This window comes from Adiantum capillus-veneris, chromosome 24, assembly GCF_014529385.1.
Source record: "Adiantum capillus-veneris isolate H3 chromosome 24, ASM1452938v2, whole genome shotgun sequence".
Classification (NCBI taxonomy): Eukaryota; Viridiplantae; Streptophyta; class Polypodiopsida; order Polypodiales; family Pteridaceae; genus Adiantum; species Adiantum capillus-veneris.
In genome coordinates this window covers 120103645-120247823 of record NC_140954.1, presented here as the reverse complement: position 1 = coordinate 120247823, position 144179 = coordinate 120103645, and the positions used below count along the sequence as shown (strand labels likewise).

At 42.5% G+C, this 144179-nt stretch overlaps 1 protein-coding gene across 1 annotated transcript; it reads right to left on the bottom strand.

Moving 5' to 3' along the window:
• Nucleotides 1-39247: 39247 nt before the first annotated feature.
• On the bottom strand, nucleotides 39248-117863 carry LOC147427037 (protein CHROMATIN REMODELING 5-like). Its single transcript, XM_086498823.1, has 31 exons — nucleotides 117724-117863; nucleotides 116214-116957; nucleotides 116019-116092; nucleotides 115415-115876; nucleotides 80911-81129; nucleotides 80669-80752; nucleotides 80493-80552; nucleotides 80298-80401; nucleotides 79400-79451; nucleotides 79256-79319; nucleotides 79079-79172; nucleotides 78917-79004; nucleotides 78629-78763; nucleotides 63330-63521; nucleotides 63185-63252; nucleotides 63017-63110; nucleotides 62813-62937; nucleotides 62658-62721; nucleotides 60996-61208; nucleotides 60664-60906; nucleotides 60203-60313; nucleotides 59996-60085; nucleotides 59674-59856; nucleotides 45278-45358; nucleotides 44941-45183; nucleotides 42367-42522; nucleotides 42100-42277; nucleotides 41812-41993; nucleotides 41327-41734; nucleotides 41066-41156; nucleotides 39248-40951 (listed from the first exon to the last, which is right to left on the bottom strand). The coding sequence occupies exons 2-31, from the start codon at nucleotides 116878-116880 to the stop codon at nucleotides 40218-40220; spliced, it is 5559 nt and encodes a 1852-aa protein (XP_086354949.1). The 5' UTR covers nucleotides 116881-116957; nucleotides 117724-117863; the 3' UTR covers nucleotides 39248-40217.
• Between the last annotated feature and the right edge of the window lie 26316 nt (nucleotides 117864-144179).

Genomic DNA, 144179 nt, shown 5'->3' with positions numbered 1-144179 from the left:
CATTTGCAAAATTTTGTCCACACTTGTCATACAAAGTGAGCTTATACAGCCCACGGCACAAAAGCCCAGATGCAACAATTTCATCACCAAAACTGAGATCATGAATTGTACATCTGTCATCCACAAATTTGACTACAAGTCCAAGTCTAGAAAGTGCGGATACAGACAAGAGATTCTTCTTGATCCCAGGTACATAAAGTGCATCAACAAGTGTGAAGGAACTACCATTAGCAGCAGTGAGCACAATCTTTCCAACTCCCTGAACTGGATAAGAGGCGTTGTTGGCACAAGTGACTGAATTCCCATGAGGGACAGACTCGAGAGAAGTAAACAATTCACGATGTGAGGTAATGTGCTTTGTAGCACCACTGTCGAAATACCACACATGTGAATCTGCAGCAACTGACAAGCATGCATCATGGACAGCACGATTGTAAGTGCACTCTGCGCTAAAAGCCCATTCTGCATCAACATCAGCATCACAATCTCCTTTCACAGAAGACTCAACAATGGCTGCATTTGTAGTGGAACCAGCATTTGCAGTGGAACCACCCTCTTTCTTCTTAGCCTCTTTGGCCTTCAACTTAGGACACGACTTGATCAAGTGATCATTGGCTTTACAATTATGGCAACGCATCTTCTTTTTGCCCTTATCACCAGAATTGCCAGACGAAGTGCTGCCACCAGAAGCATTAGGAACAAAATTTTTGCCACTCGCAGCAGAACCATAAGAAGTGGCTGCATTACTGTTACCACCCTTTCTTTGAGAAGCAATAAAAGCCTGTTCAATTGCACGCTGCCTAGTCCTGTTTTTTCTAGAGAGTGACTCTTGCAACAGCAATGTGCATAATGCATCAAACTTGACAACTTCAGGATTTCCTTGGGTCATGAGTCTCCAAGTACTAGCAAAAGTCTGGTAGGAATCTGGTAAGGCATCAAGAACAGTCTGCACAAGGGAACTCTCCGAAATGACTTCACCTGCAGAAATGAGTTTCTCATTGATATCCTTGACACTAGCAAGGAAAGTGTCCATATCATCTTCCTCATGCATAATCTTCGACTCTAGCTCTTTACGTAGCAAAGCAATTTTAGCCTCATTGCGGCTTGCATAAAGACCTGCTAGAATATCCCAAGCCTGTTTTGCAGATTTTGCTGAACGGATGTGAGGAATAATGGTGCGCTTCACAGACAACGCAATCAATGCATGAGCCTGCGCATCCTTAACATCCCAACGAGCTTGTTCTGCCGTAGGCAAAACAACTCTAACAGCTGCAATCCTTGCAGCAAGACCTGCAACATCCTCAACATCGCCTACATCTTTGGAACCAGGACGTACATCAATGCCCTGCACAATGTTCCAGACACCTTTTGACACAAGAACATGTTGCATCATATAAGCCCACATAGGGTAGTTGTCCCCATCCAACCTGTCCTCAGCAGCAAACATCTTGAACACATCTGTGTTGTTGTTGTCAGCCATGGTAAATGTTGCACCTGATGTGAAAACTGCCCGAAAATAGGAGAAATGGAGCGGGAACAACTTGTGCTATATAGCACAAACCGTAGAAGACTATAAGGCACCTGTTATGCAGAAAACGGCACTGACAGAAAATCTGCACAAAATGACGAAATAGCATGTGCAGTACTGCCCGTAGTGGAAACGGAGGCCGAAATGAGCCCAAATCATAATTCTGAGCTGACCAAGCTCTTCGAGCTGTCCCAAAATATTTGTCGACCTGCGAACGCTCGCCAAAGCTCACTGAAATCGGAGAAAGTGAGCAGGCGTGTGCTGGAGCAGCTGGCGACTAAGCCCAGGAGGACGTGACCTGCTCTGATACCAATTGTTGGAATTAGGGTTGCAGAGAAACACACACAGCTTGGAGAAGACGAAGGAAGCTCAAGGCACACAATAGAGAGTGTGTTACTTAGTGTGCTATGGAAAAAAATAGATAGCCCTAGAGTGATGGGCGTATATACAATGCACGGGGGAAAAAACCTCCTAAAGAGGGAAAAAATGCCCCGGCGGTCCTAGTGTGTTCACACACATCACTACCACATGTATATGGTAACAAGCCATGTCCTTGCTCTCCACACTTGAAACACTTATGGTCCTTGCGAAAATCTTCAAGCTCTTCAGGAGAGAGTTTGTTTTTACCTTTGTAAACTCCCTTCTCCTTGGACCGATTGTTGTTGTTGTTGTTGTTGTTGGAAGTGCCTTGGGAATTATTTTGAGTATTGGATTTCCCCTTTGCATCATTTTTATCTTTGTTTTCCATGGGCTTGACATTACGTCTAGCCCCTTGATGGAAATTGATGCGTGAAGCAACCATGGTGTGGTGGATTACTTCGGTAATAGTACCGGGCCGTTGAGAGTTGATGTATTCGGCCATCTCTTCAGGTAATCCCGCACAGAATTGTTGTCTTTGCTCGGCAAAGTCTATCTTTTGAAAGACGGTAGCTTTGAGATGTAAATCCCAAAACTTGTCTACATACTTGTTGATAGACTCATGAGAGAGAAGCTTCAAGCCGCGCCATTCGGTAAGAACTTTATCATTAGTATCGCTTGGCAGAAATTGCTTCATGATGGAAACTCGTAGAGTTTTCCATGTCTTTGGGGCTTCTCCATTGCCACGAAGGCTAGCCCACCATTGACGAGCTGATTTTTGGAAGTGCATAGCTACATGACGTAGCTTCGAGGACTCTGTGAAGCCCTCGTCCCCAAAGGCCGCGTCAAATTGCTGGATGAAGGCCAAGACTTTGTCGGTAGCACCAAAGGTGCCATCGTAGGTGAGAAAAGAGATACTCTTTCCTCCCTCCTTGAACTTATTTAGCTTTTGTGACCTTCGCCATGCAGGAAATGATTTGCGATGTCCTCCCCTCTTGTATTCTCTAGGAGAATAGCCATAACTTTCATCGGAAGAGGAGGAAGGTAAAGACGAAGGAGAAGAGGGTGACCTCTTCCTAGCCCTTTTCTTCCTTTGTTTCCTCTCTTGCCTTTCAGAGTGATGAGGAGAAGGACTATGGGTTGCTCTTTTCCTCTTGGGAGGAGTAGGCGATCGTCTAGACCGCCTTCTTCGCGGAGCCACATCTTCAGAAGAACTTAGACTTTCATTGCTTTCTTTCTCTTTGGATTCCTCCTCTCGAATGGGAGAAAGTCTTCTTTTGGGGGTCTCTTCAAGAGGCCTCCTAAGCTCTCTCTCCTCTTGGAGAGAAAGGGAAATTCCATAGGCACGAAGTTGTTGAGTAACTTCGGCTTGCAAGGTAGGGTTGCCCATATGTAAGATGCAAAACAGATTTATAAACCTTTGGCTAGTCACTTTAAACTAACAAAATATTTGTGTCCAAAGACACAAGAGGAGATAGCCTACATGTATAAAGTTCCATATGCTACAATGGTGGGTTCTCTAATGTATGTTATGGTCTGGACAAGACCAGATATTGCAAATGTAGTGAAAGCTATGAGTAGGTTCATGGATAATCTAGGTAAAGAGCATTGGCAAGCTGTGAAGTAGATACTAAGGTATCTAAAAGGGAAAACCACGAAATTTTGTGTTTTGGATGCACTTAAATTTTTGTGCAAGGGTATGCTGATGCAGATATGGCAAGTAAAAAAGATACTTGAAGGAGCACTAGTGACTACATCTTCACAATCGGAGGCACAACAATAAATCGGGCTTCATAGTTGCAAAAATTAATCTTACTTTCTACCACAAGTGCGGAATATGTAGCTCTCATGGAGGCAAGCAAAGAGTTTTGTGGCTTCACAAATTCTTGAAACAAGTGTGTCTTGTACAGTGATAGTCACGGTTATACATCTTGCAAAGAATTCAGCATTTCACTCAAGGACAAAGTACATCGAAGTGAGATATCACTTCATACGTACTCTTTTGGAAGAGGGACATCTAAAGCTTGTAAAAATGCACACAAGCGAGAATCATGCAGACATGTTGACAAAGGTGGTTAACAAGGAGAAGTTGAGCTTTTGCTCATCTTCAATTGGTATTCAAGGATAAGAAGCTAGGATGGAAAGCAGTCACATATTTGGTGAGGAGATCAGTCTCCAAGTGGGAGATTATTAAGTATGGAGCTTGATTCACCCCTTGTAATTTTTATTCTTAAAAACTCACATTTGTAAGGCCTCATGCCAGTGGAGGCTAACACATGCTACATCAAATATGCACCAAGCTAGGGATGTGCTATTGTATTTCCTATTCATTGTGTAAAGCTTTGGACTTATTTAGGAGTTCCAAGTTGTATAATTTTAGGATAAAGGTTTAAATTTAACCCATAGTTGAATGGTTTGAAGCCCAAAACTATAAAAGATCCCTATGCTAAATGAGAGGTCATTCTTTGGGTGAGCTTTTTTCTTTGTAGAGTGGATGGTCATGATACTCATGGGCTTTCCATGCCCATTTAGCTCTTGATTTCTAATAATCAATTGCACTTTATTTCTTACTAGTCTTCTTTGTTTTGATTATGTAAAGTGAGATTGTATATGTGTGATGTTAGATCTCTTATCCCTTTTTATATTAAACTCTTTTGTCCACAACATTGGCCATGGTGTGTGAAGGTTGTGCCTTTCTTCTCTCTCTCTCTCTCTCTCTCTCTCTCTCTCTCTCTCTCTCTACAAGGTGTGTGATTAGTGTGTGTGCATACATAGGCTTAGCATTGAGGGGATGCGCCAAAATGGCCATACTAATGTGAAATAGGTATGTTAATTGTATGCTTGTGTAGTTGTGTGATTAGGGTGATTGATGTGAGAGGTTAATTTCCATCACATGATTGTGTGCAAAGCGATTAGTAAGTAGGGTTGTGTGGTTTATTATAGGAAGCCCCTTCTATGGCTTCTCTCTACGATAAGTAGAAGGATCCCTTGAATCCTCTATTTTGATGCATCTTATGATGTTTGTGCCTCCAAGCCCTAGCCGGGTTGCCGATCCACAGATTGATAATTTTGTGTGGGTTGCGATTAGGTTGGTGCTACAATACCTCCCTATATTTTTCACCGATATTGGGGACCAAAATCCTAAGCTAGTGAGTTGAGGATGTTTAGAATAGAGTAGTTTCTCTACTAATTTCATCGATTTTGAGTGTGTATAATTCAACTTTAGTTAAATTTGATTGTGTGTGCAAGTAATTGGAAGCTAATTTTTGAGTTATGAATACCCCAAACCCCCAATTTTGCTAATTTCTCACTAACCATTGTTAATTTCTCTTCATTTCCATGCTAAATTTTACTAATTTTTTACTAACTTTGCTACCATAACCACTAACCTTTGATGCATAATGTATTTTTAATCTCCTTTTAAGAGGTGGAATCATTACTCTAATCAAGTTAATTGTGATAATTTGTGTTTAATTTGATGATTTGAGTGTTTGAGTTTTGACCTACAATGGTCAATTTTGGAGCCGATTTGGTGGTGCAATGATGCGTCCATGCGTGGAGCAAAGGAATAGCATGGAGTGTGATTACAATGTAAGTGCACCCACCTTCTCATTTTAGCTCTTGATTAATGTGGTTCACTGTGTGCTAATAATCACTTTCTAAAATTAGGTATGTAAATCAAGTCACCTACACTTTGTGCCTGATTTGAATAAATTGGAGTGAAATTGATGGTCAGTTTTTACTAATGAATGATATATGTGTCAAGATTCAACTTGATTTGCAACAAGAATTCATGTGTGTGTAAAGATCATTGTGTGTGTAATGCACCAAAGGGGGAAAAAACTACCATAAAATTCAAATGTGTGTGCACCTAATCTTGAGTGTGTGCATGAATAAAAATTGAACAAATTGATGTTATATGAGCGTACAATCATGTAATTAATGTTTATGCTAGAAAAATTCAATCATTGGATATGCCTGTTGCCAAAAAAAATTGGGCAAAGATTGAGTGTGTGTGCTCAATTGAAGATCACTTGATTCAATGATTGATGGTCAATTGGGACACCCAAATGCTTTCTGATTGAGAATTGTGCATGAAATGAGTGTGCAGCTAAATTTGAATTTTTGTGCCTAATATTGGAGTGTGTGCATTGCTTAATTAGGGAAAATTAAGATTGATTTTGAGAAATTGAGCATGTATGCATTTGTTATGCTTAATCGAGCTTGCAATTTGAGCATTGCAATGAGAAATTGATGGATTTTTTGTTCATAATTTTGGTCTAAATTTGGGTGTGTGTGCTTACTCAATGGCATTCAATATCCAAACAGGGGATGAATGATTGGTCTTGATTTCCAATTATGATGATTAAAGGACCTAAAAGATTGGTTTGTGCATAATTGATTGGATGGGATGATTCACTTGGTACCCAATTGAAAATGATTTTATGAATTAACATTGTCATGTATGCCAATTGAATATGGTAATTATTTCAATGATTTGTGCATGCCATATAAATCAAAAGTGTGTAGCAATGTGATGAAAAACCTAATTAGGTTTGGATATTTTTGCATGGTATATAAGCAACTCAAGGTTGCAATGATTGAAAAGTATGTTTGGATTGGCCAAGAAAATTTGATGACTCGATTTTTGTATGCCATGCTTGATCCACAAGAAAAAAAAAAATTGGAGCTTGCATTAGGACTTGATTGAGGAATTTATGACCAATTGATGCATTGAATTGAAACCAAGATATGAATGATTGATTGATGCTAGAATGAGGTGTGTGATGCCATCATGATTCATGTTAATATGGAAATAAAAATGAAATGTTTGGCATCATTTGTATGCTCTATTGTGTGTATCTATGCGTTGTTGTAACTGAATATGTATGGCCACAAACCAAAATGACAAGCCGATTGGGTTTTTGGAGTATTTTAAACAATGGAAATGAGCAACTCACATTGCAAAGATTGCTAATGAAATTTGGACTTGACAATAAAAGAAGTCCATTAGATTTAAATTGCTCGATTTAAAAAATATTGAGTCACATTCAAACTTGAATTCGAGTATTGAGCATACATACATTGTAGTTGAAGCAATGGAAGAGTGAATGATTGAATATGCATTGGTGATTAGCCTAATTTATTAGATGGAATGTCTCATTATATGGTGAGTATGCATGATCAATTGTGTTAAGAATGAAGTCAAAAGTTTGAACAGATCAAAAAGTGGTCGATATGTGTGTTGCATTGAAATTGGCATCCCAATAATTTGTGTGTATGCATTACACTTCACACTTTCTTCATTACTCCTATGACCGTGAGAACCAACCCCAACATGCATTTTCTTTTAATGGCCACACATTACCATGGCCCGTTCTTGGTGCATCTCACCCACACATGCAGCTCATGACGCGCCTCTACTGTTTAATGTCACATATGGATTTTGCCTTGGTAACCCACCCTGCTTAACTGCCCATGCAACACACACGTTCATGTTCACACATTCTCGATGGCCTTAGGAAACACCCTCTAGAAAAAGCTTTTCCAGAAAAGAGAAAAAAAAATCAACTTCACACACACCCCTTTTGGAAAATGCCAAACCCACTGTCAGGTATAACCTACCAATAGACTCAAACACACATGTAAAATCAAACTGAGTGGCAAGGCTTGTTAGCTTTTGCCTGTGTTGACTTTCAAACAACGCACATACACTCCTTGGTGTTGGACCCACAAAATTAGTACTCTTGATGGTGGCTTTCAATAGACCTGCCAAGTTTCATACCACACACACCCTCGGATTACCCTCGTCATTTATCATTGACCCCACAGCTGTCTCGTCATGCTCTGAGAACTCTGCCCTTCAGAGTCCCAGATGCATCTCGCCTTGCTCTTTCAATTGTTATCGGCACTACCTCCCTTGCTTCACCCCTTCGATCTCGTTCAGCCCCTCGTTAGACTCATGGATTGCTTTACCTGCTTGAAGCTCGCGCCACTTGGCTCACACACTCACACCCAAGCTCTCTAATTATGCGTGCTTCCTTTTGACGTTGTTGAATGGCTACCCCCCTCGGCCTCACACCCTCTCGAGCGCCAAATCTTGGCCGCTAATGGTTGGCCCCCCGTAACAGACACACACACACACTGGTTTGTTCTCTCTCATTGTGCGCCCTTTCTGCCGCAAATCCCCGTGCTAGCCATAAAATTACACAACTACAAATTTGGAAATGCCCACATCTTACTCTCGCAGGCTCACAATTTTGGTGCATTGAAGATTCACACACACACACACACACACACACACACAATCATCCATTAAGGCCTATTTACCTGCTCCGTAGCACGTCAACGATTGGCTTTGTGCCTGCTTGCGCTGCTCTACACCACGACGCATGGAGCAGTTGAGTTGCCTTCCAAGATCTAGTACAGAACGTGCCAAACGGTGATTTTTTTACATACACCATCCCATTGTCAACTTTCCACTGCTCACCGTCGCCCTCTTCCACACACGCTTGCTCAATACCCCTCACACACGCACCCACAACTTCTCCCTCGTTGTCGCTTTTGATTTTCCTCCACACACACTACCGTCAATAGGAAATAAATAATAATAATAATAATAATAAAAAGAAGAAAAATTTTATGCCTAGCATCTTTTCAACATTGAAGAGTGTTCCCACCATCACACCAAACACACACAAAAAAATACTGAGAATTGAGTGCTTTGCCTGAGTGGATCTGTATTTGTCAGGCATGATGATGTCAAAATGAGAGTTCTCTTTCATGGCTTTGTACACTAAAACGTAATTGATGGAGAGTGCATTAGCGAGTAGCTTATCAAAAACACAGTGATGAGAGTTGAAGTTTGAAGCTCTCTCATTTTGATGACACCGTTTTTTTTTTGTGATGGCAGTTAGACTTGAGAGCATGATTACCAGTTTTAGTATGTTCATCTACCAAGGCCGTTTCCTTACTCTCCTTTGTTGCTTTCTAATTAAAACTTGTCAATATGAGAGTATAAGGAATATGAGCATTCAAATGATTTGAACATGTTTTCATGGAATTGCAATTAAACATGCATGACTGGTGACATCTTGATCATTTTTATGCTTGCTTCAAATGTAAGATTTTGACCATTCAGACGTTGGCCAAAGATACCAAATCAGGTTGAGTAACTCGAGGAAATGAAAGTTTACTTCATCATAAGCTCTTGTTCACTCTTGCTATTTATCCGCAAATTTGCTACATGGGAGCACAAAAACATTAATTGACATGCAACTATTGTGTCATGAATTCAGATCCCGAAATGGACTGCATTGAAATTTGAGAGGCATGATTGAGCATAAGGTTTGTGATGCTTGAGGTGTATGCAAAATGCTTTTGTGCAGTGACATGTTTTAGAAGGGACTTAGAAGGGATGATTGGTAGGTAATTGGAGAACTTTGAGGTTCTATTTGGTTATTGAGTTCACTAGCCATTACATTTTTCCATTATGAGTTGAATTAACTTCTCTAACTCAAGTGTGGTTTAGAGCTAACCAACCCATAATAAATTAAAAAGAGAGTGTTACTTGTCATAAAATTTTGCTTCTGTTTATCATCCTCTCTTCTTTTTGCTATGTATACCATATTTGCTATTTAAGAGCAGCGATCTAGACATTGATTGTGTGAGCTATGATTGTGTATATGTACAAATGACCTTATTTGTGGTAATAATTTTCCTTGTGCATGTTATAGTGGCACTTCCATTGAATTACATGAAAGATTCTTTTGGCATGCATATGGGTTTCATTAGAGAGCTACATTGATGATGCATACATGCTTGGTGGAGAGTGTGCTTTAAAATGTGGACGTGACAATGTTTGTTGCATTTTAGTGCTTGATTCAAATGCAAAAACCCTGCATAGCACTAAAATTAAGTTTTTTTTGCAAAGGGCAATAAGGTATCATTTTGGGTTTGTGATTGAACATGACATTTTTAGTGCTTGTGTGTTGAATGACCATATGCTTAGGAGCACTAATAATTGAGTTGTTTTTGAAAGTTTGGGGTAAGCATGAGTGTTCAATCCAAACCCAAAGGAAGTTGGCATTGCAATCTGTGGCTATTTGGAGCCATTCCACTTGATTAAAGTTGTATAAATTCTAGCAATAAGTTTTGTCTAATGAAAAAAAAAATTGAGCTAGTGTTTAGCCAAATTTTTGAGAGCTTCATATTGTGATATTTGGCTTTAAGGGCCCTTCACTTTCATTTCATCAAAAGTTGCAGTCATCTCTAGCTCATAGCTTGCTCTAAAATTGTAAAATTTCATGTGAGCTAGTGTTTAATCAGCTTTTTGGGAGCTTTCAAGTGCAAATTTTGACTTTCAAGAGCCACTTCTTTTCATTCAAAGTTGCATTGTTTCTAGCTCTTGGCTTGTTTTAAATTGCACATTTCATTTGAGCTGGCAATTAATCAAGTTTTGATGATGCATGAGAGATTGTAAAACTTGCAAAATGTGCTTATGTAGATTAATTTTACCTCTCAATTTTATTGTGTATGCATAGACTTGCTAGTACAAAGCACCATGTGCATAACCAAAGGCATTTTTTCCCCTAAGGTTTTTTCCATTTGGTATATTTAAGTATTTGAGACCCTAGCTTTAGGATTCCAATATTGTTTTTTGTGTTGTTTTCTTGGCTTTCAATAAATGGCTTTTGGAGCTTGTGTTTGCTAACACTTAGCTTCAAGAAGCTTGGCTTGCAAATAAAAGGAATCAAGGGGCCTCTACCAAATTGGATACTTTGCTCAAGGGTTCTTAAGAGAGCATGAACGGGTGAAATTCTTCCATGTTGTGCTCTTTCTTACATCTCTTTGCTTGCTTGGATTAAGTGATTTTGCTTCTAATCTATGGTTCCTTTCATTTTCAAAAGCTATGCATACATGAAAGTTTTAACTTTTTTGCTTTGTGAATATTAAACTCATTAGAAATTTATTTTTGTGTGTGATAATCATAGGTAATTGGCTTTGACCTTAGGCTAATGTAGGATCATTACTCATTGTTTTAGACTCTTAGTGGATTGTCTTAATACTCCACTCACTTCTAGCATGAGCTAGGGATATGATTAGGCTTTTAGTCCCTTAGTCCATTTTCCATAAGCAGTCTCATGATGGAAGAAATAAAACGAAGTGCAAAAAAATGAAACAATGAAGCAAAAAAGGTGTCCAAAAAGAGTAGCAAAAATGTTACTAGACACATGAAAATGAAATTTCTATGTTATGTTGTGTCTATGTGAGGCTTAGCATCTTATCAGCACTTGGTAGGTGAGGGGAATCACCTTGGCTCGCTTGGTCAAGGCCCTAAATCGATGCCTTGGGCTGATAGGGGTTAGTCGTCGACTTGGTAAGCTAGTAGATTCTCGGAACACCTCCTTAAGGGTTCAAGGAGCCGAGAGTCGTAGCTAGAACTGCCTTGGGGTGGTAGCCTTGCGATGTGCTTTAATTTTTTCTATCAAAATTTCAAAAAAAAAGTCTTTCATGAGCTTCTAAAAGATAAGTGTGACAGTGAACTAACAGATTAGGAGCTTTTTTATGGCCGTAGACATGATAGACTTGGATGCTTCATTAAGATTGATCATATCGTTTTTAAGCTAGTAGGTTTATGAATTTGCATTAGCCTAGGGTCATAATTGATTGCTTGTGTTACATGCATAAATCTAAAAAATTTAGTGGTTTAATCTACACATAGTTTAGGTGTTTTTTCACTTTATATTGTTTAGTTTTTGGCTATGAAGGACCCATCTTTTGGAAGCAAAAATTCAATTTGCATTATATCTCATTGCACTTTGTTAACCACTTACGGACACCCTATCACCTTTGACGGACACCTTATCATTTTAGTCGAGTCATGGATTGGGCTTGTCGGTCCTATAGGTGTGTAGTTGATCGCCGATGAGAGGTGGACCACTTATCTTACTTTTACAATACTTTGGCTATGACCGGCCACTGTGGACGCCCATGTGTGAATGAGACAAATTCTTATAAAAGGTCCATTTTCACCTAAAATCCTCATTCTTTAATATGCATGCTAAAGAAGTGCTCTTACTCTACCTCTATCTTCTTGTCCATCGTGTGCTCACGTGTGTGTGTGTGTGTGTGTGTGTGTGTGTGTGTGTGTGTGTGTGTGTGTGTGTGTGTGTGTGTGTGTGTGTGTGTGTGTGTGTGTGTGTGTGTGTGTGTGAGAGAGAGAGAGAGAGAGAGACTGAGAGTATGTGTGTGTGATTGAGCATTGGGGCGGCATCAGCGAGATGGGGAGATAGTTGAGCATGGTGAAGGTGGCTCCCTCTTCTTCGCAGCACAGGATCCTTCATGACGAAAAGCATTGAGCGGTGAGTGATACACCATTGCCCCTTTGAGCTTGCTAGGATCGCCTAGTTGTGTGCTTGCAGCCATTCATGTCTCACACACAGTGTTTGACAAGTTTCCACCCTCCGACACGTGCGGTAAAGTGCACATTGTTGGCACCCTTGTCGAAGACTGCCTTGCACTAAGCTTGAGGAGCACGCAGTGCTACCTCTTGAAGCCATTCTTTCATCTGTTTTGGTTTTTTTTGAGTTTGGATTAGGATCTGTTAGTGGTTGTAATGTGCAGGTTTGTTAGATCTATTAGTGGATGCAATGTGTATGTTTTATTAGATCCGATAATCTCTATAAGGTGCAGGTTTTAGCAGGTCTGTTAATTAGTGTAGATAGTAGAGAATGAGCAATAGACAGTGAGCAGGTTGTGAGCTAGTTCTGCTAGTGTGCGGTTTTCGGTGTGTGTGCAGTGCTAATTAGTTTTAATTAGTATGTTAGTTGTAGGTAACTTAGAGAGAGCTGCCAGGTACAATTGTGTGCATGCATGAGGTAGGCTCTGTGCAGAGACTATGTTCCACGTAGTTGAACATTATCCATAGGGGGGAAAAATTTTTGTGAAAAAAAAAATGCTCGAAAAATTTGAGACCAAAAAGAAAATTCAAAAACAAAAGAAAAAATCTTATTTTAAAAGGAGAGGATCGGGATCTTTCCCCCAGGCCCAAGCCCAGGCTTCAATCCTCAGTCTTTCCACCCTTCCCTTCACACTCACCCCTTGAACTAACTAATTTTAGCCTTCTTTCCGACTAGAAAAAGACTATTTTTAAGATTCCAAGGGATTTAATTAACCGAATCAAGGGTTGTAAAGCACGGCACGTCCCTCAAACCAAGACGCTTGTTTTGAGCTATCACTCGCCATATTTTGTGGCTTGGCTAGAGAAAAGGAACATAAAAACAAAAAAATTTGAGAGTAAATTTGGGCTGCAAAACACCCATAAAACTAGGTGAGCAGCCTTCATGGGAACTCACCAACACTTCTAGGGTGTTGAGGTCACATGCACCTACGCTCTGGTTGTGTGCTAGAGGACAATTACATAGAGAGTGTCTTCATTTACATGGGCATCCATTATTCCTCCACATTAGGGTAGTACCACTCAAGACCCACATATTGCATCTAGTGACTCTTCCCCTAACTACGACATCATGGAAGGTTACCCAATTTCCAATCCCAATATTTCAAGTCAAGACATGCATGCCATGGGCCCACAGTCTGGCCGAGCGTGTCTTCGTTTACATGGGCATCCATTATTCCTCCATATTAGGGTAGTACCACGCAAGACCCACATATTGCATCTAGTGACTCTTCCTCTGACTACGACATCATGGAAGGTTACCCAATTCCCAATCCCAATAGTTCAAGCCAAGACATGCATGCCATGGGCCCACGTTCTGGGCCGAGCGTGTTTAGCCACTTGAAAGAGACTTTGAGTAGGGCCACTCGCTCCGAACATAGAGCTAGTGATGTTAATGAAGGGGGTGGGGAAGTAAATTCACCATTCATAACCAACATAGACTCCATGCTCCTGGAGAGTGTGCATGTGAATACTCCATTCACTGCACTCCCTGACTCTTCAGAGCTATTCCCCTCCGAGGTTATATTACCTGATGATAGAAGCCTTGCCAAAGTGCAAGAGGTTGAGCAATATATCCTTGCAGCTAGGGAAAGGAAATCAAGAGCTTACGCAAGGCAAAGCAACGGAGAGAGCTAAAGGCGAAGGCCCCTATGTCAACATCCATGCTAGTCGAGAAATCGACTACTCCTGAATTAGCAACCACTAAGGGTCAACCCATAGAGATCCACATTGCATGTAGTTCAAAGGACACCCCTAGCACCTCAACCCTAGATGGAGCATTTCTAAATGAAAACTGAAAGTATGTACTACAAACGGGGACTTTAACCAACCTGTACACAGGTCATACCTATCACGTGGGTTGTCCTACAATCCACAACGGGTGCTACTAGCGTAGAGGAGCAACAACAAAGAGTTTGTGATTTCATCCATAGGGTTATTTAGTTGGAGAGGCAGAACAAAGGGATCCACATGCCTTCAAAGGGTCTCATGATATTCTTGGATACAAAGAAGGATAAGCAACCAACTGTATCACAAATGGAGACTCCCTCGACAAGCTCGATGGATCCTCCTTATGTCCTTTTGCCAGGGGTCTCAGTACAATCTGAGCCCACAAGCGATAACTTTACCTTTCCAAGTTTAGCTCATCTTTCTCTTGATGACACCATGGCTACCATGCCTATCCCAGTGATGGGCATGACAAAAAACACGCCATGGACCTCATTCATTAGTAAAGAACCGCTACATGGTGATCCAATTCCCACAATAGTATCTGCAAGTGTGTATCAATCATATGCACCTATAGGCCCTCGTGCTCATGTAGCTCCTACCCCTCCCATTGTTTCAACAACTTATGCTCCACGACCACAACATCCAAACCCTTATTTCAATGAGACCATGCTAGCTAGCATTAGCATGTCACATCCCACGTCTGCTACGCCTAGGGTCACACATATGAACTTTGGGCCATCACATGGCACAACATCGTACCCAACTTGGAACCCAAGGGTTCCTATACACCAAACCCAATGCCAACTCCCATTCCACATGCAATCCCAAGAGCACATGTCCCCACTATACCTTCTCACTTGGGTGACTTGGCAACATTTGTTCAAGCTATCGATCGATCTATTGCTGAAAATATTCATAACAACCTAATAGAGAACCTAAAAGTAAGGCAATACAAATAGCTAAGCTCACATAAAAATTTAGTGGAGACGGGGATGTGAGAAAGCATATCAAAGTATTTGAGCAAATATGTGATTCCCTAGGAGATTACAATGACCTCATAAGAGTAATGCTTTAAGCCTGACCTTGAGTGGGAAGGATGGGGATTGGTATAGAACCCTAAGGGTGGAAGAGAAAATGATTTATCCTACTCTTAGGGGACTGTACTTGAAAGATTAAATACGAGAGGGAGTACTTTGGGGTGTAGCATCTCAGTTCCAAAAAGCCCAACGAGAGGAAGGGGAGTCTGTGAGAGACTTTATTAGTCGCTTGAAGCATTTGAATTCTCGTTTTAATCCAAATGAGTGCTTCAATAATAACCAATTGCTTGATAGATTCATTAGGGGACTACGACATGAGGATATCTACAATGGCCTAGTCATTAGAGGTATCACCACTTGGGAAGCAGTCACCACCAATGCAATCCAATTGGAAGAGAATTTAATGATTCAAGGAGAAAGAGTTTCTATTGAGCCTAAATCTACTAGCTCCCAAGCATCGAGGCATCAACCAATGACCATAAAGCCTACTTCTAAAGAGCCAAAGATTTTTGAGATGAATTTCGTAGATCTCACCAAGGCCATTCAAGAAAGTCTTAGAGACAATCGTGCTCCACAAAACAATCATATATATGGTCCACATAGTACCAGTGAGTTCCCTACATTTAGAGTAAAATTTAATGGTAATTGCAATGCATGTGGGAGGTATGGTCATCAATCCAAGGAATGCATAGTATTTAAATGTGTGATGGTCAATACGCCAACATTAGCATAGACGGACACACCTTGAATGCCTACATTGATGCCGGCCCCACCTCTTGAACAACCGTCACAACACATGATCCCTAGGGCCCAAAATATTGTTTAAACAACACCATTACCACCTCTAGTGCTAGGACCGCAACCCCCACATTCGAGAATCACTTTGTGAATCAAGTGGGTTGTGAGCCATCTATTGCTTGTGTGGATTTCGAGGACAAGTTAGACCCTAATATTGCCTATGAAATTGATGCACTTGAAGAAATTTCACAATACTACGTGGAGGACTATTGGGGACAAGTCAAACCTGTCTATCAAGTAGCTACTCTTGCGACAAGAGGCCAAAATATCAATTTCACTGCCAAGAGACCACCTCTTCAATGCTATGAGTGTGGAGGTCGACATCGTGTATCCAAGTGTCCTATTAGACTACAACAGAATGCCACGCTAATGCAAATCAATCAAGTGATCACATCTACAATGCCGATACTCATGTGTAATCGATGTGGCATAGATCATTCGATTGCCCAATGTCCTAATAATCCAAATGCACCAAAGATCATGCCAATGAACTTAATTGAGGTTACCGAGGAGCCATCACAAAGTACACATGTGGTACCAGTAAATGTGCTCACACGATCGATGCTCCAAAACCATGTTTATATTCTTGAAGAAAGAGACACGGGATCAATTGCCCAATCTCCAAAGAAGAAGAAGAAAACATGAAGGAAAAGATCACAAAAAGCAGCAAAGTCGGACCCCAGTTCAAAGACCAATATAGGGACTGCGACGCCCCCGTATATATGAACAACTCTGAAGAGGATTTTGATTCTGGTGAGACCATGGAGACTAAAACGACAAAAAAGAATAAAACAAGGAAAATCATCATGAGCCACAATGGCCATGACCCAAGAAAAAGATAGGAACTAACCCAAACCTATAGAGGAGATCGAGCGAGTCAAGCAATTAATGGATTTGGTAGAAGAGACCGAAAAGGATCTAGAGCCAGCACCTAGGTAGATCCAAATTACACACACAGTGTTCCCTACACAAAATCAATCTCACAAAGACCATAGACCACTAGCCATACCTAGTGTTATTTAAGAAGAAAGTGACTTTAAGTCAAAGTGGGAATACTCCCTTCTTGTTGGAGAGAATGTTTACAAAGGGATTACCTAACCCTATCAAAGAAATGGAGATCCCATCTTCCCCATGTCAAGGGATTGAAGCCCAAAAAGTGTCGTTAAAAATTGTCAAATTGATGGATTTCATGGCTTCAGAAGTTAGAACCACCATCATGTCTAAACTATATGGAGACCCCAAGTTATTCTTAGCTCTTTGAGCTTTCCTCAATGGAGAATTGAAAGTCGGGCTACCACAGTTTGCACAGATGGATGGAGCTAGGGAGGTGTCAATAGAGGAGGAACACTTAAATCCACAATCCAACCTAGATGAGGATTATGTGGTTGAAATACCTGTTAACAAGTTGGGACAATACTTTAAGGGTGATGAATCCAATGCGACCATACCAATCACTACCAAGGGACTAATTGTGAAGGGAATCCTTGATGGTGGCATTGGGGTTAGCATTGTAACTAAGAATTGTTGGGAATATATGGGAAGACCTCACCTTGGGAGCATAAACATGGTGGTAAAGATGGCCAATGGGACTATTGTTAACCTATTGGGATGCTAGAAGATCTAAAGATCAAGGTCTTTGGACACAAAATAAGGCATACCTTAATTGTTATGGATTTTTTCAAGCACACTATGTCATGTGAGATGATCTCAAGACGTCCTTTCATGAGGGAAGCAAAAATGGTGCATGACTAGTTTAAAAACCATGTCTACTTGCAGTTCCACGACCCTGTTCTCATTCGAGTTGACCTTGTAACTAGTTGAGCACATCCTCTAGGAAACAAATTTATAATTGATAATAGATCTAAAACCACAATTCAGTCAGCCCCATTGCAGTATTGTTACACGTGTAAAAAGGACATTGATGTTGGGGAAGATTCTCCTTGTATGGATGTTCTACCTAGGATGATTGAGTCTGAAAATGTGGATTGGGTCCATCTAGCAGCAACCATAGACACTTGGGAAAACAGGGGAACGACCTGGGTAACACCTGAGGGGGATGAAATGTTACAACTCGTACCTTTAAATATGATAGGAGGGTGGATGCATGAATAGGTGGCCCGGTTTTAACCGGTTCAAAGTTTCTTTTGGAGGCTTAAAATTTAGGGGGTATGAAACTGGTGCTATGGGCAAGAATTGTTTGAATTAAATATTCGTCTGGAGAATACAAAATCTTAAAAATCATGTGGAGGATTCAAAAACACGTGTGGAGCCCACGTCAGAACGAATGTTCAGTCGAATGTTTTCATGACTGTGACTTCTCTGTATCTTTGTGCCTTTCTCCTTCTGCGCCTTTCTCAGCTCGCTCTACAGCCCCCTGTGCACGCTGCTTATCCTTCGCTATGGATAGCAACCTAAGAAAGAGCCCAAGGAATGCAGCCCGACAGGTCTCCCCCACAAAGACCCGACATTCTCCCACGAAGGTATGTCACCTCTCTTTGTCTCTCTCTGTATTGTGTACAGCGGACCTGTGTGTAGTAGAGTACTGAGGTGTGGATACATTGAGTAATGAGTATGGATTTATTCCTTTCAGAGACAGAAGTTACAGCCTCCTCCCAAAATCAGCCGCTTTGTTCACCCCAAGGATGTTGAGGTGCCATTAAAGGCATTCTGCACGACAAAGGAGGATTTTCACCGGGAATATGGGTTAAGTCTTGAGGGGAAAGATGTTAGGAAGTTGACAGATGCAGATGTGCCCATATCCGAATGGATGAAATTTTTCACGTGTCTTCCAGTGAAGGAGAAAAAAGTGCCGATAAAAACAGCAAGGCCGGATCACTACAAGGCACTCTACCAGCTCTACAAGTAGGTGTACCAATCCAAACCACCAAACTATCAGTTGGGAGTCAAGTTTGCACGTGGATATGTTTATTTCGTATGCACAGGTCCAGTAAAGTGGGCTGAGTTTGCATCTGAGGTGGTGAAGAATGTGAACAATGAAGGTCACTTAGATAGGAAAAGAGAACAATGGAAGTTAGAGACTTCCCAAGTATCCACAGGTACCCCAAGTGGTTCTGCCATCTTCTTAGTAAATACCCCATCCGGAAGTACACCAGTCGGAAGTGGACTTTTTGCGACCACTCAGTCTGCCTTTAGTGTTGAAGTATCCACTTCCTTGCAAGAACTTCTTGTTAAGGTTAGAAAATCTCATGACAATGTATCAGCGGAGTGTCAGAAGGCTAAGGATTCAGTGGTCAAATCTGTTGCTGATGTGCACCATTGCGAGGGTGCCCTTGACACCATCCGAATGCACTTCCCTGATGATGCCAATGTACCAACAAGCTTGCTTGACAGCCTCCAAGAAAAATTTGACCAAGCAAAAGCCACCCTACAGCAGGCACAGGTATGCTTTTAACTCCATCTGATTGTAGTATAATACATGCAAAGTACCATACGATATGATTTTTCATACCGGTAGGATTATATCATATTCGGTAAGGGTAGATGACAATATCGGTAGGATGTTATCATACCGGTAGGATTATACCCTACCGGTATGATTACATCCTACCGGTATGATTATATCCTACCGGTAGGATGTTATCTTACCGGTAGGATTTAGGAGATAATCCTACCAGTATGATAACATCCTACTGGTATGGTTACATCCGACCGGTATGGTTAGACCCAACCGGTTTGATGTTATGCTTGTGTTATCCTACCGGTATGATGTTACCGGATGTTATCCTACCGGTATGATGTTATCGGATGTTATCCTACCGGTATGATGTTATACTATCCAGTATAATAACATTATACCGGTGGGATAACATCATACCAGCAGGATGTAATCATACCTGTATGATAACATCATTATACCGATTTTCAAGCATTCATACCGATTTTATACCTGTTTGACATTGTCTGATAACAGAGGTCTCTTGCCTACAGGAAGAATTATCCAAATGCTTGGACCGTGAGGAAACCTTTGGTCTCTATGTCACGTTTGTGACAGGCATGATTAGTCAACCAATGCTACCTGAAACCATAGTTGCCTGCACGAGTAACAGCTCCTGGACATAGTGTTGTTCTCATTGATGTGTGCAATGCTTGTGGTGTAAGAATTCATGATCACAATCGCTCAAGCCATGTTGTTATATTGCCTTGTTCACATGCATACCATGCATTCTGCTATGCTCACTTGGCTGAGAAAGAAAAGTGCATGCTTAAGGATTGCCTCAAAGTTATTTCTGCAGAAGACCAATCCCTTCTAAAGAAGAAGCCAGTCATGCCCAAAAACAGGTGAGAAAATTGTTTCAATGGGTAATCAGATGGTTGATTTTGTCTTCTCTGATGTTTTTTCAAGTGGTTGATTTTTTTCTTCTCTGATGTTTTTTCAGAGTCAAGCTGCTTCAGAACTACTGTCGGTAAAAACACAGGGAACAATGCAGTGACGCCTGCATACAAGACACCTGTGGAGGTATTGCTTGAGGAAAATGTCCCTGGTAATGCTGAGAAACCTGTTTCGGAAACAAAAGAAGAAGAACAAAACTTTGAGGTAAAGGAGCAGAGTACGACTGGTGCTGAAGAGAAAACCCAGAATGAGGAAGACGATGTGTTGCTAGACAGCGTGCGGGTGACAAGATCAAAGACCCGCTCAGCATATAAGAAAGGCAAAAAGGAAAAAAATTGAGAAGACTGGAGATGAGAAGCCTGAAATGGAGCAAAAAAGCAAGGAAGAGGAAGAGACCTAGGGGCAGCCAGAAGAGGAGATGGACATAGAAGACACTAAGGAGATGCAGAATACCGGCACAAGTTCTGACCCTAAACCCAGAGCCTGCAAAAGATTATAGTTTGCCCCCCCATGTTTCTTTTTATGTAACCACTTCTGAAATTAATATAACTTTCTTTCCCATTAGACGTCTCTTTCATCTTGTGCCTAATTTTTGAACATTGTGTGTTTTTATTGTATGATTTCAATCTATAGATATGTCCTAATTGCATATTTGAATTTGAGTCTTGTGTAATTTTGCATCTGCAGATATGTTTTCAGTTGAAGAATGGCGCCTTGCAGATAGGTTCAGGGCTGACAAGCAGAATGGCAGGGCTGACATTCGTGCAATATGGAATTGTGTGTTGTCTCCTGCAGTGCTCATGTTTCCTCTATGGTATAGACTAATTAAAAGAATCCCACTGATATGGCCAAGGCCACCACCTCCGTTGAGCGTCCAGCGTAGGGTTCTCATTTTGGACCTTAATGGATTACTGTTCAAGAAATTTGATGGAAAATATGGTGAAGAATTGCCCCACTGGCCAGAAATGCAGTATGTTGTTGAAGGGGATACACAGTTTTGGGTAAGGCCCGATGCAGAAGTGTTTCTGAATTTTTGTTTCAGATGGTTCGAAGTGTGAATATGGAGCTGCTGCAAGTTTGAGAAGCTCAAACGCACGCTAGCGACAGTGTTCCCTGACCACCACAAAAGATTCAATAGAGTGGTAAGTCAAGCGCAGTGCACAAGGACCCCTTTTAAATTGGGTGCGACAGATAAACCGGTGTTCCACAAGAATCTCGAAAATTTTCCTGACCTACCACCTGACACACTTATCTTTGATGATTCTGGATATAAGCTAATGTTTAATCCATTGGGGTCATTTCTTGTTTTTCCCAAGCTAGAAAAGCAGTCTAAAGAAGTGCGCGCCTGTTTTTTGTCAACCACTGTCATAAACTGGCTGGCACACTGGTTGTACTCTAAGGACAGAATTGAGTATACAAAGATGACTGTAATTTGTGCAGACGGACAACCTGACGACACCTATGTGCATCGTTTTTATTGGAAATGGTGGATTGACTTTTTCAAGAAGAAAGGAACAGATTTTTTATATAAAAAGAAAGCTTCATAAAGTCTGTGAAGTGGGCGACTTTTGTCGATGTATTTTTTTGTCGATGGATGTAAATGGGGAATTACTCAGCCAAAAGGCTCAATCAATGTAACAGAATTCATGTATAATACATTTACAAGCAAGTTGCACGGAAATACGTGGTTTCTATATTTGAAGTATATTGCAAATAAAAGGAGAGAGTGAGAGAGAGTGTCTGATAACGGTATTATATTGGGCATGACTGGTATGATACTGAGAAGTGAGTGTGTGTGTGTGTGTGTGAGAGAGAGAGAGAGAGAGAGAGAGAGAGAGAAAGAGAGAGAGTCGGATACAAAGAAGTGACATGTATGATACCGGTATGATTCTTTCAAGTGATTGGTATGATACAGGTATGATACTGAGAAGTGACCGGTATGATATTGAGAAGTGACACGAAAGAGAGAGAGAGAGAGAGAGAGAGAGAGAGAGAGAGAGAGAGAGAGAGAGAGTCTTATACTGAGAAGTGACTGGTATGATACCGGTATGATACTGTGAAGTGACTAATATGATACCGGTATGATACTGAGGAGTGACCGGTATGATACTTAGCAGTGACAGAGAGAGGGAGAGGGACTGGTATGATACCGGTATGATACTGTGGAGTGACCAGTATGATACTGAGACGTTACACACACACACACACACACACAAGGGGGGGGGGGGACTGGTATGATACCGGTATGATACTGAGGAGTTACTGGTATGATACCGGTATGATACTGAGAAGTGACTGGTATGATACTGAGAAATGACAAAGAGAGAGAGAGAGAGAGAGAGAGAAAGACAGAGGAACTTGTATAATACCGGTATCATACCAGTCACTCCTCGGTATCATACCGGTATGATACTGAGAAATGACTGGTATGATGTTTAGAAATGACAGAGAGAGAGAGAGAGAGAGAGAGAGAGAGAGAGAGAGAGAGAGGGAATGTATGATATGGGTATGATACTAGGAAATGACTCGTATGATACTGTATCATACCGGTATGATACTGGGAATTGACTGGTATGATACCGGTATGATACTGAGAAATGACTGGTATGATACTGAGAAGTGACAAAGAGAGAGAGAGAGAGAGAGAGAGAGAGAGGGAGACAGTTCAGTTTACAGTAATAGGCAGATATACACAAAATTATGCATTATGCATTTCTTAGCGATAATGGCACTCACGATAGCCCACCATAAGTCTACACTTTATAAATGGAGTGATAAAGGAACTCACGACAAACTTCATGATAGCCCACCATAAGTCTACACCTTATTATCCACAAGCAAATGGCCAAGATGAGAGCACTAACAAGACTTTAATTTCTATTTTAACCAAAACAATGGAAGCTCATCGCACCTCTATGGGCTTATCGTATTGCTTACAAAGTGGCTATTATTTGTACACCATTCAAACTGGTATATGGCCAAGAAGCAGGTATGCCATTGGAGTTTGTAATTCCTAGTCTGTGGGTATCTTCACAAGAAGGTTGAGATGGTAACCCTTTAGTTGAGCGCTTATATATCCTTGAGAGGATAGATGAAGAAAGACAATTGGCTGTGCAAAATGCACTTGTGGAGAAAGATAGGAGAAAGAAATGGCTTGACCTCCATTTAAAGAACAAGTATATCAAGGTTGGGGATAAAGTCCTTATGTATAAAGTGCGAAACGAGAAGAAAATGGTAAAATATGCAGGAAAAGGACCATATAGAATATGCAAAATCAGCCCACAAGGTACCATCGTGTGGAAACTCTTGATGGAGTTGAAACCATTGGATTCCTCAATGGGAGTAAATCTAAAAGATACTATGATCCTTTAAGCCAAGAGGAGCTACGTGCCATCCATCAAGAAAAGGCAGCCAAGGCACAAGCAGAATTAAAAAAGATACAAGCTCAAGCTGAGGCTAAGGAGCGACAGCAACGTATTAGATGCCAACGAGAGAGGCCAACCTTGGAGCTACACATGCATTTCAAGTTGAAACAAAGGATGATTGATTAGACTCTGACACACCTCTATGATATCCTATTGAGTTAAATAGCACCTAGGGGAAGGTGCTATATAACGCCTTATTGGACATGGGTGTTGAATATAATCTGCTATCATATGGAGTGTGGTGTCAGTTAGGAAATCCATCTCTATCTGAGAGTACCATCCAAGTCAAGGGTATCAACAAGAAAAAAGCTACGATTTTTGGAACTTGGGACACTTGTGTCAATTATGAAAATGGGGTTCTAGGTCAACTTTTTGGTCATGCCTGTCGGAACCATGGAAGGCAATATAAACCTAAGATGCACGTGGATGATACCGACCAAATGCACTATTGATTGGGGGACTGGGAGTGTCACAACACAAAAACCAACTCTTAGCCCTACCACTCAAGCGATAGTCCATCAAATATCATTCTCTTGAGGAAATACCACCCAAAACATTGCATGTCCAAGAGGTCAAACCATCTATACCTATGGCCCAACCCTCTAGAGCTTCAACTTCTGTAGTTGAAACAAAACATGAGACACACAAGACCCATCATAATATAACAAAGAAAACATACAAATGGGTCCCTAAAGCTTCTTTAGCGACCATTTTTTATGCTAAAAAACAGAAGCCTTGTAAGAAACGCCCCACTCGCTCCAAGAAAAGTAAGAAACGTTGCCTTGGATTCCTAAAATACTATTGGAAGCCCAAGGCTACTATAAAGGGAATGATCAAATCTAGGTGTCTAAACGTACATTGTGTTCTTACGTATCACCTATAGACCCATGTGAGTCAAATCCTGTAACGATAAAGTCAACTGAAGATCATGGTAAAAAGGAAAAGATCACAGAACACTATACACCTGATCCGGAGTTAGTTTGGTATCCAAGCGAGAACGACTTGTTTTTCTCGGCTCAAACATAGAAAAACAAATGATTCTTCTTGCTCTTCATGTAGTTCTTCAACAGAAACACAAGCTTCTTCACAACTTCCACCTACCACCAAAATTGTACAAAAAAACAAGAAAGAATTTTTACCTCTCGTTGTAAGTTAACCACCTACAACAACGTTGCAGTAAAATCAAGGGAGAGTACCTTACCACCCTTGTAACTAGATGAAATGCCTAGGGTGGTGAAAAACTATTGGTCAAGGTCTTCACCCATGACAACTTGGAACAATTGGTTTTAAAAGGTGATGACATCATTCCAAAAGGTATGATCTACCCAAGGAAGGGGGGAGTGTTTGCTGGCATCCATCATTCACTTGCTCCCCTCTTAACCTTTCTCCCTAACCTCTCAATCTCCCAATCTTAGGGAATGTATACATATAACCCTATACTTCAAAAAAAACAAAAATAAAAAAGTAAAAAAGCAAGATCCACCAAACAAAAAGCTTGAAACCTACAAATTCTAGTACATGATCCAAAAATCATAATAACACATTATGCTAAAGAGCACGACCTTTTGACATGACCCTTATAATATTTGCACACTAACCAATATCTATGTGTGTGTACAGATATGGCTAGTACGCTAGAGTCATCTACTCCTACCTTCAGTAAGAGGTATTCTCTTTACTTTTCACAAGTGTTTCACATAATCTACCCACCGCTTGCCTGTGAATGGGATTTGGTAGATACGCTAGCGTATGAGAAGAATTTTGAGGAAATAGAATGGCTGATGCGTCTCTTGACCATGATTGATCCCTACTAAATAGAGAACGTCTCTCCGATTTCATAGGCTTACCCTTTTGACCAAGATGACTATACATGCCTAGTGACATTCGTATTGAACATATGTGCATCTATTAATGAGGAAGATTTACATGATTACACGGATTGCACGTATGGTCTCACTAATGATGACTTTGTTTTTATTGACGATGACAAAAATAGGGGTTTAGACTTAGGGCTACCCGCCCATCTATTCAATATCTTGTTCCCCTGACCCTCTAGGAAGGTGAAAATAATTAGGTTAGGATTCTTTATGTCCTTTTGATTGTGTTCAATAAAGGTTGGTGCCTCTTCCCACTGATGTGCCTCCTAGAGATATTCCTTGTGTTTTCCAGTGTGTACAAAAATGCATTGCAGTAGTTGGGATTTTAAACTTCATGCAATCTTTGTCTATTTCACTCTTCGAAGTGAGCACAATATCAACACGAGAAGGTGTTTCTTGTCCATTATCATTGCCTCTTGTCGTTTTAGCATCCATGTTTGTCTTCTTTAACTATGATTGGTAGCACAATATTTAGTACATTTTCTTTGTATTAAGCATTAGATTCAATATAATTTATGTCATAGTCCCTTGTCTAGGTTTATGAATCAAGCGGCCTGACTAAACTAGTTTGACCAAGATAGACATTAGAGACCTTCTATTAATACCATGGTAAATGCATTCCTAATTGTCAATGGTTACTTAGGTTCTTAATCCAATACTTTGAAGCATTGTGTGCAATGTACTAGTGCTTTTTAGTGGGCTTAATCCCTCTTGACCTTTAGTCTAACTATTATAAAGTAAGTTTACTATTGTGATGAGCCTGGGGAGGGTAACAGTGTCAATATGACCCCCTAAAGTTACAAAATTAAAAGGCAATGAAAAACAAACAAGAAAAAAACAAAAGTGCAAAACATGTCAAATCTTAAGCTGGAAGAGAAATCCCAGCTCGATATGGTACTTCACTCACATGTATTGTCTATGGTACTAGAGCCCTAGAGGTTCCCAAGGTGGGCGTTTTTCCTTGAAAAGAAAAAAGCCCAAGGCATACAAAATAAGCACACACGTCAAAAACTGAATCAATGTGAAAAACACTTTGGGGGGTCAAACAAAGGGAATAATTCAGGCAATGATTTCATATGCAATTCCTTTTATTGTAGCTTAACTAGAAGGTCTTTTAGATATAGCCTCTAGTCAGCCCTCGGACATAAAATACTTTGCTCTCGTGATTAAACAACTTAATTGACTAGAGAGAATTGAAAAGCTTATCCCTGGTATTAGTAGTTGACCTCTAGTGCCTCTCGACTGTTAAATTAGAGACCCTAGACTTGTTTATTTTTTGACATTTACAAGTGCTTATACGTTTGACTATATTACAGTTTAATGTTTACTACTGGAAAATTGTTTAATATTATGTTACCAATCAATCTGTGTATCTATTCATCGCATATGCTTTTCAATTATACATGTTCTATGCGAATGCAATTACTGTGTCATTTTTGGTTGATTTTGTAGTGTTTGAAGATAGCTCGACGAACGGGCTTCACTTCACTAGCTTCCGAGGACGGAATCTACATCAGGAAGGGGGGACATGTTAACCACTTATGGACACCCTATCACCTTTGACGGACATCTTATCATTTTAGTTGAGTCATGGACCAAGCTTGTCGGTCCTATAGGTGTGTACGTGATCACCGATGAGAGCCGCACCACTTATCTTTTTTTTACGGTATTTTTGCTATGACCGGCCACTGTGGGCGCCCATGTGTGAATGGGATAAATTCATATAAAAGGTCCATTTTGACCTAAAATTCTCATTCTTTGAGGTGCATGCTAAAGAAGTGCTCTTGCTCTACCTGTATCTTCTTCTCCATAGTGTGCTCACGTGTGTGTGTGTGTGTGTGTGTGTGTGTGTGTGTGTGTGTGTGTGTGTGTGTGTGTGTGTGTGTGTGTGTGTGTGTGATCGAGCATTGCGGCGGCATTGGCGGCAGCAAGGCAGTTGAGCGTGGCGACGGCGGCTCCCTCTTCTTCGCAGCAGAGGATCCTTCATGACGAAAAGCATTGAGCAGTGAGTGACAGACCATTGCCCCTTTGAGCTTGCTAGGATCTTTTAGTTGTGTGCTTGTAGCCATTTGTGGCTCGCACATAGTGTTTGGCAAGTTCCCAGTGTCCAACACGTACGATAAAGTGCACACAATTCATGTTTTATTCATCTTTGTTGACCTTTGATACTCATGACTTATCTTATGTTTTGCAGCTCAACATTCCTCCATGGACTTGCTTTCACCCACGTCTCCGTGCTTTGCTTCAACGGCACACAAGGACATGCTACGTATGTGCTATTGTATTTCCTATTCATTGTGTAAGGCTTTGGGATCATTTAGGAATTCCTAATTGTATAAGCTTAGGATAAAGGGCTCAACTTTATCCCATAGTTAAAGGGTTTGAAGCCCAAAACTATAAAAGAGCCCTATGCTAAATAGGAAGTCATTCTTGGGTGAGCACTCTTCTCGCTCTCTTCTTTGTATAGTGGATAGTCATGAGGCTCATGAGCTTTCCATGCCCCTGTAGCTCTTGATTTCTAATAATCAATTGCACTTTAGTTCTTATTAGTTTTCTTTGTTTTGATTATGTGAAGTGAAATTGAATTAGTGTGATGTTAGATCTCTAATCCATGTTTAAGTTAATCTCTTCTATCCACACCATTGGCCATGGTGTGTGAAGGCTATGCCTTTCTTCTCTTTCTCTCTCTCTACAAGGTGTGTGATTAGTGTGTGTGCATACGTAGTAGCATTGAGGAGACGGACCGGAATGGCCACACTGATGCAAAATAGGTATGTTAATTGCATGCTTGTGTAGTTGTGTGATTAGGGTGATTGATGTGAGAGGTTAATTTCAATCATATGATTGTGTGCAAAGTGATTAGTAAGTAGGGTTGTGTGGTTGATTAGAGGAAGCCCCTTCCATGGCTTCTCTCTATGATGGGTAGAAGGATCCCTTGAATCCTCTATTTTGATCCATCCTATGATGCTCATGCCTCCAAGCGCTAGTCGGGTTGTCGATCCACGGATTGATAATTGTGTGGGTTGTGATTAGTCCATTGCTACAACACCTCCCTACACCTCCATATGAGGAAAATCCAATAGTGATAAAATTTAGGAGCTCAACTTTAGAAAAGATTCATCGGAATATTCCTAAAAACTAGAAGATTGTGGCCGCACGACGGTCAAAAAGTGACCAAAAAACAGTCGGTCGGTTGTCGATTGGTTGGTGGCCGATAGTCAATGGCAAATGGCCGGTGGTCAAAAGTCTTTGGCAACTGGCCCCGATAGTCAATGGTCGACGGATGGTGATTGAAAGTATTTGGTCAGTGGCCAAATTCAATGGTCGGTGGATGAGTTTCACGCTGACTTGTCTACGGCTACACATAGGTGAATGACCGATTTCTAGGCAGACTTGTCTACTCAAGGGTGGCTACACATGGGTGCATGGAGGAGTTCTACTTGGATTTCCCTACACAAGAGCAGTTACACACGGTTGTCTCTCATGAGAGAGGGCAACCCATTTTGGCCTATAAAAAGAGGTCTCTTCTACACACAAAATTTAATGAAGCTGCATTGAAGGGTGTGTGAGTTGGTGAAGGTGTGTAAGGTGGTGAGAGTGAATCAAGGCAAGAGTTTTGTTAAGGGTTTCTAATCCTTTGTAGCCTACTTCTAGTTTGAAGTGCAAAATCCATTGAATGACTGCTTTCCCATGGACGTAGCCCACATTTTGGGTGAACCATGTATATCGTGTGTGCTCTCTCTCTATCTTCTCTACTATCTTTCTTGTGTGTGCAATTATCTCTCTCCATTAAGTAGAACACTGTAATTCGTATTTAGGTACTCCTTTACTCCTAACAAGGTCATGGCTATGTAGAATGAATGTTGGGAATGGAGCTTGCAAAATAGAACCAATTGTGTGTATGATACAATGTTGACTACTTGGCATGAGAACATAGTGACTGCAAAGACTTCCTATGTATTTTCTTTTAATGGCAATGAGATTTGCAATAGATCTTGGTACAAAATTCATGGCATTCCAAAAACATAATTTTATTCTTATGAATGATTTTAAATGGGGTTTGTCGCTTAGTGCATAATAATGATGGTGTCCTAAGAAAAAGAAGAGACCATATAGAAATGGGTAGGACATCGCTATCAGCGTCTCGATAGAATTGTCGCTAAGGAATTCTTATAACAACAAAAAATAATTGTACAAGCAACACAAAATGGTGTCTCTTATACAACGCTCGCCATTGCTTACGTGACGTAAATAATAACCATTTTTTGGCATCGTTTAAGCTACGTACTGTCAAATACATATCTTAAGAGACGTTATTTCTTTTTTTTTTCAACAGATATTTTTGTCGGGCTCTTGGGAGCCTGACCATATATATGCTTAATTACCAACTCTCTCTCTCTCTCTCTCTCTCTCTCTCTCTCACACACACACACACACACACACAAGGCTCTCGTTGGACAGATCTTTAAGGTCTCTTGGGATAGGTTTCAACAATGTTAAAATTATCTTCTTCTTCTTATTCTTCTCTCTCTCTCTCTCTCTCTCTCTCTCTCTCTCTCTCTCATGCTCAAACAAGATTTGAAGCCTAAAGTACATACTCGGGAGTGTTGTACATTCACTACAACAAAAAGACAACCGGTGAATTTATGCAAACACAAAATAGAAGGTATGAATGATCATGGTATGGTCTTTTCTTCCTTGATACTATGCAATTACACAAAAACGATTGAAATAAATTTAAAATGAATGAAAAAACTTGAACTTATAAACAAAAATGATTGAAACAAATTGAATTGCAAGCTAAATATCTAGCCTCATGTTGCATACATAAATGAGGCAGCCTACCGCAGTTTGGTAAAGAGTGATATCGGCAGAATCACTAGCATCATGAAGACTCAATTTCAAACCTGTTTCCATGGGAGTGGCAATAGGTTTGCAATCGTTAAGTCCAAACTTACATAGCAATGTCTCTATGTAACTATTTTGACACCACAAGGTGATATCACCATCACACTGCTTAAATTGTATACCCAAGTAGTGTTGCAACAACCCCAAATCTTTCATCTTGAAAGTAGCATTCAAATCAGCCTTAAATTCAGCAAATGCCTTCTAGAGTACTAGTGATAGTTACCATTTTTACCATGGCAGATTGGTAGCTACCATTATACGACTATTATATTGGTAGCTCCCACCCTAAGAGTGGTAGCTACCTTTTAGACAGATAGCTATCACTATCAGATTGGCAGCTACCAAGATTATGACTGTAAGAGTGATGCCTTCCAGAGTATTAGTGGTAGCTACCAATACTACCATGGTAGACTGGTAGCTACCATTGTACCACTATTATGTTGGTAGCTACCACACTAAGAGTGGTAGCTACCTTTCCTAGGGCTAGCATGGCAGCGAGAATTATTAGTGTAATAGATACCATATTGACAGTGGTAACTACCAGTCCACCTAAACTACCATGGAAAACTGGTAGCTACAAATATAAGATTGATCTCTACCTTTATAGGGACTAGCAAGGAGGTTGACAGCAAAACCTACCAATCCACCACATGGCAGAGTGATAGCTACCATTATCAGAATGGTAGCTACCATGACTAGTACTAGAAGACTCTTGTTTCCTCAACACTAGTGGTAGGTCCCAGGCTAACAATGTTAGCATCCAGTCTGATAGTGCTCACTAACATGGAAGACTTGTAGCTAACATTATAAAACAATTACATTGCTATCTATCAATATCATAGTGGTAGCTACCTCTCCTAGGACTACCATGAACAAATCCATGGGCCACCTCACATCAAGAGAGTTAAGTGTTAATTGGCAAAAATTAGAGTTTTTTTGTTAGATAACTAGGTTTCATTATGCCGGTGCTTAAGTTAATTGATGCTTATAGTTGCATCTAGTGTGCGTGAGTTTAGCTCTTGTTGTCTATCTCATTGATTGTGTGTGGTTTATGGCTTTTTTTTCCCGTTAGACATCAAAACATCATTTTGCAAGTACTTTGTGCACAAAGATCTCCTTTTCTCCAATCTTCCATTTTATCGTTTAAGAGCTCCATTTGGAGTTCATTTGACCTTCCCTTCCCACACACTACTTAATCTCTCTTCAAAAAAAGAGGCCAAAATAATTGATTTTTGCTTGATTTGCTCAATATATCGAGCCTCCTTTTCCAATCCTAATTTTTTGATATGGTGCATATTTTTAACTTCTCAAGAGCTTTCAAAAGGACCTAACATTGTGCAAATCAAACAACATTTTCCTATTCAATGTTGGCTTTAAAAAATGCTTAAAAACACCTTCTCTCTTTGTCTGATTCCAAAAAATGAGAGCTTTTTCACTACAATCATATAATTCACTTTGTGTGTGGTGAAGGCCCTTAGTGAGAGATTCTCCACAACACGTACACATTGTTGTAAAACAATCAATCTTGAAGAAATGTGTTCCACCATTAAATTTGGTGATGGTCATGATTATTAATATAGACTACCAATTGATGGGTAAGACCTTTCCTACAAGATGCACACATACAATGAGTACTTTTGTAATGTATATTATTCGTTCTAAGGCATAACTACCTACTTCAAAAATGCAATGATTACCTACAAGTTCAAGGAGGGGAGGAAGTAAAGAATCCAATGGTTAGTGCATCATCGTGGCAAAGATTGAGCAAAAGAACAAGCAATGACAAAAAGTAATCAATGAAGAAAAGCAACAAAAAAATGGCAAGAAAAACGAACAACACATACATGGCAATAGTTTTGAGAACAACAACAATACAGCCACAATTTTTTGGATGAAGACCTTTGCGAAGGAGAACAGAAATAATCGATGTGATATGAAGCACTTTTTGTGATCATTCTCATATTGTGTAGGAAAGCTTGTGCATCCACCTTTGTGTATGGGAGACTTGTTGATTATACTTGTATGTGTAGGTGAGGATTGTGAGTCCCTCTATGTATATGTGTTTCAAGGGAGTCTTGTGTATTGTGTTCCATACTCCTAGTATGTTTTGAGGGGAGCTTAGCTATGTAGAAGCTTATGTGGCAGACGTCACGTGATAACATGTGGTTAGTTTCTGCCTAGGATGTTAATGTATATGGTGATGTTTCACCTCATGTTGTAGCCATGGTGTCCCCCTTTTTTATGCCTATATAAGAGGCTTGTAACCTCTCTTTTCATAAGCATAATCTAGTGATTACTTTGAAGTTACTCTCTCTCTCTCTCTCTCTCTCTCCCCCCCCCCCCCCCCCCCCCCCCCCCCTCTTTAGTGGTTTAGTGTTAGTTCTTTGTAACTTTGTTATTCCCGTACTCAGACATGGTATCAGATTCACCAATTGTAACTTTTTGGTCTCATAGGTCATTTTGGCCTTTTAAAGACGTTAGTATAACATTTCATTTCTCTCTCTCTCTCTCTCTCTCTCTCTCTCTCTCTCTCTCTCTCTCTCTCTCTCTCTCTCTCTCTCTCACATGGTATTCAAACACGCACACATACATATGCGCGCACACACACACACACACACACACAATGAATGGTAAAATTCATTAGGAAGAGAATGAAGTCTAGAAGGGCCTCTTTATTTGGCAATTTACGTGAGAACTTTTAGTTTTGAGAAAGAAATCAAAGAACGGATTTTGAATTCAAACAAGCAAAATGGTTAGTTTATTTGAATTCAAATTCTCCCCCAAAATGAAATTTAAAATCTAGTGGGTAGAACCATATCATGTAACATGTCTATAGATTACAGATCTATAATCTTTACTCAAATCCGAGAGCGTATGTAGGAGTTATGGAAGGCTGAAAATCATATAATTGTTCATCTCCCTTTTCTTTGGGGGGGGAAGTGCATCCTCTGACTACTTCTCCACCTCCACACATGGCATGCACCTATTTGTCAAAACGATAATCACCTCTATAATCTCATGGAAAATAAAGAGGCCCTCCTAGACTCCATCCTCTTTGTAATGTACTAATCCCCCTAGCCCCATCATTTTGGAGGACAACAATGTTATGGACTTCTTTGATTTATTCACCTTGTGAAACCTTGTTGCTAACATCTATGGCCACATCATTAGAAAAACCACAAAGGTCTTCATTTGTTTATTTAATTTACTATCATATTAATAACTCACTATAGATGTCTAGGTGACATCCTTGACTGAATTCTTGGTCCACATGGGGGATTAAGGTAGTGAGCTGCCCAATCTAGCAATTGTGACTAGGGACAAAGGGGGTCATCTTATGGATTCCACAGATAAAACAACATACCTCAATCTATCCTCTAGAGTAACACTACAACTTTGTCTTCTTCTTGCACTTCAATTTTAATGAAGGTGAATTGTGTAACTAGGCCTTTTAAGTCTACTAATTAGACTTGCAATGTCCTCCCTCCGTAGTAATCCTATAACCCCACTCTCCATAGTGGTCTTATACAATTGTTTCTTCAAACACACCTTAGTTTTCTTTGCTTTAGCTCCAATTTTTTCTCCAATAGCTCCTAATATTCAAAAGTACGTGCACTCATCAACACAGTGAACATAGTATGTGTGCAAAGCTCCACTCTCCATAAAAGTCTTATACAATTTTTTGTTCAAACTCACCTTAGTTTTCTTTGCTTTAGCTGCAATTTTTTTCAATAGCTCCCAAGCCTCAAAAGTATGTGCACTCATCGACAAAGTGCACATAGTTTATGTGCAAAGCTATGATAAGTGTGCTCAAGTCTTGAAAATGTGTTGAGATTTGTGATGATGGTGCCCTAACTTTGTGGGGTCTAACTCTAATTGCTTAGTTACATGTTTTGATAATACTCCATACATTCTTTTTCATAAGATATCTTCGCATTTTGGCTTGCTAGGTGTGGAACCCTTCACCATTCTAATTATCAACATCTTTTACTCCATTTTACCCTTTAGAGACTCTCAAATTATGTGTCAGTGTCTAACCTCCTTTACAATAGCAAAAATATTACATCGTCCCAAAAAGAATAATAACATATATTTGCATAGCTTTAGATTTTTCATAGGTGCATAAATACTTATAACAGAGAGAGAAAGCATATAAAAATCAACCCTTGATTGTGAATGTTTTATACCCTTAAGGTTTTGGTAGATGTGTAGTAGGTAGGCCCTTTGAGAAAATAATGTCTCCAAAAAATCAGGTTGATTGTCTTCTACACAAAATATTCTTTTTGTTGAACTGTGGGACAATGCCCTTGGGTGGTAACTTTGGAAGAGGGTAAGAATCTCCTTCAGTTTGATGGACACTAATGCTAGCTCTTAGGATTCATATGGCTTGTGGGAACACCAAGGGGATAAGTTCTTGCAAACCTGGCAAAGAATTATAAGCCTGGGTTGAATGGGCTTGAAGCCCACCACAAAAATTGCTTACATGTGATGAACTGTTAACGGACCCACCCTTGGAATACACCATCAAGCTTACATCGTGCCCATCTTCATTTACTTAAAATGGTGCGAACACCTTGAACCCATGACCTCACAATGGCTAATGCTAACAATAAACCATTCGAATATAGTGCAAATTGAGCAAGAATAGATGCAGTCAAAATCTTATTTCAAACCCTTTCTCCAAACAGATTATGCATATCAAATATTGACTGAGAGAAATTAATTGATGGTGCAAACACTAGACAAATTGATCTAATAGACACACAAATTGAGAACAATAGAGATAATCAACTCCCTCTGATCACTTAATCACTTGCTAGTGTGGTGCTTGACCATGAGCACTCTCAATACCATTATTTGATGCAAGTAATTATAGTATATAGAGGATTTTTATTGCATTTGAACAAGAGGGATGCACACACAACAATGCAACCTAATTCTCCCTTAATCGATAGCCTAATCTTCCAAGGCAATTAGTGGCATACGGGACTTTCGACACTTGGAGAGTGTGTAAGAGATTAGAAAATCAATCTAATTGCAAGTTTTAATTAACCTAATGGATTAGCAATGCACCAACCCTCTTAAGGCTGTGATAGCAATTGGTATGGAGCTATGGAGGATTGAGTAAAGATGCTTTCATGATTAACATAATCATACACAAGTGAGAGAGTGGAGATGAAAGTAGAGCTTCATTATTGAACTAGCTGATAGGAGAGCCTTGAATTATTGAACTAGTAGATAGAAGAGACTTGAATTATTATTTTCTTGATAGCTAATAGCTCTTTTGATAATTCCAAGAGAAGTTTAGGAGGTGGATCCAAAAGAGGTGATTGTGAACCTTCCATTGAAAAGCCCAAATTGGCTTCACCCAAAGAGTTATTTTAAGCATCCACTGTGTAGTGTTGGTGGGGTTGGGCAAGGGTTTTCTGATTGAAACAAGAGAAATAGTGTAGAAATAAGTATTAAAAAGTGAAATAAATGGCAAGTTTAGGGAGTATTTTCATTTTCTTTCAATTTAGTCATAGATATTTTGGCTATCATTTGCTTTCAATTAAGGCATAGGTATTTTGGCTATTATAGACAAGGGTGAAAAGGTGAAGTGGTAAAATACTTGCCTCTTTACCTTGGTGTGGTGAGTTTAAATATTCCTTTCTTACAAGAGTTTCAGGTGGACTTGTTCTCGTGCATTGCCAATGGTAGCCAAGGTTGTGTGCCTTGGTTTGTGGCTTAGGCGGTTGGTAGGGCTCAATGGTGGAGAGAGGGAATATTTTATGGTATTGTGTTGTCACTCTCATTGGCCTTCTTCTTTTTTGGCTACACCAAGGCTCTCATGCATGATTGCATGTGGCGATTATACACAAAGGCAAGCTTGCATAGGTATCACCCAAAGAAGATGACTAAGAGAGTGTTAGGGAGACAATGCATAGACTGGATTCCCCATAGCGGGCTCATTCCTCATTCATATACCTGATTGTTTTAGCTAAACTAAAGCAAGCCCAAGAAAGAGAGGTGCATTCCAATTTGGGTAAAAATAGTATATGTGATATACACCATAGAGTTTGCATGGTTCACAAGAGAGTTCCCACAAACTAAGAGCTACATAAATTTAGCATAGGCTAATCTTGTATGAGGTAATTACCGATGTTTTCACATAACATATGAGTGTATGATGCTCAAATTAAGCAAGGGCTTTGTTAGGGCTTTCAGCTACTATGGAGGATGGTGCCAAGGGCAAGCCATGGCAAGAGAGCGTGTAGAGAAAAGCAGAGGCACAGAGAGAGAGAGAGAGAGAGAGAGAGAGAGAGAGAGAGAGAGAGAGAGAGAAATTTGATCGAAAAAGGTAAAAACAACGCTTTATTTGATTCAATGGAAGGTTCTACATATATAGATATTTAGACTACAGTTAGCCATTGCTTTTATGACCATGCAAACTCCAGAAAAGAGTGGTTTGCATTAGTTTGTTGATAGGGCATGATCCCACACGTTAAACCAAGCATAAAGGGAAACTTAATAGGCATATGAGTAGCACGCAACAAAATAGGTATAATTTTTTGGCCCAAATTAAATTCTAGACAAGATTTTGTTGCATTTACTATAAATTAGTTAAATTGGATTTACTTTCTCTATATAGACGTGTTAATAATGCATAATATTTTCGATAAAGTTTTATATTATTTATCTATTCTTTCCTTTGCTTTATGCAAGTAACTTCCATCAACTTAAAGCAAGTGGTCTCTACTTCTATGTGCAAATCCACTTTGTGAACACATATGCATGTATATAATTATCATATTTCTAGTCAAAGTATGGCTACCTTATTGTTGTACATGTAAGATAATCATTGCAAACCGGCCCTTAAGGCATAGGCTTATGTCCTATAGCATCTTCTATTTGGTTTGCTATACTCTTCTTAGGTAAAGCTTAACAAATGAGGTAAGGTAAGTACCAATGATGATTACAAGTTTCTCTTTCTCAGAATCCTTTCTTTAGAATTGGATGTAAACACAATATGATGTCAAACAAGTTTATTGTGGCGTAGATTTTGAGGTTACAGTTGGGATCAAAGGACAATAAAAGATTATTCCATCACAAACATAAAAATTTTGATGTTATAGTCATTCATTCCATTATGATAGGGTACTCTAGGACGTGACTAAGTCTGTTGTTACAAAAATAACAAAAACGTTGAACTAGTTTTTTGAAGTGAACTTTCCACATTCATACTGGACTTTTACTCTTTTCTAGGCAGTTTTTTTTAAAAATTTCTTTCATTAGATGCTCCACATGGAATACTTCGGGCCATGGTGTTGCGTCATGGCCCCTTAGTCCTGCATCGTGAACGCATTTGTGAATTTTTTATTTTCTACACAACACACAAAATAATTGCTCCCGAGTGCTCAAGTGAAGTGTAATAAGGTTTGGAGGTCAATTGAGTGTCAATTTTTGTAGTACATTTTGTTACGTTCTTTTATTATTTCTATTCTATTCTCCTCTTTTGCTGAATTTCCTTCCCAAGTTTTTGTAGTGACCCTTGCTCTATTGATTTGGGTATGTGCACTACCAATTACTCCATCGATGATGGGGCTTCCACTACCTCTTCTACCAGAATGAATTAAACCCCATTTTTTGAACATGAATGCAATCTTCTCATGGGATACCTTGGAAACTTTAAATTTGATTTTCCAACACTTCAACAACTAATTATTAGGACCTATGGAAGGCCATTGTGGCTGTAAAACCATGCTATTTAACCTCGAATTCCATCTGGTGATGATGACATATCTTCAACAGCTTGTAAATATAAAATAATACCACATATTCTTGCTTAGATGTCACTAGCAAGGTTAATAGGGTGCCGATTCAAGCCATACATAGATCATGACTAAGAAACTATTAACATAAATAGCGTCCTTGCGACACCCATACACTGTTGCCCAAGTGCTTGGAGGGCTTGTCAACCAAGATTTAGCTATCAATAGACAATACGTGCTGGGCATCTCAATGCATATTAGAAATACATTGTTTTCATGCCAAAAACTTTTCTTTCAAGCAGTGACAGTCCTCAATAATTTATATAAAACATAACCAACGAAATCCTTTGCAAGATAACAGTCTCGTAGTTTGTGTTTTTATCCAATCTAAATCATACAAGGTGATCAATATAACTTCAAAAATAAAATCCACAAAAGCAAGACTCCTACTCACAGATAGAATCGATCTCCATATGTTCTTTTTCTCCAATCCATAATATTGAGTCACTAAATCATAAGTTCAAGCAGCTAAGCAACCACCCCAAAAAAAAGATTATATTTAACTGGCTTTTCTTGAGTTGCTTTGATGAAAACAGTAAAATATTAAGTCCATGTGATGATTAATTACACCTAATGTTATATAAAAAGCAGATGCCTAAAGATGCAGTTTCAACTGAAGTTGCTTTGTGCGCTATGGCCCCCTCTTGAAAGATTACTACGCATGTCGGTTCTCTGGTGCTAGCATAACAAAATACTTTAGCACTGGTAGAGTTTGGGAAAAGTGTTTCCATTTCCTCTTTGAAAACGCATAAAGAGGAATTGTAAATGCTTAGCAAATTGATTTTTCCAGAACAATGTGCAGCTTTTAAACGTGATTGCTATGCAAGGTGACTGCCAGGTTTTCTGACACATCAAGGACAGCAGCAACCTCACTTGATGACCTAGGTTAACAAAAGCTTATTTCAAAGAGACTTCACTGCATCCTTTTCTTGGCCTAAGGAGGGTCATTCCATCACAGAAACACATCAAAGAACACCCAGCAAAGTATTATCAGACATCATACATTAATCTCTCCCCAATGAGAAGGAAATTATGACATAATGCTATAAGTTTAGCACATTTAAACTGGACACAGCCAATTCACAATTGTGAATTTGTTGAAGATTCGCTATACTCATGTACAAAGAAACTCGCTTACATACACAGGGTGACGTGTCTGGATTTACGAATGCTCGGCGTTCAAAATTTGGTGACAAAAAGGACGACAGTGATGGCTACAGGCTGAAGATTACTAGACATCAGTCATGTCCAGTGCATCTCAGCATGTTTTGTAACCACTCGTGTGAGTAATTTACACGTCAAAATCTGGGACGACAATGCTGTGGCTCTGGAGACGTCCTAGACTGAACCAGAAATTCTCCTGGACGTCCTAGACTGAACCAGAAATTCTCCTGGCATGACAAATATTGGGGATTTTACACAACTTTGATAACAGAATGTACAATTTGTGGTAGTCAGCAACTCTTGGACTGCTTGTAGAGAAAAGGCCTCTGGATAAAAGACTTGTGTATGGATCCTTCAATCCGATGAAGGTAACACCTTGAGCCTTGTTTTCAAGCACCAAGCAAAGATGCTGTATAGACGGCCTTCGTTCCTGTTCTTTATCCCCTGGAGGCTTGGTTGCACAAATGTTGCTCAACATCTCAATTTATGAAGCCTTCAAGCTCTGCTTTCAGAGGCATCGTGACAACAGCCCAAGCTCCAACGACGTGTTAACAACACTGCCGCAGCACCACTGGCAGTTCCCTTTAATGCGAGGGTGAGCAGCAGTAGGAAGGACTCAACAAGTTATTGCTGACTAAAACCCCAGAGTAGCATTCCTTTGGGTTTGCTGCTCCAACAAGGAAAAAATGTGGGCAAGTCCTTTTCCAGTCGATGTGTGGAAAATGATGCCCAAGCTGCTTTCAACACCAAAATGGCTGTAATGAAAAAATGTTATCGATGTCTGTCTCCCTCATTGGGGAACATGTGAGAACTCACTGGATTCATCGGGAAAAATCCCATGGGTAATCCAGGCCTGGGAGGACCAAAATCTGCTTGACCGTGATGAAAAGGATAGGCAAAATGCGGTAACCTTCTATTCCAATCGGCACCTCGTCTATCATATCCATCTCCATAATTCGGTACCCATTCTTCTCCGCCCCACTTGGATTTTCGCTCCCCTTGCCCCCAGTTACCGCCTGATGGTAAAGCTTCTCTGAAATCTTGACCTCGCATGCCATTGGCCTGCATATAGGCACCTTGACCCCTACCTCCCGCTGCTAGTCTGTCACGACCTTCAGTAGCTCCAGCCTGACCATCCCGTCTCCTGCTGTACACATTGCCTTGAGTCAGTATGCCCTCCTCTGAGCCTAAATTACTGCTTCTCAGCCCACGCTTCCAGGCCTCTGTATCCCACCGTCCCTTCTCTGAATCCCAATTTGAAGCCTCTCCATCGGGAGGTTTCTGTATTCTTCTAATACTGGAACCTTCATCCTGGTAGAAACCTCCTACTGTAGAATCCATGTCCCTGCCACCATGACCTGCTGTCCCATTACAGCTAAAATCTGCAGACACAACTCTGCGCCCCTGTGAGTCCTCTTCCTTCAGTTTTTTGTATAGACTAGTTAAGCGCTCTCCAGTCAGATTCGAAAACTTTGATACATAATTCCATAGCCTCGTCTCAATTCCTGCAATTAAGCAAGTTCACACAGGCCATGAACTTTCACAAGAGTGCACATTCTATAATGCTAGTTTGTTATTGAAGACCTTTCAATTGACCTTTGAAGTTTAAGCTCACTTACTGGATATATTTTTTGCACCTTCATGGTCTTGCAGAACGATGTCAATCTTCCTACCCAGAAGCTTCAGATACTTCTTCACACGTTTGAGCACCTGCATAGGCAAACCAAAACATCAATCAAGTTTGTACCCTGACTAGATAGTTAACATTGGACAAGAAGACCCTGTTTGTGATACAATAGCATGCACCCTAGGCTGTTGAGCACCCATCCATACACAACGCTATCTCAGACACTAAAAGGAAAGGGAAAAAAAAAACTTACCTCATCTTTGGGTAGATTGGAGCTTGTATTTTGTAACTTCTGTAAGCGTTTCAGTGTCGGCATTTGATCCTGCATATTTGACTCACACCATTCTCTCCATCTTTCCTCTCTTGCTTCCTGGTCCAGTTTTTCTTTATATCGAGGCTCTTCACTCTCTGAGATCTCACCCTCCTCTTTTGCCGATGCTTCAACTTTCTGCCGTTTGAGTGCACTGTCCCTGTTGGAGGATTGAGCTTGGGCTGACAAGGCTTTCCTGGTTCTTGCATTGCTTAATTTTCCATTTCTTTCCACCGCTTCAACATGTGTAGGTTTCGCTTTTGCATCACGGTCCCGCTTAAGCGGTACCTTTTCTTTAACTGGCCTTGCCATAATTACAGACTTGGTTGGCAAAGTATCCGACTCTGCTTCCTGTAGTAAAAGAACATAATAGAAATAAGACAAACTCATTGTAGTCTACATAAAACGTTCATCAGATGAGATAATACCTTTTTCAAAAGCGCATTCACTCGAGCATCCAAGTTTGGTGCTCGTGGCAGGTAAGTTTCGCCAGCAGGAACACCGAGTGCAGCAATTTTGTGATACAGCCCAAGCCTGGGATCATTCCGTATCTTTTCCCAATTTCCATATCCATGATAATGCACCCCAAGTAGGATTCTTGCATCATCAACTGCAAAAAGCATCACAGCGTATAAAAGATTTACTACCAAGCAGTTTGGAACAGTGAAGGGCAACAGCACAAAAATAGAGAGAAGGTGATCATGTTTAATACAGACCTTGATTCCAGCCACACAATTTTGACCACGATGGATTTTTGGGATGAGTCTTAAGTCGGAAATGAGCGACAGGATCAGAATGCCTATTTACACGTTTTGCCAAGTACACAAGTTCTTTTATCCTGTCCATAGTCTCCTGTGCCTTCACAGCCACCCCAAAAAAGTCTAGAATAGCACCCTGATCAATAAAACAAGAGGTGGTAACTTGCACACCATATTATCAAATCATGAGACATATACTAAATTAATATGAAAAAATTTACATACCTTGGCATCAGAGCCTGAATTTCGGACTGCCTCCTCACAACCCTTTACAAGATCATCCAGCAGTTGCGATTGGGCACGATGATTAGAAACTTCCAAGGCACCACCAACCTCTGCTGCCATAATGTTCAGTTTACTTTTATCACCATACTTTTTAGCCTGCGCAAACAAAACGCAAAGGAGCTCCAGATAAGACTCGTGCCTTCCAAGTTCAACTACTGCGCAACTATTAATAAACATAGGATTTTAGACATCCACAACTACAATATGCTCCACGACATTCTGTGATGTTGGAGTGTGCAAGTGTGATCGCAATACTGCTACGAAAGGTGCTCTTCCTCTCAAAGATCTTAAATTGGAAATGTAGTAAAAACCCTACAAATTCGTGCATGCGCACCGCAGAATTCACAGGGGTTAAATCTCTCTCCAGCACTCCTATAAGTCATAATTCACCTCCTATGCTCTCTGGCCCTCTTCATATAGAGCAAAGTATAAGCAGTCCTCCATCGTTTACAAATCCCCAGCTAAATATACACAGACTACGTCCTTTCCTGAACAATGTTAACTGCTTTATGCCCTCTCCCATAGACAGAAACCACACACTTTCTGACATGACCCACACACAAAGAAACCATTCAAATAGATTGATTTCCTTGAAGCTTCACATCCGACCATCACGACATTACATGCTACAGCTATGACGGTAAACATTGGAAAGCTCACACATCATCAGATGTTCACTTGAGGTTGGCAAAGCCAGGGAGCTGTTACACACCCGAGGCTTACACATGCAGGTTGTAAAATAGAGAGCAGGAGTCTCAGTAAAACCTGATGTGCAGAATCTGTCACATGGGTTTGAACTCGCAGTAATGCTTCTTAGTAGAAGCTCGCTTGGCCTACTCAGAAACCGGAGGAAAGAAACTTTCCTCTCTGGTACCAGATGGAACGAGGTAGATACATGCATACCATGATTGTACTTCCTGAACAAATAGATGCAGAAGAAGAGAATTCTGCAAGAATGTGCACCAGACCATCCTCAGCAAAGACTACGATATATTCAAAGAGCTGACTTGTACTACCCTTCAGCTATGAATCTTTTTGAGCTTCAGCATCCCACTATTTGCCTTTGGGTTCACCCCTGAAAGAGGCCAATACTTGCAGTAGGCCCCACCCTACATGCATTGGTTCCAGTAACCAATTGAGATGATTGATCCTAGCCAGCAGACACTATTGAACATTGGTTCAGAGAGGAGGATGCAAGGATATTTGGATTGACCTTTTCAATTTTTGGCATTCCATGTTCCGAAGGCTGGACATTGATGGAAAATTGGGCTCTATGTACTCTATGTCCATTGGACAGGAGGTCAACTTTCTGAGCAGGAAAAAAAAAACACAACAAAAACTTTTGAGGCCCTCAGCGAAAACAAAGGTGTTCGTTTCATAAGGCTCACCCCACAGCCTATTCTAAAAGTTTGAGTGAGTCGTGATAACATAATTTTATGTCTGGGATATGCAATTTCTTGCATCAGATAAAAAGCACTTGCAAGTAAATGATGGATTTTACCAAAGATTTTGTGACCAAAATGCAGAAGTACCATAGCCCTATGTTGTCTATCTAAGAGATATCTACCTTAAGTTCCCTTTCCAAAAATCCTTTAAGACCACAAGCATGGTGCCATAGGGAAGCGGGTCTCCACTTTTGAGTATTAGTACAATCATATGGTCTGACCAGCTAACTAAACACACCTCAGAAACTGTTCTAGTGATTATGTGAGCTCATGTTGGTGTTAAGCATCTGACACGCATGTACAGGATGCTTTTCTACCTAGCCACTGTGGTCTTGACTCTCCCATTCTTTAACCTCCATATAGCATGTTTCACCTTCTTCTTTGTGAAGAAGCTGCAATGTGTTGGCCCAGAGACCAATGGAAGGAAAATAAGCTCTAGATTTGGAGACTAATATGGCATACCAGCATATTCACGCCAACCATCAAGAGCAACAATTAATTAGTGGCAGGCTCCCGTGAAACCACCTCCATGCCCTCTTATCGCCTTGTCCCAAGAAAAGCAAATACATCTCTACCTCCAGTTTGCTCAAACAATTTCGCTTCTTCTACACAGGCCTGCGAGAAAGGGCACTTTCATGACAATGTGTACATAACCAAGTGCCACCTCACATGTAGGCCAGGCATTCAAATTCAATTTCAAAGTTTGCATGTTGGAAATGGAGATTAATGCCCCATTGTGAAGAGCAAATGGCCCCCTAAGAGCCAGCTCAAAGATCCCCCCAACAGTCACCTAACTTTGCAATGTCAATCAAAGCCCTTCAATTTGGCCGGACCACACAACCAGATTATATCGCACTTATGTCAATTAGACCCTGATCAAACAAGACATTCATGTGTATGTGTGTGTGCATGCCCGAGCAATGGGCATACACATAGGATCACAAATGTAAATGGAAAAAAAGAAACAGTTTAAGATATAATACAAGGTAAACCTCTTGGTTACAAAACGTACAACATTACGAAGTAAGAACTCAAAGGTCCAGCTCCTTATAAGGGAATACCATCTTACCACACGGACAAATGCAATCCCATCTTTCTTTGAGAGTGTACCGCCTTGCCAAACAGAGACACGAGCTGCAGCACCTTCAATCTTTGGAGCAGGTGCTACCACCACCTCTGGTGCCCTGGCATGTCTCTTTGCTGGACGTTCCTTCACATCTCCTGAAGGCCGTCTTCTTTTCATTGGCTTTTCAGCATGATAATCCTCTGCATAACTTTTTGCGTTCCTTGCTGCGCGAGGAGCAAGAGCCTCCTGATTGCAATATGAGGACACCATGAACATGATTGACACATACTAATCTGGCATAACTTATAGTTTAAAGACTCTCAATTCAAAATAGATTTACATCTGCCTGAGTATTTGCCTCTGGCTGAATTAAACGGCTCCAAAATGTTGCGTCATCCTCTGTGCTGCTAAAATTGGCGACCTAAAAGGGAAAAAAAAGCATGGATTACCTTAACACTTATGAAACGTAAAAAGAAGATTAGCTAAGTGGCAAGTGCACAAGAAAATGAAACTACTACTGCTGAGGTCGGAGAGAGAGAGAGAGAGAGAGAGAGAGAGAGAGAGAGAGAAATGAAATGAAATGTTATATTAACGTCTTCAAAAGGCCATAATGACCTATGAGACCCGAAAGTTACAAAGTGGTGGATCTGATACAAAGTCAGAGTAACAAAATAACCTAACAACAGTACAAAACAAAGATATATACTATGGGGTCCTAAGTTGATCGATGTGAACCAAGCAAAAGACTAGGCAAAAAAAAAAAAAAAGGGCGTCTTGTTGGGGGAGAGAGAGAGAGAGAGAGAGAGAGAGAGAGAGAGAGAGAGAGAGAAATGAAATGTTATATTAACGTCTTCAAAAGGCCAGAATGACCTATGAGACCAAACTGATACAAAAGTGGTGAATCTGTTACAATGTCTAAAAAGTGTGAAAGTGTGAAAATAAATGCGAAAAACTAAATACAAAGTATTAGATAAACTTCTTAGCAGCATTCTGGGTGTCTGGCTAGAATGCTTCTAATCCTTTGTTGTAGTCTCCTCCGGTGAAGTGTGCTTCTGCATCTCGGTCGTGGTCGTCTCGATTTCCTAAGCTCAATCGCCCTATCAATGAGGGTGCAAGGTGCCTTTGGTATGAATGTGGGTACTCCTTTGTGCTCGCTGCTGGCCTCTTGCTTCTCCTTCCATTCCTGCTTCTCTCGATCCGAAAAAATCTGTGATCTGCCTCTGAGGTTGTAGTGCTCTTTGTCTTCTCATTAGATTATCCCTGTGCCGATGTAGTTCCAGTAGGTACAAGCCTAAGCACCTTTGATCTTGGTATTGCATGACTCTATCTAGAGGTCCAAAGCCTTCTTTAAATAGGCAATGGAAACGCCCACGTATCTCATAGTATACGGTGCAATGGCATATGTAGTGTAATTCTGTCTCCGGCTCCATTCTGCATAACTTGCAAATTCTGCTCTCAGGTGGGATTCCCCTAAATCTGCCAAATTCAATTTCCAGCTGGTGTGAGGATGTACGAATCTAACCAATAGCACACCTCAAACCATGAGACAGGTGGGTATCCATGTAGCTCGGGCGAATCACAAAACCATCTTCAGATAGCTGTTGGAAGTTTTCTTTGTAGTCGGCCATTTTCGTGCCCAATTCTTGTGTAGGGTCTACCCATGTCCTCTTAGTGTCCAACTGTATAAGATCCTAGCGGATAATTTTATTAATCTCCGTTCGTGTGACTGCCAGTGATGGAGCCTCAAGAGAGTATTGAAAGGGGGGTAATCTTTCCATACTGAACCCGTATCTTTGAAACCACGAGGACAGTTGCACATACCAGCATGATGTATCTCCTTTCATTGCTAATTGTCGAGAGGATTCGAGGGCCAATCTAGTATATCAGCAATTATTTGTATCCCATAAACCATGTATAAAGGACACTGATCTGGTAAGAGCTTCAATTTCTATCGGAGGGGCAGCTAGTTCCGCTCGGGTAATTGCGTGTGGTACGGAGGCCTTGGCTCTAATCATTCGGGAAATCATAGATACCAAAGGTCTCTCCATTGACTTCCAATTATCATGATCCACAGATGGTCCCCAAATCTGGACCCCATAAAGCATAGCCGAAGCCACCACAGTATCAAAGAGCCAAAGTTTTGTTCGTGGTTCCTGAAACTGCACTTGTGAACACATCCTCTCCAACCCTCCCAAGGCCGCAGAGGCTTTGGACAATCTAGCATCCGCTGCTTTCTTAAGAGTAAACTTCGGTCCTGTAAATACCACACCAAGGTATGTGTATGCATCTGTGTACTCTACTGTATCCTGGCCATATGCAAATGTAGGTGCCGATCTCCTAACCCACTGCGGTGTGGTGTTAAACACCATAACTTTGGTTTTACCCAAATTTACCGACAGTCCGCTGTCCTCCGTGAATTTATGTAATGCATCTAACTGCCTATGCATTCCATCTGGTGATTCAGCTATCAATACGATATCATCTGCATACAACAACAGAGGGATCCATGACCCTGCAAGTTGAGCACCTCTGTCACCCTCTCTATCAATGTAATCTGATACCTCATCTATATACATACCAAATAAAGTAGGGGACAATGGGCATCCCTGCTTTACTCCAACGGTGGAATGAACAATGTCGGAATCCCCTTCTGGAGTACGTACATAACCAGTTACTGACCCGTATAAGGCCATGATCCCCCAGATAATCTCTTTGGGGACCCCTAACTCTTGCATTCTACGCATCAATCTGGCCCTTGGTACTGTATCAAAAGCTTTCCGAAAATCCACAAAGCAACAATACATCCTTCTCCCGCTTGCTCTTCCTTCCTCAATAATGGCTCTGAGCGTAAGAATATGATCTAAAGTGGATTAACCCCTCTTGAATCCAGCTTGTCTTGTTGCCCTTATGCCCTCATTCTCTGCCCATCTACTCAATTTTTGTTCTAGAATGGATGCGTACAGTCGGGTCAATGTGTGACCCACCATAATGGTACGGTAGTTCCCAAGTATCATAGGATCCCCTGACTTGAACATAGGTATGATAGTAGATAATTTCCAAGATTTAGGCAATCCTTCACACATGACCCGATTAAACAGACGAGTAAGGACTTCTGAAAGTAGATCCCTTGCATGGATCAGATGTTCTGCTACTAAACCCTCATGATCATATGCTCGTCTTGTCTTCATCTTATCAATGGCTTTTTCCACCATTTCCGTAGTAAAGAAAGTATTGGTAGCAGGGCATGGCTCTAGCGGATCTGGTAATGGAGGCTGTCCAGATACCGTATATAATGATGTTACATATTGATCCCAAATCTCAGGAGAAGTAATTGTCGAAGGCGATGAGTGCTCATGAAATAAACACCAAGCCTCATGTGAGTCCTGACTCAAGAAGAGCTGATATAAATCCTTCTCCAGTTTGGCTAAAAATGCCCTTTTCTTGCGACGTACTATACGCCGAAGAGCAATCCGAGACTGCTTATATGTGATGATCCCAAGTGTAAGCTCTTTCTGGACCTGGGTTCTCGTCTCTCTGCATTCCTCGTCGTGCCAATTGTTTTGAGGCATGTCCCAGATCCTCTCTTCTGATCAGGCTGAGTATGTGGGTATGCCTCTTGTGTTGCTCCATGTAGTATCTTTGTTAGCTGAGAAGTAATCTCCTCTACAGTATATACTAGCTCGGCTGCTCACATCCTATTATAGATCTTTTCCACATAGACTGAATCAGTCTCTGGCGTGAAAGTATATCTTGTGTGTGTCTTCTTCCTTTGTACTTGAGAGGCATTGTATTGGAAGGAGATTGATAAGATCAAGAGAGTATGATCCACTGCAATCCCAACCGGTCTGGGTCCCACCTTAAAGACCTCGATAGTAGAAATAAAGCTTGGTGAAGTCATGACATAATCCATTGTACTGGCCCCATGCCTCTGCAGGAAGCATGTGAATCCCCCAGATAAAGGGAAATTCTCTAGACCATTAAGTATTGGCCAAACCATGTGTAGTTGCCAGTTCCATGAGATGTCTCCCGTATTCAGTGTGTTCTTTATCCTGTGAGTACCTAGTAAGCCCCTCCTGTGATAAATCCACTTCTCTAAGCATTTCCTCAGAAGTATCATAGAATACTGCTTGAGAGTTGGCCGTTCTGGCATTAAAGTCTCCTAAGAGAACGATGTCTCCATCTCTAGAGAACTCCCATATGTCATTATTCAATATGGAGAAAGGGGACTGTCCTTTAGGTGAGGAGTAGACTGATGTACTTGGGAAGTAGCATATAGCGATATATAGAAATCTACCTGTCTCGGCTCTCATTCTCACCCACATATACCTTGCTTGTTCATCTTTCCTGATAATTTGTAGTAGTGGTTTCAGCTCCTCTTTAAATAAGACTGCTACTCCTCCTGAACCCCGGCTACCTCGTAGAGATCTCTTGTCTGGTCGACCAGCTGTTTCCCATAAATACCCCTTCACATGTGGCATAAGCTGTCCCAGTATCTGGTGTGTCTCTGAGTAGAAAACTATCTCTGTCCCTAAAGCTGTCTTCAAAGGCACCTACATCTAGCCTATATGATCCATTACAATTCCACGCCGCTATCCGGAGCGTCGCCCTATAGGTCTTGCACCGTCATGATGAGCGCTTTTCCAGAACCACTACTTTCCCTCCTCTATAAAAGGCGATTTTCCCCTTTTCTCTTGATGCCCTGATCTCTTGCATGTGTGCCACTTGTGCCAATGTAAGGTCATCTCCCAGGAAAATACCGGTTTTCTTAAGAGTTGGCCTCTTCTTTAGAAATTCTTTCCTTATTTCTATATTCGGGAAGCGGAGAATAAGTGCCCTATCCTTTACGTTTCCCTTCTCGTCGATTCCTTTCTTGCCCACTCTCCATGCACTTGTGTGAGTAGGCTCTGTGATGCCCATGCGTTGTAGCAGCTCCCTCACTTCTTCATCTACATTCTCTTTGTCTTCGACTCCTGTGATCCGCACATGCAGAGCCCGATTCTTCCTTTTCTGCTCTTCCTCAATGGTCATATTAATAATGGTGGAGGTAGGTGTGGTCTCAGGCATCTGGGCCTTCCCTTTCTTCGCATCCTCGATCATTTCTCTGCTTCATCAACCTTTTCTTGTGTCTTAACAAGACGTTCCGCCCATGAAGATGCCGTTTTCGATTTCTGTTCATCTCCTTCCCGTAGAGCTTTCATCTGATCCTTCATGTCCTCGAGCTCCTTCAACACCGAAGGTTGGTCGTCTCCCTTCTCCTCAGTTGCAGATTTGCAAGCCGCAAGTTCTCCTTTTAGCTCCTCGATTATTGCATCTTTTTCCCCATGTGCTTTTCCATATTTGTTCTCCATGCTTCAAAACTTGCTACTGTCTCATCGAGTTTCTTTTGCATAACGCATTCTGTTACATTTACTTCGGCCTTGATTAGGTTTCGTAATTCCGTTTTCATGATCTGAATTTCCTCATTCTGTATCCCTCGGATCTCTCTCCTTAGTTCTCTCATCATGTCTCCATACATGGAGTTCCTGTAGCTCTCAGCGTTCGCGCGCATTTCCTTCCTAATATCATCCCTCATATAGTTTAGCTCTTATTTGAGCATCACCTGGACCTTCTCCATCAGTAGCTCATCATGTATCCTAGAGGTTTTCCCAACTCGTAAGGATCCTAGTGATAGTACAGTATCTCTGTTTCTCCGTTTGAAAGTAGCCGTTGTTTTTTTGGGGTGGTGTAGCTATCTACACCCGGCCCTTCCCCTTCGGTAGGCGGATTCATCGAACCCGAGCCACAAATGTGGGGTAGGGTACTAGGGTGAGGGACTGAGAATAAGGCAAACCTAAAGGTTTATCTTAAAGCTTAAAAACCTTTAAACTTTAACGTAGGAGATATTTGTCTTTCTACGAGTAGATGAAGAGAGGAGGGGGCGGGGGGGTTGGGGGGGGGGGGGGGGGGGGGGGGGGGGGGGGGGTTTGCTACGCGTAGAAGAACTTGCACCTGCAAAAACCACCGTCGAGAAAGGCTGCTACAAATGGTTGGCTTGGTATTGACCAATGACTAAGCCCGTGGCGATAGGAGACCCAAACCCTGCTGTGTTGGAAACTGTACTCTACACCTCCAGCTTGCGACACAGAGACTAGCAGCCCTTGTAGGGTGCTTATAAAACCAGCCCTTGTGGGGGCGTCCTGTTTCGCAGCCCGCTATCTAGCAGTGCCCGAGACCGTAACCCTCGTCTTCACTTTCTGCCCATTGCTCCTCAACCTTGTGTTCTGCTGATTCCCAGCTTGCCACTCTCCTCAACAGCTCATCATTCAGCAGCAGCAACAGCTCGTCATTTCTCTCTCATAGGAGAAAGAGAGAAAGGGGAGAGAGAGTTTCCTGTGCAGAGCCTCGCGTAGGGGTAGGGGGGAGAGAGAGAGAGAGAGAGAGAGAGAGAGAGAGAGATTTTATTTACGTCTTGCGACTGAACTCAGCCTATGAGACAAATCAGTGTACATGGGTGGGGCATCCTCTCAGACAAATCAGTGTTTGTGTGGGTATCCTCTGTAATCCCAGCAAAATGAAAAAGAACTGGACTGAAAAGCTATAACTAAGTAATCGGCTGATACTAGAGCTGAATCTGGGTATACAATGAGTGGGCTAGGGCACAAAATGCAAAGTTGTATGCACCCACTCTGTTAGTCCCTCGCCGGATCCATCCTGCACACATGACACGACACAAGCCAAACTCATACCTAGACGAACGTAGTGAGCGGACATCAGGCTCACCTCCCAGCCATAGAGTCAATAGAGGCTCACCCCCGAGCCTGGGAGCCTCCAGCCACGCGGGCTAGCCTCTACGACAAGGGCCAGTGTACCATACCACCGAACCCACACTAGTAGAGGTGTGCGGGCTGGCAAGGGCCAAGAGTCCAAGTGTGGTGATCACACAAGATGTCTCTCAAATGAGACTCAAGTCCTATTTATAGGACTTCATGACCAAAGGGCCATGTTCACACTGGCCGGACATAACTGCAAGCGCCCATCCTGATGTCTAGGGACGTAACACTTCCCCCCTTATTTTTAAGGGCTGTCCTCAGCAATATCCTCGGTTATAAAGCCGGGGAATTGATTCCTTAACGATCTAACTGACTCTCAAGTGGCTTGGGACTCAAGACAATGCTTCAACTTGATCGCGTATTTGGGGTATGAAGACTTGCGAGACTTACGGACCCTTTTATCAAGAACCGAATCGGGTTCAAGTGGAATATAACCAGTGGTGTCTTCTAAGTTCGAGACTTGCTCAAGAGGAATTACTAAGTCATCCTGCCCCAGCCGTTCTTTCAGACGGCTCACGTGGAACACAGGATGAACGGCAATGTTTGAAGGTAGGTCCAACTTATAAGAAACCCCACTTATCCTCTTTGTGATCTGAAATGGACCACAATAACGAGAAGACAATTTCGAGCAATGGCCAATTCGAATCGTCTCAGAATCCTTCGGTACCGTAAGGTACACCCACATGCCCTCCTGGAGTTCACGGGGTTGCCGATGTTGATTGGCATAAAAAGTAGCACAATCTTGTGCCGTCTTTATGCTCTCTTTCGCAATCTGAAGCAGTTCTTGCATGTTGTGTAAGAAATCGACTATCAATCGCATCTTGATACCTTTGAATCCGGTCGCAATTGGTGGTTTCGGCTCGTAACCGTACATAAGCATAAACGGGCTATAGCCAGTAGCGGAGTGCTTTGTACTGTTATAAGCAAACTCAATCTGGGGGAGATAATGCTCCCAATCAGATTGACGTCCGGAGACATACGCTCGTAGCATGTCCTCCATAGTTTGATTTGTGCATTTGGTCTGTCCACCAGTTTCAGGATGATATGAGAACGACATGCATAGACAGGTCTCCAAATTCTAAGAGACCGTTTGCCAAAAATTGCCCGTGAATTTCGGATCACGATCACTCGCAATTTCATCGAGCAAACCATATAATTTATCTAAGTGTTCCACAAAAAGCTGAGCTAAATCATGCCTCTTTACGGTGGAACGTGTGGGAATAAATCGTGCCATTTTCGTGAGTCGATCGACGACAACCCAAATGGCATCCACGGTTGGTCCGGAGTAATCAAACTACAAAATCCATAGAAATGCTCGTCCATTTGCTATCGGGAATTTGTAAAGGATGCAATAACCCGGCACGTTTTTGTCCTTTGGCTTTGTTGAGCTAACATTGCGCGCATTCCTGCACATACTTTTCAACAAAAGCTTTCATGTGTGGCCAATAAAAATACCGGCCAACCAAGGCCAAAGTACGGTGTGTATACCAAGGTGTCCTGCACTAGGTGCATCATGACACTCAAACAAAATTTGCTTGTGGCTATCCTCATCAACAGGCACACACTTTGCCTTGTTTGATAAATAATCCATAAGGAATGAAATACTTCTCCGCTACCTTGCTCTCCGTAGCCATCTTAGAGGCGTCTGGACGGCCATAGCTTTTCGGGCTACGCATTCCCTCTTGGACTTGTTGCCAAATTGCATCGAAGTGACGATCATTTTGACAACGCCCTTTGAGAGAGAGATAGAAGTCAGGTCAAAATTTTAGCAAACGAAAGAGTATTGACCTCTAGAATTCTACTAAGGGTGTTGGCTACCATATTGGCAGCACCCTTACAATAGCGTATTTCGAAGTCGAACTCATGCATGAGTTCGGCCCACCTTGCCCTTTGACCTTGAAGGTTGGGCTGATCACAGAGATATTTCAAAGAATGGTGGTCCGTCCATTCCACGAAGCGGGCACCAAAGAGGTAATGGCGCCAAACCTTCAAGGCATGAATGACCGCCAACAATTCCTTCTCCTGTGTGAACTCAGGAACTTCCAATGCAACAACATCACTTTTTGAGGGGAAAAAAAAAATACATCTATTGAAACCTTTCAAGGGTGAGGTGTCAAGGAGCCTGAGAGCAACCTTAAGTAGAAGAGACAAAGGAGATTCTCGTTCCAGAACAAATACTGGCTCACAAGGAAAAGAAAGTGAAAGGTAAGCTAACATGCTGGTGTTTAGTCAAGTTTAAAAATAATCTGGCATTGGATATGAAATAGATGGAGGAGGACGTAACAGATACTCCTCAGATTCTAGAGCTTTACCTTGAGGCTTTTGGTCTAGCTTCAACTATTCCAAGAGTTACCGATGATCGGCGGGTTGAATCTGGTGCGGTGTGGACTGCACAAGAGGAGAGTTAATCCACTCCTTTGTCACAAATTACCCAAATCTATTAAAGTCAGTGATTTCTTTTGAGATTTCATGTGTACTGATAGGCTGACAGAATTCTTTCGTATGACTTTAAGAAAAGAAGTAATTTGAAATGGGAATTCCTTCCATGAATTTGATATATGTGTTCTCTCATGTGTGTGTTGTTTGAGTGCATGTTTGAAAGACAAAATGACTGTAGCATTTCAATCTTGTTCACCTAAGGGGTGATGTGGATATGATAATAACAACATTTAGTCAGTCTCGACATCCGCTAGAGATCCGTGAGATCTGGATGTGATTGCTAGATACGTTATAATGATCTTTGATTCTCATCAAAGATCTCGACAGGGATAGTGATGTGAATGTTATGTGAATGTTCAATGATTGTCATCTTCGTATAAGTACTGGACATGTGTTGTCTAGTGCGTCGGTACTTTGAGTCAGTGTCTACGGAACTGGTTGCTTGCTAATGTTGGTTGTGCAGGCGTGGTCGAGGACAATTACATTTCTTTCAAGAGGGGGGTATGTCACAAAGTGATGGTGTGGCATGACCTAAAGGACACACTCCGAACACACTCAGAGCCCTGTTGAAAGATGCAAAGAAGTGCTACCAGCTTGCAGAGCCTAGGAGAGAGACTTGAAAATAAAGACCAAGGACTTTATATGTTGTTCCAACTTATGGCCTCCCGTCCGACAGGGATTAAAATAAAGCCAGGAACCCCAAAACGCATGGCGATACTAACGTGGCAGAGCTGTATGGAAGTTCCACGATTCGCACTGCCTACTGACGTGGCACCTATACACATTTTCGTGATTTGCGATGGCTGCCCTAGCACCAACTTTTGGGGCTCAGATGCTTTTAGACTTGAAGCTTTTCATGTACACTGCTTTTGAAAGGCCCAGGACCTATAAATAAAGATCCAGGGTCTCAGTCTCAGGCAGATACGCACTGTTGAGACGAGGACCCTCGGACATTGTATTTTATGAAGCATTAATAAAAAAGAAATACCGCAAGGGGCGCTAGTCTTTGGGGCTAATCTCTCTAGGCGCAAAACTACGTCATGCCGTATCTCTCTCTTTCTGTTTCATTCAATTCTTCTCACTTTGCTCATGTGTGTTGTGGCAGATTCTCGACTTGGAGTGTCCATGTCTTTTACAGTTGAGCTTTGACGTTGTCCTCACAGGGTTCTTGGGGGTTGTAGTCTTCTCTTTGGTTGTCATGTTGCCCACTGCAGTGACCGAAATCAACTCAAGTGTTCGAACGAAGAGTGGGTTGGATTGCAGCGTGCGAACCCCAGCTAAAGTGTGTGAGTGTGTAGGCTAGTGAGCCTGCCTAAACTATATGCAAGGATGCAGTAGCGCTGTTGCATTTGGCGGCCACGTGGGCTGGGGTCGACGGCAAGGCACGGCGAGGCCATCTACGGGCTTGCAAGGGCCACAACTAAGATCTAACGCCCCCCACAAGGCGGCCGGTCGCACCTAGGGGAGGCCACCGATGGAGAAGTGTAAAGAGAGAGAGAGAGAGAGAGAGAGAGAGAGAGAGAGAGAGAGAGAGAGAGAGAGAGAGAGAGAGAGAGAGAGAGAGAGAGAGATGAAATGAAATGACATATTAACGTCTTCAAGAGGCCAAAATGACCTATGAGACCAAACCGCTACAAATTGGTGAATCTGATAGCATGTTTGGGTACAAAAAAAGAGATGCTAAAAATGAATCTACGAGTGCTACTAGCAAGAACTCTGCAGGGTATGCGTAATCACTAATACAATGGGTGTCCAGTACAAGAGGGTGATATAATGGATCATGAGTCTATCCTCATATGTACTCTAGATGTCGAGATAGTATGGCTCGAATCCTCTGCTTCAGTCTCCGTTGATGCTGTAAAGCTCCTCTCCTTAGGCGCGGGCATCTCGATCTCCTTAGCTCCAATGCTCGGTCTATGAGAGTACCACAGGTGTGAGCTAAGCTTTGCAATGGTGGCTGCTCCTCTATCTGTCCAATCTCTAGTGTGAGGAAATCGGTATTGTGTTTCAGGGATTGTCTCTCTTCGAATCTCCTTGGTAAACTCTCTCTGTGTCTGTGCAACTCAAGTAGATACAATCCAAGGCATCTCTGGTCCGGATAGCTCATGACTCTGGAGAAGGGTCCGAAGCTGTCTCTGAATAGATAATGGAAGAGACCTTGTATCTCGTAGTACATTGTGCACTAACATATATGATGCATCTCTGTCTCTAGCTCTATATGGGAGAGGCAACATATCCTGCCGTATCCCTCTGAATCTACCAATCTCAATCTCAATCTCAAGCTTGTGGGAAGATGTCGATATCTGACCAATGTAACCCGTGAGATAGATGTGTAACCATGTAGCTAGGTCGAATCACAAACCCATCCCCTGTGAGTTGGAGAAGATGTTCTTTATAGAAAGCCATCTTCGTATCCAACTCCTGTGTCGGTTCTATCATGTCCTCCTGGTGTCCAACTTGGTCAGGTCATGGCGAAAGAGTCTAGCAATCTTCGCCCGTGTAAGTGTCACCAGCGTGTGACTACTATCTATCCTTTTTGTTGATTTCTTTCTTATTATCTATTTACTTTCACTTTTTGGAAACACCCCTCGGGAAATCTAACTGCCCTGCATTGCATAGCTAGTGTGGAACTGTCCAGAGGGAGTCCAGGCCTGAGGGCAAGAGAGCACTAAGGTTGGACAAGGACTATGGTTAGCCAAGTGGGGTCATTGACTAGCCAAAGTGGAATCCTTTGCTACAGAGGCTACATTTCAGTTTTGGATGTGGTCGCAGTGTACAAAGAGGGTCGGATGACCTAGAAAGATATAATGGCAGCATCTCCTAAAATTTAGGGAACTGCTATTTTGGGACCTGAAAATGTGTTGGCGTCATTACCTCCGGAATGACAAAGGGAACATTTTCTTACTCTGCCGTGAAGTCAACTGGGCAACCGGTTGGGATATTTTTAGGCGGCCACCCCGAAACGGGAAAATGCTTGTAAATGTGCCAAGTGGCACATTCTGGTGCAGTTTCCAATGCAAGAAGGAGTTGGCGCTGAATTTGAAGGGAAGAAGAGCTCATTTGCTGATTTTGTCACAGGTTAAGAGCTATGGAGTGCTTGCTTTCCCTCTTATGCACAGTGCGGTGCCAGGAGTGATGCCCTGCACGCTACGCACTGCCCTCTCTCTCCCCTTTGGCAGTATGTTATGCCCCTCTAGTGGGCTCTTCATTTGACCAATGTACAGTTGTGTGGGTTCATGCGCGATTGCCGAGGCAAGAGCCTCTTGCACAGGTACTGGATTAGCTAGCGGCTAATCCCCCCCGCAGGTACAGGTGAATTCGGAGAGGTTTCACGCCAGAAATCTCGTCCGATTCAAAGGGCAAGTAGCCCTACAGGTGCGGGAGCTCGAGGACTTGCTAGGGATGCGACCGGCACGCGGAACGGAGCCCGAAACAGTGAATTACAGCCTGCTGTGTATTTTTGCAGGTTTAGGGTTTTGGCCCTAAACGGACCCTAATACCCCCAGGAGGTTCGGGGACGCAAGGGGACCGCTGTACAGGCGATCTGGCGCATTTTCAGGGCTGAAAACAGAGAATTCAGCGTGCTGCAGATTCTCGCCAGGTTTTGCAAAGTGCCCGTATGCGTCGGGAAAGTCAGTCAATGCGTGGGAATACTGACCGTGAAGGGTTCTAGTACAGTTATGCTGCCGAAATCGGGCTGGAACAGTGGAAATTCGGCCGAGTTTGTGCGGGGCAGCTTGTAGGAACCACAGCGTTTATTCCCTCTTTTGAACAATAAAGAAATACCGAAAGGGGCGCCTAAGTTAGGGGCCAATCTGGTGTCTGTCTACTCATACAGGTGCAATCTAGCAGCCTGTATCCCTCTCCCCTTTGTTGTGTCTTGAAAGTACAGGTAAAATAGACGACTAATAATGGGTGAAAGCTAAATCAAGGTTTAAAGTAAAGTCTACCGCCCTTTTTGGATTGAACAGGCCGGTTTCAGTAAGAGACAACGATGGTGCATCGAGGGAGTATTGGAAGGGGGATAAGCTGTCCATGCCAAAGCCATGTGTCTGGAACCATGATGACATCTGTGTATACCACCAAGAAGTGTCCCCCTGTAAAGCTAACTATCAGGACTCAAGGGCCAATCTGACATATCTATCTCTGGTTCGCTGGTAGTATCCCATAAGCTGTGAATAAAGGAGACTGATCTGGTAAGCGCCTCTATCTCCAATTTGAAAGTGGGGGGGGGGGGGGGGGGGGGGGGGGGGGTCGTCCACATTGTAGACATGAAATGGCAAAGTTCCACCCCCACAACACTAGTCCCAAAACCCTGACGCCCCTTTCGGTTTATATTGCTTCAGAAAGGTAAAATTGCCGGGGGATTTGAAATGTGCTTCCGCAAACATGTGAATGCCAAAGAAGCCCCCAAGGCTCATATTCAAAGGCCCTTGGCCCAAACGAATCAGGTAGGAAAAGATTTGGCTCCCAAAAGCTCGCGCATGAAAAGCAGCGCCCTTGGGAATGTTTCTGCGACTTGCGGCCAACCATATGGCCTTCTACAAATTCCGAGCGTTTGTACAACTGCCACATCAACAAGGGATTGCAAAAGTTTTTTATCTTCGGCTCAGTTGTCCATCAGTTAGGATCTTTTAATATCTCTAACCTCCATGGGGCCTTGCCACGTCACTAACTTTGGCACTTGGGACTCACCATTGTAGTTTTCGCTACATGGCCTGAGGTGGACAAAGCTGCAAGCAGATTTTTTTAGGCTTATCACCAACCAGATAGCTACATTTCACTTCCTGACTAGAGTATCTTTATCCCTAGATGTATCATGTGGTTTGTTTTGGGTTTTTCCCCATGCTCTCATTGTATATCTTTCAACGTTTTTCCCATGTCTCTTGTATATGGACCTATGGTCGATTTTATGGGTTAACAACCCACTTTTTTCACACACACACACACACACACACAGAGAGAGAGAGAGAGAGAGAGAGAGAGAGAGAGAGAGAGAGAATGAAATGAAATGAAATGTTATATTAACGCCTTCAAAAGACCAAAGTGACCTATGAGACCAGAAAGTTACAATGCGGTGTATCTGGTACAAAGTCAGATTAACAAAATAAATTAAACTAGGATAACAGAATATAAATACTGCGGGGGGGGAGAGGGAGAGAGGGAGAGAGAGAGAGAGAGAGAGAGAGAGTATTATCGTCCTCGGAGGTCAGCTATGACCCATGGGACCAAAGATATTGTACTGTACTATGTGTGGGGTTGATAAGTGATCCTCAATGCTCAAGGATCGTGGTGATGAGAGTCAAAATGGAAAGCCCACGATGTGGCTAGGAGAAGAAAGTGTGTAGGCCTAAGTCATGGCTGAAAATGTGAGGAAAGAAAGGTCAGATGAGAGAGAGAGAGAGAGAGAGAGAGAGAGAGAGAGAGTTGCCTCTAGCTAGAAAAAATCAACATGACATTTTTAAAGGGAATTAGGAGTAAAATATGCCTTGAAAGCACTAAGCAACTCATTTCCTCCTTCACTTTCATCAACTGCCTTGGTCTCCACTTTTTCAGCTCTGGCCAAAATTTCATCAATGTCCAGATTCTCTAAAGTCTTGGCTTCCTCGTCAGTCTTCTCATCTTTAAAAAGCTCCTCAGCACCAAATCTCAATATAGCGGCAAGTTCGTTCTGCACAACCGAAAGTAAAGTTCATTCTTGCAAGACACTCCAAAGAAATAAGTAGTTAAGGTGTCAGCTCTCAAACACTGCACTCCTGCTGCTTCTAAGGATTACCAATTTGTGGAATAAGCGCAACCAAAGGCTGTACCTTGTCAAACATAGAGGTGCCTTTCTTAGTCTCCTTCTTTTCTAGCCTGCCTTGTGCATTTAGCTTCTGAATAACCAAATGGTCAAGAACCTGGAAACATGGTATAAATCTCACATTGATCAGGATTATTGCACAATCACATAAAGAGCTTTCCAGTGGTGCTCTTTGTAAAATGTCCATAGAAGCATTTTCAGATAAGGACATTACCATTTTCTTTTTAGCACGCTCAAGTATGTCTTCCTCCACACTCTTGCTCATAACAAATCGGTAAATATTCACCACCTCTTGCTGCCCAATACGATGAGCCCGACTCATTGCCTATGGACCAGAGAAACATCAGGCAACCCACCTATTGTTTGTCCCCCATCTTTCTCACAATTTAAACAATTCTAACCTATATCGTTCTCTTAGAAGACTTTAGCAAGCGAATGATTGTAGTACGGAAACTTGCAAACAAGAAAACCAGTCCCATGCAAGTACACATGAGGAACATGAAATTGATAGGAACAAGTTCCCTTGTAGACGATGGAAGCAAAGGCTAGACATTAAAGACATAAACCTTATGTCCTTTTGTTAGACAGAATCGGACTATAAAACAATGATAACTAACACAAAAGCACTTATTCAAACAGATCCTCCCATGCTCCGATGAACTACCGCGTCATTACCTGCAGATCATTTTGAGGATTCCAGTCAGAATCAAAAATGATTACTGTGTCAGCAGTTGCTAAGTTAATCCCCAGCCCACCAGCACGCGTAGAAAGGAGAAAGCAAAAGTCGTCACTTCCTGGTGCATTGAAATGCTCCATGGCTTGGTGTCGTAAATCAGCCCGTGTGCTTCCATCTAGACGTTGAAATTGGAAGCCTCTTAAGCTCAAGTAGTCGGCAAGAATGTCCAGCATTTTAACCATCTGCAACACCGCTGTTAGTGTGAGAAGCGTATGAATGGATAGAAAGCAGACAAGAGAAAGGAAGTATTGAATCATATAAAAAATTGTACCTGAGAGAAAATGAGAACTCGATGTCCAGTCTCACGGAGTCTTAACAATAACTTGTCCAATATCACTAGCTTGCCACTACTCAGCACCAAGCGCTGGACCTTGCTATTGTCATTCATTGATGCATCACCTCCATAACCATGATCAGCACTTTCAAAAAGGAAAGGATGGTTGCAGCATTTCTTCAACTCAACAACAATATTCAAGAGAGAAACCTGCAAGTAAAACTTAGCATTTCTTCAACCCAACAACAGTACACAAGAGAGAAAACTGCCAGTAAAACTCATAACTTATAAAAACCTTTCATATAGCAAATACGGTGCAACTGTTGCGGAGAAACACGTTTTACGAAACCCGTTTCCTTTTTCAACCCCAGTTCTAAACCCTTTTTTCTGAAGCTCTAAGTTCGCATCAGCTTGTTCTGCTCCTATACAATAGGTAGTAAGTACAAACATGAATGTATAGCTGTATCTTTCCACTGAAGCTACTGGGTACTTCGCTGCAATGTGTGCTTGAGTGTTTGGTTTTTCCCGTGATTGAAGCCTTAATTCAAGGCTGAATTTCAGAGTAGTCATAGCATTTATCCTCATATATGTACGTTTATATTTACATTTTATTAGGGTGCAAAACTCATTCCTTTTGTTTCCAAAAGTTTATGAACTCTTACGTAAGTATGATACTAGTTGAATACCTGGCTATTGTATACCAGACCTCATGCTTATTCAAGCACAGTCACAATATATAGAGAAGGCAAAAACAACCCAAGCCCATTAAAGATACTATTCTAGAAATCAACTTGTCATCCTGTGCAGTAAGAATAATTGAACTTTGACTGTTTCCTGTCTAAAGAATTACATACCATCATTGTGAGCATAAAAAGCAATGCCAAAGCACAAACATTTACAAAAGCACATTTACATTCTCTTTCTGACAAAGATTCCACATACCCATGCCCTAGTTTGATTAACATCAACTGTCTCCACATAGCTTGCAACTGTTAGATAAAGCCCTTGGTTGCAAACATCATGGTTTACAAATCCTAAGTAGAACTTTCACCCTTGGTGAGCAAAGGAAGTAGCATGAGAGAAGCTTAAGCCACTAGTAAGCACAGGAATTGCAAACGGAAAATTGGTCGGAGGGAGGGAAAGTAGCCTTCAATGAGAGAAATTGGTTCTAAGCAGGGAAAAGTAACCTTCAATAAGCAGTAATGAAAGTAGTGCACTTATGAGCTGTTTGCAATGCTTTTAAAGGCCCTTGAGAGCTCGCCACTAGGTCAAATGCAAGCAAAGTCAGGTCTTCAAGCACATAGCCACAATCTAACTACTGTATCAAACTATATACATATCTCAACATTAGTTAACAGCTGTAACTCTTGAACACCATCAAGTCATTAAAGGCAGTCATGCACTCGAAACCTCTCAGTATTATCAGAATCGAAAACCTCTCACTATTATCAGAACATCAAACTACCACATGCTTCAGATGCAAACACAAATGCAATTGCATGAAAAGTTTCTCAGAAACTTCTCAAAATCCCGCAGCTTTTAGCTTCTTCAGCAGAAGACACAAGATTCATAACCAGTAAATAGCTTCCAGTAATGTCAACTGTAGTTGTGGATTCTAAAATAAAGCGCAAAAGTCTTGCAACCTCAACGTTTCAATACCTGATTGCCACGAACTCCTTTGTTCAAATCCTGAAAGTTTCTTTCTAAGATCCACTTGTAATACCTTCAAACGTACACACTACTTAGCTTTTTGACAGTTCAAAACAAGAAATGCACAAAGCAATTGAACTCATAGACGAGAGAAGTATCCTTACTGTTTCTGAAGAGGTGACATTCCCACTCGTAAAATACGTTCTATCTTTGGTGGCAAGGATTTCTCTACATCCTTGATAACTCTTCGCAGAAGATGGGGTCGGAGTTCCATGTGTAGATTTGCAAGCTGCCAAAGTAAAGGACATAAGTTATCTCATTCAACTTCTTACATACTGTTACGAGTCTACAGAGTATCAAAAAAAAACCTCCACTTCATTGAAGGAATTCAAGTTCTTGTATTTCTCCACAAACTCCTCCTTGCTTCTAAACTTTTCGCCATCAAGAAAATGCAGGAGAGCCCTGAAATATTGGATTGTAATCAGCATCACAGAGATTTGAGGTGTCTAGCTGAAAATATCAATAAGTTTACTGACCAAAGCTCCTCAACGCTGTTTTGTAGAGGGGTTCCTGTAATGAGGAGTTTATTCTTCGTACTAAACTCCTACCGCCAAAAAAGAATACATGATTTTGGAAGGAACCAAGAAGGGATACCAAAAGCTACTAAGCTCATATCCATACCGAGAGTGTTGTGTATAGAGATGCTTCACTATTTTTCAGTCGATGAGCCTCATCAACCATCAAGTAGATCCACTTTAGCTTTGAAAGAATTACTTTGTCCTTCAGTATGACTTCATAAGTGGTTAATAATGTATTGAATTTGTTTGTACGACCGTTTTTCTTGTGTGTGAAAAACTCGTAATTTTGGCACACCTGTAGTTCCAATATGTATTTCAAGTTAGAAAACTAAATAGGAGACTCAAACCTTCGTACAAATCACACAACGAACAAGGCACCTACGGATTTCTCAACATCAAGAGATTGACAATTTAGTTGAGAAGGTGATCAGTTAAAGAAATAAAAACCATAATTACACAAGCACAGATCACATTGAAAACATTTTAACGTTACATTTTCATAATAGGTATGTATGCCTAGATAATTCCACAGAAAGCCCAGCTTCACATATAAAGGGAAGTGCAAGTCAAGACTCATGGTATCATCACAATACAATAGGACCATCAGCTGCGTCATAAATTATAATGGCCAAATACCAGGACATGAACCTTGAATCCATCATGTGTGGTATTGACTAACTACTACTACATCCCCACTACCATCATTAGTGCCAAATGGTGTGTTTTCTTACAAACAATCAACTGTGAAACTTCCCCTCTTGAGAGGGTAAATCTGCAAAACTGAAGAGAGGCACAGATGGGATAAAGGAGGAAGAGAAGCAAAAAATAAGCAAGTAGGAGACAAAGAGAAAAGTCGCTATTGCAACTCTAAAAGGGAGAGATCAATCGAGCAATATAGGCACCATGACAGGATCTTTTATTGCCTTGTGGGGAAAAACTAGTAAGTGTTTTAAGAAAAAGCTCATAACAGAAACCTGTACGGGTTTTCTGGATACCCCTTGAACACATGTGATAAGACCGTCAGATGAACACCCTAACCAAGGAAGCCTTGAAGGACAAAGCCTATGTGACATGTTCCAAGAGGATGAGATCGGGCAGCATAAGTGGGTGCAATGTTTGCAACAATAAACATATCTGCCATCCGTTCTCAATCTAATCTAATTTTTGCAAAGAAGATGGCTTGGGCTTTGTCTTGACTAGAGTTATAACCCAAAAGAGATATTGGAAAACCCAACACAAGGCTTGATATCATATATGACCATGGCAAGCTTCAATGTGCAGCAAAATGTTGGAAGTCAATGTTTTCAGTCCCCCAAAAAATGCCGATTGAAACTCAGTCTGAGTTTTGCATACATACTTTTGTCTAGTGTAAATTTATCAATGAGTGTGGACTCTTTTACTATAGCTCTAAGTAAGTTTTTGGTTACCCCGTCATCAACGTTATAATTTTTGGTCCGACACCTTGTCCTTAAATGTCCAGTTGCCATGCCACATCATCACAGTTTGAGACATACACCCCCCCCTCTTGAAAGAAGAGTAGTCACCCTCAATTATGCCAACAAGACAAGCAGAGGACCGAAACTAGCTCAATAGACACTAACTCTATGCACACATGCAGCAAATTGCACACATCTAGCACTTGCACAAAGACACTGGTCACTAAACAGTCAACATCACATTCACATCATTATGCCCATCAAGATCTCAGATACAAATTATGATCATTCTAGCTTATTTATCAATCACATCCAAACCGCACTAATCTTTCATGGATGTCTTGATCTACTAAATCTCGTTACTATGATATTCATGTGACTCGTGAAGAGAACAAATGAAAATCTGCAATTGTCATCTTTTCAACACATACTCAAGCATACACACATGAGAGTCAAGACAAAACATGTAACAAGTTTGTTTTTTTGGCAATAAAAGTAGGGCTTTGATTCTTTGCATTACATAAAATCGACCACAAGTCCACATACAAGAAATATGGAAAAAACTCTCAAACATATACACTAGATATACACTAAGATCATGGGAAAAAAACCAAATCAGACTACCTGATATATCTAAGGATAAAGATACTCTTATCAGGTGGTGAAATGTAGCTATCTGAATTGTGATCATGTCACAAATTGTTGACGTGTCAAGCCACTGAAGACCATAGCCAACTTGCAGATCTCGACCAAGGGGCTTAAACCCTCGAAGCAAAAGCAGCAGCAAAAGTGCCTACCCACTTACAATTCCTCGCCGCCGATAGGGGCCAAACTTTTAAAGTTCCACCAAGTTATGGGTACCCCATCCGATGCGGCCCATAATAAATAAAGCAGGACCCAGACACACATAAAGACATTGCATAGCACAATGCTGATGTGGCAAGCCCTGTAAGGACATATCGCATTGACATGCCACGTGGTAGGCTATAGGGAAGTCTGTGATTTGCGTTGCAGTTACTGACGTGGCCAAAGTAAGGATTTTTGCATTTTGCGCTATTGCTGGCTGAGCACTGGCTGACGCTTATAGGCTTGTAGCTTTTCATGTAAAGAGCTTTTCGGGCCAAGGGCCTTTAAATATGTGGCTATCTGGCATGCATCTGCGTGAAGGTGCAAATATGTGACGCCGCTGTTGTACCGAGTTCAAGCAGCATAAAGAAATACCAAAAGGGGTGCCACGGCACTCTTGAGGTGGAGCTCCGTAGCTCCCAGTCTCATGTGTCGTGCATCTTTTTTAGTACAATTGTTATTTGAAGTGCTTAAAGGTGTTCAGTCTATTCTTTTTTGTTTGCACATGGTGCCGTCCCGCTACAGTGGTATCAGAACTCCAGTCGTGGGTATTTCTCAAAGCATACCATCCTACCAAGAACAGACAAAGCACCATGGGTTTAAGGATTCGGCAAAGTACCTGCAGTTTCTTCTCAACAGCTCTGCGACATACTTTCACGGCATTCTCAGCAGAATCTCCAGATGCTGCAAGGTTTCCAATAGTTTTTTATCTACATGTTACGCCCTCTGATGCCCCTGGTGGTACCTCCTACTTCGGCACCAGAAAGTACGAGAGCTTCTCAGTCGTTTGTTCTGATTGGGGGAGTCTTCAGGAATATGGTGCACCTTGATCTAGTGCAACCGCCTCTGCCACCGATGTTGCCACCACCACCACCACCAGGATACAATGGTTGGAGCCCATATGGGTATCCTTATTATCCGTACCCAGGCTACGCACCTAGCCAGCCAAAGGATTTAAAAGATGGCGACACAACAATAAAATTTTCCACCTTTTCTGGGGTAAAAGATCGGAAGAAAGCGTTGCAGTTCCTCCAACAATTCAACAATATCGATGCCTTGGGGAACTATACGGAAGAATCCAAGATTTCTCGAGCAACGCATTTCTTAAGGATAATGCTATGTAATGGTGGAGTTTAATCGCGACACAACCGCATGCTGCAAGGACATGGCAAGCTTTCAAGACAATCTTTGCACGCAGTTATATGAGTTCTCTATTTGAAGTCCTGAATTTGTCAAAATAGGGCAACTTGAAAATGCTTGCCACGAATACCATGGAAGTCTATAACCAAAGAATTCTCGACGTCCACCTTCCGGTGTCTTTCTTCAAGCTGGTTCCCTTGGAGGACGAGTGCAAGCGAAACACTATTCGACTTCCATCACCATTACAAGAGTATTGTCTATCCAAGCAAGTATCAACCATGCAAGAGCTTATGGACCATGCCGCGGTTGGCTACAAACTTATGAAAGAAAGCTCGAGATACAAAAGCAACTCCGGCAAATAACCAGAATTCCTAGCACTTTTCATATTTGATGCTTTTAGGCTTTGGGCCTTTAAACATGAGCCTTGGGGGCCCTCTCTGGCACTCTTCAGCGTGCAAATTGCAGAGGAGGTGCTCCCCTGCTGTTGTACTTTGTCAATCGGCAATAATAAAGAAATACCGAAAGGGGCACCAGAGTTTGGAGCCAGTGCTCTCTTGGGGTGGAGCTCCGCCACTCCTCAACTCGTGTCGTGCATCTCTTTCAATTTAGTTATTAATTGAAGTTCTTAAAGTTGTTCAATCTGTTCTTTTCCGTTGGGACGTGGTGCCCCACCCATGACAAGTGGCCTATTTTTAAAGAAGAGGTCCCATCAACTTATAGGACCCCGTCCGATGGGGCCCAGAAGACCTAAAGGAATTAAAATAAAGCATAACCCCACACACACACACATACAATCTCTTGCGAACAACTGATGACGTGGCACTATTGTACAGACAACCCAAAAATTACACTGGCAATGCTGACGTGGCATACTATATGGATTACTACTTGTTACATTGATGATGTGGCAACTGTACGGATTTCCATGATTAGCGTTGGCTACTTTTTAGAGACCTGATGATGCTTTTCATGTACTGCTTTCGGAAGGCCCGAGGCCTTTCAATATGTGCCATGGGCTCAGTCTCTAGCACGCTTCCGCGTGGAGGTGCACAAAACAGAGTAACGGCTTGTACTGAATTGAAGCAATATAAACAAATACCGAAAGGGCCACCAAGGTTTGGGGCCGGTGCTCTATTGGGGTGGAACTCCGCCACTTCCTGTCTCATGTGTCGTGCACTCTCTTTCAATTCAATTGTTATTTGGAGTACTTAAACGTTTTTTAGTATGTTCTTTCCCGTTGGCACGTGCCCGACCTCCTTACAGCTGAATATCTCTGCTCTCCTATCCCCACACCATTGTGGAGATGCTCCGCCTAAGCCTGAGATCGAACACACAGGGTGTCCTGAGGAGGAAATGCAAGGCTGGATTCCTTGCCAATGCCCGCATGTTGCCGATATCGCATGCCAAGAACGCTACCCTATTGCCTACCAAAAACGCTAGGCTGGACCCGTTGAAAACGCTAGCAAATCTGGTCTCCTATAGGCCAGCTACGCATGGTGAAGGGCTAGCCACAAGGGCACCCTATTGGGCTGCTGAACAATGCCTCAAGGTGCTCCCCCAAAGGCCTATACAACGGCCTCTCCTGGCCTCATGCTTTTGTCTTTCCTTTCTTTGTTCGCGCCTCAACTGCTTTGGAACTCTCTGGCTTGTCCTCTGATTGATCTTTAGACGCTTTATTGAGGCATCTGGCAAGCATGTGCCCTTGTTCCTCGCATCCATAACATTTACCCTCTTTGTAGTATTCGGCGTGTTGCTATGCTGACAATTGAGGGCCTGTTTTTTTGTTGCTTTCCCTTCCTCTTGTTACCGTTGTTCGATTCTTGCCGAGTCCGAATTGCTACAAGCTTGTTTGTAGGGTACGTAAGAGTGCCCCCGTGCATTGCAAGCCCTTGTTTGGCATGTCCCATTAGTTGTTGCATGGACTCGGACTTCTGTTGCAGACAATAATCTCGTATCTCTTTAGGTAGCCCACAGTCGTATCGCGTAGCTCATAACAAGTGATACTCCTTGCTACCATAAAGTGTACCAAAAGTGTGGATATCACAATTTGAACTATCAGAAAGGAAAGAAGTTTCCTCCTTCGAGCTGCTACATTGCTTTCTATGCTTTCTAGACTTGCGTTTCTTTAATTTTCTTTTCTTATTCTTTCTTTGCTTCTTCCCTCTGTTCTCATCCTTGTTGGAACTAGAACAAGAATTGGCAAAAGAGGAAGAAGGATTGGGGTCCTCCTCAAAGCAAACACGCTTCTTTGATCCGCTTGCCTCCTCGAGCATAAATCTCTACCCAAATAGCCAGCATGACCATTTGACTTGCTGTCCTTCCGAGAGTCCTTTTTAGCTTTCATCAACTTACCTTACTGAATCTCTTCTCAAAAGCTTCATCAAACTCCTCTCGTGAATAAAGCTTCTGTTTCTCTACACTTGGCTTGACCATGCTCTTCATGGCAAACTTGATCAGAGTGTGGACGACCTTCTGCCATCTATCGGAAACCTCAACAATCAGGTGACCCTTCAAATACTCCACGCAGTTCGGATCCTTGGCATATTTGACAAGGTGTCAGGAGCAGCGCAATCGAAATGGTGACAAGATCTAGACTTTACACTCCCACAAATCTTTACTTCTTTCCTTGCTTGAATGTGTGTTGAGAGAGAGGTAGAGATGTGCACAGAGAGAGAGAGAGAGAGAGAGAGAGAGAGAGATGAAATGAAATGAAATGTTATATTAACATCTTCAAAAGGCCAAAATGACCTATGAGACCAAACTGTTACAAAATTGTGAATCTGATACCATGTCTGGGTACAAAAAGACTAGAACAAAAATAGTACTACTACTAGAATCCATCCTCATCTGCACTCTGGATGTCGAGAGAGTATGGCTCGAATCCTCTGTTGTGGTCTCCGTCAATGTTGTGTAGCCCCTCTTCTCAATCGTGGCCATCTGGATTTTTGTAACTCCAGTGCTCGGTCGATGAGAGTGCCGGCAGTGGTCGAATGAGTGTGGGTCGAGCTCTACAGTGATGGCAACTCCTCTGGCTGTCCCATATCTAGTGAAAAGAAATCTGTAATCCGTCTCTAGGACTCTCTCTCTAGCTCTCCCCAGTAAAGTATCTCTATATCTGTGTAACTCAAGTAGATATAGCCCAAGACATCTCTGATCCTCATAACTCATGACACTAGAGAAAGTACCGAAACCCTCTCTAAATAAGAAGTGGAAACGGCCCCGAATCTCATAGTACATTGTGCAATGACATATGTAGAGAGACCCAATGAGGTCCCAACCAACCCTCTAAAGGGCCCCCACATCGTTGCGGATGTGGTATTTGCTTTTGATTGCGTAAATGGATGAACACACATGCAATACCTCAATGCAAACTCTACTCACTCGAATGGGAATGTCGCTGCAGTCGTCAAGATGAAGCACCTCCGGGGGGACTGATTTGATGCACCTTTGGATCTGTCTCAATGAGGGGTTGCTAATGGCCACCAAGGGGTCGATTCGGGGCCAATTTGCGCTCTTGACGTGAGAGCAATGAAGGGCTAAAGGCTGCCTGCAAAAACGCAGCCGACCCGTCATGCAAGGTAGGGCTGAAAAAACAGATGGTGATGGAGCCGATGATGGGCAGCCATGGGAGCACTCGATGCGGCGACGGAATGGCCGAGAAGAGGCTCAATGGGCTGCCGAAATACCGGGCTGCAGCCGAGGATGTAGCACTAGCAGATCCACCACGATCCCGGTGAGGAGATGGGCTGAAAACTGAAATCGTTGGGCTGAATGGCTGCTCCGGGCTGATGGCTCGCGAATAAAAGCAAAAACGCCAAGCTTGTTGTTCTGCAAAATGCTGGGCTGATCCTCTAGCGCTGGCTAATCTGTTGCAAAACACTGGGCAATGGGCTTCTAATATCAGGCGTGCCAAGTTGAGAAAATGTGTGCACATGGGAGTCTTCTAGCAATAACTCGCCATTCTGTGACACATTTGACGAACGGACTAGACCAACACGTTCCTATAACCTAGACCTACATGCTCATCATGTCCGATGCCCACCCGAGTCTAATAAAATCTGTCAAAATGCTTGTACAATCCATTTATGCAAGGGTTCAAAACTGGAAAACCTAATCTAATTGACATACACGTCGTACGAACAGGCTCACAAAATTGCCAATACTAATCCTCCTACGATTCTATACACTCCTATCTAGGGATAGGTACAAAATTGGCTCGAAGTCGATGAAGCATGTCCACGTGGCACACAGAGCCACGTGCACGTGACATTCCCTCCTGCTTGAGGTAAGGTACGAGTACCGAACTCCAGGCAATCCATAAGATGGTCTCAAATAAATGGCCTTCTCGATGATGTCCCCCACGGCTACTTTTGAGAGAGGCTCCCCAAGGTGATGTGAAAATGTCCAAAAAGACAAGGATGGTGATGATGCATCTACTCGCAAACGATGGATTGTCTCCTGGATCAACAATGCCCTTGTTGGTTACCGGCCACCCTCAGCTGCCCAAACTAGGATGGTGTGAACCAAACTGCAAACTGCAAACCGAATGGATGCTCATAGAGCGAATGGCTAGATATGCAAACGATGACGCACACGAAGGTTACCGACGAGCCTATGCTACCCCTACGCGGGAAAATTGGCAAGAGCATCACCGAATGGGAGATGAAGATGCATATGTCCTTTGCAATGCCCACAACCATGGCAAGTCCTCTGTACAATGTCTCATGAAAACGCCGAATAACTCCTCAAACATAAAGGCTCTTCTTGGAGCTTCGACTAGATTGCCATGTGATGAAAGCTTTAGATGGATCCTCGTCTCTACAACGAATGTGGTTACGAATGTAGGCTCACGATGCCTACCAACTCCCACGGTGTTTGCCTCAAATTGGAACCCTTTGGCTCCGAACTGATGGCTATCGATTGCTAAGAAGATGTAGATGTAGACCCGATGTGCCTCTTCTGGAATGATGAAGCAAATAGGAGAGACGGTTCTTCAAACAATGCCAAGATTCCAAAGCTAAAAGGCTGATTTGGATGGCGCCTTCCTTTGTCGTCATAGGCCGCTAACAAATCCTAATACTCACAATCAAAATCATCATGCTTTCAATTTCCAATGCATATCTTCAATCATGCGATCTATCGTGTCGAAGAAGTTAAGACTACAAATATCCATGCAAGAATTTCTTTATGTCGAGGTGGTCGAGCGCGCACACCAAGTCAACTATCCTCTCGCGGGCGCACAACTATAACCCCCGGTATAGTGTTTACATTTCCTATGCTCAAGGTGCACGGTCCCACGCACAATGGCAAGTCATGCAGTTCCTTGAGTGAGAGAACCGTCCTTGGGCAAAACGCTACAACACACACTCAAACACTAAAGAGAGAAAAATTTCAAAGATTAGTCCAAAATCACAAAGCTTTAAAACCAATCCCAAGTGCAGCGGAATTGAAATGGTGACAAGATCTAGACTTTACACTTCCACAAATCTTTACTTCTTTCCTTGCTTGAATGTGTGCTACTTAGCACGAATGATGGTTCCTTTTACATAAAGAATGAGAGAGAGAGGCAGAGAGAGAGAGAGAGAGAGAGAGAGAGAGACCCGATGGGGTCCCAACCATCCCTCTCAACGGCCCCCCACACTGTTGCCGATGTGGTGTTTGCTTTTGATTGCATAAATGGATGTACACACATGCAATACCTCAATGCAAACTCTACTGACTCGAATGGGGAATGTCGCCGCGATAACTCTTTAAAATGAAGCACCTCAGGGGCTGATTTGATGCACCTTGGGATCCATCTCGATGAGGGGTTGTTGATGGCCACCAATGGGTAGATCTGGGGCTGATTTGCGCTCCCGATGTGAGAGGCTAAACGCTGGCTGCAAAAACAGAGATCTGGCTGCGAAAACGCAGCTGACCTGTCGCGCAAAGCAGGGCTGAAAACGCAGATGATGATGAATCCGATGATGGCAGCCATGGGAGCACTTGATGCGGCGAGGGAATGGCCGAGAAGAGGCTTGATGGGCTGCCGATATACAGGGCTGCAGCCGAGGACGTAGCGTTAGCAAATCCACCACAATCCCGGCGAGGAGATGGGCTGAAAATTGAAAACGCTCGGCTGAACGGCTTCTTCGGGCTGATGGCTCGCGAAAAGAAGCAAAGCGCCAAGCTTGCTGTTCTGCAAAATGCTACCCATTTGACGAACGGACTGGACCGACACGTTCCTCTAACCTAGACCTACATGCTCGTCATGTCAAATGTCCACCGGAGTGTAATAACATTTGTCAAAACCTAATCTAATGGACTCGTCCGGACATGCAGGTCTTGTTAACAGACTCACAAAATTGTCGATACTAATCCTCCTAGGATTCTAGACACTCCTATCTAGGAATAGGTATAGAATTGGCTCTGGAAGCATGTCCACGTGGCACAAAGCGTGCACGTGACATAAGGCACCTAGCACAAGTGTCCACCTACCGCCGTCGCTTGTATTCACATTTGTCAAGATCCTTTGTTGACGGCTTGCCATGGTCCTCTCTCAACTCCTCAAAAGAAGGCTTGCCCTCGTTGGACTCTCCGTTTCCCCACTAGGATTCGAGTGCTCTTCATTCTCCCGCAAAACTGTTGTGGGTCTGATGTGTTGCTCTCTATCGGATTCAGTGTCGCAACCCATGTGTGCTACAAAAAATCGGATCAAATCCTCTATGCAAGAAGAATCGTCTGAGCTCTGATACCACTATAACAAGCTTGGACACCCAAGTGAGAAATCAATAGCAACATATGAAAGACACCCACAACAAAAAGGTTCACCTCCAGATGCACTAGCCCCAACGCTTGGTGCCCCTTTCAGTATTTCTTGCTTGATTGATGATCACAAAATACATCTGTCGGGAGGTGTGCTCTACAATCACTTCAAGGCTCATCTGCCAAAGCCACCCCCTGGGCACACTTATATAGGTTACATGGAGCCCATAAACTGGGCACCCCAATTGCTTTTCACGTACCAAAAACAAGGCCCAAAAGCTCGACCCAAACGCTCACGTAGAAGCTATTCGGCAACCACGTGCCAGTCCGCAAATCACAGCACACTTTACGACTAGGGCTGCCACATCATCATTGTTTTCATTTTTGGTCCAGCATGTTGTCCAATGGCCTTAAGTGTCCACTTGTCATGCCACATCATCGCGATTTGTGACATTGGTGACATGGCCCACTTAAGATGAGAAAAGAAGTGACGGAGTTCCGCTCCCAAATGTATTGGCCTCTCAACTAGGGGCCCCTTGCAACGTTTATATTATATTTGAGTGTATGTCACGTGCGCACTTCACTTGCGCTACATGGACATGCTTCTGCTACAGTCTAACATGAGTCATTAGCTTAGGACCTAGCCTAGCACCCAAAGTTACCCGGAACAGGAACGGGAACGGGAGGGTCCGGAACGGGATAGAAAGAGGGGGGGGGGGGGGGGGGGGGGGGGGGGGAACGGGAACAAGGCCAGAACGGTCAACTAAAGGCATGAATTACCTCCATTCAGCTTAGTCCCAAATCAACTCCCAAACAACCCCAAAGCTGCCCTCAAACTGCCCCAGATATGTCTCCCCAAACAGCCCCAAATCTGCCCCACAAATGCCTAGTTTTTCCCGTGTTCCGTAACATTGTTCCGGTTATCCCTCTTTCTAGACCAATGTTCCGTTCCCGACTCCATTTCGGGAGCGGGACTCGTCCGGAATTCCGTTTCGGAACGTTTGGGCTATGTTCCGCCCGTTCCCTATCACACTGTTGGCACCTTTGTGAGCCTCTAGCAGGACGTGCATGTCGAGGCCAGTCATAGTTGCATACCCTCTCTTGCACAGTACCGCATTTCAACTCATAGGCAATTTGCTACGTGAACCACCTCTTAGTACCTTATTTTTAATAAGTCAATTTCAGCCTTATTATTACTTGGTCGTGAGGGCATCGGTGTGCTTGCTCGACCCAGCATGTGCCAAATATAAAAGCAGCCCTTAGGCGCGCTTCTTCTACAATAGCAAGAGAGCCTACAACTCAGTACTTGCAGGCCAGAGCAGCTAGCGTTTCCAGCCTTCTTCTCATCAGCATTTTCAGCCAGAAGACCAGCGTTTTCAGCCAGCATGATTAGCATTTTCAGCCAAGACAGCCGCCGTTGTCAATTATGAAGCGCCAGCAGATTTCAGCCCCTAGCCTCGTCGCGGTTGCAGACCTTGGCCATTGACATCGTTAGCAGATTCCAACATTCAGCCGTAGTGGCGGCGTCGTTGTCGTCGACACAGCACCCCTTGTGCCCTGGCTCGGCATAAGGACCCACAGAACCCCTCATTACCTCAGTGGCGCATGGTCGTCATCGTCGTCGACGACATATACCCCATTAGTAAGTACATCGTTGTCGACATAGATTCCATCAGTACCTCGCCGTTGACATCATCGTCGTCGACATAGAAACCATCGGAACCCGCAATACCCCACGTCAATAGCATCAAGTACACATTAGCATCTCATCATTTAGCATCATTGTACCAGCATTGTGCAAGAATAAAGAAAGTACTTGCTCTGGCAACAAAGCAAGGGGGCTCTTGAGGGTTGGGGACTCGACATTCAGTGTCGTCTCTTTTCTCTCTCTCGCTTGTGTGTCTCTCTTTTCATTCAATTCAGTTCAGTTCTTTCAAGTTAAGTAAGTGTTCCTTGAGCTAAATCTTTAAACACTTCCGCTGCATCTCACATTGGTATCAGGCTTTGTGCATGCTTCGGCTTCGCGAACTCAAGGGAAGAACCACCAAGAACCCCAAGAAACACCAAGAACCCAAGAACCATCAAAGACCAAAAACCCAAAGAACCTCTCCCAACTTTCTTTTTTTCCCTGAGTCCCAATCATGAACTTATTAGCTCCCATCTTTATTGCCATGTCTTTGAGAAAAGATCAACATCGGATACACGACAAACCAGATCTTGAGTACCAAGATCTACTTGCCTACTATGCGGATATGGAAGGAGTTGGAGACAGGATTTCTAACCCTCTTCTGCATTCGCATTCGCATTCGCATGTAGCGTGCATCCACTTTCGTCAACAAGAAACCCTTGGAAATACCTCTGAACACCTTTACATTCGAGTTGCACCTGCAGTGTTTTCACGACACGACTATTCGAGTGGCAGTACTTGCTCGCAAGGTAGAGTCAGTATGAAGGCTGGTATTCTGCAACAGTAGTAAGCCTGCCTAGCTAATCGTATGGTCGCTGTTTACATCGCACCAGACCTACATCCGCACTATCCACCCGTTTGGAGGAGTTTTCATCAGTTTATGCAACCACAAGCCTCAGAAGCAGTCAGCATCAAACGTCCAGAAAGAAACTCACCATTAACAGGGGGGGATGTCACGTGTGCACTTCACTTGCGCTACGTGGACATGCTTCTGCTACAGTCTAGCATGAGTCATTAGCTTAGGACCTAGCTTGGCACCTTTGTGAGCCTCTAGCAAGACGTACATGTCCAGGCCGGTCATAGTTGCATACCCTCTCTTGCACAGTACCGCATTTCAGCACTAGGTAATTTGCCGTGTTAACCACCTCTTAGTACCTTATTTTTAATAAGTCAATTTCAGCCTATTTATTACTTGGTCGTGGGGGCATCACTGTGCTTGTTCGACCCAGCATGTGCCACCTATAAAAGCAGCCCTTAGGCGCCAATAAGAAGCAGAAGAAGCAGAAGCAATAGCAAGAGAACCCGCAGACTCGGTACTTGTAGGCCAAAGCAGCTAGCGTTTTCAACCAAGAGAACCAATGTTGTCAGTTGTGAAGCGCCAGCAGATTTCAGCCCCTAGCCTCGTCGTAGTTGCAGACCTTGGCCATCGACATCGCTAGCAAATACCGGCATTCAACCGTAGCGTCGTCGTCGTTGTCGACACAATACCCCAACACCTAGTACCCCTTGTGCCTTGGCTCGGCATAAGGACCCACAGAACCCCTCAGTACCTCGTCGGCGTCGACATAGACCCCATCAGTACCTCCTCGTCAACATCATTGTCGTCGACATAGATTCTATCAGTACCTCGTCATTGACATCATCGTCGTCGACATAGAACCCATCAGTACCCGCAATACCCATCAGTACCCAGTGTCAATAGCATCAAGTACCCATTAGCATCTCAGCATTTAGCATCATTGTGCAAGGATAAAGAAAGTACTTGCTCTGGCAACAGAGCAAGGGGGCCCTTGAGGGTTTGGGACCCGACATTCGGTGTCGTCTCTTTTATCTCTCTCTTGTCTCTCTCTCTTTTCATTCGGTTCAATTCAGTTCTTTCAAGTGAAGTAAGTGTCCCTTGTGTTTGTGCGGAGTACTAGATCCGAGCAATTGACAGTGTTCAACTGCCGGAAGGAGCACATTCACAATCTTTAAGTTTATAATACTCCCCCTAGGCACAAATTTGAAAGCCCTTGGCCTCTTGCCTTTACATTGGCTGAAAGCCCCAAAATCAACTCATAACAAAAGCTGGCACCTTCAAAAGCCCGAAAAAGTTGATGCGTTTCACAATTGGCACCAAAAAACTCACTCAGCTGCCACATCACCGGCCCGCAGAGGAGACACTCCTTGGGGCTCTCCCCAAAGTACAGCACATACGGCTATGGATCCTTCGTAAGATTGCCTCCATTCTCCCAGATATGATGTACATGTGGAGGTCTACAGCATGGTCTGGGTACTCATGGAAAGCCTTGGGCTACAAGGCAAAGCACAGCAGCCTTGGATCAGCCATTAAAAGGACAACCTCAGCTAGTCAGCACTACCCAATGCCTGATTTCTTAGCGACAGTTTGGACAAAGAAGAGCGACTACATGAGGGAGTTGATCAGTAGCGTCAATGTCTGGTTTGTATGGCAGGCCCCATGCTCTAGGGTCTACAATGATTCGAGCATGGGTCTACAATGATTCACATTCTTAAGAGGACAGTCTGATAGCATACAGGGGAAGCTGGGTTGAGAGATGACGCCCGGCATTCATTCAGGTGTGGTGGCCTGTCCTTCTTCAGCAAGGACCATGGCATTTATTGGATTTACAGGCAACCTATGCCGCACTTCCCCCCTACCATTTTATAATTTAGCCGTTGTACGAGTTGAACATGGTGATCTCCCTTTTCCGCACATTATAAAACTGATAGAAAATCTTCTTTTGCACAAAAAAAAAAGTATACACACACATCTCTACAAGCTAAAGAGTTTCCCTCAAATATAGTGTCATTAGAGATAGGAAGTTCAACAGGCACTTTTGGAGGGAAGTATTGAAGAATTTAGGCACTCCTTTAAGCATGAAGACAACTAATGATCCGCAGCTTGATGGTGAGACAAAAAGAGTCAATTCGATTTTAAAGGAGTTGCACTCTTATGCGAGCAAGAAGCAATCTACCAGGGAGCAGAACATCTAATACGTCTGGAGTTTTCTTACAACCCCTCAAACATTTAGCTGCGAGCTAGACCCTATAGATCATTTGCAACCATGGAAATGCAAGCACAAGTCCTAGCAGAAAGCCAAGTCTGATGTTTAAAGCATGACCTCAAAATTCAAGTCCAAATAGAACATGAACAATATCAATACCTGAAGAAAGGTCTTAAACTATGAGGAACATTATTTCATATCCCCATGACAAGCATAGCATTTAAATCACAAGGACCGTGTGAGCAGTCAAAAGGCGACAACAAGTGAACAATTGCTTACATCAAACAAGAAAAGCATTGTATATGAAGAAAAGGAACATGTGAACCCATAAACGCATAAGCTTCATGAAAAACTCAAGGACTCAAATCTTTGTTTTCCTTTCTACATCATGCAAACCTCCCTCTCTTTTTTCCAAAGTCACCCTAAGAATTCATGAAAGACGGAACAATGCATGCAATGTTGTAACCCCCAAGTCTCAAAATAAGATCGCCTAGTGATACGAGAACAACAAGAGTGATACTTTAGATGGGCTTGATGTATATACCTCACGGCTTGCCCGGTTTCCAACATACACCACCACATTCATGTCTGGTAACCACTTCCGGAACTCTTTAGCCCAATTTGTTATGGTTGAAAGAGGGACGACCACAAGGAAAGGTCCAGGTATCTGCTGTGCATTCTGTGAAACAAATTGAAAACAATTGAGCAGAAATCCAAGCTTTAACAACATGCACACCTACAATAGAATAATGCCTAAGCATCAAAACACAGAGATACTGACCTTACCATGATTGCTTTTGGTTATACTAGGCTGAAAAAAAAGTTGAAGTACCTGTAAAAAACCGACCATGGAAACAGATTGCACAGTCTTCCCTAGTCCCATCTCATCAGCAAGGATCACATTAGTGTCGTTCTTCCAACTGGGGAAAGGTGCAACAAAAAACACTAAGCAAGCCTGCAGACCTACAGAAAATCAATCCTGGCAGAATCTAACCTGTTCATCAAAAAGTTCAACCCTTCCAACTGATAATCCCGCAGTGTGCCACCCTTTAGCCAGTCTGGCTGTTCCTCAAACTTTCGCAAAGTTGCTGCAATGACAGCCACACGACATTCATGACGGCGTACTCTCGACAAAGCATGAGGTGTGAATAAATCATGGCAAAGTCAACACCTTTTCCTTTTTTTCTTTGCGAATCAACCATCTTCCCTTGAACATTGACTGCAGCTTCCCGAGCCTGTTCAGGCATAGTAGACCATTAATCCATGTCCGGATAATATAAATTCATATTTCCTTAATTTTGATGTGCCTGTTCACCTTATATTCGTCAATGGCAACTTGAGCGAACGAAATATCAACATCCTTCTCCCTTTAAAATGATAAAAGAAAAACCACGGTTGTCAAATTTTAAAGCAAGCTATACGACAGACCCTACATGCAATCAAAAGGTTTTATCATCAAGAAGATAATAGGTAGCCTCAAAAGGGTATGGACAAACACAATCCTCTGAAAACTGTCATGAAATACCACCAAAACCTGTCCATGGAGTCTGGACCTTATATATTTGTGTGTGCACAAACTTACCCCCCTCCCCAATGAGCCTAAATATATTCCTTCAAAAAAAAGTACAAGTTATAAACTTGTGGTACTCATCCATGAGACAATATAACCCTAAACTTCATCAAGCATATGTTGATTAATAACTATGACATGCCCACCAACCATATCAATTCCAAATGTCTATGTAACCTTCTTTACTTGATAAATGGTGTCAATACTCCATCTCAGCCTCTCATTTTAAGAGCTAACACTTTCCCTTGGAAAACTTGAAGTGACTTGCTACTAAATCACTGATCTAATAACTGTTCAAATCATGATACTACCCAAAGATTAAACTAACACCACCAGTGCACAAATGTGGATGCAATCTTCCTTTATTTGATAAATATGGGCCACACAGAGTTCAACAATACATCTGAACCTCTCCTTATTATGGATGAAACTTTCCCTTAGAAAGTCACTCCGGATCTAAATATACTGCCCAAATACTCTATATACATATAGAATAGATTCTTATCACAACTAACATTGTGCACTTACATTTGCAGCCTCCTTTTGTAAAAGTCAAATGGAGAGCACAAATTATTCACTAAAAGTTCATAAGCAACCCCGAACTCACAGAGCATAACCTCACATGGAATGTTTTAACCATTACCATGTTGATTCCGAATAGGAAAGGCCCTTCCATTTCACAAGGTATTCTTGAAACTCTTCACCAACTTCATTTTGTGAGGTTCTGTCTGCAAACACTCTTTCTACCTGAGAAAGGTTGCAGTTGAAAATTGGACATCAAACGTTAGCATGTCCAACTTATGCAGGTTGTAAAATAAAGACATCACCCTTGGCAGACCTGGCGATATTGCTTCAACAGGTCCAACTCCATTTCCTTGCTCACATCATGCACCTCTGCCTGGGATGGGTACAAGAGTATTTCATGAAAAGGACAAGGCAGTCAACCACAAAAAAATCCAGGACAAAATTGTCAGCATGAATCGCATCCATTGCAAACAACGTCGAAATTATCACCTCCTCACGTGATAAAGCTCGCCTCTTATTTCTTTCTTCTTCAACCCGCTTAGTATAATTGATAACCTTTTTGAACCCACTCAGCTACACAACATTAGCCAAATAAAACAATAAGTCTCAAAATTCTGCACATGCTGAACAAAAATTGATAAATACACACAAATTGGCAATAAATTTCTAAAACATGAAATTCATCCCCTGCATGCCAGCACTCACACCAAACACAAAGGAGCTTCAAAAACCTGTGAAAGTTCTGCAAGTGTCTGCCACTGACAGTGAAGGTAAGACTGGCCTTTCCATTTGATGTAAAACTCCTGCTCTTCCCACCTCAAGTCGGAAGAAGAATCTGTATCCAGTATTGGATCCCTATCTCTCTCATGCTCCTCAGTACACAATCCCCTACGCTGATGCCATAAAACCCTTTCTATGGCATCTCCATCTTCTTCTTCGGCATCCTCAAACTGTATGAATTCAAGATCCAAAGCATATTAATGATTGCACTGTCCATTGCTGCAATCCAGTAATGGCTGGGGCAACTCTTACGAGCCCCCGCTTTTGAAAAGAAAACCATCAAGAACCTTAAGTGATGCATTTATTCCACTACTGACAATAACCGTAATAAACGCATTATAGCAACCTCAATTACGTGTATATGGATCTAAGATGAACTCAAAACATGCAAATTTAACTGTTTTACGCTGCAGCTCAAATCAATATAAGCGTTCCATAGCAAGCACCACACACCCGTGTGCACACACAAACAATAAGCATACCTTTATACAAATACATATACCTTTGTAAGGCCTGAAAAGTTTGAGCTTATAAATTAAGGGGCTAAAGCACATGCACACAAAAACTAATCTTGCTTGGGTTGCCTTGGCAAAGTGATTGTTGACATGGTTAAGTATTGATGTGCTGATGCGATTTCGTATTGATGTGTTGTTTGGAGTCAGAAATAGTTTGTTTACATATAGTAAATTATAGTTTAGAGAAATGCAAAAATCAACTTGGGACTAGTCACTATTGACCTGGTCATTGAGTAGGCGTCTCATTCGAGTGTGCAAGGTATGGAACATTGTTTTGTAAAGCTACAAAAAAACCATGTGAATAGTTAAACTATCTATCATGCAATAACAGACCATATATCGTTAACGTCATACAAAAGTGCCATACATGAGTATGTTGGAGAGTCGGCACTGTCTTCCAAAAAATTATAAGGAACAGAAGTTGGGCCTTGCCCTGTAGTCTCGTTGTGCAGTCCAAGTAAACGCATAGACAAACCTTTACGACTTGTTGACACAAAGTTATGTTCATCGATTTGTAGACGCCATGTTATCGATTTTCTCCAATTCTCAAACTTTGCGTCCAGATGCTCTGCAGAGTGAGGCCCCAAGGGCTCTTATAAAGAGTACATGGGATGCCCAAAAGCAAAGCCCCAAAAGCAATCAATCCAAAAGCACTTTTAACCAAAAGCTAGCGCTGGAGATTCCCCAAAGCAGTCAGCCTAATTTGCGAAAATCCGTATAGCTTGTCACGTGATAGCTACATCGAAAATTGTGGAAATTCTGTACGGTCCTGCCACGTTAGCATATCAACACATTTTACGGTAATCCCTTTCAAGCTTCAAGCTTCTGTCTTTTAGGGTTCAGGCCCCACAATCGGTGCTTCATAAGTTCTTCAAGTTAGTCCGTTCAGTTTCTCTTGTCCACTTCTCTCCAGATGGTAATGCCATGTCATCACTTTGTGACAGATGGCTAAGTGAATGAGAATTGAATGAGATTCTAGTACATCAAGATGGCTATCTGGATGAGATGACTGGATACTGTTGTGAGTGCATCAAGGGTTCCGAAAGGAGGAGATGACTGCATAGTGATCTAGGTGCATCAAGAGTTCTGGACGAAATGAGATGGCTGGATTGAATGATTGAAACACGGTGTTCAGTGTGAACTAAGTGTCTGACTTTGTGAAATGCATGCTATGTGGATGTATTGTCTTGTGAGGATACTGATGGCCATGGTTTGCTTGATTGACATGTGAAATGAAAGGATATGAATCTGTCACAAACTGCTGACGTGTCAAGACACTGAATAACAAAGCCAACCTATAGATCCCGGCAAGGAAGTCTAAACCCTAAGAAGAAGCAACAAAAGAAGTAAAAGCAGCACAAAAGAAGTCTTACCAACGTACGGGACCCCATCCGATGGGACCCAGTGACATAAAGATATTCAATAAAGCAAAAACATACTCAAAAGAATGCGTAAAGTCACATGACGTGGTAGCCTATACAAAATCCCAGAATTCACACTGACATGCTGACGTGCCAGCTGTATGGATTTCCGCAAAACGCGCTAGAATTCGCACTGACATGCTGACATGGCAGCTATGTGGATGCGCCGGCAAGTTTTGGTGCTAGTACTTTTTTTTGGCCCAAATGCTTTTGAGTTTGAAGCTTTTCATGTAACTGCTTTTTAGGCCAAGAGCCAAGAGTCTTTAAATAATGCCATGGGCTCTTTCTCTAGATGCTTCAATACGAAAGTGCAGAGAGAGAAGTACCGGCAATGTATTGTGTTCAAGCAATATAAAGAAATACCAAAAGGGGCGCCAACGTTTAGGGCCAGCGCTCCCTTGGGGTGGAATTCCGCCACTCCCATCTCGTGTCATGCATCTCTTTCAATTCAGTTGTTATTTGAAGTGCTTAAAGTTGTTCAGTTTGTTCTTTTCGGTTGGCATATGGTGCCCGGTCCCGTGACAGTGGTATCAGAGCTTCAGGCGTGTGCTTTTCTGAAAGCATATCAGTCCCACCAAAGAGCAAAAAGAGCAAACCGGCACTTCCAAAGTCTACTGGAATTTTATTTGAAGTATCTTCGTGCCCCGACCCCAAGACTTATTAGCTACTCCCACCCTTACCTCATCGCGCATCGGATGCGGGATGGTCTTCATCGCTCTGTCTTACAGGGCATAAGCCATAAAGATCACTTGCAAGAGAAGGATCAAAGAGTTTTCGAGCCACTTTTTTTTCTCAGAGGCAGTGCCATGTAGTGGTGGATGTCTATAGCTACCAAGCCGTACACTTGGACTTGGAAAGCTTTCAAGGAAAAAAATTTGCCCGAAGTTACATGCCTTCAGACATCTTCCTTCAAATTGCAGCTTCTGGTAGAGTGGGGTATCCTGAAATGCTTGCCAAGGAAACCCTTGCAGATTACGACTTCAAAATTCTAGACATCTCTCATCAAATGTCTCTTCTCGAGCTAAAAACCTTGGAGGTCCAGTGTGATTGCCAGGTCTTGGGACTACCATCACCACCACAGGAACATTGCTTGTCGAGGCTTGTTTCAACTATTCGAGCTTATGGACCATGTCGCAGACGGCTACAACCTTATGGAAGAAATCTAACCCTAATCTTAGTACAGGTTTCAGGATGGAAAGCTAGTCGTCTTTTCGAGCTCGACTGATGTCGAGATTGCTTTTTACGTTTGAGTTCTGATTGAGAACTTGTTTGGTGATCCTGTTTGGACTTTGTTTGAAATGGATGGTATCTATTTTGAACTTGTCTTGGTGCCGATTTGAATTGTTTGACTCTAGTTTTAATATTGGTTTCAATGATTGGTGATTTAGTCCCAGGTGGAGTACTGAGAAATGATGTTTGAGAATGCTTGTTCATACTCATGGCCCGACCCTTGTGGTTATTTGCGGGGGGAGTATTGAATGTTTGAAAAGTGTTGTTTTTACTCAGACCTTTGTGGTTATTACGGGGGGAGTATTAGAAAGTTTGAGCAGTGATTACTCTCAGCACCTCCAAACAACGTAGGCTGCGGGCTAGGGGGCGTTTAGTTGTAACAGGCCTCTATATCTCCCGGCACGGACCTTTTTAGGTTATGCAGGAGGAGTGATGAGGGAGTCGTTGAACAACTCATGGACCGGACCTGAATGGTTATTTGCGGAGAGGGTGTTCATCAGCAACTTTATGTTTCTATGTCTTTTAACATGCATATGTGAGCATTTGTGTTGCATTGTGATGTGCCAACCACTGAATATTCCTTATTGGATGAGATTTTTTTGGGAAGCCAATGACCCAGGAAATCAAGAGTTCCCATCTGGCAAGAGACTCCTTATCGAATGAGATTCTTCTGGGAAGCCAACGACCTAGAAAATCAAGGGCTTCGATTTGGAATGAGAAAATTGATTGTCCCTCGGAATGACCCTCGAAAAATTTTTGAGCTAACTTGAGTCGTTTTGCGAGTATGTTGTTGTAATTGCGGACGATTACTTTCTTTCAAGAAGGGGGGGTACACATTGCCGACGTGTCAAGCCACTGAAGAACGGAGCCAACCTACAGATCTCGGCCGAGAAGTCTAAACCCTAAGAAGAAGCAAGAAAAGAAGCTAAAGCAGCAGAAGAAGTCTTACCAACATAAGGGGTCCCATCTGATGGGACCAGGTGACATAAAGTTATTCAATAAAGCAGAAACATACTCAGTAGAATGCATAAAAATTGATGATGTGGCAAACTATACGGAATCACGAAATTCACGTTGACGTGCTGACATGTCAATTGTACGGATTTCCATAAAACCTGCCAGCTGCTTTTGGTGCTAGTACTTTTTTTGGACCAAATGCTTTTGAGTTTGAAGCTTTTCGTGTAGTTGCTTTTTAGGCCAAGAGCCTTTAAATAAAGCCATGGGCTCTTTCTCTGGATGTTGGATGCTTCAGTACGAAGGTGCAGAGGGAGGCTAAAGTACAGTGTTCAAGCAATATAAAGAAATACCGAAAGGGGTGCCAATGTTTGGGGCAGTGCTCTCACGGGGTGGAATTCCACCACTCCCCGTCTCGTGTGGTGCATCTCTTTCAGTTCAGTTGTTATTTGAAGTGCTTAAAGTTGTTCAGTCTGTTCTTTTCCCTTGTCACATGGTGCTCGGTCCCGTGACAGAATATGATAGTAGCAAGATTTAGTAGATCAAGACATCTGTGAAAAGATTAGCGCGATCTGGATGTGATTGCTAAATGGTTACAATGATTAGGATTTGTATCTGAGACCCTCGACAGAAATGTGATTGATCAATGATTGATGTCTTTGTAGAAGTGATGGATTGATAGACCGGTATCTCACCTTAAGCACAAGGGGATGTCACATGCACATGGCTCTGTGTGCCACGTGGACATGCTTCATCAACTTCCAAAGCCAGTTTTCCCCTTCTTCCTAGATAGGAGTGTCTAGAATTCCTAGGAGGATTAGTACCAGCAATTTTGTGAGCCTGTTTACAAAACCTACATGTCCGGACAGCTTGTTGGGTGTAGTGGATAGCTTGCCCTACTTGGGTGGGCCAGTGTGCGACAACTTGCTGGATGATTTATAATTTATTTTGTTGGGTCTAGTGGACAGCTTGCCCTACTTAAGCTTTAATAAATTTATAAATCAAATTCCTAGCCTATAAAAGGAGCCCTACAGCTAGCATTTTCTATCAGTAGAGCCTACTGCTAGCAAGAGTTGTAGATCAGCCTAGCGTTTTCCGACTCCGGATCACCCTGGCATTTTGGAAGAGATCCACCAGCGTTTGCAGATTTCAGCCCTACCGCCATCTTCTAGCCTGCAAATCAGCCAGAGTTTTCAGTTTTTCAGCCCATCTCCCTCAGGAAACCGGTTGGATCTGACCTCGTTTGCATCTACGTTGCGGTCCTGTACTTCGGCAGCCCATCGAGCCTCACCTCGGCCATTCCCTCGCCGTCATCGAGTGCTCACATTGTTGTCCATCATTGGCATCGTTGAGATCTGTGTTTTCAGCCCTGCTTTACACGAGCGATCTACGGCAATTTACGTTTCAGATCTTCATTTTTGCAGCCAGCTTTTAGCCCTTCATTCTTCTCACATCGGTAGCGCAAATCAGCCCTAGATCTACCCCTTGGTGGCCATCTACAATCCCACATCGAGAAGGATCCAAAGGTGCATCAAGTCAGCCCCAGAGGTGCCTTGTCTCGAGGAGTTACCGCTGCGCAGTGTTGCCAAGAAACGCGTTTCTTCACTCATGAAACCTACGAAACGTTTTAGAAACGTTTCTGTATGAGTTTGGACGTTTCAAAGGTAAAGTCAAGGCTCGTAAGTTTTTGCTCGTCAGGCTGTAGCATTGATTTTTTTATGTCATGAAATCCTCAATGTCATGAATGTAGCTTCTGTCTTGCTTCTAATGATGAAAGTTAGTCCTATTCTCCCTCTTTTTCATGTCTAAGATCTTCGCTTATACCACTTAAACTTATGTACATTTCTTTAGTTTGCACAAAACTTTTGTTTTGGTGTTTCTTTCTCGGACGAAACCGTTTCGAAACTTCTGAAACTCGTTTCAAACGAGACGTTTCGAAACTCCATGGCAACTATGCCGCTGCGACAGTCATCATTCGAGTCAATAGAGTCTGCACTTGAGGTATTGCATGTGTGTACATTCCACTTATGCAATCTAAAGCAAATACCACAGCGGCAACGGTGTGGGGGGGGCCTTGAGAGGGTTGGTTGGGACCCCATCGAGTGTCATTCTCCTCTTCCCTTTCTCTCTCTCTCTCCCTCCACATCTCTACTTGGCTCTCTCATTCCCACTCTTCAGGGAAAAGTAAAAAGAACCATCATTCAAGCCAAAAGCAATCACTAATGCAAGGAAAAGAAGTAAAAGATCTGTGGAAGTGTAGAACCTAGATCTTCACCATTTCAATTCCGCCGCACCTAACACCTTAAACTTTATTCCAACTCTATTCCTAGAGTCCTCTTCCGTAGAGATCTTAGTATCAACTTTGTTATCCCTCGACACGAAGTTGCCCCTCCGGAATCTCTAATCCTTGATCCCAACTCAAGAGTCTACCACTCTCAGATCTGTTGATCTACTCCCAAACCTAGGGTGCAAAACCCTTCAGCTGATCTGGCTATGTTCCACATAGCCCTTCTCTCTTGCAGAGGCTCGTGCCTTCCTTTGCTCCTACTTCCTCTTGCAGAGGAAGTGCACATGCAAACAAATGCTCATAGATCAAACATGAAAAACGTCACTTGTGAAGACTCGAACTCGGAACGCAACTCGCTTGTCAGAAAAGCAACTCTCCGGAAGAGATCTCTATGCAGAGAAGCCTCTCTTGCAATCCTAAGAGGTGTGCTCTCGGGTTCTTTCTTGTAAATCAGCCCCCGTCTACGACATTGATGGGATGAAAACAGAGAAAAACAGCAGCTCATCGTGATGGAAACAATCTTTGAGGGCACTTCTTCGTGATAGAACTCGTCTACATGGTCTTGGTAACATCTCGTGCACTTGGGGCAGCCATGGGAGTCAGCGGCAGCATCATCTCAGCGGTTGGAATTTGCAGCCGTATGTCAATTCCTCCGGCGCTTTTGTTTTTCTCCTCTTCCCAACCCCTAACCTGGGGAGTGGGCGGCCGGGCAACTTTAAAAATGGTATGAACCTGCCAGAAACTCAATAAAACCTTATAAGCTCAAAACCATGCTTACACAATCACAACCCAAGTGTCTCTGGATACAGTCTCATGCACAAATGCAATGCCAACATAGACTCCTTCATGGAAAAGTATTTGCTTTCTCAAAAACAACTCACTTTTTCAGAAAGCAGCTGCATTTCCTCAAAGCTTACTTGAACCCATCTTCATTCAAGTGCTTGTCTTATCTCTTGTGCACAACCCTAACTCAGCTCGAAATACCTCCTAACCATGGAATATTCCCTTGCCGATGTTCCTGTCACCCATCATGTGACGCATCTGGAATACCATCACTTAGTCCTTTCTCACCAAACTTACGAAACAACTCCTTTGCAATGCTTTATGTCACCCATCCCATGACGCATCACAGATGTCCATTCCGGATGGTCAAATATGCCACAAAACGGGCACCACGTGCCAATAGAAAAGAACAGACAAAACAAACTTTTAGCACTTCAATAACAATTGAATTGAAAGAGAGAGACGACACGCGACACGGAGTGGCGGAATTCCACCCCAGAGAGTATTGGCCCCAAACCTTGGCGCCCCTTTCGGTATTTCTTTATATTGCATCAACACAGTACAAGCCGGTACTCCAGACTCTGCACCTTCTCCAGGAAGCATGCCAAAGAATGAGCCCTAACCTCACATTTAAAGGCCCTTGGCCTAAAAAGCAATTACAGTGAAAAGCCTTCAAACTTAAAAGCATCTGGTCCAAAAGCAAAGCCAAAAAGTTGCCATCATAAATCACGAAAATCTGTACAGCCTACCACGTATCAGCCAGTGCAATTTTCGGAAATCTCCCTGCTGCCCTCAGGGTTAGGGTTAGGGTTTTTGCAGTTTTAGCGTTTTTGGCAACAAAATTAGGGTTTGTAAGTTTTAGGGTTAAGGTTTCCAAAATTAGGGTTTCAACAGTTAGGGTTTCTGGCAGAAATTAGGGTTAGGGTTTTCTGCTCTCAGGCGACCACGTCATCACTTTGCGACACTTCTTCTGTTACTTGCTCTTCTTAGGGTTTAGGCCCCTCGGTCGGCATCTGTAAGTTGGCTCCATTCTTTAGGCTTTGACACGTCAGGAGTTTGTTACTCTCCCCTTCTTGAAAGAGAGTAATCGTCCGCGATTATAGCATAACTGCAAAACAACTCAAGTTAGCTCAAAAATTTCTGAGGGACATTCTGAGGAACAATCAATTTGCTCTTTTTATTAAGGAGTTAGCTTCTCCTTTCGGCTGTTTTGATCAAGGAGTTAGCTTCTCCTTTCTGTTGTTTTGGTCAAGGAGTTAGCTTCTCCTTTCGTCCAGATCGAAACTCTTGATATTCCGGCGTAGTAAAATTAGCCATCACACCCAGACCGTAGTGATCTTCCATGGGTGTCTTGATGCACTAAAATTACAAACCCAGGCAATCTCATCCAATTAGGAATATTCAGTGGTTGGCACATCACAATGCAACACAAATGCTCACATATGCATGTTACAAGACATAGAAACATAAAGCCGCCAATGAACACTCCTCCCGCAAAACCTAACGAGTTACGGGCCAGGAGATATTCAACGACTCCCTCATCACTCCTCCCGCATAACCTAAAAAGGTCCGGGCCGGGAGATATAGGGGCCTTTTACAACCAAACGCCCCCCAGACCGCAGCTTGCGTCGTTTGGAGGTGCTGAGAGTAACCACTGCTCAAACTTCTTAATACTCCTCCCGCATAACCATCCAGGTCCGGGCCGGGAGTCACAACAACAATTATTTTACAAGCATACAACCAAACGATCCCCAGGCATCGGCCTGCGTCGTTCCAAGGTTCAAACAATACCGAAACAGTATTTCTCACTTCTCCACCCAGAAGTAAAATCACCAATCATTGAAACCAGTATCAAACCAGAGTCAAACAATTCAAATCGGCACCAAAACAGGTTCAAAACAGATACCATCCATTTCAAACAAATTTGAAACAAGATCACCAAACACGATCAAACAGAACTCAAACTTAAAAAGCAATCTCAACATCAATCGAGCTCGAAAAGTCGACAGACTTTCCATCTTGAAACCTGCACCAAAAATTAGGGTTAGGTTCCTTCCATGAGGTCGTAGCCGAGCACAGCATGGTCCATCAGCTCTTGGACAGACAGTGTTTCTTTGGCGGCGATGGTAGTCCCAAGAGATAGCAATCACATCGAACCTCCAACGTCATCTGCTCGTGAAGAGACATCTACTCAGAGATGTCGAGAAATTTCAAGTTATAATCTGTTAGGGTTTCCATAGCAAGCATTTCAGGATACCCACTCTGCCAGAAGTTGCACTCCAAACATAGAAGTCATGTAACTACGTGCAAAAACTGTCTTGAAAGCTTGCCACGTCCTTGGAGCATGCGGTTGTGTCGCGATTGAACTCCATTGCATAGCATTATCTTTAACAAATCCCCCTGCTCGAGAAATCTTGGATTCTTCTATATACTTCCCTAAAGTATAGATGTTGTTGAATTGTTGTAGGAACTGCAATGCTTTCTTGCGATCTCACCCCGGAAAAAGTGAAAAATTTGACTGTCGTGCCACCATCTTTGAAATCTTTGGGTTGGTTTGGCGCATATCCCGGGTATGGAAATAAGGGTATCCATATGGGCTCCAACCATTGTAGCCTGGTGGCGGTGGTGGTAGAGGTGGGGGCAATGGCGGTGGCAAAGGCGGTTGCACTAGATCAGGGTCAGATGGCTGCACCATATTCTTGAAGACTCCCCCGATCAGAACAGACGGCTAAGAAGGTTACCGATTGGAAGCTCTCGTACTTTCTGGTGCCGGAGGAGGAGGTATCACCTGGGGCATCAGAGGGGGTAACATGTAGTTCAAAAATTGTTGAAAACTTTGCAGCATCGAAAGATTCTGCTGAGGATGCCGTGAAAGAATGTGGTGAAGCTCGTTGAGTAGAAATTGTAAATATTCTGTTGAATCCATGAATTCCAAGTATTGGGTTCTTAATTGGCTTATGCCCTGTAACACTGCGGTGAAGACGGGAGCGCGCCTGATGCGCGATGAAGTAAGGGTGGGAGTGGCTACTAAGTCCGGGTTGGAGGGCAAAGATACCTCACATAATAATTCCAATAGCTCTGTCTGCTCTTTTGTAGGACCGGTATGCTTTCAAAAAGCACACGCCTGATGCTCTGATACCACTGTCACAAAACGGGCACCACGTGCCAGTAGAAAAGAACAGACTGAACAGACTTTTAGCACTTTAATAACAACTGAACTGAAAGAGAGAGAGAGAGAGACGACACGCAACACGGAGTGGCGGAATTCCACCCAGAGAGTATTGGTCCCAAACCTTGGCGCCCCTTTCGGGATTTCTTTATATTGCATCAACACAGTACAAGCCGGTACTCCAGACTCTGCGCCTTCTCCAAGAAGCATGCCAGAGAATGAGCCCTAACCTCATGTTTAAAGACCCTTGACTTAAACAACAATTACAATGAAAAGCCTTCAAACTTAAAAGCATCTGGTCCAAAAGCAAAGCCAAAAATGTCAGCGTAAATCACGGAAATCCGTACAGCCTGCCACGTCATCAACCAACCCAATTTACGAAAATCTCCCTGTTGCCCTTAGGGTTAGGGTTAGGGTTTCCACAATTAGGGTTTCCACAATTAGGGTTTCAACAGTTAGGGTTTCTGGCAGATATTAGGGTTAGGGTTTTTTGCTCTCGGACAACCACGTCATCACTTTGTGACACTTCTTCTGTTACTGGTTCTTCTTAGGGTTTAGGCCCCTCGGTCGGCATCTGTAAGTTGGCTCCATTCTTTAGGCTTTGACACGTCAGCAGTTTGTTACAGAATACTTCTTCTCGATACTCTCTGTCACCTATCCATGCCGAATTGTATGAGCAAGGGTGCTCATCTGGCTAGCCCTGCATGGTAGATAATCACACAAAGCCTTCGACACGTGTAATAGGCCGTGCCACTTTATGGCTAGCCCTACTCACGTGGTAAATCATCACACGCAGATCCTTTTGACTTTACATGCAATAGCCTCTGTGCCAAGCTACTTTTTGAGATATCAAGCTTTTAGCTATTTCTTTTCATGCTTTTCAATGTTGCTATTGAGCAACAATAACTATAAAACCATGGACATAGCTCACCTCTCCAAGACAAAAATGGTTGTACTATGTTTGCTAGAAAGTTGACATAATAATAGAAAAAAATACCGCAAGGGGTGCCTCGCTTAGGAACCACCATATCTAGAGAGGGAACTCTACCCCTCTCATCTCTTAGGAGTGTTCTTTAGTGCCTTGATTCTAGTTTTTAGTTGTCTCAAGACTCTTCAAATATTTACCCCCTATTTTTGAAGTGCACGTGCACATCTAGCCCTATGTGCATGTGAGCAAGCTATCCCAGTTCTAGGATTCAGGTTAGCCTAAGAAGTGTTCTGGCACCCTTGTGAGCTTGTGTGCAGGCCGTGCATGTCCAGGCACTTAGAATAGATGCATACCATCTGATTGCACACAGCAAGATCACGGATAAATAGAATTTATCACTTAATATTGAAGCCAGAGAATATAGAGAGAAATAGAGAGAGAGAGAAATGAAATGAAATGAAATGTTATATTAACGTCTTCAAAAGGCCAAAATGACCTATGAGACCAATCAGTTACAAAATAGTGAATCTAATACCATGTCTGGGTACAAAAGAACTAGAAGTGGAACAAAATACTACTACTACTACTACAATCTAAAACTACGTGGGTGTAGCAGCTGATACAATAGGTACCCGGTAAACTGGATGTAACAGTGTGAGAAACAAAGATGGAAGAAATGGTGAGGATCCATCCTCATCTGCACTCTGGATGTCGAGAGAGTATGGCTCGAATCTTCTGTTGTAGTCTCCGTCGATGCTGTGTAGCTCCTCTCCTCAGTCGCGGTCGTCTGTATCTCTGTAGCTCCAATGCTCGGTCGATGAGAGTGCCAGTAGTGGTCGAATGAGTGTGGGACGAGCTCTGCAGTGGTGGCTGCTCCTCTGGCTGTCCCATATCTAGTGAAAAGAAATCTGTAATGTGTCTCTGGGACTGCCTCTCTCTAGCTCTCCCCAGTAAAGTGTCTCTATACCTGTGTAACTCAAGTAGATATAGTCCAAGACATCTCTGATCCTCATAAGTAGAGAGAGAGAGAGAGAGAGAGAGAGATTTGATTTGATTTGGTATTAACGTCCGCGGGGGGCCAGAAATGACCCATGGGACCTCAGAGTGATACATAGTCTCCCCTCACGGGGGTGTATGGTGTGGTGTGTGTTATTCTCTTTTTGTGTTCCGATGAGTGTCTTTTGATGCTCAAGTATGCGGATGAGGTATGTTCCGAGAGCTGTAGGGGAGGGGTCTGTCTTGGATAAGAGGTCCGCAAAGGTAGAACAACCGCTTAGAAGTGGTTGAAAATTAGCCCGGATGTGAGCGTATTCTGGGCATTCCAATGTCACATGTGCTTCATCTTCGGGAGCTAGCATTGTACATGATGTGCATATCCGTTTAGAAGCATCAATTTTCAGCCAGCCCTCTGTTTCTATTTTGAGCATATGTGACCTTGTGCGCATCAAAGAGATGGCTCTTCGTGCCATGTGGGGCATGGGTGTTCGTATGTGGGCCTGGGCTTCCATTGGGTTTGTGCTATAGCCTTCCCAATACTTTGTGTTGACATGCTTGCAATAGTATTCAAATTTCGAGCGGTGTTGCGTTGTCTTCCACTTGGTGTGGAGGCTATTTAGTAATGCAATGTCCAAATTCAGCATGTGTTCTCCCTCCTTGCCCTCCTCAATAAGCATGTCCACATATGCCTCTACATTCCATTTAGCGAACCATTTCTTAATGTCTTGTATGAGGCTCGATGACAGAAATTTGCTTTTTTTTGTCTTTTGTGGTGCACATCCCCTTTCCCATGCAATGCGGGGGATTCGAATAATAGGCATCGCTTTGACCTTCATGATATACGTGTACATTTTTTGCAATGCTTTCATTTCTAGTGGTCTCTTGCCTATCTCCAAGAGTAGCACGGAGTATGGTGTCGTCTTTTTGACCCCCATGTGTCGACATAGAAACTTTTTCTGAATTTTTTCAATTTCATTCCATGTGTGGGCTGAAATGCTTGCCCCCCAGATTTCCACTCCGTAGAGGATGGCTTGCACCACGCATGTCTCAAAAATGATCGCTTTTATCTCCCATCTTTTTATGCTCCTTTGTGTGCACATGTTTTCAAATTGATAGTACTTGGCATGGCCGATGTCAATTCTATTATGTGCGCATTGTCCCCAAGCATAGTTGCACGGGATGTCAATCCCCAAGTACTTGAAACTGTCGACTTTCTCAATTTGTTTCCCTTGATACATGAGGGGGGCGTGGATATCCATCTTACAAGTCTTTACAATCATGAACTTTGTTTTGTCTACATTGATTGATAGACCCACATTTTCACAAAAAGCATGTAACGCACCGACCAATTTCTGTAGAGCTATAATGTCATGGGCGAAAAGAGCCACATTGTCTGCATAGATGAGCATGAGAAGTGTAAGCATCCCGATGGCTGGTTCATCCCCTTCTAGTTGAGGGAGGAAGCTTTCTATTTGATCAATGCACAATCCAAAAAGAGTAGGTAAGAGGGAGCATCCTTGTTTGACCCCCATGTTGCTCGAGAAAGCTTTGGACAGCCCTTCGTGCGTTTTTAGTTGACATATGACTCTGTCATAGAGACGTGCTACCGCAAACCTGAGATGCATCGGTACTTCTATGCATTCCATCCTTTTCCATATACCCATTCTCGGGACCGTGTCAAAGGCTTTGGTGAAATCTACAAAGCAACAGTATAATGTTTTTCCCTTTAGCCGACTCTCTTCCATTAATACCCTGAGTGAAACAAGGTGATGAATGGTGCTATGTTTTGGTCGGAAACCTACTTGTTCTTTTGCTCGTTTTCCATTTGTCTCCGCCCATGTGCTTATGCTTTGTTCTAAGATGCTTCCCAAAAGCTTTGCCATGCAAGATCCTACCATAATGGTACGGTAGTTGGTAGGCTGATTTACATCCCCTTTTTTGTAAAGTGCTTTGATCCAGTTCTTTTGCCAATCCTCGGGTAGCCCTTGAACAATGGCTTGGTTTAGCATTCTATGTATCCACTTTCTGGCTCTCATACTTGACCATTTAAGCATTTCTGAGTTCAAGTGTAGTATGTCCGGAGCTTTCCCATTTGCAAGTTTCTGTATGCTTTTTTTAACCGTTTCGAAATCAAAGTGGTCTTGGGCATGGAGATCGGTTTGCATGTGTGGCATTTCTTCCGCATTATTATGCACATATAGTTGTTCCACATACATGTACATGTCATCTGAGCTTATGTCCCCCATAATGTCATGTCTTCGTCCTTTTATTTTCAGCCATTCCTTTTTGGGATTTTTCTTGAAGTTGGCTACGGCTTGTGTCTCCGTGCGTAGCTCATAGTTTCTTCTTTTCCGCCTCTTGAGATTTGTGTAGTCTTTTGATAGAGTTTCCCTTTCCGTGTTCGTCGTTGACAGTGCCCGCAATTGTTTTTTTACATACTTGCACTCTTCATCAAACCATGGGTTATGCGGTAGCCCTTTAACATGATTTCCTCGCCGATGCGTTTTTCCCATTGTTTGTTCCACGGCGTCACATAGAGCTTGTTTGAAAATTGGCCATGTTTGTTCAATGTGTGATGGCATGGGTACATGAGCAAGTGCATTGTCTAGATGTTTTGCATACATTCTTTTCTTGTCCACTTGCATTTTGTATGTCCATGATCGGGCATGGGGCTGTTTTTGTGCTTTTTGAGTGGGAACTTGTAGCCATACATGGATTGGGGTGTGGTCCGAATTGGGTGACCTCTTCCCAATTGTAAAATTACTTACAATATGGGATGCCTCATATGCAATCAATACATAATCAATAACACTCATGCCTTTGTTGGCCGTGTAGCATGTGCATTCTCCCGATTTTTCAAACTTACTTGTTCCATTGACGGCGATTAGTTGTAAGGATGTCATCATACTGAGCAATGCAATACCTTGCGGGTTTGTAATGAGATCTTTCGAACATCTCTCCCATGTGGGATCTAGTATCTCATTATGTTCAAGCATTGGAGGTGTCATGAGATCCACCATTTGCATTTGCGCATGTGCTATGCGAGCATTCATGTCCCCAATAAGCATAATCATCCCTTCTTGTGCATAGGCATAGATATCGGCATACAGATCCTCGAAAGGGTAATTCTTCTCTACATTGAAGGCACCATAGAATGGTGACTCTCTATGGGGGATGTAGCACCCGGCAATGAACATAGGTTTAGGTTTTGTGTCAAACTTGATCCATATGTACCGGTTATGAGCATCTGTCTTGCAAATTGTGATCATTTTTCTGAGTTCCTCTCGGTATATCACCGCGACTACTCCTTGTCCCCTCATTTTTGTACATGGCATCCGTAGGGAGTGTGTGACATATCCTTCAATGTGTGGTATTGTACATGCATCGTGTTCCCATGTTTCCAATAAAAATAGAATGTCAGCTTGTGGTAGGACTTCCGTTAATCCTTCTCCTTTAAGCCACGGGAAGCCTCTACAATTCCAACTTGTCACGTGTAGTTCCGTGAACCCATGGGTCTCGCATTGTCATTTTGTTGCCTCTTTTTCTTCCCCTTTCGTGTCCGCTTGGGCTGTTCTTTTGTTCATGCGAGCTTCGTATGCTTCACGTATGGTCTTTTGTTGGTTCGGTGTTCTATCTTCACTGATGTATAGTGAGCTATCCTTTAAGTAGATGCGGGTGTTTTCGAGGATAATAGCCCTCTTGCGGGCATCCAGAAGTGTGCATACGATTGCCCGATTTGCTTCGGGTTTCTTCTTGCCTACTCGATGTGCACCATATACCACCACATCATGCATTCCGAAGTTAGCGGAGATCGTTTCCGTGATGTCGGTGTTCAAGGTAATGACCTTCTCGTTGTCGGATTCGGGGATGCCCCGTATCACGATGTTTATTTTTCTTTTCTCTTGTTCGGTGTATTCTTTGTCATCCTCATTAGCATACATGTCTCTGTTCATTGAGGAAGTCTGAGGCATTGGTGTGTTTGTCAATGCATCTTTCCAAGAGCCCACATTTTCAGATACATTCATTTGCGCAATCTTTTCAACATGTGTGGCTAGCGTGTCTTGCATTGTAGCTGTGTGCTTATCAAGAGCACCCTAGAGCTCCTGCATCTTCTCCTCTTGGTGACGGACTCGTAGGTCTTGCATTTGGAGCTTGTATTCCAATTCTTGGTTTTTTAGAGCTAGGTCTTTGATTTCATCGCTCTGCTTCATGATGGTGGTATGCATCGAGGAGATGAGTCCCCATATGTCTCGTAATGAGCATGGTGGCGTATTCCCTTCCATGATGTCCGGTTTCGGGGGGGTTGTTGCTGTATTGGTTTGGGTCCCATGGTGTGTGTAGGTGAGGACCTGACAGAGAGGCCGCTTCTGGAAATTCGCAGGTCACAGTGTCATTCATGTGGCCATGGTGTGTTGGTAGCCAATGTAGAGAGAGAGAGAGAGAGAGAGAGAGAGAGAGAGAGAGAGAGAGAGGGCGGGCGGGCAGCCCCAACTTTTTTACTTTTTACTTTTTACTTTTTTGGGCTAGAGCCGGCAAGCCAGCAAGAAACTACCTTTGCTTCGCGTGCACGCAAACGAGTCAGAGACAAGTTATCTTGCGGACTTGCCGACAAGGGGAAAAGCGCCTCCATGTCGTATCGTGGCATGTCAACGGGGAATGGAAGCAAGTTTCCCCCTCGGGGGAGTAAAAAGTCTTTTCATGCCATGCTTGTCAGTCCATGTTCCCTTGTTAGTCACGCCACCCAAGTGTAACGTCCGGAAATCACCAAACGAGTTCAGTGATGCACTTAAGGACCAAGGCTGAGAGAGAGGGACAAACCCTTGTAACTCACAGACCGTGCTGAATCTTGCCGAGGTACTCCAGGATTTTCGCCTGGTAGAAAAAGGTCCCCGTCCAGCGGATGTCCGATAGGACTGCCATACCCAAAGTGGGCGTCGGCTCAAAGGAGGCATCCGGATCCGGCCAACCATGGTCACCAAGGCCCGCTCAGAAAGCCCCACGACCATGTTAGGCGAGACCACAACGTACGCAATAACTACAAGCCCTACGAGCTTCAAACACCCTAACAGGCCAGAGCATCGTAGTATCGCGGTACGGCCCCACAGAGAAATGCTACAACATTATCCGCATAGGCACTCCTCAGCTACGGTCCACGACGACCATTATGGGCCCCACGAGGGACAACCCAACCTGGCAATCGCTTTCCTCTAATCTCCCCTCCCAGGAGTAAAACTTCGATATCTTCACCGCTAGGATTGTTTAACAGCCGTCTAGCATGTTCCAAACAGGGTCGTATTGAGCTTCTGAGATTGTCCAGTTCAGGGCACTGTACCAACAAGTGCGTAAGTGACCTTGAACCTTCTTCCATTCCGCACAACGGGCAAGTCCTCGACCGCGCCCGTTCAATCTTATCCTTAAGCATTAAGCCATCCACTCTTGCTAGTAACAAGACTTTCTCCTCCATCCCACCGGGGTTCTTTCCAATGCTCTGCCTAAAGAGGTATCCACGCGTGTCCTCATACTTCCTCTCAATATAAGCACTTGATACAAAGCAATGTTAGTTCTTGCATGGATCTTTGTAGCTATTGACTTAAAAGTTCAAGGGAAGACTCTTTTGGGAAGCCATGATTTTGAAACACAAAAACTGTCTCTCATTTTTTCCTTTTGTCACTCTCCCCCCCCCCCCCCAAAAAAAAAAATGATACCCCCTTCCTTATTTTTAAGCTTGGGAGATAAATTATTGGGGGCCTACCCCTAACTTATACGCATATGTAACTTATAAAAAAACCCCCCTCCCTTGCACTTACGTGGTGTGGTAAGTTTTCCATGGTGAATCCCCCTGGTGCCCAAGGTACTTTATATGGTTCCTGAAAGCCTCGGCTTCCTATTCCTAGGACAAAACCCTATTCCAAGGAACTTCCGCTCCTTATTCCAAATCCTCGAGAATCAAGGTTCTCGCCTCTAGATCTCACCTTCCAGACTGAGAGCATGGCATCCCTGCAACTCTTTTCCGACTCTGTTCCGAAGTCCTTTTCCCGCAGAACAACTCTGCTTTCCCGGACGTGAAGTCCGCACTTGGAAATCTCAACTTCCGGATCACAGCTTAAGAGACTACTTCCCAAACTCGGGTACGAAACCCTTGGGATGATCTGGCTCTAGTTCCTCATAGCGCTTTCTCTTGCAGAGGCTCATGCCTTCCTCTGCTCCTACTCCCTCACCTAGAGGAAGTACACCTGGAAACAAATACTTAGAGATCATAACATGAAAATCGTCACCTTCAAAGTCTCGACGCTCGAAACTCAACTTGGTTCTCAAAAAGCAATTCCCCGAAAGAGATCTCTACGTAGAAAATCCTCTCTTCCAATCCTACACACAAAAGAGGTTTGTTCTCGGGTTCCTTCTCATAAATCAGCCCCGTCTACGACATTTATGGGCTGAAAACAGAGAAAAACAGCAACTTGTCGTGATGGAAACACGCTCCATATGCACTTCTTTGCGAGGGAACTCGCGCACTGGGTCTTGGCGACATCTCGTACACTAGGGGCCGCCATGGGCATCACCGGCAACGTCTTCTTTGTGGATGAAATCTGCAGCAACATCTTCTTCTTTCAAAAACTGATCTCTTCCTCTGAGTGAGGGCATGTGATGCTTTTATAGCTCCTAGCCACGGCACAAATAGATGAGTGCAGGCTGCTCACATAGAGATCGCGTTCAGGGGGGGGGGCCAAAAAAGAAGAAAAATCGTTGGCTGGGTTTTACTGCTTTATTTAATCATAGGCTACCCACTTATTAAGTGGGCGGCTGGTCACCTTCAAAAATGGTCTGAAACTGTCCAAAACCACAATAAAACCTTATAGGTTCAAAACAATGCTTTCACAACATTTCCCAAGCGTCCCTGGATGCAATCACATGTACAATTGCAATGCACACATAGACTTCCTCGCGGGAAAGCATCTGCTTTCCCAAAAAGCAACCCGCTTTCTCAAAAAGCATCCGTTTTACTTCCAAGTTTCCTCTGAACCCATCTTCATTCAAGTGCTTGCTTTTCCTTGTGCACAATGCTAACACAATTCGGAATTTCCTCCTAACTATGGATATTCCCTTTTCGATGCACCCGTCACCCACCTTGTGACGCATCAAGAATACCCATCACCTAGTCCTTTCCTACCGAACTTACGGTACAGTCTCCTTCACGATGCTCTGTGTCACCCATCCTATGACGCATCAGATATGTCCGTTCCCGGATGGGCGGATACTTCTTCTCGATGATCCCTATTACCCATCCGATGTGACGCATCACAAGTACCCATTCCTGGTGGCCTTACAGATATTCCCTTTCACAGTGCTCCCGTCACTACTTTAAATGACGCACTAGGAAATTAGGAATACTCTGTACTCGGATGTCTCCAATGAGAAACCCTCACTTAAAATTCCAATAATTCATTTAGAATTATTTTTCTTGGTGTTCCAAGCGAGAAAACCCTCTCACTTATAAATTCAATAATTCATTTAGAATTATTTTTCTGTCAGATAAAGTCAATTTAGCAACATCCCTCTCAGTTATAAACAGTTGTCCTCAACTGTAGAGATCCAACTGAACTGCCGGGGAGAAACCAAAAAGATTCTAAATCTTGCTCAATGGTGAATTGAGCTAGCCCTTTCTCAAAAGAGAACTTAAAAAATAAATTAAACAAAAATTCAATAATTCAATAATTCAATACTTACCTTACCGGTTTATGTCCTTCCTCTAGTACCTCGAGGGTATCCTTCACCAATCATCAAACTTACGAGCCATGTAAGAACTCGTCATTCACAGATCGGAAGTTTCCTTATCCGAAAATCTGTTAAGTCAATTTTGCATTCTTATTCCTGAGAAGAGTTCTCCTCCTAGAAATCAATCTAGGTATTTGTCCTTGCGCATAATCCTACGCTGTTAGTCCTTAGGATATTACACCTCTTGTGTCCTTCCACATAGGGAATGCCCAAAGCATAGAGCATTAATCTCGATGTCTTTCTTTCACAAACAGAGTCTACCATCACATTAAAGAAGGTTCTTTTTCCGAGCCATCGCTCAACGGAGGCAGACAGTTCCGATTCGAAGATTCCTTGTGTACGGCGGCACATCTTTCGAATCGTTTCCTCTTGCAAGTTACTACCACCAACAGTATTTTTCCGACGCGCATTAGCGTCTCTCCCTAACAAAATCATAAAAAATGATTCACCTTGCAAGCATCAATGACGACTTGCAAAATCTTAGGCAATTGAAATTCTAGCCATACCATTCTGTGAACATAAGTTCAAACTCGGCCCACTTAAGGGCAAACCCACTTTAGATCTCAATGATGTTCTCTATATGGGGTTAAGGTAATTCTTATCATTTTAAAGCGGTTGGCGAGTTATACTCTTATGAACATGATAGTTCAAATTTATTCCAGCAACGTGTAAATGCTACTTGACCTGCTCATGGAGAAACATATACCGCAACCAAAAGTTTGGTAGACGCATGACTATAGACGAAGTGGAAGCATTGAAGATGACTTTGTGTCGCTTTCGGCGCGGCGCAAAGAAGAAGGCATTGCAGACCTTTATGAAGTTCAAGTATCGCATGACCCACACATCAGAGAGGACCGGCAAAGAGTCCTTTCCAGAATTCCGGATGTTGTTGGTGATCTTCCTCGACGCCATACAACTCGGTACCAGTACCTCACTTTGAAAAGGAGGGGATGTGACGTGACACATCCAAATCTATGTGTTCGTGGACAAGCTACAATATGACCAGGGTTCAGTTCAATCAAGTCAGTCTAGAATAGAAGGTGATCTAGCACTTTTGTGAGTCTGTTTGCAGACCATGCATGTCGAGACACTTAAAATAGATGCATATCCTTTGGTTGCACACAACATGATCATCAGATTTCCGGCAGAACCCATCAATAGCATTTTTACAGTGCATAGACCTATTTTCCCTATTTTTGACATCTTTCACTTATTATTTTTAAGTGACTTTTGTTGGAAAGTAGGTAGGGCAATTTTGCTAAGTTTGTATAAATAGAAACCTAGCGCTAGCACTTTCTGGCAGAAGAGGCAGCAGAAACCAGTGTGTTCACAAGCAACTTCTCAGCAAGACCCCAAGATCCCTAGCGTTTTTGCTCCACAGCAGATGGGCTAGCGTTTTTGGATCAAGAACCTAGATCAGCCAGCGTTTTTGCATCAGCATCAACCTAGCGATAGAACCACAGCAGATCAGCCCTAGCGTTAGCAGATTCCCACCGCAGGATGACATTCAGCCCTAGCGTTTTTGCAGATCTTCACGACAAGACTATCAAGAACACTAGCGTTTTCAGTTTTCAGCAGTCAGTACCCATAGTAGAAGTCCCGAACCTCGCAGATCTCACCATCCTGTAGCAGATCCTCGCCGCACGATAAGATCCATCAAAGTTTGCAGTTACAGCCCGGAAACCGCAGATTTCAGCATCTGCGTTTTCAGCGCGTCGTCGTCGTACCATCGCCATTGACATCGTCACCGACATAAGAGTTAGAATTTAATAGATAAAGATTTGTAGATTTCAGCTATTAGCATTTCCAGATTTCAGCCTGTCTCGTCGTCGTCGACATCGTCGGCAAGTCCAAGCATTGTAGAGATTTGTGCAATCAATAGTAGACCACTCTCGCCATAGAGAGTGGGGCCTTCGGAGGAGGGTTTTGACAACATTCTGGTGTCGTATTCTTCTCTCTCTATCTCTCAGTCTTAGCACCTTCATTCACAGTGTTCACCACTTTGTTTGTGTCCATTGCACTCTCTCACTAAAGGAACGGAAGGCTCTCCCTTTCGTAAGTAAAAGGAACCTTAAGCACAGTTCGGAGCACTCACCTTGAGCAAAGTTCAACATTCACTTCCGCTGCACCTTACACACATAGTACATCTCTCCACTCGAGTATGCGACGAGGCCATGGATAGATCTCTTCCTTGTATCGCTCCACCCGTCGGCAATGAAGGAAACGCCATGTTTTGCCCAAAGCTGTTGAATATTGAGTGTTGCTTGGTCCACGATCGCCTTCTCTCGATCAAACAAAGTGGTTCGGAGAGCCTCTGAAGATAGCGGCACATAGCCGGTGCCATACTCTCGTATCCGTTGCACCATAGCTTTTCAATACTCCGATTTATTTAGATCACACATAGAAGAGGTTAGTATCAAAAAGGTGAAAACGACGATAACGGAAAAAATGAGAGAGAAGATTAATAAAACATACCTCGCCACAATAAATGGGATATGTTCGTGATAGAAGAATCGGATCACGACGGCATCCACCTCTTCCTTCTTCTTTGGGTCCCAAGAGGTGGCAAGGGTCCTTTGGCGACGTATCAGACCCGACGAAGATCCATTGGCATTGACACCGGGTAGAGAAGAAGAAGGGAAAATTATGGTCTTCGGGTCGATACCTTTGCGTGCGGGCTTGGATTTATGATTGAATTGCCGATCCTTTTCCTCAAGCTCCTTCTTCTTCTCGACACTTACGTTGGTGCAAAATTTCACCTCATGTCCCGGCACTCGAAGAAAGTGTGCCCTCACTTTGTTATGCCCCCCTTTCCGCATGTAAGAGAATTAACTTGCAACCATGCACGAGAACCTCCCGCCGCCGACAAAGTGCCCTCCGAGGTGACTTCATCCCACCACGACCATTACTTCGCCTTTTGAGTGTTGCCCGCATGAACGGAGGGCATTGTATGAGAAGAAGAGGCCATGGATGATAGATCATCCGAGAAAGAGAGAGAGAGCTTGACCCTAAATCGGCTTGAGGGTTTGAACTTTGAGAGAGAGAGAGCTTGAAAGTTGAGAGAGAGGGCTTGAAAGTTGAAAGTTGAGAGAGGCTTGCCCAATGCCGCTTGATTCTTGACTCCTTCAAAGCTTGAGAATCGCGATAGAGAGCTTGAGAGAGGCTTCACTTCTTGAGAAGTTGACCAAGGGAGAGAGCTTGAAGCTTTGAGAGCAAGAGAGAGCTTGAGTGGACCGTAGCGGTGTAGAGGTTGAGTGGACCGTAGCGGTGTAGAGGTTGAGAAGGAATTTGAGTTTCCCTATGGAGAAGAGGTTTTCTGATGGTCGTTGATCATTGAGTACGCTATGTGCTTTTTCTATTACAATCTACCTTCTTCAAGAATCTCCGAGGCAGAAAATTCCTGAACCACTTCCAACACAAAAACATGAACATACTCATTCCATGTAAAGTGCCTGGAAAAATACTATTCTTCTGTAGAGCATGTGCATGCAATGTAGATGAACATAGAGACGGAGTGCCAAACCGTTCATCAAACACACACAAACAATGAGATCGAATCTTGACTTTCTAATCTAAATCAATCAACTATTGCAAATCACAATGGAAATGCCGATGCTTGATGCTCAATCTTTCTTGTGCTCTTTCGAAAACTGTGTCATGCCACGGAAGAGACATGGAATGTGAATTCCTTGAATGCATACTTTTCAGCTTTTCATAAGAAATCCACATACATCCGTGCTCATTCATGAGTGAAACGTGCTCAGCATACAATATGTCATGCCGATGGAAAGGGATCACATAAGGACGGTGACTAAAATACAGGAAACGATCACGAATAAAATACTCGATCAATGCGTGCTGACTAATCATGCTAACACATAATACTTCCTATGAGGGTTCCTTGGACCTAGGCTCGAGAGCCAAGATCGGTTCTTCCTGAGGGGGTTTTTTGGACCTCGACTCGAGAGCCAAGATCGGTTCTTCGTGATTGATCGAATCTGAAATGAGGTTAACTTCACTAGAGAAAGGATCAACTAACATATCATCCTTGTGAACAATCACATCATCTTCATTCAAACCATCATGCTTGTGAGAAATCACATCTTGATCATGCAAACCATCATGCTTGTGAGAAATCACATCTTGATCCTCATGCAAATCATGTGTGTCATGCATTGGAGAAGAAGAGACCGAGAGAGTCTCCTTTACCCGAATCTCTTGCATCTGTGCCTGAACTTGAGAAAAGAGTCCCAACATCTCTTTCATGTGTCCGTCGTTCATTGCTTGTCTTGCTTTATTCTCGCGATCAAATGCTGCTTGTCTTTCTTTGTTCTCGCGATCAAATTTTGCTTCTCTTTCTGTGTTCTCGCGCTCGTGCTCACGCTCTATGGCTGCCATTCTTTCTTCGTATTCACGATCTATGGCTGCCCTTCTTTCTTCGGCCGCCAAGTGCGCTTGCTCACGCTCACGCTCAATAGCTGCCTTTCTTTCTTCGCATCCTAACTTCCTTGCTTCGCGTTCTAACTTTCTTTCCATAAACAACTGCTTCAACTCTTCCATAAGAGTTAGTGCAATCCTTGGCGTAGATGGGGAAGAGGGAGGGTCGGAAAAACCTCCTCGTGGGGAAAATTCTTCTTCGCCTCTCTCATGCTCATCACCTCCAAACGAGGTATCCATTCCACTTCGAGTAATGACCATCCACTGAAGTCGGGGGTTCTAGTGGGTTCTTGCGGCCTTGGGTTCTTAACTTCACGAGGAACTTGGGTTCTTGGGGGTCTTGGTTCTTGGGGTTCTTGAAGGTCTTGAGGTTCTTGAGGTTCTTCTTTCGCTTGCAATCTGTGCTAGAGAAGGATCTTCTCTTCACCCGACTTTTGCTCTTTTCCGCGGGCACACCCCTTGGCGGCCTTGCGCTCACACCAAGATTGTTTTTTCCCACCTCCCGTCGATTGGCCGGCTGCTAAGTGCACGGTCCGCTCTCAATGAGTGAAAAGAGGCACAAGGGGAGGCTTGACAAGCCCTTCTTTCTTGGGTTTCCTGTCACTCTTCAAGAGCACGAATAGAAATCGACACGCCCAAGAGGACATGGGTTACGTGCGACCACAACAAGCAAAAAAGTTCTTGTGGTTCTTTCCTTGAGTGATACAGAACACTGCCAAAGCTTTGCTACCAATGTAAGGTGCAACGGAAGTGAATGTTGAACTTTGCTCAAGATGAGTGCTCCGAACTGTGCTCAAGGTTCCTTTTACTTACGGAAGGGAGAGCCTTCCGTTCCTTTAGTGTGAGAGTGCAATGGACACAAACAAAGCGGTGAACACTGTGAATGAAGGTGTTGAGACTAAGAGATAGAGAGAGAAGAATACGACACCAGAATGTTGTCAAAACCCTCCTCCAAAGGCCCCACTCTCTATGGCGAGAGCGGTCTACTATTGATTGCACAAATCTCTACAATGCTTGGACTTGCCGAAGATGTCGGCGACGATGAGGACGACGACGAGACGGGCTGAAATTTGGAAATGCTAATGGCTAAAATCTGCAAATCTTTATCTGTTGAATTCTGACTCTATGTCGGTGACGATGTCGATGGCGACGGTATGACGACGACGCGCTGAAAACGCAGATACTGAAATCTGCGGTTTCCGGGCTGAAACTGCAAACTTTGATGGATCTGACCGTGCGGTGAGGATCTGCTGCAGGAAGGTGAGATCTGCAAGGTTTGGGACTTCTACTCTGGGTACTAACTGCTGAAAATTGAAAGCGCTAGTGTTCTTGATGGTCTTGTCGCGAAGATCTGCAAAAACGTTGATGGTCTCAAGTAGATACAAAAACGCTAGGGCTGAGTGTCATCCTGCCTCGGGAATCTGCTAACGCTAGGGCTGATCTGCTGTGGTTCTATCGCCAAGCTGATGCTGATGCAAAAACGCTGGCTGATCTGGGTTCTTGATCCAAAAACGCTAGCCCATTTGCTGTGGAGCAAAAACGTTGGTCATGCTGTAGCTTGTCCACGGACACATAGGGTTGGATGTGTCACGTGACATTGTGCAACACGTGGTGGCCTTTGTCACAGATGGGGAGGCATCAAACAGGGCAACAGCAACTATTGTAGAGGGCCACTATCCGCATGTGACAGTGTGCTTTTGCATGGCACACTGCTTGAACAACCTTCTAAAGACATCGGCAAGCTAGATTGGATCGCTCTAGCCATTGCCTATGCAATGAAGATTGTTACTTTCATCAACAATCACAACTTGTTTCGAAGTGAGTACCTCAAGAGGTCGGGCAGCAAACTGCTTCTTAAGTATTCGGATACCCGCTTCGCATTCAACTTCTTCTTGTGCGCAGGCTGTCTGAATGTTAAAATGCGGTCCGACAGGTCTTCATCAGTGATGAGTTCACCACCTCCCCCTATGCAAAGACAGTTGCAGGGATATTGTGCAAGAATAAGGCAGAGGATCTTGAGTTCTGGAAGGAGCTCAAGAGTCTAGACGCACATGTAAAACCAGTGGTTCATTTGCTTCGAGTTCTGGATGGCATGAACCCTTGCATTGGCAAGGGTTCATGAGGCAATGGACCGCATGATCGAGCAACTTGCACAGCTTGAGCTGAAAGCACAGCGATATGAGGAGATCCATGCGCTTTGCACCTCGAGGTGGAATTCATATGCCTCTCCTTTACACGGGGCAGCGTACATGGTGGATCCAGAGTTCCAAGGTGCAGGCAAGAGACAGATAGAGAAGTCATGAACCAATTTACAGAGATCAGATAGGCGTTGCATTGTCAAAGATCAGTTAAGACGGTACAGAGAGATACGGGGGTCATTTGGCAGTCCAGATGCTCAGATTGACCGCAGAAAGATAGGTTCAGTGCTATGGTGGGAGGACTATGGCTATGATGGCCCTGAGCTTCAAAGCTCGGCGATCCGTATTCTCACCTAGTCAGTTAGTACCTCATGCTTGGAGCAATTGTGGAGTATCTTTAGCCACATTGCTTCCAAGAAGAGGAATCGGCTTGGAGTGGAGAAGGCAAATGATCTTGTCTTTGTCAGCGCAAATTTGAAAATGCTTTGCAAGAGTACAGGCAAACAGAGAGATCCTTTTACACAGTGGAAGATGGAGCAAGAGGCTCCTCACGCAGGTGGAGATGCAGAGCCACCCACACCATGTACTTGATCCATGGCTGAGACCGGCGGGCCTAGAGCTCGATGATGAGGAATGGGAGGATGTCCATGATGTACAGCCGGCTACTACGAATTGGGAGGCCTCTCAGGCTAGTGGCTCTTGAGTCTTTAGTCTTGAGACTTGAGAGTTCCGACTTTAGGACTTCCATTATCCTTATCTTTTTGTATGGCTACTTGCCCTCTTTGTAGCATCCTTATGGAATTTGTCACCTTTAGTCTTTTGATATTGTGGTCACTGGTTTGGCCCCCTCGTAATCTCATTATGGTATATGGCCCCGTTGGTTTTTTTTATAGCGGCTTGGCAAGCCTTGTTAGCCAAAATTAAGCGAAAAGTGTTATCTCTGACCTCTACTCTTGCAATTATTTGAGAGCTCTAATCTGTAATTACATGTGTTATTGTGTATGGGCATTGTGTTTGCTCAATCTTGTGTATGTACCATCATCCATGGCCGCAGCCCTGCACATCCGAATCAAGTCATAATAAGGTTGAATGGTCTTTGAATCGTGTTTTTTGTGGGTATTAGAGTCAAAGGACTCTAGTACTACTTATATTCAAACACATAACGCTAAAAATACCACTATTTGGGTGTTTTTTAAACCTCCCGTTGTGCGCCATTCCCGTTTCAAACCCGTTCCCGTTCCCCCGTTCCACAGGCAGTGTCACGTGACACATCCCAACCCTATGTGTCCGTGGACAAGCTACACCACAGCAGGGTTCAGTCAGTTCAGTCAAGTCTAGATTAGCAGTGATCTGGCACTTTTGTGAGTCTATTCGTAGACCGTGCATGCCCAGTGACTTAGCATAGATGCATATCCTCTGGTTGCACACAGCATGATCATCGAAATTCCCATCAGAATCCATTAGCATCAGTTAGGGGAATTTTCCAGTGCATTTAGCCTATTTTCCTATTTATTGGGATTTTCACTTATTATTTTTAAGTGACTTTCCAACAAAAGTAGGTAGGGCAATTTTGCTAAGTTAATATATAAGCAAACCAAAGTTCACACTTTCTGGCAGAAGAGGCAGCAGGAGCACCTTGCTCAACAGGCAACTTCTCAGCAAGACCAACCCCTGCGACTACTCTGGCGTTTTCTCCACAGAAGACCTAGCGTTTTTGCATCGGATCAGCCTTGGCGATTTGTGCACAACAGATCAGCCCCGACGTCATCACGACACAGCAGATCAGCCTAGCGTTTTTGCATTTGCAGAACCCCGGCGACATAAGGACCGATTTCAGCCCCTGGCGTTTTTGGATTTCAGCAGCAAATTAAGACCGGCAATATTCACCTAAAGTGTAGCAGATTCAGCCCGTAAAGACCATCAGTTTTCAGCCCTAAGAAACCTCATTTTTCAGCCAAGAAAACGCAGCCAAAACAGTCATTTTCAGCCACCGAAACAGTCCCGAAATTCAGCGATTAGAAGATCTCAGATTTCAGCCATCGTCGTCGTCACCATCGTCGTCATCGGCATAGACCAAGTTGCATAGTCCATTGCATACGCATTGTACACCTTTGTGCAATCAAAGAATAGACCACTCTCGCCGACGAGAGTGGGGCCTTCGGAGGAGGGTTTTACAACCTCTTGGGTGTCGTATCTCTTCTCTCTCCTTCTCTCAGTCTCATTCATTTGCACGCACAACATCCACTCACTTTGTTCGTGACCACAACACTCTACAAGACGGAAAGCTCTCTCTTTCCCTAAGAACTAAAAGGAACCTTGAGCAATAAAGATCACTAATCTTGAGAAAATACAACATTCATTCCGCTACACCTAACAGGCAGGCCCATCGCCGTTCCCGTTCTGCATTCCGGGTAACTATGCATCTAGTACCAGATCAGCCTAGCGTTTTCAAATTTCAGCCCAAGCCCGGCAAAGCAATTGCAAATTCAAGCCGCAGTATCGCCACAGTAGCAGATCCCCAGCAAAGAATCTAGCGTTTCCAGTTTTCAGCCTTGACGCCGTCGTCATCGACACCATCGCCGTTGTCGACATTGTCATCGTCATCGTAGTCCCTATCTTGACGATGACACCTTCGTCATCGTCATCGCAGATCCCTATCTTGACAACGACACCTTCATCGCCATCATCGCAAATCCCGGACTGCGACGACACCATCGTCGTCATCGTCATAGTCTCCATCGTCGTCGTCGACATTGTCATCATCAAATCCACAGCATCTAGACCATTGTACCAGATTTGTACAATCTATGGCCTTCGAGTCTCTCACCACACGTTAGGATATGTGACCTCAAAGACCAAGATAATGTGGATGAAGAGGTGAAAGAACTCATGACTCTGGTGGGGGTCAGCGAGCAGACACATACGAGGGCTTGGAGGGTGGGCACTAAGAAAAGTGGGAGTAATGGAGAAACCTCGAAGGAAAGGGCACTCATTCTCCTTTTCCCCTCCATGGAAGCGAAGAAGGACTTCTTGAAGAAGAGACCGACTCTAAAGAAGACTAGCATCTTTCTTGGAGATGACCTCACCCTCTCGCAGATTGCTCATAGAAGTAATGCCGGAAATTAGAGCAGCAAGGAAAAAGGGGAAGATTGCTTTTTACAGGGATGAAAAGGTGGTGATATTGGAGCTACATCCCGCATGACGGTGCGAGACCTATGGGACCACACTAAAGATGGCAACTTGGAATTGTAATGGGTCACTCCGTCTTGATGTAGGGGCCTTTGAGGATAGCTATACAGGGAGAGAGATCATTTTCTACTCTGAGACGCATCAAGCCCATGGGCAATCCATGCCATAGGTGAGCGGATATAGATGGGAGACAGCCTATAGACAGGAGACCAGATCGGAGCATCGAGGACGGGGCTCAGGGGGAGTGGTAGTTCTATTCAGGGAGGAGTTGCAGCCATTGATATGTATAGTGCGCAAGGATGAACATGCTAGGTACATGTGGGTGAGGCTTAGGGCAGAGACGAGCAGATACCTCTACATTGCTATCTATTACTTTCCTCCTAGTACGTCAGTATATGCATCACCTAGAGGACAATCCCCCTTCGCTATTTTGGATAATGACATATAGGAATTTTCCAAGGATGGTGACATTATCATACTAGGGGATTTCAATACTAGGACTGCCCACCACCAGACAATATTTTATGATACTTCCAAGGAGATGCTTAGGGAGCTGGACGTTACAGAGATGGGTCTATCCAGACTATCACAAGATCAGGAATACACTAAGTATGGTAGATACTTGATAGATATGGGAACCGCACATAGATTGGCCATTTTGAATGGCCTACAAAGATTTTCGACAACTGGAGGTTTTACTTGCTTTCCACAACGACATGGTGCCAACACACTGGATTATGTTATGGCCCAGCCAAGTCTCATTCCATTCTTTCATAATTTCATGGTGGGCACTAGGCTAGTTGGAGAAGCAGTTGATCATGCTATCTTGTCTTTCACCTTGACGTTTCATTTCAGCAAAGCTCCATTAGAAGAGGTCCCCACACACACTCGGTATACCTTCATGAGGGAGACGGATTGCCCTAGAACACATGGTATGATGACGAGTGTAGAGAGAAGAGGATCAAATTACAGAGGGAAGTGCTCATGGGTATTCCCGCACATAGACAGTCACGGATTATCTTTCGCCGCCTAGTGCGACGAAAGAAAAGGGCTTATCTATCTCAGCTAGAGCGGGATCTGTATCAGTTATTTATAAATCAAGACTCGCGCAAAGCATGGAGGCTATTCCATGAGCATTCACCACCACCAGCGGTCACCTCCACTGAGACGGGGGGGAATGTGCCACATCTCTCTACACAGCACCTCGGCAACCACCTCTGCAGGACCCACTAGAGACATGCCCGGAGACATGTTCTTTCTTTACTGCCGAGAGGGTAAGGAAAGCCATTGACAGGATGAAGACAAGGAGAGCACATGATCATGATGGTCTGGTAGCAGAGCACTTCATCCATGCTAGAGATATGCTTGCAGACCTCCTTGCTATGATGTTTAATCAAGCCATGTATGAAGGCCTCCCTGAGACTTGAGTATGTCTACTACAATTGTGCCTATTTTCAAGTCAAGAGATCCCATGATTCCCGGGAATTATCGCACCATAATGGTTGGTCACACGTTAGCTAGGCTGTATGCATCCGTTCTTGAGCAGGAGCTGAGTAGATGGGCAGAGTGAGAGGGCATAAGAGCAGCAGGGCAAGCAGGTTTCTCCACTCTTGACCAGATCCTCACACTCAGAGCCATTATTGAGGAGGGTAGACACCATGGCAAGAGGATATATTGTAGCTTTGGATTTCCGCAAAGCTTTTGACGCAGTGCCGAGAGCCAGACTTATACGCAGACTTCAGGACATGGGTGTGCCTACAGAGCTGATATGGGGTATTCTGGCTCTATACAGGACAAGGATGGGACGGGTACGCACCACTGAAGGAATGTCTAACATGGTCCACTCCACTATTGGAGTAAAGCAGAAATGCCCCCTATCCCGACTCTTTTTGGAATGTATGTGGATGAGTTTTCGGACTATGTAGAGCGTCAGGGAGACAGGGGGGGCTCAGCTAGCAGGGAAATGGATTCCGCTGTTACTATGTGCTATTGCGTTGATTTCTGACTCTCCAAAGGGGATGCAGCATTATTTGGATGCTTTGCATACATTTGCTTGGGATAGTGGATTGTCTGTCAACCTAGGGAAAACCAAGGTTATGGTGTTCAACACCACACCACAGTGGGTCAGGAGGTCAGCACCCACATTTACATATGGCTAGGAGACTGTGGAGTACACAGGTGCATATACCTATATGGGGGTAGTCTTCGATGGATCGATGTTTTCACTAAGGAGAGCATCAGAGACTAGACTGACAAGAGCATATGCAGCTTTGGGACGTATGGGGACCCTCAGTAGACCACCATGGGAAATCTAGCAACACAGATGGATGGAGATGTATGGAGAGGCCTCTGGTCTCTATGATCGCTCAGATGATTCGGGCTAAGGCCTCCGTGCCGCATGAGATTATCCGAGCCGAGCTAGCCCCCCCAACCCCCCCCCCGGTGGAGGCATTGACTAGATCAGTATCCTTTATGCACGGTCTATGGGATCTCCCCAGGGACAGATACACTCGGCTTGCCCTGGAGTCATCTCGATGACTAGCTCTACAAGGCGATACAGCATGTTGGTATGGACAGATGACAACATGGTTTCAATCGCATGGTTTCAACATGGATAGATTGCCTCCATTTCAATACTCCCTGGATGCACCCTCCCTGTCTCTCACACGGACAGATATCACCAGACTCATACGTCAGGATCTGATTCAGCTAGATACCAGGAGCACATGGATACAGCCGACACAGGAGTTGGACACGAAGATGGCCTTCTACAGAGAGCATCTACTCCAACTCACGGAGGACGGCTTTGTGACTAGGCCTGCATACATGGATACACACTTATCTCATGGGATAAGATGCGCTATCGGGCAGATATGCACATCCTTACATCAGCTCCAGATCGAGACTAGCCAATTTCGAGGGGTGCCCACAAGGGCCAGGATATGCAACCTATGTAACTTAGAGCCAGAGACAGAGCTGCACTACACGTCATTGCCCGGCGTACTATGAGATACGCGGCCGCTTCCACTGCTTGTTCAGAGAAGGTTTCGGACCTGTTTCTAGAGTCATGAGATACAAGGATCAAAGATGTATCGGATTGTTCCTGCTAGAGCTGCGCAAACTTAGGGAGAGCTTGCTGAGGACATCAAGGGAAAGACAATCTCAGAGACGAATCACAAATTTCTTTACACTAGCCAGGGGAGAGCCAGAGGAGCAGTCATTACAGCAGATCTCAGAGCCCACCCATACTAGAGGTGCGTTGCTTGACCAAGCCACTGAGCTAGGCAAATCAAGACGCCCAAGACCTCAGGGGGTCTCCCACCACCGACGAAGGCTGCAACAGAAGATACAGATCACTCTAGCTCGACATGCAAGACGCCCAACCAGAGTACTGACCATGGAGGAGGTTGACGAGATCCGACAGCGACCGATGAGAGATTTCATCTAAACCCCCCTGTATCTCGTCTCAATCTCCAATCAACTTCATATTCATTTCCTTTCTCCTTAGTGTTTTAGTTTTAGTGTTAGCCCTTTGTAACTTTTGTAATTTCCATACTCAAACATGATATCAGATTCACCTATTGTAACTTTTTGGTCTCATAGGTCATGTTGGCCTTTTGAAGACGTTAATATAACATTTCATTTCATTTCATTTCTCTCTCTCTCTCATTCTCAGCACTTTCATTCACAGTAGCATTCACTTTGTTTGTGATCATTGCACTTGCACTCTCTCTCTAAGAAGAACGGAAGGCTCTCCCTTCCGTAAGTAAAAGGAACCCTTGAGCACAGTTTGGAGCACTCATCCTGAGTACTATCAACATTCACTTCCGCTGCACCTTACATGAAATGTCAATCAGTTAAAGGGCAGCACACTCTTGCAACGTTTTGTGTAAATCGGGTGAGTTGGTCAACTTGCGCAACACTCCAGCTTTCTGAATTGGTCAGCTACCCACCTCTAAGTGGTCTCCTGGACATTTTTGTTGAATATCCTTTAGGACGCCTAAGCATCATTATGAACGGATGGCCTTGTTTGTATGACAAATTGTACGTACAAAGCCATTCAATATTCTTGAGAAGCTTAACCACCAAGCATATCAAGATAGAAACATAGATAATCAAAGCCTTGAATTTTTCATCCCATCTATCCAGTACAACAATCCGATTGTACTTTGACTAATATAAATTGGTGGATTTCACATCCATAAAGTTCAGATAGACAGCTATCAGGGAAAAACACCACCCTCTCACCTCATAAAACGGAGATTAAAACCAAAAAGAAGAAAAAAACAAAAAAATGAGAACTGCTTCTATGAGATGCTCTAAAGTTTTGTTGCCATTAAAAGTTCAACAAAAGATAACACCAAAAGCCCTAGCAAGGTGAGAGTAAATTGACCTTTCGTGCCTCAAGCAAACAAGTGCATCACACACAACTGACAATTCAACCTTAAAAGCAATACAACTATACTAAGACAAAGGCACATGCAGCCGTGCTACAGAAACACACGATTTATAATAGGCACAATTTCAATTCAAACAAACAAGTCTGAACTAAACTTGCCTGATTTATGCAAAACCTTACAAATGAAGAGGCATCTGAACTAGAGATACAATGTTTCAGCAGGGACATGGTCATACCTTGGCTAGGGCCTGTTTCTTGGCTTTCTGAGCATCTTCATCATCGCTTTCTTCTGCTTCTGCATATGACTTCCGTGGGACAGACCTGCTTGAGGTACGCGTCTCCCTTGATGGCAGCTCCTCCTCCTTCCTCTTTGAATGTGCTACCAAAAACCTGCTTCCTCTTCCCCTGGGCTTTCTTCTTGAGCTTGGAAAATCTTCATCCTCACTGTCATCAATCAGATTTCTGCCCGAAAATGTCGGCGCCTCTTCCTCGTCTTCATCAATATCAGAAAGGAACCTTGCCCTCTTTGAGCGTGAACCCCTATGTACAACTTTACTACCTTTACGTGACTTGTTTTGCCTGCCACTGGATTTACTCTTAGACATATAGTCATTGTCGCTACCTTCTGACAGCTGCAAGCTATCATCGTCCTCATCTTCACCTAAGTCACCTTCACTCTCTTCATAATCACCATCGTCCTGCAAAAAAAGGAGGAAGCCCTTCCCTTATGACAAAGGACATTTTGCAAAGGAACTGAAACAACTCAAAACCATCACTATTCCAAAAAGACTCTTTTGAGCTTAGTCACAGCCTTCAATGAAAATAAAAGACTGGCCTTACCTTCACAGAGCCATGTGCGATTGAATCAGGAGAGCTATCCCTAGGATTGAAGTCCTCATCTGCAGGATCATCCACTGCATTCAACAGCATATACATTAATAAGGAAAAGAATCCTTTTGAGCGGAATCGGGTACCATATTGAAAGGCAAGGAAGGCAGCGCTATAAAAATTGCCAGCAAAAGCCTCGCTGCTTACCATCTTCTTCTTCAAACTCATCCTCTTCTTCAAAAAAATCTTCATCGACTGATGGCTGCACAGGTTTGAGCCTGAATCCAGAATCTCGTTTTAAATTGGTCCTTACCCCTTGGCCAGTTCTTTTGCCTCTTACTTTTACAGACCTTGTGTACCTACTATTGTGAGTTCCAACCTCATCGTCCTCTTCTTCCGACATGACAAAGTCCTCCTCGCCATTAGATTCCAGCTTGAAGTCTTCGTCCGCTGCATCATTATCCAGACTCTCTTTCTCTGAAAAAATATCCTTTTCATTGTCTATATAACCGTCATTCCTTTTCGATGGGGAGACAAAGATTTGCTCCTCCCCTTCAAAATCAGAATCTGAACCTCTGAAAGCATCTGCTGTACTTTCAAAGTGTCTAAGTCTGTCATTAGCACTCCTGCCTGAATGATTTGGGTTAAGTGTTGTGTAGTCACTCCCATCCTTCTCAAATGCATTGCCAAAACTTCCTTCTTCTTCCTGCCCTGCCTCACTGGTAGCTCCCCTTCCAGCCTGGTCACTTGAGGTGCACTGTAGCCCATCTGAGTGTTCCTTCAATGGCCCAGCACTGTTAAAGTAGTGCTCCGTCCTCACATTGGCATGACTATCTTCTTCGTCATTCGAGCTTTCATCATCATAAAAAGCCATAATTACTTAATTGCTGGCAGCTTCAAGTTAGGCTGTGCTTGCTTGTGGTAACTTTGCCCTTAACGGTCAGAGAGCCCCTACAGTCAAAAAAAGAAAAAAGTAGTGATGGTGATTAAGGGTTTGCTAGTGTCAATGCCTGCACGCAACTATACTACCACCCAGAAAGATGTGATACATGGCATAGACATTGTGTTCAGGTATAGCAATGTTAGCTCCTTGAAGGTGAAAAAGGTAATGGCAACCTAAAAGGAACTTGGTTCGTTGTCACAGAGAACAAAGGGTTCCTTCTAGCGAGAACAGTTATGCCATAGACCACTGTGTTGAAGAGTAGTCCTGATGTTTGAATATTGGCCCCAATGCTGGTACAGATACTATAGCTTTCTCATTACACTAGTAGCACATGAAAGGAGCATCAAAAGGCTAAGAAATGTAGAAATGCAGCAAGGATGAAAGTGGCAAAACACTCCTAAAAAAAATTAAATCAATGCCTAGGGAGGGAAAGAGGTCAGGTCTTCAATGGATAGAAAATTTCGAAGGAAAAGCATTCACACAAGGGACTAAGCGCATAGAATCATATTTAGTATCATTGCAGTGCTGGATCGTTAACTTCCCATCATGTCTACGTGATCTACGTAAGAGCTTCATCGTCCACACAAACAATAGAAGTCCTTCAAAGCCTGCTTCCCAACACGTAAAATCGCAAGTAAAACAAAGACGAGGTTGGCGATGAGACTAACAACAAAACGATACAGAAGTCCAAAAGATTGAAGGCCGAACCCTAAAGGATTGAAAGGTTAAGGCTAATGAGTCAATCTAATGAGAGGAGCTCATCAATGGACTCACCTGAAGAGAGAAGCCAATTCGATGCACAGGAATGCAAACCACCGGTCGAGATAAAGACGAAAAGATAGATAGAAGGAAGCTCTCTCTTCGACCAAAACGCAAGGAGATGGCTATGGCAAGGGGCACCAAATCTGCAGAAAATGATGATGGATCGTCTAAGGCAATCGACAATGGCACAGGATCTCTGCGGCGGGCGATGCCGCGATGGACCGGAAAAAAAAAAGGGAGAAAAAAAGAAAAGTTAGGAGGGCCACGCCACCCTCTCTGGTCGCTCCAGGTATGCCTGGCTATGGTGGGCCGAAGCTCTGCTTGGTTGTTGCCTGTGTGTGTGTATGTGTGCGTGTGTATGCGTGGGTGCGCGTGTGTGTGTGAATTAGGAAAAAACGCGAGCAGATGAACGGAGGCGAAGGAGCCAAACCAAAGTTGAGAAGATGATAATGAAAGCCTCTTTGCCCCTTTTTGTTCTGCCAAATCGGCTAGAAATCACTATGTCTGAAACTGATCTCAAAGTTATCTAGGGCTCTCCAATATGTCCACAATAAGCGCTATGGGGATCAATAATGGTGAGAATTTGTCATTGTTTTATATTGCTTCTTTGATTTATGTCTTCACCTTTTTATGTTGCCTTGGACTATTAATGTCATTGTTTGCTACATGCCTTCAAGATGCAAGTATATGTGACTGGGTTTGGAGGGAAGCCCCAGCCTCGCACCCTTCAAAAATAGCCCAATGCTTTGTGGCCTTACCACTTTTGATGATATCATGCAATCAATGCAATACAAGAGACAACATCTTCACTAGGAAGTTTATCAAACACTTTTTGTGCTTGAATGAATGCACCATACTCACATACAAGTTCACCAAAGTGTATCACTTTTCCAACAATCCCCGACTTAAAACAATGTATCAAAGTCATTATTAGTGGGAGTCTATTTTACAAGAGTTCATAGGTTATACTGCTAGTGAAAAGCTCCTTCACATGCAAAACTTTGGCATGCTCGTTTTGGCCATCTAAATTTTGCAAGTTTGCTGCATTTGCAAAAAATTGATATGCTTGCTTCGTTGTCTCTTCTTGAAGCGCCATTAAAACATGTATACAAAAGCTAGATGTTGGCTTTATTTTGCGCATCAATCTAAGTTTCCTAAGGATGATTTTGGCTACTTACAAACTGCAGCTTGTTCATATTTATGTTTGTGGTTCAATGCATGCTTCATCTTTTGGGAACCTTTTGTACTTTGTAACTTTAATTGATGATTACTCCATGCATGCATGGGTATATCCATTTAAGACAAAATCGAAAGTGTTTATGTACATCAAGCAATTTCTACTTATGGTTGAATATGTATCTACTTATACTATTGTCACCCTCCGTTCTAATCAATTGGGGGAGTTTCTGTCTAAAGAGTTCAATGCATTTGTGGCAAGTCATAGGATAGATTATCAATGTATAATGTCATACATCTCTCTGTAAAATGGAGGAAAAGCGGGTCGCTTATGTAGTTGGCATGACGTATAAGCAAAAGCCAAGCTTTGCAACATTTTTTCTGGCTTGAGGCTTTCATGTGTTCTATGTACGTAGTAAACAAGTATCCCACTAAACCATTATAGTCTATCACTCCATACGAGGTTTGGCATGGCAAGAAGGCATTGTTCATTTTCGTTTCCATTTGTGTGCCTTTGGTTGTTGGGCTTGTGCTTTGATGCACGAGCAACAATGCAGAACTAGACTATGACTCCGTATGAGGCTTGGCATGGCAAGAAGGCATTGGTCAATTGCGCCTCTTTGCTTGTTTGGCTTATGCTTTGATGCGTGAGCAACACTGTCGAAATTTAGATGATAAGGCTATAAATTGCATTCTTGTTGGTGACAATCTAGAAAGCAAGGTTATAGATTGTACCATCCACAAATGAAGCGTATCTTGCTTAATCAAGACATTGTTTTTATGGAAGATGTAGCCCAGCCTTTGTTAGCAGTTTATAGCCTATGCAAGCTTTGAATGACATTACATATCATGAGTTTCTAGTGCAAATGTCATTGGTACTAAGCGAGTTTTTAATTTGAAGCATAAGCTTGATGGTAGTGGCTAGACTTGTTGCAAAAGGGTATGCTCGAGGGGGAAAATTGGGTGAATGTACGTATATTATGGTCACAGGTTGTGATAAATACATGGAACTTTTTGGTTCACTGCTATGGTTAACATGTACATTAGTTTGAGACTTAAAAATGTGATTACATGAGGAGGTGAATGTGGTGCAAATTCATGCTTTTGTTTGAAAAGGGCAGGAAAACAAAGTGTTTAGCCTTAAAAAGACTTTGTATGGTTCAAACAAAGCTCCATGTACTTGGTATGAAAAGGATACATGCTTATTTCGTTGTGCACGACAATTCAACTGAGGGGACTTTTATGTCAAGTGTGTGGATGGTGGACTTTTTATCATTGTGCTCTATGTTGATGACACGTTGATTATTGTTGTCGAGATTTATGTGCTTTTTTTTTAGCTCAAAGTGGGATGACTGCTTTGATATACGAGTATCCGGTGGTTTTTCTTGGTTGAGCAAGAATACACCTATAGTGGCTGCTTCTAGTTGTGGGGTGATTATAGGACAACTTTCATAGCTACTACTTATGTATTTGGCTCAAATTTCTTATGTGTGACTTAAGTGTGGAAAACCCATTTGCTGCCACCACTATCTTCACTAACAATCGTAGTGCTTTGGTACTTTTTGCAAAGAACCTAGTGTTTCATGCTCACAGAAAGCACATCAGGGTGCATTATCATTATGTCAATGAGAAACTCTCTTCTAGAGAGGTCAACTTCATGCATGTGCCTACATAGGACAATCTTGTTGATCTTTTCACAAAGGCTCTACCTCATGAGAAGGTCGAAGCTTTGTCACAAAGCTTTGGGGGACTAACTCCCCTTTGTGTATTGATCACATAGGGTTTGGTACTTCCCTCTACATGTGTTAATTCATGTTCACATGTAATGTACCCAAGTTTTTTTACGATTAAATTTTGCGCCAACTCATGGCTCATTAGGAGCATTATCAAGTGTTTTAAAGATTAAAGATCTATTCAAAACAAATGGTTCTAAAATCAAACATTGTATGCCTAGCTTACGCTAATTTATGTTAAAATCTTAAGGAAAAAGAGAAGGTTTTAGAAGCCCTACTTTTAAGTAAGTGGGTGTTCAAGATTTTTGGGCCCCCGGATAACCGATGACTCCAAAAAGAGAGGCCGTGAACTCATACCTAAAAGCGGAGGACGGATAGAGTTGAATGTGTGAAAAGCAATGACCCGAGAGGTGTGTAGTTGAAAATAGCAATGCGCAAGGCATGGAGCCAAAAAGCATGCAACTAGAATGACGCACTTCAGAGGCCTATATAAAGAGATAGAGGGCAATCACAATTCACACGGAGAGTAAGAGAACTCTACATCAAAGCTTTTGTGCAATGGGTGTGAGAGCACATTGTTCTGATACCTCCACCCTCTTCACCTCCCTCCTCCTCAACTCCCTCCAAGGCAGCAACCAAGGCACAGTACTTGGTATAGTTGGCTAGAAAGGCTTCATTGGTGTCATTGGCTACGTGCAAGGGATAACTATTTACTAGTACTCAAGACTTCTTTGGAGCTCACCCATTCCAATACTGTTTTGACAAAGAGTGCTTAATTGCAAGGTAGCTAACCATTGATAAAAACCTCCCTAGTTTTTTTATCTTCAAAAGAATGCGGTTTAAGCTTGAGTTTTCTATTTACCTGAGTTAAATGATAAGCATATGAAAGAATATCTAGAATTACTTAAATATGCATGTAAGTGGGTGTAGTATGGACACATGCACTAGTAATTAGAGAATAGAGTCCCTTATTTTTGTGTGATTTTGTTTACCTTAATCACCCTCTATGTTTATATTATTCTTCCTTAAATATCCTTTTTTCGATCACTTGTTGAAAGTGGAATGTGACGCATTCATGTGTATGGTTGTGTATGCGGTAAGATTTGTTCTTAGTTGAATAGATGCATAAAGCTTGCACTAGAATTTTTTGAATTGTTACGAGTATTTATCCTTGTTACAACTAACATCGGTTCCAATTGATTCTAGTATTACACCCTTTTACCATTTTTGTGTATTGTGTGAGAGATGGCCTCACCAAACAAAAGAACGTGAAGCTTCAATGCCATGCGTGAACCTCCAGTGAACCCCCAACTTCTAGCACTAGTGAATGGAGTTGGTGATGGCCATCCTCAACTGCGACTAGTTGTCGCACCCGCTCCTTTATTGGTAAGACAAATTGTCATTTTTTGCATTGTCTAAACATAAATTGACCTAATACGGGAAGCCTGATAGGTCCCAAAAATGACCAAGAATGTGATTATCATCGCGGGAGACAAGCATGTGTTTTTCTAAATTAAGTTGAAAGAATTTTTTGGCAAAAGAATTTGATATAAGGCAAACCTATTTGATCACTATTGAAAGTTATCCATTGAAAAGGAAGTTACAAATAGGCATGTTCTTGTTAGACAATTAGAATTTTATTTAAGACAAACCTGTTTGATCACTATTGAAAGTTATCCCTTGAAAAGGAAGTTATAGATAGGCATGTTTTTATCAGATACAAACGAGGATGCAACTTGTAGTTAGTGAGAGAATACCATGCTTAGCAAAAAATAAGTTGTGGTTAGTAGCAGTTGCATCTCGCAGTGAGTGAGTATCACTAGCGGTTAGCAATAGGAAAAGTTTTGATTGTCACATTTGTAGTTAGCGAATAAAAAGTCATGTGCAAAGGCTCTATTGTTAGAGAGAAAAAGTCTACAGGCACAATGACGAACTCATGATATCGGATATTTTTTTTGTTAAAAGACAGGATTGTCTTCATTAGACCTTGTCTGAGAAAGAACTATTTGGGTGATGTTTGAAGAGCTATATGAACGAAATCGTGACCCAAATTAATGAAGGAACCTTGGTCTTATATGTAAAACAACAAGGTAGTAATTAAAAAACATGAGGAACATGTGAGTGTAGTGTGAAAAGTGGGAAACCACTACCCAAATGGAACTATATCTACAGACAGGTGGACCCGATTAGTTCGGTACTTTTTACAAGTTTAGTTGTTAGTTAAGGGTAAGTTTGATATCATATTTAGGATTTTATGAATGGCAAATGTGCCTCTTCAATGTGGGGAAAAAGACATTGTTTATAGATTTTTAAGTATGTTGAGATTTTAGTTTAGTGAAATAGGATTTAGCTCTCATCATAACCTTTGGGTTATTGACCTAGCTTGTGGTGTAAGATCATTACATCTATAATCGTGAAGCACCTTCACTTCTATTGTTTGTATATTTGATTCTTTGAATTGGAGTAAGGTGTCATCAATGGAATTTATGAATAAGGATGGCCAACAATCAAGTTCTCCCAATCTTTGGGCTGGGACCTTATAGTTGGTATCAAAGACTTGGGGTTTAAAGTTTGAATTATCAACATTCTACACTCTTCTTGGGGTTGAATGCATGAATTCATAGATTGATACCATGAGGTCGAGTTGTTATAATTTCTTTAACTAGTTAAGTCCTATGATTAAGCTTTTAGTCCAAGTTTGGATAATACAGGTTGATCATCAAAATTTGTTGAGGGAATGAAGTCAAGTAAACATTGATGTTTATTATAAGATGTTAAAATACATATACGCTCCAAGAAAACCCTCAAAACGATGCCATATATACAAAAAATCAGGAAAAGAAGTTATTGCTCAAGTAAATGCAACCACCATCTTTTACGAGAGAGGGTGACGATACTGGAAGGATGCTGAAGTATGGATCAAAGCTATGAATGATTAATGTTTTGCTACAAAGAACGCACTTACAAACCAAGAAATGCTAGAAATGTTTTGTCTCTCAAGAGAAGCAAAATTGTGGTGAAAACAACATTATCAAGAGTACATGAGAGTGTTAGAAAACTCCCATTGTTGGAGGGAGATTAAACAAGTAGTGCAGAAGAGATACGTATTCAATGCCCATGAGGCGACAATCTGGCATATCTATGTCTAATAGTATCTCATAAGTTGTGCAAGAAGACTATACACATCTATCTTTGGTAGTATCCTTCTCTCTCTCTCTCTCTCTCTCTCTCTCTCTCTCTCTCTCAAATACGCCCTTGCAAGCTCCACCATCTACTTGTATTTGCTAAAACACGATTAAAATTTGTTGCATTTACTTATATTTGCTATAACACTTATAAAATTTTACCAGTTTTCTTTTTGAAAACTTTTAATCTTGCGAGTATTTTGCAATATAAGACACTATCTAAAAAAGATTTGTCTTAGCTTAGCTTAGAGCTGGTTCAAAACCCAGATTAGCCTTTTTTTTTTGGCATGTGTTGGGAAAAAATTTCACCCCCCCCCCCCCCCCCCCCCCCCCCCCCCCCCCCCCCCCCCCTCCCCCTCCCCCGCCCCCCGTCTATGCACCCCCAAATTTTGGGGTACCCCCTATTGTATACGCTTATGGAAGTTCATAAAAACCCCCCTATTGTGCACTCATGTGCCACCATACAAAAGGTACTATTGAATCCGCTGGGCCAAACTCCCACACTTGGAGTTTTAATTGTATTGCTACAGATAATTGACCCAACACGCATGGCCCTTAGAGATCAAATTTTTATGCACACAAAAGATTCTGATTAGAGACTAAACATAATCTCAAATCACCAATTTAAGAGCACCTAACAATATGTAAGTGATGCACCACAACTGCACATCACCCTCCTGCAATCCATTCTTCATCTCCTTCTCGTTGAATAAGGAACAAGCGTGCGTGCGCGCACGCGTGCACACACACACACACAAAGTGTGGTTCCACCCACTCTCTCCTCTTCCCTCTCCACACTCAGACACTCTGCATCATGTGCCTCTTTGGCAATTATAGTACCATCCTTGTTTTCCCAAGGGCTAAGCTACCCTATTTGTCCCAAGTTGTCTTTGTCGCTATGCTTACCCCTACTCTCATATCTAAGATTACCTATCGAAATAACTTAGAAGCTTCTGAAATTATTTTTAGAGTTCAAAGATACTATTAGAAAGCTTACACATACAAAGAGTTGGGGCATAGCGGGACCAAGGACATAGACAAAGAGTTATGCTCACAAGGGTAAAAGTGTTTGCAATTATGTGTTTTGTATACCCATCCTAGCATATCCGCATATGAAATAACATAAGGGTTATCCACAAACACTCGTTGCACCATCACTTCCCCTATCAAGGTAGGTTTTGGTGGAAGTGGAGGAGCAAAGATAATCTCAGGTCCTTGCACAAACTCTCTATTAGCCAATCCTTTCCAATATGGTATCAAAAATATCAACCACCTGTGTAGGGGTTGATGGTATTGGTCCTCATTTATCAATCTCGTCAAGAAATGGAGAAGGACTATTGATGGAACGAGAGGGCTCACTTTGAGTTGGAGCGTTCCTATAGGAGAATTTCCACCATAAGTCCATGGCTTTGTAGAAGCAAGTTTTAAGAAAGATGGTGCCTTTCCAATGTTTGATCCAACGGTGGTCTCCCTTATCTTCTATCACTACCAATGGTTGTACTAGATCTTAACCACATGGAGACATCAACTAAGAACCTATTTTTTCACAAACTCCCCCCCCCCCCCCCCCCCCCCCCCCCCAAATAATAATAATAATAATAAAAAATAATGTTTGGTTTTTAAAGCCTTCTAGGTTTATTTTAAATGAATTCTTTGGAGTTTTTGCCTTTTATGAGTGCAATGCAACATATATTTACCTTTGAAGTATGGAAATGCAAGTTAGGACTTCCTTCTATAGTGGCTAAATGTCCCTAGTAGGTCCAACCAATTTTGGTTTTGGGACTCATTAGAGGGTATCTCACTAGATACCCTCTGTAAAAGGGAAAGGCTAACTGGAAGGAAAACATAGATAGTACTTCAGTTTAGGTGGAGTTTATTGAAGGGAATCAAGGGGAGGTCCGGACACGTGGTGGAGAAAGAGTGGGACAAAAAATTACCAAAATACCCCTCTAATTTGTTGAAATTCCCAAAATACCCTTGTATCTATTTTGGTTCAATTGTTCAAGATCTTCTAATCTTTGTTCCTTTTTGACAATTGAGATCCGTTGTTGAGTGCTTAGCATGTAATTTGTCACAAATTGCCTCGGGAAAAAAGGCAATAATATCTAAAAATAATGAAGCAATTCATCTTCATAGCAAAAGAATTTATTTTTGGAGAATTTTACTCTCACAATCAGGGCTATTTTGAGAATTTTTGAAAATTTGAAGCGCATTTTGGGAATTTATGACAAAATATTGGGGTCAGGTGTGAAAAGGGGGGTAGATGTGGCATGGAGGAGAGGGAGAGACGATGCCTTCGGATGATCGTGGATGCGTCAGGCGAAGGCAAGTGGCATTACAAGGGACATTCAGGTAGAATGATCACAACTGATTGGTCTTTGAGTAGAGAAGGCGGAGAAGGAAATGCACTATCTGAGGGCAAAGCTAGAGTGCAAGAGAGGTGCGATCTCTGAGAGCGGAGGTGGAAAGAGAGATAGACGTGCAAGAGATGGACGACCTCTGAGGGTAGAGGGAAAGGAGGGGGATACCCAGGAGATGAAAGCGGGCAGAGAGAGAGAGAGAGAGAGAGAGAGAGAGAGAGAGAGAGAGAGAGAGAGAGAGAGAGAGAGAGAGAGAGAGAGAGAGAGAGAGAGAGAGAGAGAGAGAGAGAGAGTCTCGATCGATTGCTGGGGGCAATGGCAATGCATGATAGAGAGACAGAAAGGGGAAGCAAGAGGGGGAGATGCGAGGCCCGAGTGGAGATGCAGAGGAGGCCATGGCGGACACATGTGGGTACAGAGGGAGCCATTGGACGTCTAAGCGAAGTGCAAAGGGGAGTTTTTGCTTGGCAATCGCTTGGAGCAATCTGTCTTCTATGCTTATCAAGTGGTGAACTCTGTGCACCACACACACACACACACACACTCAGAGAGAGAGAGAGAGAGAGAGAGAGAGAGAGAGAGAGAGAGAGAGAGAGAGAGAGAGAGAGAGAGAGAGCTGGGGTGCATGCGTAGATGTCTCGGGTGCAGGCAGCTATGACGAGCATGGCTTGCTGTGTACAGCACGTGATGGCAACAGGGAGGGTTGTTTTTGCTTTAAGTTCCCCAGATTCCCCAAAATCTGGCGAACTAATTAATGGTTTGCTAAGTTTTGACCCTTGTGTTGGAGTTCAAGTTACCCGTGTTTGAACCTGTGGGTCAAAGTTCAAGGCACATGCATCTGGCAAGGAACCAATTAGACATATCTAAAACACTATGGATGAGTGCACCAATTTAGTGTTGTTGGATGGATTATGGACAATATGTGTTCCAAAGTTCATTATCTTGGAGAACTTTGGACATGATGTGTTAGCAATCCATGAATGGGGATTCTTGGATGTAGTGTGGTCTACATTTCAATTTTCTAAAAGCAATCGATCCTCAGGATGGCATTTTTCTAAGGTAAAATTTTGAGGGTAGCATAAACGACGTGTATCTAGTAGGTTGATCAACGTGTCTAGCGTCATCCTTTTGTGCTCCTTGGCCTTAGTGGAATTCTGTTCCTCCCCCATCAATGGCAGATTTTTAGACCTAGCTTTCTCTCTCTCGATATTTCTTGCACACGCGTACGATGGTTCTCTCTCTCTCTATTCTCTCTCTCTCTCTCTCTCTCTCTCTCTCTCTCTCTCACACACACACACACACACACACACACACACACACACACACACACACACAGACTCGATGATCAGATCTCTGTGGGGACGAGCTTGGCTATTGCAGAAAATGGCCTACCTTGACAAACTATTGGGACTTGTGGAGGATCACCTCCCCTACGGGCTTGCTAATTGGATTAACCAATTGGTCATACTATCGGCATCTACAGGTCAACCTAAACATTCAGGTAGGTGCTATTGCACCTACTCAGTTCTTCATCTACAGTCTAAATGGTTTCAAAAGATTAGGCTTAGATGTTTAAGCTGGGTAAGTTGCCGAGAAACTTCCATTAATCACAAGTAATGATTGTTTATGATATATGACTTTCCCTTAATTTTTTAAGATACTTATGTGAATCTTATGATGGGGGATTAAAAAAAGGGGATAACTGACATGTGGTATTGTGATACCAAAAACTTCACTGGCTTTGATATATTTGCAAAATCATTTTCTAGATTTGATACTGGAAACTTCGCTTGTTCTGATATGTTTTTGCATACTTATGGATATGAGAATTAAACATTTTTTTATTAGTAATACATACACCTTTGCAAGGAATAAGGGGATGCATAGGTACAAACTGATCTGCTTATAATGCCATTAATCTTAGGTGAAGATCTCGTAAAAGATAATAGCGCATGAAACCTTAAAGGAAGGTCTGTGTGGAAATAACAATAAATGGATTTGTGGAAAAAAGGATCAAAATTCAAGCAGAAATCTTGGATTTTTTAAAGAATTCTGTTATATAGGTATATACTCACTCTATGGTGAAAAATTGTTTGTACTTTTGATTTGAATCCTTCTGCAAATGTGGGTTTAAAGCCTAAAATCCTCATGTGAGGTGCTCCAGTGAGTTGACATGCTTTGGAATACTGAAATAACACTGTTAAAAACTGGGAAAATGATGTCAAGATTTTTGCAAAATAAGAATTTCTTTACTAAATGCTTGCCATTGTTATGTGGGGCTTTCTACTTGACATATTATCAACTTGCTGGATTTCTAACTGCTGGTGGTTTAGAATTTCAACTTACTAGCATTTCGTGTTATGAAATGTTATTACTATGTTTTTGGAACATAACCTTCTTGGCCTTTGAAGGATCTGATCAATCCTTATGTCATAGCTTGCGATGCTAATCATAATAGTAATTTCAGGGAGGAAAAATCTTGAGCAGTATAGTATAGCTGCCTCACAACATGGTTTTGGTAGACCTGATTTGGGGATCCATGTTACCATATACATGTGGTAGTGATGTGTGTGAACACACTAGGACCGCCGGGGCATTTTTTCCCTCTTTAGGAGGTTTTTTCCCCCGTGCATTGTATATACGCCCATCACTCTAGGGCTATCTATCTTTCCATAGCACACTAAGTAACACACTCTCTATTGTGTGCCTTGAGCTTCCTTCGTCTTCTCCAAGCTGTGTGTGTTTCTCTGCAACCCTAATTCCAACAATTGGTATCAGAGCAGGTCACATCCTCCCGGGCTTAGTCGCCTGCTGCTCCAACACACGCCTCCTCACTTTCTCCAATTTCGCAGCTTTGGCCTGCTCAGAATTTTGATTTGGGCTCATTTCGGCCTCCGTTTCCACTACCGGCAGTACTGCACAGGCTAATTCGTCATTTTGTGCAGAATTTCTGTCAGTGCTGTTTTCTCCATAACAGGTGCCTTATAGTCTTCTACGGTTTGTGCTATATAGCACAGGTTGTTCCCGCTCCGTTTCTCCTATTTTCGGGCAGTTTTCACATCAGGTGCAACATTTACCATGGCTGACAACAACAACACAGATGTGTTCAAGATGTTTGCTGCTGAGGACAGGTTGGATAGGGACAACTACCCTATGTGGGCTTATATGATGCAACATGTTCTTGTGTCAAAGGGTGTCTGGAACATTGTGCAGGGCATTGATGTATGTCCTGGTTCTGAGGATGTAGGCGATGTTGAGGATGTTGCAGGTCTTGCTGCAAGGATTGCAGGTGTTAGAGTTGCTTTGCCTATGGCAGAACAAGCTCGTTGGGATGTTAAGGATGCGCAGGCTCATGCATTGATTGCGTTGTCTGTGAAGCGCACCATTGTTCCTCACATCCGTTCAGCAAAATCAGCAAAACAGGCTTGGGATATTTTAGCAGGTCTTTATGCAAGCCGCAATGAGGCTAAAATTGCTTTGCTGCAAAAAGAGTTGGAGTTGAAGATTATGCATGAGGAAGATGATATGGACACTTTCCTTGCTAGTGTCAAGGATATCAATGAGCAGCTTATTTCTGCAGGTGAAGTCATTTCAGACAGTTCCCTTGTGCAGACTGTTCTTGATGCCTTACCAGACTTTTGCTAGTACTTGGAGACTGATGACCCAAGGAAATCCTGAAGTTGTCAAGTTTGATGTATTATGCACATTGCTGTTGCAAGAGTCACTTTTCAGAAAAAACAGGACTAGGCAGCGTGCAGTTGAACAGGCTTTTATTGCTTCTCAAAGAAAGGGTGGTAACAATAATGTAGCCACTTCTTATGGTTCTGCTGCGAGTGGCAAAATTTTTGTTCCTAATGCTTCTATTGGCAACACTTCGTCTGGCAATTCTGGTAATAAGGGCAAAAAGAAGATGCGTTGCCATTATTGTAAAGCTAATGATCACTTGATCAAGTCGTGTCCTAAGTTGAAGGCCAAAGAGGCTAAGAAGAAAGAGGGTGGTTCCACTGCAAATGCTGGTTCCACTACAAATGCAGCCATTGTTGAGTCTTCTGTGAAAGGAGACTGTGTTGCTGATGTTGATGCAGAATGGGCTTTTAGCGCAGAGTGCACTTACAATCCTGCTATCCATGATGCATGCTTGTCAGTTGTTGCTGTAGATTCACATGTGTGGTATTTCGACAGTGGTGCTACAAAGCACATTACCTCACATCGTGAATTGTTTACCTCTCTCGAGTCTGTCCCTCATGGGAATTCAGTCACTTGTGCCAACAACGCCTCTTATCCAGTTCAGGGAGTTGGAAAGATTGTGCTCACTGTTGCTAATGGCAGTTCCTTCACACTTGTTGATGCACTTTATGTACCTGGGATCAAGAAGAATCTCTTATCTGTATCCGCACTTGCTAGACTTGGACTTGTAGTCAAATTTGTGGATGACAGATGTACAGTTCATGATCTCAGTTTTGGTGATGAAATTGTTGCATCTGGGCTTTTGTGCCGTGGGCTGTATAAGCTCACTTTGTATGACAAGTGTGGACAAAATTTTGCAAATGCTGTTGCAGATTCAAGGGCTAATTCAGATGCAAAACTTTGGCATGCACGTTTTGGTCATCTGAATTTTGCCAGTTTGCTGCGTTTGCAGAAATCTGATATGGTTGCTTCTTTGCCACCTCTTGAAGCACCTGTCAAACATGTTTGTGAAGATTGTATTTTGGGTAAGATGCAGCGTTCTAAGTTTCCAAAGGATGGTTCAGTTCGCGCCACATACAGGTTGCAGCTTGTGCATAGTGATGTTTGTGGGCCCATGCAAACTCCGTCCTTGGGCAATTACCTGTACTTCGTGACTTTCATTGATGATTACTCCAGGCATGCATGGGTATTTCCGCTTAAAGCGAAGTCCGAAGTTTTTATGTGCTTCAAACAATTTCTGGCTATGGCTGAAAATGTCTCGAAATGTACTATGGGCACCCTTCGTTCCGATCGAGGGGGGGAGTATATGTCTCATAAATTTAATGCATTTCTGGCTAGTCGTGGGATAAAACACCAATGTATAGTGCCTTATACACCTCAACAAAATGGTGTTGCTGAGAGGAAAAACAGGTCACTGACGGAAATGGCACGATGTATGGTCAAAACTCAAGCTTTGCCGCATTCTTTTTGGCTTGAGGCCATTATGTGTGCCACTTATGTACTTAACAGATGTCCTACGAAAGCTTTGCAGTCTATTACTCCATATGAAGCATGGCATGATAGAAAACCTTCTATTGAGCACATGCGTGTTTTTGGCTGTTTGGCATATGCTTTGGTGCCACAAGTGCAGCGCAGAAAATTGGATGATAAGGCTGTCAAATGTATTTTTGTTGGTTATAGTGCTGAAAGCAAAGGTTACAAGTTGTATCATCCGCAAACAAAACGTATTCTGGTTTCTCGGGATGTAGTGTTTGTGGAAGATTCTGTTCAGCCCTTGCTGTCATGTACTAGAGACATTAATGTAAGCTCACAGGACATTTATGACACTTTGTTGCCTCTTTTCAGTGGTGGAAATACGAATGTAAGTTCCAATGAGGCAAATGTATAGCCTATGGGGGTTTCTGAAAATGTTTTAGATCAGCCTATTACTGATGCAGATGTACATGATGTACTTGATGAGGAAAGGGCTGAAAATGAGCAGGCTAGATGTATGCCAAAATGGCTGGTGCACACTTTGCGTGACAGTAAATTGGATGCACCTTTGTCTAGTCATACTCGTTCAAGCTCTCGCCATGCATCTTATGCATCAGATTGTTATGCTTTGGCTGTGTCTAGTTTACATGATGTTGAGGAGCCTCTGTCTTTTGATGAAGCACAGAATTCAGAAAATTGGATGGCTGCCATGCAATCAGAATATGATGCACTTATAGAGAATAACACATGGACTTTATGTGATTTGCCTCCTCGCAAAAAGGCCATTGGTACGAAGTGGGTGTACAAGTTGAAACACAAGCCGGATGGTGAGATCAATCGCCATAAGGCTCGACTTGTTGCAAAGGGTTATGCATAGCAAAAAGGCATAGATTATGAAGAGACTTTTGCTCCTACTTGTCGTATGACTACGTGCGTTTTCTATGTGCACTGGCAACTCATTTTGGTTGGGATGTACATCAATCAGACATTGTTACTGCTTTCTTGAATGGTGACATATTTGAGGAAGTTTATGTAACGCAGCCTCGCGGTTTTGTCATAAAAGGACAAGAGGACAAAGTGTGCAAATGTAACAAGGCTTTGTATGGGTTGAAGCAATCTCCTCGTGCTTTGTATGAGAAAGCTGACACTCATTTGGTCAAACAAGGCTTTCGTAACAGTCCAACAGAAAGCACATTGTATCTAAAGCGTGAGGGTGATGTACTTCTCATTGTGCTTCTTTATGTTGATGATTTTCTGATCACTGGACCAAATGAGAGACATATTGCTGAATTTAAGGCTGATTTGAATGCTACTTTCAAGATGAAAGATTTGGGACTGTTGCATCATTACTTGGGTATATAGTTTAAGCAGTGTGATGGTGGTATTGCCTTGTGTCAGAAAAGTTACATAGAGACATTGCTATGTAATTTTGGGCTTGAGGATTGCAAACCTATTGCCACTCCCATGGAGTTGAGTCTACATGATGCTGGTGATCCTGCTGATGTCACTCTTTACCAAACTACTGTTGGCTGCCTCATTTATGTATGCAACACGAGGCCAGATATTCAGTTTGCAGTCTCACAGGTCAGCAGATTTATGCATAGCCCAGGGTCCAAGCATTGGCAGGCTGTCAAGAGGATTTTCCGCTACCTTAGTGGCACTTTACATCTTGGCTTGTTTTATCCCAAGGGGGGATCATTTCCGCCAGACTTACATGCTTTTTTGGACTCAAATTGGGCTGGTTGTTTTGACATGCGAGTGTCCACAAGTGGTTTTTGTTTCATGCTTGGCAGTTCATGTATATCATGGTTGAGCAAGAAGCAACCTACTGTGGCCACTTCGAGTTGTGAGGCTGAGTACATGGCAGTCTTCACAGCTACGGTTGAGTGTGTATGGCTCAGACGCCTTATGGCTGATTTGGGTGTTGGACAGGACACTGCCAACACTATCTACATTGGCAGTCAGAGCGCATTGGCAGTTGCGAGGAACCCAGTTTTTCATGCTCACACAAAGCACATTGAGGTGCATTACCACTATGTCAGGGAGAGGCTCTCAGCAGGAGAGATCAGCTTGGCTTATGTGCCAACACAGGACAACCTTGCAGATCTTTTCACAAAGGCATTGTCTCGTGAGAAGCTTAAAGCTTTCCGCAAAGCTTTGGGCTTACTCCCCTTTGTGGACTGATCCTGTCCTCAGGGCTTGGCACTTCCCTTTACTCATGTGCCAGCTCTCGTTCACCGCATCACTCCAGGGGGGATTTGTTACCATATACATGTGGTAGTGATGTGTGTGAACACACTAGGACTGCCAGGGCATTTTTCTCTTTAGGATGTTTTTTCCCCCGTGCATTGTATATACGCCCATCACTCTAGGGCTATCTATCTTTCCATAGCACACTAAGTAACACACTCTCTATTGTGTGCCTTGAGCTTCCTTCGTCTTCTCCAAGCTGTGTGTGTTTCTCTGCAACCCTAATTCCAACAATCCATTGGCACTAGTATCTGCCTGATTTGCTAACTAAGTTAGTGATTTGGTTAAATCTTGAGCAGGATGTTATGCGTGGTTCAGACTTCGTATTACTGCATGGTTTTTTGCATGTGATGCTAGCCTTTTTTCACATTTATGGTGGTATATGTATGACTATAGCTGTAGGGATATATCTGAGCATATTCACTTTAGTAAATTGGGTACTGGGAACTGCTTTTCAACATTTTTCTCTTTGGTGAATAGATGCATAATGTTTGAAGTTAGTGTTAAGATTTTACTTTGAACATACTCCAAGATTCTTTAAAAATAGAGCCTTAATCCTCACGTGAGGGTCTCGAATGAGATGGCATTGGATTGGACTTTTGAAAAGTGATTCAAATTACAAAGGAGGTGCTGTCCGATTGTTTCTAGAATTAAAGGATGTAAACATTATCGTAAATAAATAGCTCATTACTTAAACTTAATATTTGATCTATGTTATTGTGTTAGTTATTGTTGTAATTTTTGACACCAATAACAAGGGGAGGGAGTCGGTGACACCTATCTTCCCAAGCAATGCCAGTTCTGACAGGCTTGTGTTTCTTGGATGGTGACAGGTAAGAGATTCTTTCCTTGGGGTTACAATGAAAATTGCAGCAGTAAGATCGTTCAATGTACTAGCTGGATCCTTCTCCATGTAGATGTAGTGGAAGCTCATCCCAAAGGATAGGCACATAGAGATACAACACTAAGATATTATATTGTAGTGATCAAAGATCAAATTTTTGTTATAAATGATTGTATTATTCATTAGATACAGAATGTTGTATTGGTATATATGAAATGATAATTGGGGTTTATGACATCTTGTTTTAAAATATTGTTATTTAATATATTATTTAATACAATTGTCTAAGTATGGTTCAATTATGAGGGGATTTTCATACTTAAACACACACTCCTTTTCCCTACTAGTCTTTGGTCGGACTAGTGCCATACTTAGCAATTGGAATTAGATAATATATTAGATAATAATATAGCTACTCCAATTTATCATGACTTCAATCAAACGGTTTTTGTCAAGATATGGGTATTTATACCCTAAGAATTGGATTGCCTACTCTCTAATACAAGTTACATTATTACTAGCTTGATCCACCCAATCCAAAGGGATGGGTCGTGGCTCTCAGCTCCTAAATTGCTCAAGTATCTACATGTTTACATACAATCCATATACTATAATCATTGACCACCCTCGAGCAAGTGTGGAATTTCAAGTTATCTTTATTTTGCAGGATCGGAGTATTGTATAGTAACCAACATGACGACATAATCCACAAATTTGGAGTGACATCAACCAAAATCATGAGATATCAGGTATGTAGTTTTCATAGTACCTTACTCTCCTCATTGGAGGACCCCTTTATCATACAACAATTGGGTGTTCTTACATCTAAGTTCTGTTCAACACATTACGGATGAGTAATCTCGCATATAAACCTTTTTAACACCGTACAAGTGATTGAGATATAAACATGGAAACTTTTAGGAAGCATTTACTACAATTGGTGGGGGATTGGTCCACTTGGTGGACCATCCTCCACCAAGTGGATCTCTCCTCTGGGATGGAAGAGGGCCACACACACACACACACACACTTATCTAGCTGACAATTCTTTGGCTAACCCTTTGGTACCGAGGTTTTGTGGCTACCCTACCTACACACATAGGCATAAATACATTCTTGCATGGCTCAACTGCCGTAGATACATATAGCTCACGCTCTTACATATGTGTGTCGATAACTTATTCAATTAAATGTATCCTCTTAGCCTCACCCACATGTTTTTTCTATCGTTGCCATCAACTCCCTTGATGATTCATATTTTCTGGATCTGACAACAATTTACTCCTCTCCCTAATTGTGCTACTAGAGATGCATGTGCTGGGAAATAAAGGAGATCTTAGAAGTGTCAATAAAATATCTTACCTTCCACCTTTCATTAAAAGCCTTACAGGTTGAACCACATCTCTCAGCACTATATACTAACTGGTTCGTCTCCCCAGTAGACAAGGGTTTCTCTTGCGTTTTCAAAACCACTGATCCCCCTTTGCTCCCTAATCTTGGGCATCCCTCATCCTTCATCGCGTCATCCTTTTGTGCTCCTTGGCCTTAGTGGAATTCTGTTCCTCCCCCATCTGGTACACATGAGGTACGTAATGGCAGATTTTAAGACCTAACTTTCTCTCTCTCGGTATTTCTTGCACACACATATGATGGTTCTCTCACTCTCTATTCTCTCTCTCTCTCTCTCTCTCTCTCTCTCTCTCTCTCTCTCTCTCTCACACACACACACACACACACACACACACACACACACACACACACACACACACACGCACGCGCGTGCGTGCAGACTCAATGATCAGATCTCTGTTGGGACGAGCTTGGCTACTGCAAGAAATGGCCTACCTTGACAAACTATTGGGACTTGTGGAGGATCACCTCCCCTATGGGCTTGCTAATTGGATTAACCAATTGGTCATACTACTGGCATCTACATTTCAACCTAAACATTCAGGTAGGTGCTATTGCACCTACTCAGTTTTTCATCTAAAGTCTAAATGGTTTCAAAAGATTAGGCTTAGATGTTTAAGCTGGGTAAGTTGCCGAGAAACTCCATTAATCACAAGTAATGATTGTTTATGATATATGGCTTTCCCTTAATTTTTTAAAATCCTTATGTGAATCTTATGATGGGGATTAAAAAAAAGGGGATAACTGACATGTCGTACTGTGCTACCAAAAACTTCGTTGGCTTTTATATATTTGCAAAATCATTTTCTAGATTTGATACTGGAAACTTTGCTTGTTCTGATATGTTGTTGCATACTTATGGATATAAGAATTAAACATGTTTTTATTAGTAATACATACACCTTTGCAAGGAATAAGGGGATGCATAGGTACAAACTGATTTGCTTATAATACCATTAATCTTAGGTGAAGATCTCGTAAAAGATAAAAGTTGCATGAAACCTTAAAGAAGGGTCTATGTGGAAATAACAATAAATGGATTTGTGGAAAAAAGGATCAAAATTCAAGCAGAATATTGGGTTTTTTAAAGAAATTCTATTATACAGATATATACTCACTCTATGGTGAAAAATTGTTTGTACTTTTGATTTGAATCCTTCTGCGAATGTGGGTTTAAAGCCTAAAATCCTCATGTGAGGTGCTCCTGTGAGTTGACATGCTTTGGAATACTAAAATATCACTGTGAAAAACTGGGGAAATGATGTCAAAATTTTTGCAAAAATAAGAATTTCTTTACTAAATGCTTGCCATTGTTATGTGGGGCTTTCTACTTGACATACTATCAACTTGCTGGATTTCTAACTGCCGGTGGTTTAGCATTTCAATTTACTAGCATTTGGTGTTATGAAATGTTATTACTATGTTTTTGGAACATAACCTTCTAGGCCTTTGCTGGATCTGATCAATCCTTATGTCATAGCTTGCGATGCTAATCATAATAGTAATTTCAGGGAGGAAAAATCTTGAGCAGTATAATATAGCTGCCTCACAACATGGTTTTGGTAGACCTGATTTGGGGATCCAGTGGCACTGGTATCTGCATGATTTGCTAACTAAGTTAGTCGTTTGGTTAAATCTTGAGCAGGATGTTATGGCTGGTTCAAACTTCGTATTACTACATGGTTTTTTGCAGGTGATGCTAGCCTTTTTTCACATTTATGGTGGTATATGTATGACTATAGCTGTAGGGATATATCTGAGCATATTCATTTTAATAAATTCAGTACTGGGAACTGCTTTTCAACATTTTTCTCTTTGTTGAATAGATGCATAATGTTTGAAGTTAGTGTTAAGATTTTACTTTGAACATACTCCAAGATTCTTTAAAAATAGAGCCTTAATCCTCATGTGAGGGTCTCGAATGAGATGGAATTGGATTGGACTTTTGAAAATTGATTCAAATTACAAAGGAGGTACTGTCCGATTGTTTCTAGAATTAAAGGATGTAAACATTATCGTAAATAAATAGCTCATTACTTAAACGTAATATTTGATCTATGTTAGTTATTGTTGTAATTTTTGACACCAATAACAAGGGGAGGGAGTCGGTGACACTTGTCTTCCCAAGTAATGCCAGTTATGACAGGCTTGTGTTTCTTGGATGGTGACAGGTAAGAGATTCTTTCCTTGGGATTACTACGAAAACTGCAGCAGTAAGAGAAGATCGTCCAATGTACCAGCTGGATCCTTCTCCATGTAGATGTAGTGGAAGCTCATCCCAAAGGATGGGCACATAGAGATACAACACTAAGATATTATACTGTAGTGATCAAAGATCAAAATTTTGATCTAAATGATTGTATTATCCATTAGATACAAAATGTTGTATTGGTGTATATGAAATGATAATTGGGGTTTATGACATCTTGTTTTAAAATATTGTTATTTAATATATTATTTAATACAATTGTCTAAGTATGGTTCAATATGAGGGGATTTTCATACTTAAACACACACCAACACACATAATTGGCACCACATTGACAGGCACAAAGAATCATATTAATGTACATTGTTAGCATTTTGAAAAGTATTTCTAGGTACAAATTCACAAATAGTCAATGGGCTATAATACAATTCTTGCAGATATAGGATCAAAATGTCCTATAGGTAGAAGTCACACTCATGCCCTTGAAATGAGGGTGGGGAGAAAGTTGTGCCCAATAGATTAAGCAAACCCTTCTGTGGTGTGTCATCTATCAAAAAAGTGTTGTCAACATCAAATGGGACATGGATTTGATAAAAAGGTTTTTAATAAAGGTATACATTTCATTTTGTAAGGTGGTAGTGACCATCAACAACAACATACTACCTTTGGCAATACAAAAAATTAAATTTCGCAATGCTCAATTTAGGCTATGTTCCAAACTACGGCTACGAGCGGGTCGAGGCTTTGCTGTTGCACAAAAGACCATATTGCAACCTAGAACCTTGGAAGAAGAAACTGCAGAAATTCCTTGGTGCTTGGGTGTACAATGACCTTGCGGGGACCTATTGGAAAGTTACACAGGTTGGGAGATTTGGCATTTGGATCATATGGCTCTCAAAACAGCAGCAACCTACTGATGTCCAAAATAATCAGTCTCTCTAAACATTATGTAAAACAAATAAGTTGTTAGATGGTAGGATGAATTTCATATTCTTTTACATTGGTTGTTAATGGAACAACCATGCCAACATCTAGCAAAGGTCCATACTCAGTCCAACTGGTGTTGAGGTTGTCCTATCCAATGTCGATATCCTTGAGGTTTTTCTCCTCAGTCCCTTGTGCTTTTGTAGTCCAAGACTCTTGTGTCTCCATTGTAGATTGGTCCATAGCAGATGAATTAGCTTCTATTATTGTATGGTCTGCTCGAGGCTCAGGCATGGTTGAGGGTTGATGGTGTTCAGGCTCTACCGATGGCACAGTGGATGGCTCTGGTTGAGGCTTGGGAGTTTCAAAAAGCATTTCTTCCTCAATCCCTCCCTCTGCATTATCTTCTTCCTTTTCAACCCCTACTCTGCAGAGGGAGTTTTGATATGATTTTCTTCCTTAGCCCCTCCCTCTACATGATCTGGCTCCTCATCATTTGCATTGTCCTTCTCCTCGTCATGCTTCTCTCCCTGTCAACCTCTCCCTCTACATGAGTAATCTTCTCTTCAATCCTTCCCTGGAGGAACAAGATCTACCACCATATGAGCAAGAGGATGCTGAGAAGGAATAAAGTGGATGAGATAGAGGAGGCTATTGACTTTGAGGCAGAGGCAAAGGAGGTTGAACATTTTCAAATGCTTTCTATGAAAACATAAAAAATCAAGCTACCATTGGATGTGTCTTGATTCAATGAGAAACAAGCTAAGTTGATGCTTCTCGGTGTGCTAGAATTTTTGGCAACATGACATACATTTTCCTCCATGACATTCAAAGTATTTTCTATCTGAGTGAAGACTTTGCACTGGCCACCATCTCCAAATTCCACGAGGAGAGGAATGGCTTTGTTTCTGAAGACAATAGCCATGACAAGGCAATGGAAACCTCCAGTAACCCATTCAAGAAAGGAGAGAAGTATAAGGAGACACTCCTTGATGATGCCACTTTTCAAACAATCAAGAATAGCTTGAAGCCCTCAATGAGCAATCAAGAAGTAGAGGATCGGTGTAAGCGCCCAACATAGGAGTCGAGCCGCTTGGTGGACCTATGGAAGGACGAAATTGGGATGCATGATGAGAGTTTCATGGTAATCACCCCCCCCCCCCCCGCCCCCCTCCTCCCCCCAAACGTCTCTCTTTGAAATCTGACACTTCTTTCTGGTTGCAGTCTTGGATTGCGAAAAAGGATGACTTTCTCTGTCGTTGGCGGACCCGAGAGTACCGTGGAAGGGATGCAACTTTACCTTGAAAAACTCTGCGAGGCACCAATCGTGGTCTTTCACAACGGAATGTTGCAAGAGGGGACTCTTGCAATGTTTGCCCTAAAGACACTCTCCTGCTTCCTAGGTGGATCGATGCTACCACAAAATGTAAAAGTCATTTTTTGCGAGAGAGTGTTTTCGATACATCCTGTGTATACAAGTGGCCATGCTGCATATTACTACACAAACACAACAATGGCACTATTCTTAGGAAAACAAGACCCAAATGAACTCTTAGAGTATGGCGAACAGATTATTGATAAGATACAAGGGCAATGTGCCAGAAAATATATCTAAATTCTTAACAAGTTGAAACACAACTTGTGACTTGTACATGTTGTCTTAAGCACAATACCATTTTCCTATTGCAAATTTGTACATGTTTTATAATAAACACATTACCATCTATCTAATTTTCTCAAAATATATTAAGTACATATTGTGTTAAAAACTCAGAGTCTCTTGCTCCACCTATGGTTCACATATTCCATTGTCTCTCACCACTTTCTTTGGCCTTCATGAGCATTGAAGTTGTTGCAAGCCTTAGAGCGTTTAATTTTTCTTTATTGTAATTGTCTAATTGCTTGTGTTGTTGCTAAAGATGCTAGAACTTTCTTTTGCTGCATGCAATGAAGGATTATGTGATAGAACCATTGGAAAAGCTCTTTCAAACTGTTTGCTTTGTCTTGAGAGCCACCATGCTGAGTGTGTCTGCTGAAGTAGGCATTCCTCCCCATGTAATGAGACTTTTGTAAGCCTTGGGTATTCCTCCCCATGTAATGAGAATTTTCTAAGCCTTGGGTATTCCATATGCCTGGGTTTTCATACTTTTGAATGAAGTATGAAAACCCAGGCATACTTTATACTTTTGAACGAAGTATGGTAAATAATTGAAAATGATGTGCTGCAAAAGAAGCAAAGTTGGTAAGCACACAAAACACTGACATAGTTGTTTCTAATCACATGAGTGGTTTTGAGAGTACCATGTAATGAGTAATATGAGTGTCTGTCCATGTTGTCTTGAATGATTTCTTTAGAAGTTGGAGGTTCTTTTTAAACTTGTTGAGATCCTCTTGTGACCAATCATCTTTGTCACACATAAAAAAGGGTGCATCTATGGAACGCCATACATTAACCTTGGCATTGCAAGAAGTTGGCTCCTAGTCCTTCACATCCATATGCATATTTTTCCATTGCAGATACTCAACTTTGCTAACGTAGGTGGAGTGATATCCACCCACATTTTGTTATCTTCACATCTTTTATGCCTAGTGGTTTAGATAAAAATCTATGTGCCTTGACCCTGCCAAAATTTGGTTTGGAAGGCACATCCTTCTCATTGCTTGATCTTTTCTTGTCCCGCTAGATTTTGATGTGACCCCCATGAAGACCCATACCTGACAATACTAGTTCAAGGGCCTCTAGAGCCATCTGTCACTCACTTGACTTCTTGATTTTCTAAGAAAACCCAATGTAGAGATATACTAACTTCTCAACAATTCTGCAAAGAGATGCATTGTACAAATGTGGACATTGACAAGTGGAATTGCTAGAACTGGGTGGAAGCTAGGGTCTTCATTGTGACGAGCAGGAGCCTTTCTTCACCACTTTGGGTCCATCACCTTTGCAGACTCCATGCATAACAAGCATGGAGATTTTTCCATTTCACCCATTCCACAATTATACATACACTTCAATGTTTTGAGTTCAGCTACAATATGCGATTGGACTTGAAAGTCTCCCCTCCCATCCGCAACCAACACCTCTCCTCGATTCATTTGTCAGTCAACTATGTTAGGAATATGGGTTTAATTAAAGATCCAAAATAAAATTTCAGGGTCCTCTTTTTTTACCTACAAGATTCATCCTAATGTGATACAAAATGAAATGTATTATTTTAGACAAAATCTGGATGAAAATGACTTACCGCAAAAGCACCGAGCCACCATATGTTGGTTTTTAACCGAACACTGAAGTATAAAGGATCGTTGGTAGAGCATTTTGAAAGTGCCCTATTCATTAATATGATTGTCACTCGCTCTAGCTTCTTCTCTTTAAGAATATCACATTCATTTAGCTTCAAGAAAAAATGTAGCACACCACCAGACTCTTCAAATGTGACATTGTAGAACTCTACCATTCTAGTTTGCAACAAAGTAAGGTCCATGAAGATATTGTTGTACTCACTATAAATTTTAGTTGTTCCTTGACTTTTGTAAGTACTTTGAATATGAAAGGGACATGCAAGGAAGTCATTTTGTGTGTTGTTAAGCTGAAGTCTCTCTTTCTAGACACTTGCTACTGTTGAAAATAGCTTAGACTTTATTCCCTTCTTCACAAGTATGGGGAAGATAGAAAATTGAATAGATGAATACCCTCTCTTGCTCATGTCAAGTGAGTCATGTGTGCCTTGTATGGCTGGTACTGCATTCTTTGAAATAGAATGGTCCACAGTGCTGCAATATGGTTTTGTGGTCATTACAATGCAAATGAGAGAGTAATAGAATCTCTTTTTCTTGAGCATGAAGCATGCATCTGTGATTTTTAGCTTGGCCAGTTAGAGCTTTGCAATAGCCAAGCAAGCCATTCTCTCCATCACCAACAAATGTCAATAAACCAGTAGGGAGGATCTATAAACGCAAGAGAGGCATTAGTCTTAGGATTAATAGGATAGAGTGAACCATGTGTCCAAATGTCCACATGTTTTACTCCCTTTGCTTTGAGTCCCTCTTTTTGTGTTAGTGTCACTTGTGTGTTGGTTTTGCTTTGCTTACATAATGGCTAATATTGAGGATCCAAGTCAATGTGTAGATGATGTTTAGGACCTTTGGCCATGAGGTTTGTAGGTGTAAAGGAGACGTCCATTAGTGGTTAGTGCAAGGAAGACAAGAAAGCCATAAGTGCAAGAAACATTGCGGAGAGAAGAAAGCTGAGTAGTTGAATCTCTCTCCAAGATGATGATGTGCATTAAATGTAACTAAAAAGAGATGTTCCCACAATAATCACGGCCATTATGATGCTATGGAACGAATCTACTTGGAAGTACACTTTTTGAATGGTTTTATTGAGGACGCGTTTTTGTTTACCACGCCTATTTTCTAGAGAGAGAATGCCAAAAAATTTATTTTCTTAGAAGGCTCTCCAAATGAACTCCAAAATTTCCTAATGGGATGGAAACCTCATCATGAATACTATCGCCCACGACAATATTTTGCATAATGCCACAAGCATTCAAAGTTCATGCATAACTATTGCACTGAAAGGGGCCCTTTTCATTTTACATATGGTTAAAACTATCCAGACCTTTCTTGTTTTCACAACCATGTTGGGCATATGTTGTAATCAATGCACTCCAAGAGACCACATTCCAGGCAAGAAGATGTACCAAAACTTTTTATGGAGGCACCACATTTGGTATACATATAGATCAAAGCACCTCTGAGCACAATATGTTTCTCCACCAACAGTCCTTGTTTAGCAACCTCGTTGTGAATATTCTTTCCCAAGGTAATGCCTTGCACTATGTTAGACCGCAGAAACCTAAGTTAAGCATGAAAAGGTACGTGTATTAGATCGGAAACATCATAACCCTTTGTATCGGTATGGCAAGGAGGTCTATAAGGTTGGCGCATTCTGTGCTCTACAGATGTAGCAATCGATTTTGTGTTATTTGTACGATGAATATCAATACTATTGTGATGATTCTTGGTCTTCTGTAGCTTACTTGTATGTGATGATAAAAAAGATTTTATGCATTCTGTTTTCAATATTGCACACGACAGCCACGATCAAGCTCACAAATTGGTCGTATTTATGGAGTTGGGGTTCATAGTGCTGACCACTGAGGCACGATGGATGCCATGTTTGTTAGGGTTTAAACCTACTTTCATCCTATGCCT

Coding starts and splice junctions, on each gene's coding strand:
- LOC147427037 (XM_086498823.1), bottom strand. CDS start 116,880: ATGGCTTTTTATGATGATGAAAGCTCGAATGACGAAGAAGATAGTCAT. Junction 79,320..79,399: donor TTGCCATTGACGAATATAAG/GTGAACAGGCAC, acceptor ATGCCTGAACAG/GCTCGGGAAGCTGCAGTCAA. Junction 59,857..59,995: donor GCACCTCTATGTTTGACAAG/GTACAGCCTTTG, acceptor TCGGTTGTGCAG/AACGAACTTGCCGCTATATT.